We start from the raw sequence: 106,298 nt of genomic DNA, 5'->3' as shown, positions 1-106,298 counted from the left end.
AGCCCTTTTTCCAGAGGAATTTGTTTTCTTAATTTAGCTACTTAACACTGGTCTGTCATTCTCTCAGGTATAGAAAGGATTATCTCAAGGAATGAGCTCATATTTGAGCACACATTTCGCAAATCAGGCTTGATCTCTGAAGCAACCAAAAAAAGAGCTTGATTAATTGCATCAGCTCCAGATCCTGGACTGCTGATGGCGACGTTTGGTGAGAACTGTCCAAAAATCTCTGAGATTATGCCATTGGTTTGCATAAACAATGAAAAGGTTGATCTCCAGGAATGTTCCTGGAGATGCAGTTGGAAGCATAGTTTACAAGTTTAAAGTCAAAGAAACGGCATCTTCGCCACTTGGGTATGGCCAAAAGGAAAAAGGGAAGCTGTCAGTGGCTGCCACCGGATTCCTGAGGAGACAGCTCGTCAAAAACTCTCTACTGACTGCAAACGACCTGCAGGAAGGCTTGGTGTCAGCGTCCTTGCGGGCTCAGCTTACACAGTAAGGCTCTGAGGGAGGAAGAATTTAGAAAAAGGACATTGTGCTTATAGTGAAGCATGGCAGTGGTTCAGTGAGGTCAAATCTGGTAGATGACTGCACTGACTGTGGCCTTGATGAAACACCGTTGACCAATACCCCCAACCATCCCTGACTTTGGAAACTTCAAGCAGCTAGGATTCTGTGCCTCTTCACTCTTCCTCAAAAACTCTGGGAACTTGATTTCCAAATAAAATGCTAAACTTACTTTGTCTCAGGTCTCAGAAGGAGACTTTGGACCACTGAGCAACAGTTCAGTCCCTTTTCTCCTTCAACCAGGTAAGACGCTTCTGACGTTGTCTCTCGTCCGCTTGACACAAGGAATGCAGTCGTTTTAGCACATGACCTGGAAGCGTCTCTGCTTGGTTGCCTTTACAGTTACAGTCGACCCTTGTGAATCTCCACTAAACTCCTCCACAAACTTTCCTTGAAAATCCCGTCACGGCTCAGCTGGTAGAGCGGGTGCACCATGTGCAGAGCCTCAAGTCCTTATCGAAGCTGTCCTGGGTCTGATTCTCAGTCTCGAACTTTTGCTGCATGTTTTCCCATTCTCTCTTCACTCTCGTTCCTGTTCCATTACTGATCAATAAGGGTTGCTAGTGCCAGTAAAAGGATAAATAAAGGCTGTAGTTATCTTTGTTACTTCGTGTCCTTTTTGCTACGTTTGCCTTCCACTTAACTAGCCATTAATATTGCTTGAACACAGCACTGTGTTAATATCCAGCGTTTTATTTATTCTCTAGCAATTACCTTTTGTGGTTTCCCTTCCACGTGGAGGATGATGGTGACACTATGCGGGACAGCTGTCAGGTCAGAAGTCCTTTTTATGGTTTTGTCGGCCTTAACTTAACATGTCCAATTTTGGATGTTTCATTAGCTTTAAGGCATACTAGTCAAAATTACCATTAAAGGTATATAGCCATATTATATGCCTATAAAAAAAGACCAAAAAGCATTTGATTGTGATAAAATGAGGTTATATACACCAAGTGTCCATCCTAAGTCCTTTTTGAGCCTAAAAATAACCCCAGCACTGGGCGCGATGATCGGAAATAAACAGATGTGGCCCCATCTACCTACCAGCAGTACCCCAGAACTATCAGAAAGCTTAATAAAAAATAAAATAAAAATTAATAAATCACTACTAACAATAGTGCCGAACCGAGCCTGACCCTCTGAAATGTGTTGCTGTAAACCGGCAGCTCACTGTGATCAAAGACCAACCATCACTAATTCAATAAACCGATCAAACAGCAACTCTAAGAGCCTCATATCGGAACATTATGGAGAAATTTATTTCCCGTTCATAAACTCAAACAGGGACAGAGCACCAAGTTAAGAACCAATCACTCAATCTATATATATAATGTTGTTTGTGCTTAAGACTGTAGAGGCTAAGAAGAGCATTGCTGCTATTATTATTATCACAGTATAAAACATTTACTCACGTCAGTCAACTCTGCAGTCATATCCTGGCAGCTTATCTTTAGCTTCCACTTCAGCTAACACCAACCTTCAGCGCAGTTCCAGTCGTTTCTGTGTCCTATTCATATATTTCTTGTGTTTTTTTCACTGGATCTTGGACCATTGTTTCCATTACTTTGCTGGGAGCTGCTAATAGCCGTTATCCGCTTCCTGGTTTATCCCCCCCACCTGAGCATGCGCAGAGTCATGCTGCTGTTGCTACTGTAAATAAACATTAACAGCCTTATTTAGTAACAAATTGAGTAAAAACGAAGAGTAAAACGACAAAGATAATAACTAACACGCCAGCAGGACGTGATAATCGTCTTGTAAGCTTTGTATGCAACCAGAATGAGTTACTGACATGTGCATTTAAAAAAAGAATAAGTCAAATAACGTGGCTATGCACCTGTAAAGGATGCTTGAAATTGAAATATGTTTAGGTAGTTACTGACACTAAATTTCTTCAGTTTCTCCACACTGACCCCTGGCGGTCGTTTGAAGAATCTCATGAGAATGGGTGCTGAGCCACTTAACCCTTCCCTCCCACGCTCTGCTGGGGGTGTATGGAGCGGGCCTGCTCCCTGAGCGCTCCACGCACTGGAGCCACAGGTGTGTGATGAGGTCTGCTGCCTGCTGCCTGTGAAAGAAGGCTCACTTCCCATTTATCCCCTGCTATTTGTGGCCATTGCCACGCCCTCTTGACTGGACAGGAAAAAAAAGTTCACCAACCATCTCCGTGGTTCAGACTCACCGCTGCACTTTGTCCTCAAGGACCTGAAAGAAAGAGCTCCTCAAGGAAAAGGGATTTTTTTTTGTCTGATCCGCTGAAAGATACACACAGCTGGAAGAGCAAGAGTATTTCTCAGCTGACCTTTCCAGTTTATTTATTACTTTTTTTTTCTAAAGAAGAAAGTCCTTCCTTTCTGAGGATGCTCTGCGCCCCTTTCCCGTTGAAACTGTGACCTGCTGAGCTTTGACGCTTTTTGTTTTGTCATCCAAAGACCCCCAAAAAGTTTTTTTTCTTATTTCATTTTGACCGCAGACGGCTCATCACCATTGGGGCCATCGGCTCAGTCTGCAGGAGGATGGCTGGGTGTTGTGTGTCGGCGGAGGACCGGGAGACCAGGAGGATCAACGACGCGATTGAGGAGCAGCTGCGGAGAGACAAGAAGGACTCCCGCAGGGAGCTGAAGCTGCTGCTGTTAGGTGAGCATCAGCCACATCTGAGCCTGCTGGGGCCGAACCAAGAGGCTCTGACAGCGCAGCGCAGGAAACGCAGCAGGAATGTGTGTTTCCAGCCTTTCATCTGCCACCGTTTGGCTGGAGGGGAACCAATATTTGTTTTAATTTTAAAGTTCAGTTGAATACGATTTTAAAACGTTACCATTGTTGATTTTGTTCTCTCCATTTTCTCCCCTTTTTGAAAGTGTGGGTGTGACATATGTACGACCTGTGAATTCTAAAATATTCACCATTACCTCGCTGCTTCCTGATCACACCTCGGCAAAGTTTTTTTTTCTTCTTTTTTAAGTGTAGGGCCAAAGTCGGGAAAGCCGATCCATGAAAAAAATTTAATTAAATAAGACCTTAACTTATTTTTGGTTCAACTGTATTTTCTACTTTCTTGACTCGTATCGCTTAAAAAAAAAAAAAAAAAAAAAAAAAAAAAAAAAACGCTGCTGTGCGCGAAAACTGTGCCATCAACTTTACGCACCATGGCTGATTTATGAATTGCGGGTTTTCGGGAACATTATTGGAAAAATGCTGAAAAATAATCACTATATATTATAATTAAATGACTTAAATAATAAAACCCATTGTCCTTGAGAGATCTGCCTGTTGGATGAATTTAGGGTTTGAGGAAGGAAGTGGGGAGATGGGGATGAGCTGTTATCTTTTCCTGCCGTAAACTTGAGAAAGAACATAGCAACTGAGAAAGAAGTTAAGACTTAGGGATAGTGGAATAGCCAGTGTTTTCATGGATTCCATATTATGCTTGTAACTTATTATTTTTTTAATTGTTGGGTACCAGTATAATTGAGGGGGATGTCTTAATGTGTTCCACTCAAATAACTGAATTCAATAATAATAATAATAATAATAATAATAATAATAATAATAATAATAATAATAATAATAATAATAATAATAATAATAAAAAAACTGCTGAAACTAAATGCACACATTTAATTTGGGTAGATTGTAATAAATATTTCTGAAAATACCTTTTAATAACTTTAACAACTAAAATATAAAAATGTAAGCCTATTTAAAAATGGGTCTACCAGTAGTCTACTCAGCTTAGGCAAATTGTAACTAATAGAACATTATGCTTGTTCTCCCATGTTAAAAAAAATTAGAACAAACAGCTAAAGTCACTGAAATAGTGATAAACTTTATAAATCTATTCTAGCTAGTAGGAATGATGCCTTTTGCTTGACGACAACCAAGATGTCGTCAAGCTGTCCATTAGCTACTGTTGCCTAAAGGTCAAGGAGCTCCGCTTGCTAGCATGTTTGGCTTTAGCATTAGCGCTTTTGCTAGCTGCTGCTGAATATAAACTTTAATTCTGGCTCCAAGAAAGAAACCTTTTCAACCATAAGTCATACAACATTTGGAAATGTTGTATTAAATAATATATTTATTGATGAAACATCTAAAACAAAGATAGCCCTTACCGTCCTCTGTTATTCTCGGCATTTGCATGCTGTGTGGAACAAACTGACATCTTCAGTTAAATTAAAATGAAAAATTTTTTTATGGATGACCTGTCGAATGCTGCAAGAATTTTGCCAGCATTAAACATCTACAAACTAATACTGTTGATCAAAATTGAAACACATTTATTGGCTAATATTTAATAACCTTCAAAATACAGTTTTACAGTGTGGTCTGTATTCAGTGTTAAACAGCAACAAAGAAGAAGAACTGGTTTGTGCTAAATTAATAAAACTTTCTGAAAACATCAATGGACTTTATAAGTCTGTTCTAGGTGATATGACTGTTTGTTCACGACAATCGTGTTGGTTATCGGCAACGACTGACTTGAGGCTCAGCCTGGTAGTAAGTTTGGCTGGCGTAACTGAACTATTCCCTAATGGCCATCGCACCAAACAAATGAGAATAGCTGATAGTAAACCAATTTATCAGCTCAATTCTAATCAAATGTCAATTTGTTACCAAAATAATGCAGTTAATATCACACTATTACTGAATACTATGTTTACAAACTAACTAGCTGAATTCCAATTTCAAAATGCATTACACCTGATATTTAATACCTTTCAAAATTCCATTTTACAGTGTAGCCTGCTCTCCCATGTGAAGAAGAATAAGAAAATAAGCGGTTTGGGATTAATGCATCATTGAAATAGTCATGAATATTTCAAATCTACACCAATAAGGTGGCATGTTGAACCTTACCCTGGCAAACACAGCTGAGATGATGATCAGCGACTGTCTGAGAGTCAAGGAGCTCACTTTGCTAGCATGTTCGACCGTAGCATTAGCCGGCGCTAAAAGAAAGCTAAAGCTGCTTCAGCACAGAAACCTCCTCGACCACAAATATGTATGAAAGTTTGTAACTTTTACCAAGTTTGTACTATTTACATTCACATTACGACTCACATCATTTAAATGAAATGATAATTAGATGGCTAAATTTGAATACCATCCTAATGTAATTTTTTATAGAGCAACAGGTGATCAGACTAACACATTTCTATTTTTGTGACTAACTTGACTTTTCCACATCTTATCGTGTTTTCTGATCCAGTGCACGTTTTGAAGCAGCAGTGTGATAGCGTCACTGAGAGAACAGGCCTGTTGCATCAGTTTGGTTGCATTTTACTGCAGCTGTGTGGGAGCGGCTCAGGGCCACCATAGCCCTACAGACACCTCGTTCCGTGCTGAGTTGGAGCCATAACTAGCTGCTGCGGGTGCGCCTCATGCAAAACTCATGCAAATCCCACCACGAAACAGAACATGAACCACAAGTTAGCACCCACTGTTCATTTGGAAAGGGTCACTTTTAAAGTGGAGTAGCGCCATTGGCAGCTGAAAAAAAAAAAAGATTTTAAATCCTATTTTATCTGATATTGAGCTGGCACATAAGAGATCAGGCAGCCTAAAACCCTCTTTGTTGCTACTGATACATCCTGCTCATTAATAGTGAAAAGGCTGATGAAATAGTCATAGAAGACATGTGAGAACCAGGAATAGGAACAGCCTTCAAGAAAAAAAAACATACACAAAGGACACTTTTCCAAATTAGATGTTAAAAGTGATCAAACCTCCAATTATGATGGTGGTAAAAAAAAACAGTATTTGTCCCCACAGGGGACAATAAAGCAATTCATTCCAATTCAGTTTAACTCTAAACTTATTGATTTGGACACAGATACAACGTTTTCTATGCTTTTCAGCATCTCAGTTGTAATTTGATTTGTTAAACTGGTCAGAATGACTCAAGGCTCTCAGTGGGCTTCATTAAGATGGTCACAGTCATTCTCATTCAGGCCCACAGAGAGCACGAGTGGAGCGAAGCAGAACAAAAACAACACAATCATCTTTAAAGTAGTTCATTTCAGTGGCTTTGCTTCTGAAAAAGCCAAAAGTTTAGAAGTTTACCTCAGAGCTGAATGTTTTTCAACTACATATTTGGGACTATTCAAAGAAAATAAAAGAAATGATCTTAGAGAAATTATATTCAAAACAAGAATAATGTTTTCTTTCATGAAATAGTATGGTTTTCAATGAACATTTGAAAATAATATTAAACATTAACAAACTAAATATTGTATTTACATATACTCTATTCAATCCAGAAACCCCTGTTGTAATTTAAAACCTCTTTTACAAGATGACGGCAGCTCAAGACAGTACTGAAATAAAAGCCCAGTGTAATCAAATTAATCAGTCAATTCTATAATTTTCTGTAAATAAAACTTAAACAACCAATCATTGATGATCACAAATATTAGGGTTTCCTTCTTCATTATTATTATTATTTTTTTATACTCTCTGTTAAAACTGATACATTTAGCATCTCTAATATGAATATCCTTCATAAATGATTTAAAAGGACTTCAAGTTGATAAATTAAAATGTTCCCTTTAAGATAACGGACCAAAAGTACAATTCAGTAACAAAATTAAGATAAAAAAGAAAAAGAAATGATGAAACACATCATCAGTGTTTTTAAATGACCACAGTAGGGGAATGAAACTCATGCCCGTGTTTCCGCTGTATGAGCAGGTAATGGGTTGAGCTCCCAGGCTGTTGCTGTTTAATATCCAGCAGCACAACAGACATTCTGTCAGATAAATTTATGTAAATCATACATCAGGGGACGTTTTTGTTCTTGCACAGCTCGGACTGCAGAAAAATCAGTTTGTTGTACTGACTTCTTCTTTTGCATCCAGCATTTGCCTGGAAATCCCACCTGACGAGCGAGTTTCATTTGCACAAAACACGGCAGGCATGTGGTAGCCACCCAGTAGTAGTTCTTATCTCCGAGCGTTAACATCACATTCATTCACACTGACGGCGCTTTCCTGTCTAGGAAGTGTGTGCAGGTGTGAGGTCTGTGGCGCATCTGTGGATGCGGATGGGTCCTCTTTTTTTTTTTTTTATCTTTTATCACCAACAAGGAAGCTGTGTTACACCGCATGCCTCTTTACACAGGCAAATACACACATGTACACATGAAAAAACACAAGCAAGCACACCTACACAAGTAACTACAATTCAGATTAAATATTTTATTGATCCTGTATTTTAGCCTTAGTACACAATATGACTCAGGGGAGGGGATTTCCTACCTGTTATTCATACCGGTGTTTTCTACAGAACCAGGAATGTCAAAAACAATAAAAGTCAGGGAGATTGATGACCAAAGCACAAATGCTGACCAGCGGGGTTGTTGCATGAATGCCGTTTCTCTAACTCTCTAAGCATAGGAACATCAGAAGCGAGTCTCCTTCTTGCTAACAGGAGAGAGAATGTCACAGGTTAACTTGCTCTCTATCCAAGGTGGGCTCAGATTGATTGACGCTAACAAGCAGCAATGCCACAAACACAATTATACGCCCTCTCTTCTAATGGCGCCCTGGGAAACTGCCAGGCAATGGGTTTAGTTGTCATTTAGCGCATTTAGTACATTTAGCCCGTTCCCTTTTCTTTGGCTTGAAACAACATAACACGCTGTGTTGTGTTGACTTCGGTCACAGTGTTTCGTTTGGGATAAAACCTGGATCTGATATTCATCTGATCTTTTATTCCAAAAGTCCCCGCAGCCTTCAGCAGCTTTATGGTTTGAGAAATGTTGAGAGCAAACGTTTCTTTAACATATGCGCAGACTAAGTAAAAAGGGAAGGTGATTGTTTCAAAATCATTTGATCATTTATTATGTCGAAGCACCTGAAAATTATTAATGTAGTTTTTTTCCCCCCATTGTGAGAAATAAAAGTGCAGAACTGAGTAGTTTTTAGAGGAGCTGAAGGAGCATCACACTAAAGATATTCTGTGGATTTACCACAACATTGTGCAGAATGTGTGCAATGAAATCTCTGATGTCAAGCAGCTTGTGCAACGTTTCTAATCACAGGTGCAGAGATTTCAAAGAGTTGCTGCTCTGTTCAGTTTCTTAGAATCACTGGAAATGTCTTAGAAATGTAATGCAACTTCCTCCAGAGACTAACACAAAGTATCTTACAAATTTCCTATGTGAACAGGAATCTGCATTTTCTTGTCTTCTCTGGATAGAAATGCATCCCCACACCACAACCAATCAAAATGCAGAAAATAATGTCAATCAGTGGTGGTATAAAATGCTGTGCAGTACCAGAAAAAGCCTGGATAATAGCCTCCTATTCTGAAAATCCAATGCACGCAGCCAGCTTCCCATTGACTGCACATACATTAAAGCAAAAGAAAACCTGTTCAATGTGCAATTGACATGTTTTGTTTTAGTTTTTGCTTGTGGGCCCCACTTTCTGTGCCCCACTTTGCTGAGGAGGGTGGAGCTGAACAGAGGAAGCCTCGAGTCCCAGCAAGCAATGAGGACAAAATGGAGGGACCTTTTGCTCTTTTTTTTTTTTTTTTTTTATATCTGTGCGGGCTCCCATCAGTCTGGTCCACCTTCTCCTGGACAACAAACCCGACACATTGTTCTGCTAGAGGTTATTTCCTGTATCTGTTCAACCCTGAGCTTTCGGAGCACATTTCTGTGTCCGGGCCTTGAAGGATTTCCGTTACCACTCGGCAGCTCTGCCCGATCCAGGGTTTGTTGCTGACTCAGCACCTGACTGTCCCGGCGAGGAACATATTCTGCCAGAGAAATTAATGTTTCTATGCCTGTCAAAGGATAAAGAGTTGTCTTTTCAAAGCTATTTCAAACAACAAAACAATAATCAGTGTTTGATGTCAAGTTTAAAATGGCCTTGTGCCTGTCTGCTCCCTAAGGCATGGGTTAAATGTAGAAGACACGTTTTATCGGAATGTACAATTGCAATGAAAAATATTTATTTCTTTCTAAAATAATTCAGTCTGAGAGAGAATCCCTGCGATTTAAATATTTGGGTGATGGCAAGGAGCCCTTCCAACCTCAGACTTAAACCAGATAAATACCATAGGAAAAATGCAAAATGCTGCTCAGCAATTATAAGAAGGCTTGATTGCTGTGATGCAATAAAGAGTTTTCCACCAGTTAATAAGAAAAGTGTTAAAAATGTACGACATTCCATTTTCTTTTTATTAAAATGCAAACACTAGCTTAAAAAAAGTTTTTCAAGTTGTATACTCCTTTAATGTTATTTTATTATCTTAAATTATTAAAAGAAAATAAATTGAAATCCAAATCTGCCCAGGGTAGGAATAATTAGAGTCTTAACCTAGGATCCATTCTGTTGGCCTTTTTTATTTATTTGTTTCTAAATCTTATTGTTTGAATGATTTACAATTTGAAGCATGTTATTACATTAACAATTTACACAGCTGCTCCTTCTTTTACAAAAATATTGTCACATTCCTCAGTTATTGGATCTCGTATCATGTTGAAATATTCACCAACATGATACGAAACCATCTGTCACCAGCTAAAACAGAAAGAGTGAACAAAGCTCGTCGAACTAAGGCTTTCCTCCCGAATGATGACAACAAAGCAGCAGAAGCAGCAGAATTTGCCTCCTCTTCCACCTCATCTCCAAGAAACTTGACTTGTAAACAAGGTACATTCAAATTCAGAAGATTTGGCTAAAGTTTGCTTGCTGAAATGTAAAGACTGGACTTTTTCTTAATGCCATGCAAAGCAAGACACGACACTTGGAAACAGCTGCCAGCTCTAAGACTGAGCACAGGCAGAAACGCAGATCCGCAGATTAATCTTTCATCTTTAAATCTACCGGCATTTGGATTTGATCGACCACAGGGCTCTATGTGATCTGAATGATAATTATCTTTTTAAAATGGAAGCAGTTACAGACTTTGTAAATCCTCAGAGAACACGTTATTTTTGAGGGACTCACGGTGTGGTGATCTAAAGTTACAGGTGGCACCAGCGGATGTGCGTTAACTTATGGAAAGCCATGTTGGCCGCCATTAAAAAAACAGGCGAATAACATAAACCCAGTTATTAAACTGGGTTACAAAAGCCAAGTGTGCGTACAAACATTCACTGCTCTCAGTGAAGTGTAGATCATTTGACTGTACTTGCTCCGGTAAAAACGCTCACTTTTCATATGTATTGGATTTTATAAGGATCCTGTCTAACTAAAATAACCAGTTTGGCTTGTTATGAAAATGCACTGGCGCTCTCTCACTACCTCAAAAAACGAAAAACAAACAAAAAAAAACATCTAATGACAGAAGACAGCTGAGGTTGTTTGGTATCAATCAATCACATGAGAGCAACCTTACTCGGGATTCAAACCACCTGCAGCTTGAAGGACACGAGTCAATTCCTTGTTGCTCCCGCATAGTAGCAGCCAGATGCACTTTTGACAGTCAAATCTGCATTCAAATTGTTGAGTTTGCCTGCAGATTCCTGCTTGGACAAGTTAGCAGTCAGTCAAGCGTTGTCATAGAGCTTGTTTACCTGTTTTTTTTTTTATATATTTTTTTAATTATTTACTTTATCCTGGTACTAGGTAAAAAGCTGTTCAGAAACACTGACAGGCGTTTTATTACGGCTGCGGGGGAAACTGGAAAGTCACTCTATGTTTGTGGGTCGGCTGCTGTACTTCAAGTATTTACATGTTGTTCCCTCCGCATTTCACAGGGAAATGTTCTACTTTCTACCAAATTTATCCGGTGACCTTTTGTTTCACTTTAGATAAAGATTTCACAAATGTATAGTCATGTGAAAAACATTAGGACCCCCCTATGACAGACTGTGTTTTTCTAATATATGTGGACAAATTGATATGTAATGTAAATGTAAAAAAAAAAAAGAAAATCAAGTAATATAACCAAACAAACAAATAAAAAAAAAATCAAAGAAAATACTTTTTTAAACGTTTTTAAAGATCTAATTAAAGTGCTATTTCTGGTAAGGATAAAATTAAGATACCTCCCACTTTCATTCCCACTCTGAATTGCTAAAATCCCAAGTGAGGTGCACATCATTATAACATTGTTTCTCAGCACTTAGAAGAAAGTTTTCCCTCTTTACACATCAAACATTAGTTTGATTTGCTCCTGACACTGGAAGTGAAAATTATGGTAATGTATTCAACACACGGGGAGAGACCTCGCTCCCTCTCCATTCATTTCCTATGGACCGTATGCGATGAGGCGACAACAGCCCGCCCTCCTCCAGCCAAGCGACCAGCAAAATTCATGCATGTGAAATTTTTATTTTGTACACATAGACGTGCACACGCGGACTTGCAATGCGACACAAGAATATTGAAAAATTTACAACTTTTGTCTCTGTCTCATGCACTGTAAAAAGGGAACTAAAAGCAGGTAAAATCCTCTTTGATTCAAGCTGGTAAATCATTCGATCTGCCAATGGAATAAGATTTTTATACTTAAAATAAGAACAAATCATCTCTATCATCTTATTTCAAGTGCAGGATATCTAATTATCCTATTTTAGGGGTGGAAATTCTCATTCCATTGGCAAATAGTCTTATTTAGCTGCTCAAATCAAGGAAAAATATACTAATTTTAAGAAAATGTTACTTACTTTTTGTACCTTTTTTGCAGTGTGGCACTACAGCCATTTATCTGGATCAGTCATGGGGTCTGCCATAAAATAATGATATTCTTTATCCCAGTTGTTTTTTTTTCTTTTTAGAGTAGACATAAAAGCAAGATTTCAGTCACTTCCAGCAAAATCTTCTGACTCTTCATCCATGTCGGTCATGGATGGCTTTATAAAACATGTCACTACCATGAGTTATACATGACAGTGACCCAAAACTTATAAGTAAATTCACCAAGCATTGACTGAAAACTGAGAGAGTCCGAGTCAGTGGAAGCTCAGATTTTTATCTCATTCAGATGAGGTGACTCAGGGACCTGGACATGGCTGTAGGTGCAAGAAATGCCTCAAACATCTAGAAGCTGAAAGTGAAGAGTGGAGCCAGTTTTACTCAGACTAATGTTAGTAACTGATCAATGGATGCAAAAAGGTCTCCCTAAAGTAACTTCAGCAAGAGGGGATAAGGCCAGCTATTAGGGGGTAAAATGTAGGGGTGTAAATCCCCTACAGTATCACAATGAAATGTTATATTGATTTATTTTTATGAGATAAGATATTTGCTGATATCAAAAAGTCTGTTAAAATTTTAGATCGATGTGATATCATCTGCTCATCTACTATTATTTGCATTGATATCAACTCACAAAAAAAATTATTATATTATGTGACCATTTTTTTCTAAGTTGTTACATGTAGAAGGCATTTAAATTAAAAACAGCATTCTTCAAAATTTAAAATAATAACAATAATGACGATAATAGATCACCTGTTCAATATAGTCTGATGCCTGAATTTCAAAATAAAGGCATCATTTTAAAATGACGATATGAATCGATATTTTCATTTTATATCGATGTAATTGGTTCGTTAATCATGTAATCGATATATCGATGCGGATCGATGTAGTTATACACACGTAGTAGTGCCCTAACTGTTAGTAAGAGGATTTTTGTAGATATCTTTTGTTTGACATTGTTAATTGTTGCTTCTTAGTTGCAGTACAATCACTTTCTGCTCTAAAAATTAGCATTGAAAAAAAAAAGATTAAAAAGCAGTGTTGACATATTGTCTGGTGATACATTTTTCATCTTTGAGATTGAAAGTGCTCCTTACAGTCCCCTCCACAAATTCAATCAGGTATCTAGTTGGGCCACTCAAAAACATTTACATTACTTCCTGTCAGAAGAAACATGTGAAGCCGTTTCTGAGGCCAAAATGGTTGGAAAACCTGCACACAGGCGCCAGAAGCTGGTCAACTTCATCTAACACTGATGCAAAGCAGTTCTTAGAAACAGTGGCTGTACAACTAATTAGTTCAGAAAATCACAAAAGGCTAAATCTACTGGAGCATTTTTCAGTTTTATACAGTAAATGTTTGAGTTTGTAAAGAAAAATACAAACGCTTCTATTTTTACCTGCCCTAACATTCTCACTTTCTGTAAATCGAAAACGAATTAGATCATTCCTGCTCTGATTCGGATTAGACGCTGCCGTGTTCCCAGTAATTTTCTCTGCATGCAAATAAAATCTATTATAAGAGTTATGAGCTTCACTCACTTTTTAAACAAACTCCTATTATTCTGATCACCTCTTAAAATCTTTAAAAAAAATTAGGATTTGACTGAAAATGCACTTCATTCCACTCATGTGAAACAATTAAACACAACTAAAGAATGTTTGCTATATTCCAAGAATTTTATGGATTTAAAAAGGTAAAGTGGGACTATTACCGTTCACAATTAAACTCTGAAGTCTTTGCAGATGAAAGAGGACTTGTGGCACTCTCTTCTATGCTTGACATATGCCCAGAAAAACTGGTTATCAAATACATTAAACAAGCAATATCATCAACACTGGACGCATATTGATTTGCATACAGGGAGAACAGGTCGACTGAGGACGTCGTCTCCATTGTGCTTCACAGACTGTTGGGAGATCTAGACCATGGGAACATCTATGCGAGGCTCCTCTTGGTCGACTTCAGCTTGGCCTTTAAAGAGCCTAGTCACATACTGTGGCTACTAAAAAAAACACAAAACAACATATATTCATCTTCAAATAAAACAATATACACCAAGCATCCGTCCTGATACTGTTTACTTAGTCCTTTTTTTTTCTGAAAAGAACTTTGCACCGGGCGCAATCAGAAGACATTAACATTGTTGCGCCATCAGCAGGCGGTAACCGCGCAACAATCAGGAAGCAAGATGGTGACAGTTGACGTAGCTACTTCAGGCCGAAAAATGTTTGGAGTGTTTAGGCCTTAAGGACCAGTAAGCCGTCCTGCGGCGCTTACTCATGTCTTATCCCTCTTGGCATCAAATATTTCCCGTGCATTTTTACACTTGATTTTTGGACTTTTTCTTTTCGCACCTCCGCTGGGCGTTGCTGAGTCGCTCAACTCCACTGCTATACGCAATGAGACCTTTTACCTGTACAAGGTCCTTATACCTCCGGTCATATGGTTTTGGTGGTAAATATGCACACAAGCGCTTTATTTACTAACAAATAGAGGAAAAACAAAGTTTAAAACACAACAATAAAATATATTAAGCCAACAGGGTGTGATAATTTAATTGGAAAACATCTGAGTGAGCTAGCATAGAAATTTGTACAGTCATAGTACGGGACTAGGCCCCTTCAATACAATCTGGTGCTACGTCGAGCCAAACTCCTTAATCTGGGATTAAATAATCTCTGTTGGATTGTGGAGTTTTAAACAAACCCCACAGAGTGTGAGAGTTGACAGGCACGCCTCTCTTTGACTCCTCACTAACACCGGGGCTCCCCCAGGATGTGTGCTCAGCCCACTAGCACAGGTCACCTGTTCTACCATGAATCTTAATCTAAAGTACAGTAATATGCTGTAATATAATCAGAAACCCTGGAAATGTACAATTATTTAAACAAGAATTTCTTTAGATGGTGGAATCTTCCTTATGTGCTTGAGCTATAAATGTTAGATCTTTATTCAATCATCTCCAAGGTTAGGATGGATTAAGATGATCGTCTAAAACGAGTCTTGCATATGACTTCACAGTAACACCACACACTGCAAAAAGGAAACTAAAAGTAAGTAAAAATTTGTTGAAGAAGGTGTATTTGTCCTTGATTTGAGCAGGTAAATAAGGTTATCCCCCCCCCCCCTAAAATAAGATAATTAGATCTTCTGCACTTGAAATAAGATGATGGAGATAAGTTATTCCTATTTTAAATGTAAAAATTTTATTCAATCAGTAGATCATTTAAACGTGCCTCAAATTAAGGCCACATACACTAATTTCAATCAAATTTGACTCACCTTTGGTTCCTTTTTTGCTGTGAATTATATACTTTCAACTGACTAATTGTCCCTCTCATTAAATATGTTTTTGACCGAGCCGCCTGATGCCAGAACTAGACCTCCTCAAGCTGAAGGCAAAGCATTGAGCATATTAGCAGCTTTCTGAGGCTTACACCTCACATCTCACAGCAGCTTCCAAATGTAAATATTATAAGGATGTGGCACACATGAATACAAATTGCTGAGTGTAAGCTTCTCTGTCTCTGAACAGGCACCGGTGAGAGTGGGAAGAGCACCTTTATCAAACAGATGAGGATCATCCATGGAGGGGGATACACAGACGACGACAAGAGGAGTTACGCCAAGCTGGTCTTCCAGAACATCTACACATCGATGCAGACCATGATCCGAGCCATGGGGCCGCTCGGCATATCCTTCTCTGATCCGCAGAACCAGGTGGGCTCAGAAGCCAGTAACACTAGATAGAAAAAATATACATAAATCAACTCTAAACTAATTATTTGTTCCCTTTGTCCACAGAACAGTGCAAATTCAGTCCTGGAGGTAGAGGTGGACAAGGTGGAGGAGTTGGATCAGAACCTTGTGGTGGCCATCAGGAACCTGTGGAACGACGGTGGAATCCAGGAGTGCTACGACAGACGCAGGGAGTACCAGCTGTCCGACTCCACCAAATAGTGAGAGTTCAGCCATCCAGATGGTTTACAGCTCATTAAAGCAAACCCCAGAGCCCAGATTAGGACGCAATGGCCCCTGCCTTACATTTTCAGATTTTATGAATTCATTTAAGACAAGCTGCTTGAAACTATTAATGTTTTCTTTGTCATTCACTGGGCCAGTTGTTGAATGCCTGGTGTTCTCGTCTGACCCGAACATAACAGGATATCAGGATTACATACTGTTTAGGTCAAAAAGGTTAGGACAATTACTATATCCAAATTCTTTGGATACTTAAAAAAAGTATGATTTTATCTGCTTTTTGGTATATAGACTTATAGAACAATGGAAAAAAAACAGGCATCTGTTTGCCCCTTTTAAAAAAAATAAAATCTAAATAGTTAATTCTGCCAGGGCAATATACTGAAATAAAACTCCTGAAACTCAGTTTTAAAACCAAAAGAGATCTAGTGTTGGACGGCTGCCTTTATTCACGCCACATAACCGTGTCAGGTTTGGTCCCATGCTTTTAAAATAGACGGAAGAGCTGCAAATAGGACTTGCAAGGCCAATTTCTGGCCATGCAGATGAGCACCCACTCATAGTAGAAAAAGGATTATGCCTAATAAATAAAACCTGTCTCTTACTCGCCTAGTGAAATTGAAAGAGAAAAGCATGTTTTCTTTTTTTAGCTTTTTTTTTTCCCCCTCTTCTATTCTTGGAAATGCAAATCCTCTTATTAGCTAAAGTGTGCTCTATTTTTACTCCTGTAACGCAACAAAGCTCTTACCTGTTGGATTCTTCCGAAGTTTCCATAAACGGCTTCATAATCAAACATTTCACATTGCTTATTGCCTCATGCTTGCTTTGCACCAGTACTACTTGTCAGGCTTTTTCAGAAAGCTGACTCTCTTTAACTTAACTATTATCTCCTCTCATAATGTCACCGCTGTGAATCATTTCAGTTATCTGAGCGACTTGGATCGGATTTCCCAGCCTTCTTACCTACCAGACCTCCAGGACATCCTTCGAGTCAGAGTGCCAACAACGGGTATCATCGAGTATCCCTTTGACATGGAGAACGTCATTTTCAGGTAAAATAGAAGTTTGAGCTCTTTAAAACATCCCACTGCAGCGTTGGGTGTTGCTCACTGTGGCTGGTTTGTTGGCAGGATGGTGGATGTTGGAGGACAGAGGTCAGAGAGGAGGAAGTGGATCCACTGCTTTGAGAACGTCACCTCCATCATCTTCCTGGTGGCGCTCAGTGAGTACGACCAGGTCTTGGCAGAGTGCGACAATGAGGTGAGAGTCCCACCAGAACACTTTTATTCAGGCTTGTATCTCATAACTGTTATGTTCATTTTCATCACCAAATTTGAGAAATGTTTTACAATAAGAAACAGAAGCATTACGTTTGGACGGGTGAACCTGGGCATCAGTGCATAACATAATGTCCTCCCACGAAGGATGAGTGATGAAGTCCCCTGCTTGAGTTTGGCTTCATAAAGGGAAGATTTGTTTGGTGCCTTGTCCAGTGAGGGGAAGAAATGCTTTCGGGGACCATCAGCTTGGACATTTAACAAACGAGTTTCCTATGCGAAAGAATTAAAAGCGCTTTGTCATGAGTCCAGTTTGCCTTTGTTCTGGACAATAGGAAATGGCGCCTGTGACAAAAAACATCACATTAAACATCAAATTCTGACAGCATTGCGGTAGATGTGATTTTTGCTCTGCTTCCGCCCAGCATGGTAACTTTGATGTAAAGAAGTGTAAACCAGCTCTCTCATTTCTCCCAACATTTTTACCGAAAATAGCCCATTTGGTACTAAGCACAAGTCTCAATTTTCTCAGCATTATCCACCTTCTTCAAGATGTCACTGTTATAATAAACTACTCCGTCTCTGAAAGCACGTGGTTGTAAAAGTAACGTAAAGCTAATGCTACACGTTTGGTTGAAAGGGAAAATATCACACTCAGATGTCAGCTGTGTCAAATTATCTATTCTTTGTTGGACTCAGACACAGGGGGGGGGGGGGGGGGGGGGGGGGGGGGGACAAAATGTAGCTTTAGCTGATTATCATCTGGTCAATGAGCTAAGCTTGGATAATGTGGTTTTTGATCCAACACAAGTCATGGACTTTCTTTTATTACTGACATGACAAAAAAAAGGGAAACTCACAATGAAAGAAAGCCTTTTCTTAACTTCACATTTTCTTAACCTTATGCTTATACAGAATAACTTTGATTGCCTTGTTGGTCTGGCTGTTGACTCCCTGTGTGAGCAAATCCTTACAATAAACTCAGTTGTATCCTTGATCCTCAGTCTCATTGGGTCTAACCCTAACCCTACCATCATAGATTACATTTTTCCAAATTCTGGGGCAAAAAGTGTTTCTAATAGAGCCTATTTTTGATGGCTAAAAATAAATGAATCATCTTCACCCATTTACTTCAACTGAGCTTGTGTCTAAGATCTTTGTTGCAGAAGTCTTCACTCTGTCCTTTTTCTGTTTCCAATATGCAGCCACACAACCATTCAACACAATACCATTGCTAAAAAATTAAAACTGATTTAAGTTTCGTTTATTGCAGTTTTATTCCTTTCTTAATTGCAAGTTGGCTGTTTTAAAATCTAGCTCCACTGTCGTCTCATCCTTAGAATCGCATGGAGGAGAGCAAAGCCCTGTTCAAAACCATCATCACCTACCCCTGGTTCGAGAAGTCCTCTGTCATTCTTTTCCTCAACAAGACAGACATCCTCAAGGAGAAGATCATGTACTCTCACATAGTCACCTACTTCCCTGAATTCACAGGTTAGATTTTATATTTTCCCATCAGATCTTGAATCTTAACTAGTTGAGTCTGAGTTTAAATGGTTAGTAAATGGCATTAAAAGGGTTAACTTAGTTTTTCCTCAAACAATACCTCGTCACTCCTTTGCAGGACCTCAGCAGGACGCGTCAGCAGCTCAGGACTTCATCCTCAGGATGTACCAAGAACAAAATCCCAACAAAGACAAGAAGCTGTACTCCCACTTCACCTGCGCCACGGACACCGAAAACATCCGCCTGATCTTTGTGGCCGTGAAAGACACCATCCTCACGGCCAACCTTAAGGACTTCAACCTGGTGTAGCTACCACTGAAGCAAATGCCATAGTGCTGTTGGCCCATGCCTGATGTAAAAGCTTTCCTGGATAAAATATTATGCACAAGATCCTATTTAGCTGAACAGATGGAACCAGCAAGGCATAAACAATGAGTTGTGTAGGTTTTTCTGCCTAAATCGTAACTTTGTATAGATTAAGTTCATCTTGTCTTTTCAGTTCTGCTGTAAAGGCTACTTCAAAGTCGTAGTAAGAATGTGAAACTTAGGAGGTAACTTATTGACTTACTCAAAGTGTGAATGTCTTTCTTTAAAAAAATTATATATATTGAAATCTTAGAAGAGGTTTTGACTAATATATTCTCATGTAGCAGAAAGAGCTTCTTTAGGCACTGATGCAAGAGGCTAATTTACTATCAAGCTTTCTCTTGTTTAGATGTACATAAACTGAGATGTACTTATAGAAGCTAAAGCTGGTTGTTATTTAAGCTGAAGTGAAAATAATATTTGTGGATATTGTTGTAAAAAACTGAGAAGTACAAAAATGTTGTTCTTGGTACTACAGATTAATAAAGATTGCACTGAAATTTGAAGAATATATTTTATTTTTTCTTTGGAAACATAAAAAAAACAAAAAAACAAAAAAAACATCTGTAAACAATCTGCCAACCCTCTGGAAAGAGAGAGAGAAATAAAAAAAAAAAAAAGTAAGAATGGCATCAGAAATGTTTATTCTTAATATTCATCGACACAAACAGGAAACCTGTACCTCGGACAAAACAGCAGCCAATAATAATTAGAATTCCTTTAATTTTAAATAAACCTCTCTCTGCATATATTTCTCTTTCATAAAGTTTGCATCGCATGTGTGTGGTACAAAAACATACATGTAACATTATTATCTGCATCCCACAGACTGATGAGCATGGTTACAATGATTATATAAAATGAACATACAGCTGATTAGAGTACAGTATAAAAATAGCATGCATCCGTAAATCTCCAACTAAACAGTCTTAGTATTGAAAAAAATGTAAAAACAGGAAAACTTGGCGAGGTAAAAGAAAGGGCGAACCATGATAATGTTACAGTAACACGTTGATTCCCTTTTATATAATCTGTTAAATATTAAACAGCTTTAAACCTTAAATGTGCAATTGGAAATTTGGCCTCAGTGTTATTCAGGATACTTTCAAGCTGTTGCAGTGATATTTCTACCTTTTTATACAAAGACAAACATAGCTGATAATGAAGTGGAATAAAATCAGTGACTTTATGCGTCTGACAGTGAAAGACAGAACTAAAGACAAGCATTAGGTTTCAAAATACCCCGGTTTCATCAGCTGAATGTTACAAAATGTGTAGGTAAACTCTAGGATTAATGTTCTTTAAATCAACAATAAAACCATTTGTGCAAAAACAATGAGTGCAATTAGAGTAATGACAAGTTTGGTTCAATGCATTCTGAGATTCTGTAAAGAAATCATGTAATTCAGAAACACACCAGTTACACGTTTTTATGTAAGAATATTTGTTTTATCTCACTCTCACCTAATCTTTCACTCCTAACTTCATGCAGTCAGTCAATAAAAAAAAAAAAACATTATTTGTGCGCTGCTTACACATTAAGGGACACAAAGCAGGCATGCATTAGAGAGCAAAGGCACTGACACACTGACCGTGTGTGTTTTTAGCACATCTTAGTTGTCTTTATTAGAATTTAGGTAAACGATCTCTGGCCTCCTGCAATTTGGTAAGAACCCACTGAAAAAGAACACAGCAGTTAGAATAAATTAGTCCATAAATTAATCCATTCATTCAATATAACTTCATCCTAAACATAACTGGCCGGTTCTCAGCTTACCTCGGCAACATCTGGTGTTTTGAAGTTTATGATCTTCCCAAACTCTTTGGCGTGGAAGACTGATTTCACCCTTTCCTGCAGGTTTATAGTTCAAATTAGTTTAATTTGAGCCTGCAGTGAAATTTCAACAAAATTAAAAAAAATAACGTTTGTGCTAGCGTTTGTACCTTGGCCTCAATCCGAAGTCGACGTCCACCTACAATTTTTGGGTCCTTTGTGAATTCTTCAAAAAGATACTGCCACTCGCAGGTCAGCTGGCCAAAGGTGCCTTTAGTCACAAAAAATATTCCTCTGCAAGAGGGACCCAACAAAACTAGTTTAGAATCAGCGTCGTATCAATAAGGAGTTTAAAACGCGCAGTCATCTGGGCATTGCTGTAGAAATGTTTACTGTGCTAATCTCTAATACTTCACAAATGCTAAATGCACTAATTGCTAATAGTTTACAAATGCCAACTGCTCCAATAGATACTACTTTACAAATATTAACTTTACTAATCACTGCATACAAACACCAACTGTGCTGATACTAATACAGTACAAATGCAGGGTTAATACCTAATTCGTTTCAGATGTTTTCCTGCACAAACCGCTAATATTGTGCAAATAATAACTGCTATAATCGTTAATACTGTATTGCTGCTAACTTTTCTATTCATTAATACTTTACAGACGCATACAGCTTTAATCACCAAAACTGTACAAACGCTAACTGCCCTAATCGCTAAAACTATACAATGCAAACTGTGCTAAACGCTAATAATGTATAAATGCTAATTGTGCTAACCACAAACGCTACAGTTGCTCATTGCTAATGTTATAAAAATGCTAACTGCTTTAAAACCTAATGGTGTTTAAATGTAAACTGCACTCATCACTAATAGCGTATAAATATGATATGCTATAATTGGTAAACAGTAAAAATGCTAACTGTGCTAATTGTTAATACAATATGCTAAATGCTAATACAGTTCAAACGCAGTTCACACACACCTTAGCTACTTCGGGAGACTGCTGCACTATCATGCACTGCATATCGTATTATTGTGTGTTATATAAATAGGCTGGAGTCTTTTCCACTGGTGAATATTTTCCACTGTGTAATATTTACTCTATTTACTTTGTATCTCCTATTCCTGGCATTTCTTTAGAGAATTTTGATCAGACTAGTATGTTACTTTTTTCTTCCACTTTTCATTGTTAATAATTGTGTGTAAATGTCTTTGTATTTGCCACTGTCACTCCCGAATTTCCCTATTGCGGGACAGTAAAGGAGATTTTTTTCTTGTCTAATCCAATACTGAAAAAACTACCCACACTAATCATTAACATTGTACAAATGCTATGTTAATTGAGATAACTGTACAAGTTGCTAATTATGGGTTTTAAAATATTAGCTCAAAACAATAAAAAATAACAAAAAATATTAAATGTGGTCAATTATAGTACTTGAAAAGAAAACCAAATTGGTGTTGGCAGGTCAGAACTTGAGGGTGAATCTATAATTTGAATAAAGATACTCATAAAAGGAAAAACATTTAGATATTATAATTAGGGCTGTTAATTGAATAATAAAAATTAAATAACCTGTTATTTTTTTTTTATCTCAATTAAATAAAAACAACCCCAATAAAAGCAACATTAGATGGGCTGTGGTTGATGTGACCAACAAGTTTTCAACATCTACTTAAATCCAGTCACCTAGTGAAAAAGTGATTGGTCACTGTAAAACGAGCGCAGTGCAAGGCAGACGTTCATATGGAAGGAGTCTTGCCGCTGCTGTCATGTTTCGAGCACCGTCTGCCACAAGCGTAACTTTGAATGCCTCTGAATAGCGGTGCTTGGCAGACTTATTTAGCGCTTCATACTTACTCATGGTTAATGCAAAGGAGTGCAGACACCCTAATTATAATATTTAACACCAATTAAAGAGGGAGATTTTGGAAAAGAAGGCCCAAACAGGCAAAGTCAAAAACAAGTTTCTGTTTCTCCAGCCTCCAATCATCCAATCTAACTAGCAATGCGAAAAAAAGAGTTGATAGCCTTATAAGCTGATAGGCACTGGCATAGAGGATTTAGCAACTTCTTGATTACCACCCACACGCTGTAGTCAACTCTGCTGCTCAACCCACAAATGCATTACGCTTACAAGTGTGGTTCCATTGAAAGGGAAATAACCAGGCTGTCCACAACGGCATAAGGTTGTTGTTTTTTTTTGCAGTAATAGTAACACTGTCACAACAATGAAATAATCAAACATAAATTTCCTTTTTGATTGTGCTTAAATACATGTTTTACAGTTGCACATTAGAGTTATTAACTTTAAAACTTAAACTGAATCCGAGAACAAAAACCTATAAACGTACAGCAATCCATACGTCATGAAACTGCACAGAGGCTATAGTAGGTTTGACAAAAGTATTGATACTCTGAAAAGTATTGATACTCAAATGCTGGATCTGGATACAATATTAATTTGGCATGGTATCAATAGTAAATATTTTTGCATATTAGGCAAACGAAGAAGAGAAAGCCAAAGATCTTGACAAACAGTGCTTTAAGCTGGTGGGAACAACGTCAATGAGCACAACGAACTTGGTCATAAAAATGTCAAGGACCGTCAGCCTGGCCTTCATGATGAATTCTGACAGGATAGTTAAAGTTCCCGTTCATAATTTAATACATTAAACGAATTACTGATGTTAGAGCGACCGTTGGTCTGCATAAATGTTGTGAGATTAGCTGTGGCTACCATGCTACCAGGAATGTGTTATATCTGTGTTATTTATTTAGCATTTATCTGCACAAACGAGCATCTGTGATTCTATTGAGGAAGCATGTTCTATGTTGAGATTGAAAAAGGTCAGTTTTTTTATGCTGATAAATTTTTTTTATGCCTTTAATTATTTGCCATTTTTCCCCCTGTGGTATCGAAAATGCTATTCAGTATCAAATATATTCCTGGGTATCGAAATTATGTTTAAAATTCTAGTATCATGACAACTCCAGGCTGTAGGGACATCTAGTGGTGAAACTAGGAAATACAATCAAATGAATATCAAATTATGTCCTTTGAGCAAAATAAAAAAAATAATTTATTTGATAAGGTGTCAGAGCTACCTACCTTTTGGTGATCATGAAGAAATCTGATTCGTTCACCTGGGCATGAGCAAAGTATCTGTACTTGGCAAAACGTCCGTTCTCAATATTCTGTAAGAAAAAAAATATATTAAAAAGACAAAATATGTTAAAAAAGCCTCAAAGATAAAAGAATAAAATTTTATTTGTAGGCCTGCAAAGTGATTTAAACATCAAATCTGATGAACTAACTGTAGGAATGAGTTGACATAGTCCGCAGCAAAGTGAGTGAATGGAAATATGAAGAAAACTTAGTGAAACAAATAAAAAAGGAATGATGGGGTGGAGGGAATAGATGGGATGAAACAGACAATGGAGGCTAGAATTTAAAAACAATCTTTTATTAGCAACAAAATCTGACTTAAAACTGCAGTTCATGAAGGATTTCCCAAACAAAAGTTAAGGAAGAAAATGGGGAAAACAAAGACAAGAATGGGATACTGGATAATTAAATTAAAGATACAGACACAAGATAAAAACAGAACAAACATGTAAAAAAATAAAATACAATACAAAAATACAATTTTCTGCTCCTAAAAAGCCTCTTTAAATGTTTTAACAACAGATAATAATCTGCAAATCTCCAACACAGACTACAGACAACACAGCACTAGTCTACATCACTTCAGTGGTCGATTTTAGCTGTTTTACTCATCATCCTCATCCTCTGAATTAGTTTTACTCCATTCAATGTAACCCAATCGCCTCTGTGGACATGACAAGAGAGAGGAAGGAGGATCAGAACAGAAAGGACTGGAGACAGAAACTCTTGAAAAGGTTCAATCCAATCTAGAAGTAGGTTCCCAATAAAACAAAACCATATAAAAAAAAGAAAAAAAAACTATTAAAGTTGTAAATGACTCACAAATAACACTCTAAACCTTAAATGCCTGTAAACAGCTGAATCATTTCATGGAACCATAATCACAACCTTAAAGTTCTCCAACACTCACACCAAGATCAAAGCCACTTTAATCACTTTGTAAATAGTAAACCGGTTTCTTTATGTTCACATTCCTAAAATGTTTATTGTATTAAAGGACAAAGCATCTGAAGCCTCTTTCATCAGACAAAAGTAACCATAAACAATTGACTGCAGGTGGCATTCACTTCATTTTCACTAAAATCCTCATCTCAAGCTGAATATGACATAAGGACGTCCTAAAAATCCAGCACTAAAAGCTCAGATGTGTCCTCTGACGTGTGAAGCTGCAGCATCTGGTTTGAGTCAGATGGAGTGAGACGTTACGAAGGAAAGGATGGATCACTGAAAGGATGGGTGACGGTGAAAATGATTTAAACTATGAGTGGCAGCATTCACAGCAACCAGGAGGTATTTAAACAATCAGATTTAGGAACTCATGAATATATATCACTTGGTAATTGTATCTCTTTGGTGAAACTGAACACATCTTTCAAGTCAACGGCTAGATTTTAGTAGCGTTGATGAACATTAAGCAGCGTCATTGTTTCATTTTGTTTTAGATAACTGTTTTTCTCCTGAGGTCTGTTAACCTATAAATTTGTGGTAAATTTCCTAAATGTATGGATATCCTGAGCTAATCCCAGCTATCAGGTCACAGCGTGTGTGAACTGTTTATATCCAAATAGGAGACTGCCCTCAACTTCAGCTTCCTGCTGTGGCCTGAATCTCCAGCCTTTACGAAAAGGCGCCATAAAACATCACGATGAAACGTGCTAACTAGTGTAGCTAGCATATCTGCTGTTGGTGCAGCCGGTCCAGCAGTTTTCACTGCAGAGCCTAAAAGCAAGCAATTGAGAAGATGCTAAAAAGATGGGAGCTTGTCGTTGTCATTTCTTGTAATAATGCAAGAAAGATGGAATCAAGCGATAAATTTCTTATGCTTGACGATAAATGATACAAGGAATGCAATCTTGGTCTGCTTTGTGCACAAAGGACTCAGCAGCACTAAAACAGAGGATAATCATAGGTATGGCATTGATTTTAATAACTTCATTATACTTTTGAAATGTGTCTGTAGAAAGGCAGGTATGAGATTGAGGCTCTTTATCGACTAACAATGTTTGTTTCATCCCTACTTGAAGAAACAAAATAAAGATGTCACCTCTTTACAATGTGCAGCGAATTGTTACCTGGAGCATCTGACTCCCGATACCCTCTCTCTCCTTATATGGTCGGATGACGCCGTCCTCGTGTATGAAGCGAGGAGGACGCAGAGAGATGACATCTTGTGAGGTCTCTGCTGCCCTGTAAGCGGGACAGGGGGGAGATAGAAATGTGTTACTTGATTACTTACTGTAGTACTTTCAACAATTATTTACACCGCTGGTAAGGATGAGTCCAAAAGCCTTAAAACCAATCGTAATGGTTTGACACTCATTGATGAGTCTAGTCACTATGCATAATGACTAGACAGTGTCGGGTCCTGCTAAGGCCTTGTTCGTCACTCTTAAAGTCACTCAAACCTTTTTAATTATTGCTCTGGCTGTAGCTATGAACATGTAGCCTCGTGAGACCATCCTGATCTCGCGAGCTTTCAAGGTTTCACTCGCAGATCAGTCTGGCTACTCTCCGTTGAAGAAAATTTGGAGCCGTTCACCAAACGAACGTCCAATCAGCGTTGGCTTTGAGGTGAGTTGAGGTGTGACGCAACGAGAAGATCGACAGTTCAGTCTAAAGAACATGGCGGCTTCAGCCGATGAAACTAGCGTTAGCGTGGCTATCGAGCAAGTTTTATCGGAATTACAGAGTATTTCTTTGCTGAGCTAACGAGCCTTTACCTGCAGCAGCAAGAGTAGCTTGGCTTGTGGTTGTGTTTTCGTCGTCGCTCGTAAGCGACGACGAATCTGATTGGTTTATTTGGCCCGTCTATCACCAACACAGGCCAATCAGCTAACCAGTATTTTCGCCCCTTCCCAAAATTACTTCAACGGAAGGTTTCCAGATGGATATGCGGAGCAAATCTATCTGGCAGAGCCAGGTTAATGAACATGTTCAGGGGAAAACTTTTTTCTTTTCCTTCTAGACATTTTCTAACCTACAAAGATTTGAACTCATCTGCTTTGCTTAAATTGTGCGTTCTCTTGTCTTTTCTATTTTAAAGAGCTAAAAAGAAATGGACCTCATGGCGTTTAACACCAGAAGCAAACAGGAAGTAATTTATTACCAATTAAAATGCCCAAAATCTCTGCAAGAATATGAATAGAATAAAAATGAGAAATATTAAAATCAACTGAATTACTCAAATGCAGGATTTTTTTTTTTTTATTACCAGTGCTGTATTAGATTGGAGGTGCAGTGTGTGTAAAAGCAGGTTCAACAAGACAATTAATCTAATTAATTCACCCTATCAGTGTGAAATGGAAAGGATGGGAATAAAAAGCAGAAAAGGGAGTCTTCATACCTTTTAATTCCCTGAAAAGTACTGCTGGCCATGTCGATAATGCCTCCCGTCGGCCGAGCTATGGCACCCACCAGACCTTTGCCGAAACCTTTAAAGAAACCCGCCGCTCCCTCCTTCTGGGCCCCTGCACAATAACGGACAGTGTTTGCAGAAATATTCAACATTTTCAGCCGGTTATCCATTAAGAAACAGTTTATGTCTTTTTCTGTTTGTAAGAAGTAGGTTTCAACACACCTTTAATAGGTTTGGTTACAATCCCTGTGATCCCACTGACAAATCCCTAAAGAAAAAAAGAAAAGAAATTATCAATTGAACATTTCTATTTTTGGCCAAATTGCAACATTTATAAAAAGGTAAGAAACAATATTATTCATAAATTCAAAATTCAAGAAAACATAAAGTGTACCCACAGAAACCAGTCCTTTTCCACCCCTGGCCAGCCCGTCTTTCAGGCCTGTAGGTTGTCTGTTCATGGTTTCTCGTCTCTTCTGCTGGTATTCCTCATCCATGGTTATGGCAGCGACGCCCTTCGCCATGGCCCCCGTTATCCTGGAGGCTGCGCCTGCAATACCGCCTGTACGAAAGAAAAAAAAAAATACAGTAAAGTTTTATTTATTTTAAAAGCGGACCTCTTGTTTCAAACTCCACAGTTTGTCATAAACCGGTCAAGTTAAAACTATTATTTCTAACCGGGATGAAAACACTGGTTTGCAACTTTAGAAACATTTGACATGTTGATGAAGTTAAATTCAGTCCATTTAGATCAAATTATTGGTTTATTTGATCACTTCAACAGTACAACCAAGCATGTGTGATATTTTAATAATCCCACATTAAAACGACTTCAGTTTGGACACAACTTGACAAATTATCAGCGGGTTGAACCTTAGGAACAGCCTGGATCATTCAGAGTGAACATTGCCTCTTACACTTAGTTCAAACAGAGTTTAATCCTTACCAACGGCTCCTCCAAACAGAGCCTTCACGCCGATGGTCATTCCTTCCACAAACTCTTCAGGACCCTGGATGGCTCCCTGAAAAACCAGCAATGCAGGAGATTTAACTGGAATATTTTCCTCCTTTTTCTGTGTTGGCAACAGTCGCTGCATAGATTTCACTTCCAGAGCCATTAAAGTGGAGACAAAGTACAAATCTCTGCACAGCCTCACCCAAATAAAGCCGCTGCCTCATGCAGTCATACATCTGTATAATAATAATAATAATAATAATAATAATAATAATAATAATAATAATAATAATACTGCACATTTTTATGACATTTCTGACGCACAAGAAAATAAACGGAAGACGAATATAGGGCCAGGGCTGCAAGAAGTGTGCTGAGTTACCTTAAATATTCATTGTTTATTGATATTTTACAATATAGTACATATAGGAATGTTTTTAGACCGACATGAAGCATTGGTTATGCTAAAATTCAAATACCTCTACTCCAAAAACTAATGTTAAAGATAGAAATCTGTTTGAAATCAAGCTTGCATTCAAAGGGTCAACTGTATCATTAAGGCGACAATATCGTAATTATGACTTTTCAAAACACATAATGTACAGATTTAGAAAAAATTAATAAATACTTTTTAGTCCGTTAAGCGGTTATTCAGCATTTATTTCATGCACCATTTATGTTCCTACCTGGTAAGGCTCATAGAAGAAAGCTTCCACGCCCTCTGACAATCCTCTTATCAGCCCAAACGGGTTCCCAAGCACATCCAGGCCCAGCACAAGCACATACATCTGCTTAATAGCCTGAAATATACAGAAATATAAACATGAGGCGCCCAGTTTACATGCTTTTTGAACTTTTGCTGTGTGAAAGGAAAATCTATGATGAAAAAAATCCAACCTAAGTATCTACATTTGTGATTTCTGACCCATTTTCATTGTATAATAATGTTAAACAGGTGGATTTTAAATGCAAAGAAAAAAAATACAAAATAAATCTTGGTCTATTTAGGGTTAGATCCTATTTATATCACATAGAAAAGAAAGTGAGGTGGGGGAAGAAAAAAGACAGAAATGTTTGAAACCATTTCTAGAGCAATGCATCAAATTTGCCTAAAAACGAAGTGAAATCTCGTCCATTACCTGCTTAGAGTAATGTCTGACGACCTCCGACTGTAGCTGCTGAGTGGTGTAAAACTGGAAGTTTAACTCGAAGAATGCCAGCCTGAAAGAAACCAGAAATTAATTCTTCAAATGAGAGAAGAAGAAATAATTAAGAGACAGCAGCGGGTTGTGAGTTTAAATATGTGAGCCTTCATACTTGAAGACCAGATCCTGTACGTCGGTGAGAGTTGCCCCGATACTCTTGAGCAGGAGGTTGAGGGACTGAACAGGGATGAGTTCGGTTTCCCTCTTCTCCTTTAAGCCGTCTTCTCCTCCTGTGCTCAGAGAGAAACTCAAATGCAACTGCAAAGAAAAAACAGAAACGATGTGCTGTTCATTTTAATTAGGCTCATTTTATATTATATAGAATCAGTTTCCCACAGGTAACAATGTCTTAGTTGTACTGTCCCTGTTAAAATAAAATTATATGTTCAACAAAGACAGCAGAGTGATCTAGGGTCAGCAGCCTAAACGGATAGCAGCAATGCTAATGCTTACTGTATCACTTCCTGTTAGATTTGCCACACCGGGATGAATTGTCTTATACCGCTGAGTTCACTTAATGCTGCTGTGTTTCTCCTTTTTCGTCACGCATCTCATGTTTAAGCACAATGAGCACTTTCAAAACACTGGCTTTCTGTTGTTGCACCTTGTTGGTGTGAAAAAAAATTATATTTAAGGTTTGACCACATTAGCATGGGTTTTACCTCTTTTCCCATAATTATGTGCCATTTTGCTATATTCTCTTTTATTCACAGGTATTCACTTTTATCTTGTAACTAAGTATTACAGTTCTCTTGCGTTTACTCTGCCCATAACTCAGCTATGATGGGTAAAACTTGCTCAGACAGCCTAACAACTAAGAATGTTTCCAAATGACCCACCTTGATGGGGGAAATGTGGAAGTACTCAAAGAGGCTGATGGGAGACGTATCGTTGGAGGAGACATGGTTCAGCTCGGTCTTTATATACTCTATGTCCTTAGTAAACTGCTCCACCTGCAGGACAAAAACACAAACACACCCGATCATGAAGTGAACGTGCAATTAAAAAGTATTTACTCTCTTACAGATTTATTTGTTTTTTGCTTTTACCCCCCCACACTGAAATGTTAGATTTAGCATATTTATCTGGAATATCGGCCAAAGATACATTTTGTAAATACAGACTGCATTTTTTATAAATTATTTTATTTATTAGGGGAGAAAACAATCCAAACCAAACGCGTTTTGTGTGAAGCAGACAATGTCCCCTAAACGTAAATGACAACTTGCAATCAGTCGTTTACGTTGCTGTGGAGCCACTCTTCTTTGTAAAATTGTTGTATTTCAGCTGCATTGGACGGATTTTGAGGATGAATTTCCAGTTTAAGGTCATCACATAAAATCTCAACTGTATTTAAGTCTGGACTTTGACTAGGCCACTCCAAAAACTTTTCTTTAATCCACTTATAGTTGACTTGCTGTCCTCTACGTCCGGTCTGCTGTAGTTTTTCTAGAAAGCTGTGAATGTTTTAGGTCAGACATAAGTGGAAACACATCTAACAAAAAGTTACACAGCCCACAGAATGTTTAACTCAAAGTTTTGGGGATCATCAAATGTTTTTTTTTTTTTTTTTTGCCAAATCTAAGGGGGGGTCTTTATGTTAATTCTGAATGAACATGAATCATGAGGCAAGTGAGGCTTTCACTGTTTTAGATGTTTTTGGTTCTTTTGGTTTCATGTTTTCTCTATTTGTTGATTATGGTCCTCCTTTCCAAGTTCCATAAAAAGGTTAAAAAAACAGACTTCAGTTTATGTAGTTGAAGAAGTTTTACTCTTCATCTGAAGAGCTTTCTTAATTGAAAGCTAATGATGGAGAAGTTAGCTTGTATTAGCCTGGCTCACTGAGAGAAGAAGGTGTGACTAGGGATCAATGACTGCTTCTTTATTTACTCAGGTTATCTTAGTCTAAAAAAAAAAATCTGTTTCTTGCTGTGAATCATTTTAATTTTTATTATTTTTTTGCCTAGCACTTAATGTGCTAAAAGAACGCATCAAAATGTACGACACATTTTAATCAGAGGACAGGATTTGGTAATTATCAGGGAGAGTGTAACTTACCTCCTGCTCTGGAGTCATGACACCGGCGTTCTCGGATGTAACGAAGTCCAGGACGGCATACAGAAAGCCCAGATCAAGCTTTAGAGCCATCTCCTGGATCAAAACTTTGAAGTACCTGAAGTCAAACAACAACTTATATGGCATTCAAGAAGAACGAGAAAAAAATTACCACTGTGTAAAAAAATTAGACGGTAGAGAAGATCAATCTGAGGGACAGAAGACTGGCTGCTGACTGGAGCTCTAAAAGCAACCAGGTAATTAAACTCATAAACATTCATGTTTTTTTAATCATGTATTAAATACACCAGATGTATAGCAGCACATCACAGGCCAACGTGTTTCTAAGTGTCACCACAGCGTAGCTAATCTGGTAAACACACTGACTGATGTCACATAAGGAAAATTTAACCTCGGAGAAAGTACGACTTTAGAGCACACAATCTGCTTCTGGCAATGGATGCAAGAAATCTATTCTTCTTTAGGGAGACTTCAAGACTTATGAGACAATTTAATTCAACAGGAAATAAACAACATTTCTGTAAATTCAAATAAAGACCAAACGTACTTGATGCGAGAGATGTCAGAGTGTCCAGCAGTTCTGGTAATAATGCTGAGATCAATGAGTGGTTTAGGTTCTGGAAGACAAATGAAAGAAATGATGTTGAAAGACCAAACTATGTACGGTGAGTAGATTATGTCAAATGAACTCAGATGGTGCAACAACAGACCTGTGTCCTTGGCGATTGACTTTGGGAGTTTAACAGGGTAAAAAACGAAAGGGAAGATGGCGCCTTGCAGCTGACTCTGGATCTGTAATAAGAACAAGTTATAACTAATGCATGAATGAATAGAAACTAACACTAAATAGGAATGACGGTAGGAACAAGCCTTTGGAAGACTAGAAGAAGATGAAGCTGTTGCTTTATTTGCAATGATCCATATAGAGTTTATAATTAAACTTGGGGTTTTCATTAACGAGTTTCTGGGATGTAATGATCAACAAGCATTTTTTCCCCTATAGATCCATAAGATCTCAGCCAGTTTTAGTTTGATCGGCTCTGACTTAAAAATCTAATTTACTTTGTTTATTCAATGCATCAAATTAGAAAAACAAAAACAAAAAAACAAAACGTAAGCCAGCATACTGTCTCATGTTTTTTTGATCAGATAATAGACCAGGTGCCTTAGCAGATACTACTTCTAATCAAAGCACCTACAGCCATTTTTCTGAAGCTTTATGCATAAACGTTACATCAGCGGGTCTGGGTATTTCAAACTGCTTTAAAAGAAGGTTGGGATTGTCAGATCAGACCTAAAAGAAAACTAGGAATTGGTTATCAGCCTTTGAAAGTGGGGTCTTTCAAAGGCTTGACTTTTTAATTGCAAACTAGAACGTATTGGCAGGAAATATGAGAGGTGGGAAGAGCTGGATGTTTAGAACGGCAGCACAGGCATTTTGGAAAGTAATTCAGCAGCAACTAACTGCCTGCTTTGAAAAAAAAAAAAAAACACTTTTGATACCGGCAGATGCTTCATTTCACCTGTATGCGGTGGATTTGGACACGGTAGGATCTCTGTCGCTGTGAAATGCTGTACTCCATCTTCACCCCGGGCAAATAGTGGCGCCTCAGAGGAGCTGCTACTGGCTGCAGCATTTGCATATCTGTACAATTAGGCGTAAAACAGACCTAAAGGATAAATAAACAAAAACATCATTAAGTTTAATAATTACACATTCAAAGTCATTTATATCCTCGTCCATCCACTTTTTCACTACATGTGGAAAATAACAGGCTTGCGGTCAACTGGATGTCTAACGGATATCATTCTGATACCATTTTGACCATATGATTTATTCTTTTACTAAAAACGATTAGATCATGTTTGCACTCTAACCTGAAAGCTGTTATCCAAGTCAGTGATTTGGTCGTCTACCGGCGAGGAATCAAGGTATTCTTTGAAGCTGCTCTCCAACATCTCAGCTTCTTCTGTGCTCAGAGGCTTCCACCGACCTTTCTTCTTGGGCTTTATCTCCCACACCACGTCCGAGCTAAACAGAGACGTTCACTCTATCAACATTTCTGCTGTAGATCTGAGTCAAACAAAGAGGAATCGAGACATCACCTGGTGATTCCAATGAATGAAATCTCTTGGCCGTTGGTGTTGTTGACCAAAGAGATGCCCATATTCTGCAGCGACAGGACGATTTCCTGTTCAGCGCGTTGGACCATTTCATTATCCATAAGCAGCTTGAAGACCCGCTTATCCTCAGTGAACAGCACAACACGCTGGAGACCTTTCCATTAGAAATAAAGCAGATTATTAACTGGAAATCTAAATTAAGTGTAAAACGTCAGGATCCAGTAGAAGTGGGGATTTTAGGACCCGGTACCCTTACCTTCATAAAAGGGAATAACGTAAAGTTTTGAGTCTTTGTCTTTTTGCTCACCAAGCAGCTCCTGATGAAACAGCAGAAATAATGCAGTTAATCACCAAAATCATGAAATCTATTTAACTTATAACTAATGTACAACAATGGCAAAACAGATTATTATTCTACTTAAACTGGTTGAAGAAGAAAATCTGGATCTCCATTAGTTTGGTGAACCACATCTTTTCCTGAAATCATTTCATTTATTTCATTTCATTTCTAAATCTGTCAATAAAGCAGCACAGCGGTTGCTTTAAATTAGAACTTCAGTGAAAAGTTAATCATTTCTGTTTTAAACGGGAAACTCAATACCCACAGAATGAAACCTTTTTTTTATTTATGTAAATTTTGATGTAATTGCTTACAGCAGATGAAAACACAAAATAGACCCCCCCCCCCCCCAAAATTGAAATCCATTTAGAAATAAAAGCCCCAGAGTGTGGGGGAAGAAAGGCACAGAATCAGAGTTGCTAGAGATCCACTATGACGTTTCCACGGTGGGTGAGGAGCCCCGTCATCTGCTGCCGATGGTCCACTGAGCTCCATAAAGTCCAAAGTCACCAAGAAACTTTACAGCACTTCATGCTTTCCTCGATTGTAAAGCTTTATGGAGATGCCGATTTCAGTTTCCAGTAGAAACGACCCTGATATCGCTGCTTGACTGGCCAGCAATTAGCCTGACCTAAATATAATCTCTTATTTCTTACACCCCAGACATAATCTATTGGGTGTCACCAGGAGGAAGACGAGACAAACCAGACCCAATAACGCAGAAAAACTGAAGGCCGATATTAGAGCGACCCGGGCTTCCTTCACACCTCAGCGGAGCCACAGGCTGATCGCCTCCATCACCTGCTGCAGATGCAGTAATTCAAGCAAAAGGAAACTTCAACCCAGTACTGAGTGCAGTACATGGAAATGCTTTTCATTTGGCAAACATTTCTCATTTTATTGGTCTATGTAATATTCAATTTCTTCTGAGAAACTGAATCCTGGGTTTCTAATAGGTGTAAGCCATATTTATCTAAATTACCTGAGATAAATGCAAACTAAACATATAATACTAGATAGCACTTACAGAATAAAATTAAATATAACCCATTATTTCTTAGGTACAAAAGTTGCATTCAAACTCAAGCACAGTACCTTCTCAATCTTTAATTTTCCTTCGTGCCCGCCACATTTCCAGCAAAGCTCTCTCGACCCGGTGGGCTCGGTCCAGGTGTAGTACACGGCTTTTCCAGCCTCCAGCTCTTCCCACTCCACCATCTTCTGAGAGCTGAATGCACAGAACGCATCCAGAGACAGACAGCGCCACAACAGCGTTAGAATGGACAATAAAATGAGCTCTCGTTTAAAGTGAGAAGGCAGGATAAAAGCAAATCAGAGCGCAATACTACAGAGCACATGCAACCATCAACGAAGAGAAAAAATGTGAAAAAACAACGACACAAAACACAGAATACACAGTCTATACACCAAAAAGCTCAAACAGTCTTTCCTGGACAGTTTTACGTACGGTCATTGCAAAAAGAAAGTACACTCTCTAAACGTTCTATGGGGCTTTGGTCTAGTCTTCACCATGCTCTAAAACGATTTAATTACATCTTCAGTTAATATTTTATTAAAAGATCAAAATGTAAAAGTTTGTAAAAACAAATTGAAAGCACCGAATCCCTACATAAGTACAAAGTTTGGAAACCCCCAGAACTTCAAGAAAGTGAACTTCTATGACTGTATGTAATATTAGTTTGAATAAGTATGAATCTTTAGCAAAATGTACCCAAAGCAAGAAAGAAATGGGAAGTCCACTATCTAGAAATGGAAATAAAAGTACAGAAATGCTGATAAAGGGGAGAGAAGCACTCAGAGTAAAGGAGAGAGTAATTCCCAAGGCAGAGTCCCATCAAGCCGATGGAATATCAGGGAAGCCATTGCTACAAGGTAACAGAATAAATGAAAACAACATTAACGGCCTTTAGGTGTGTCGCCTGCTCCCTTTCCAAAATGTTTCAGATTAGCAACAAATCCATCAGACCAAAGGCAATAGTTTGAAAATCATTGAAAAGGCAATATATCAGGATTTTAAAACTATCGAGATTATTCTAAAATATGAGACTATGTTGTTTACATCGAGACCGCCTATGTTGCATTATAATTATGCTTTAAGTCTTCCAGTAGGTAATTTTCTCATATTTATCTACAGCTGTTTGTTAAAAATGTACCAGTGAGACATTTGGGGAAAAGCCTTGATTCAGAGATGCTTTTTAATAATTGCTTTATGAAAAGAAAGACATATTGAGATAAATTTTGTATATTGGCATTAAAATATTGAGATATTTGGTCCATATTGCCCAGCTCCATCGGCTATGAAGAACTGAAATATTAAAAGTGTAATCACAAATTTGCAAAGATGTGAAATCACTTTGGATGTGGGAGCAGGCCACACTGTCATCTCATTACTACCTGCACTCTACAGCCACACATTTAGAACCAAGGTCAATGAACCTCTAACACTGCAATGATTCATAACTTTTTGCTTCGCTAGGAGTTAGGTTTTGCTCTCATCACTTCATCAAAAAAAAATAATAATACTTGGATCTGCTTAGATTGAATCATTTCTTTGACTAGAGACCCATTCAAATTTCCACCCTAATTAACTTCTATATGTGAATTTGTCTTAACCGGGAAACATATGAGAGAAAGGCTGATTAGGGGAGCTGTGGTGCATGTTAATAAAGCTGCTTTTGTGTTTGACCCTCATTATCTCATGGACCAGTCAAGACAATGTTGTAAAAAAGTAAAAAAAAAAAAAATCTTTTGTCTCTTCATGGCTTACCACAATATTTCTGCTTGAAAATAATTTTCATCTTATTACAATTTCTGGGGTTTCCATTAATTATAGCCATAAAAGTGACATAAAAGTGTTTAAATTAAATTGCATGTTTGATTATATTCTGATTTACTGAGATAAACTTGTAATTGACTAATATTTGTACACTAGAAACCTAATGAACAATTAAAATTACATTTAACTTTTTTACAAATATATTTTTGCTCTAATTCTAATTACTTAATAAAATAATAATTAGATGTTTTTATTAGATCAGCTTACACATTACAGTTGAATTCACAGAGCCATTCTCACTTTCTTCCTTTGATAGGACTTCTAAGTAGATGAAATTTAAATAACTAAGGCTCTGAAAGACATAACTACAGCTATTCATATATTAAAGCAACATTTTTAGACATGATATTATGGTAATTGTGTTTGGGGGTCTGTTGATCTACTGAAGAAAGCAGCCCTGCTGGTAAAAACATTCCCATAATTGGAAATACATTAAAAACAGGCACAGTGTCAACAGAAATTATCCTCCACTGCGCGCAGATAGCTAACTGTGCCCGTCTTTATATGAACTAAACATACTTAAAGCCCAGATAACGCAACTTTTGACCCACATATTAGCCTAATTAGAGATATATTCTAACATTTTCCATGTCAATACACAGCACTTAGCATGTTTCTTTTTCCAACCAGACCATAGAGCTAGATCTAAAAAAAAAATAACCTTCATGGGTCTCTCTTACTATGTTTTTATAGTGTGCCTTCTTACTCTGCTCCAATTCTTCATGAATCTTTAACCTGAGTTTAGAGTGTGTCAAAACAAAAGTTTTCACATTTTATATTTTTCTACCTGTCCTCCTCCACTGAGAAGGAAAGGTCGAGCAACTCGTGAGCCACCCACATGCTGTCCTGCCAGGTGCTGCATGAGCCATACAAGAAAAGAACAATGCACAATACAATCAATGCCAATGAACATTATTTACAATCAATTAAACAACATAAAAAAAAAAATCTAACTTTTCCCATTTAGTTAGCGCATCAAAACTAAGAGCTCCCACCGTGTTAACCAACAGCATGTACTTTGATACGTTGACGACCGTTTAACAACAATCACATAGGGACAGACGCTGTGAAGCATAAGTAATAATCATTTTGGATTTTCATAAAACTTCTCACGAAGAAACAAAACCGCCGTCCATTAAAAACTGGCATCAGCAGATCAGACCTGAAATGAAACTGTACTGGTCACAAAAAACCCAATAGGTGCATTTCTACTGTTTATTGGTGCTGCAAAAAAAAAAAAAAAAAAAAAAAAAAAAAGGTTCTACTATAAACGCAGAACATGTATAACGAAAAAGTAAAATGCTACACATGAAGAAATTATCATTGAGCTGTGGGACTTTGACCTGAAAGGAAAGAAATTATAACAAAGAATTTTAGTCATTAATCAGTAAAAAATATCTGATGTTCTCACCAGGCCCTCCACTTGTCAGAATGTGCTTATCCCTGCAAGAATACCCAGAATAATAAGTACTGCACCTATATTATAAATGTTTTGTGTGTGAGATTTAAAAGATACAAATACAGAACATTATTCGATCACGCAGATGGTTCAAAACCCGACTGCTCGCATCCTGACCAAAACTGGGAAATATGAATACATCGCTCCAGTGCTGACATCCCTTCACTGGTTGCCTTGTCAGTTTCGAGCTGATTTTAAGATGTTGCTGCTCACCTACCAGGCACTAAAGGGTCTGGCGCGCTCTTATTTATCCAACCTTTTGCACATGTTCCACCCCCTGCTCTTCATCTCAGGGCTCAGGTCTTTTCAAAGTTAAACTTTAAAAAGGAGAACTGTAGGGAGCGTGCTCTTTCCTTTCGAATCTCCCTCTAGACATTGGGCAGCCATGTTCTGTGGAGGTTTTTAAAGCCAAGCTAAACACCCACTTGCTCACCTTATCTTATGTGTTCTAATTCAATGCCTAAACTATATTGTTTTAATGTTAGTGTTTTCATCTGTTTTTGAATAGTTTTATTTTATTTCTTGTGTTACTATTTTTTTATCACTTACTGTTCAGCACTTTGAAAGCGCTGTATAATCTAAGTTATTATTATTAATATGCAGTAATTCCCTTTAATTCCCAATGCCATCAAAACTAAGCTAATACTTATTTTGCATACATGCATTGCACCCCATATTTTTTTCCCCCGAGATATCAGAGTGGCAGATGAAAACTTAAATATTTCCAGGCTTCACTTTAGTCTTCTTACAGGCAATTTTGTTAGAAAATAAAGATAAATCCATAAACATGGCATGCTGATGAATTATTATAGTCACTGTCATGGCAGCCCCTAATTTTATCACTGGCTAATTGTATGCAGTCATCTAATCACAAAAAACATTTATTATCTACATAAAACCGCATATTTTAAAATCATTTTTCCCAGTTTAAATTCTCCTTTTGTTTTCTTACCTCTGTCTGAACTGAAGAGTTTGATCGTTGGTGTGGTTGATGAGGAGGAAAGGGGCTGCCCCGTCGTGGTACTCAGACAATTGGATGATGGTCGAGTGCTCCGACAGGTTCACATCAACAACGATCCCGCCCACCTGAAATAAAAAGGAAAGTGAGAAAAGAAATAAAGCAGATGCTTCCCTTTGGTGCTCGAGTAACAGCGTTTACTTACGGCGTTGTCCAGACGAAGCAACAGGCAGTTCTGTGGTCGGGTGAAATCAATGGTCTGAGGAGGAGCTAGACATCCTTCTAATTTGATCTTTAGACGCTTGGTGTCATTTTCAGGCCAGAAAGGAAGAGCTGACTAAATACGAGCAAAAAATAACAAAACAAAGTATTTTACTAAGAATGAATTGAGGTAGAAGTACAAAACTCACTTTTAAATAAAAAAAAGAACATTTCTATAATGTGACAAAAACCACAAAGCGGCTATAAAGAATTTTAATGGTCGCATAAATAATGCTGCTTAAAAAAACCCAAAACAAAACATAGGCACAAGTGAAAAAGGAATTATAATGTAAGTATCTAGTTTTCTCTTACCTGTTCTGGGTCTGCTTGAGTCCAGTTCTCTTGGCCGTCCTCACATATGAAGACCTGCCGCTTGGTTCTGTTGACCAGCATGTAAAACGGCACAAAGGTCACGATGCGCGTGAGACTGAAGCTGCTCGCGTAAATCGTCACACCAACCTGGGAGCAGACGGACAGCAAACAAATATACAGCATATGATAACGGTGATGTGAATTTCTTTAACAACAAAACATAACATAGAGATGCATTTCAGTACATTAGAATATCATCTTGGAGTATATTAGTTCAAAGAATGAACTTGTAGACTCATTCGACACAGGGATAGATCTCAAGCCTTTATTTCTGCTAATTACAGATTTTATTCATTTTGTTAAGCACTTTGGACACCTGCTGGTTGTTGTAAAGTGCTATATAAATACATTTTGATTGATTGATTATTATGATTAATTTGGCTTCCAGCTGATGAAAACCCAACATACAGGACCTCAGGAAATTACAAAATTACAAAAGACCGTTAAAGTATAAATAAACGGATGTTAGATGTTACAGTATTGAACTGAATCGCATTGCCATGATGGGGAAGAATGCTGACTTGACAGGTGGCCAGCAGATTATAGATATAATGAAATGAAAATGTTGTGTCATTGCCATTATTGCAAATTAAGTAATCAATGTTGCTAAGGTTTGCTAAATATGTTCAAATATGCAACAAACTTTATTACAGGCTACTGTAACAACATCCAGCCAGCAACTTCAGTGTTTGAAGGTGAACAGATCCAACACAGCCTTACCAGATAGTCTTTGTATCGGCCTTTACATTTCACTTCGCCATGGCTACCAACCGTGTCCAGAGAGAAACCATCTGACAGATCGCTGTCTGAGATCATGAGGCGGACCTGAGAGAGAGTGCAGAAAATATCTCTTTTAGCAAAGTAGGAATGCAGTATTTCTTTTGACAACTGTGGCTATATTATTTAGCCGAATTCTTTTTTTTTCCTTTTTGTTATTCAGAAAGGGCCGACGTGTTAAACCTGGATTGGCACGCAGAGGCTCATAGGTCATTGGTACACAAAACCAGCGAAATTACTTAAATGTATTTTTTTGGTAACACTTTATTTGAAGGGGTGTACATAAGACTGACATTACACTGTCATAAACATGACATAACACCTGTTATGAACATAAATGACTCTTTATGAATGTTTAGGACTGTTGTCATTAATTGTCATTCGATAAAATATGACACTATTAAAGCAAAGTTGACATTGTTTAAAATGTCTTTGTTATGACAACTTGACATTAACAGAGACAAGGTTAAATTTAGGGCTTGATTTGGGATTAGGTTAAATTTAGGGCTTGATTTGGGATTAGGTCAAATTTAGGGCTTGACATGGGATTAGGTTAAATTAAGGGCTTGATTTGGGATTAGGTTAAATTTAGGTCTTTATTTGGGATTAGGTTAAATTTAGGGCTTGATTTGGGATTAGGTTAAATTAAGGGCTTGATTTGGCATTAGGTTGAATTAAGGGCTTGATTTGGGATTAGGTTAAATTAAGGGCTTGATTTGGGACTAGGTTCAATTTAGGGCTTGAAATGGGATTAGGTTAAATTAAGGGCTTGATTTGGGATTAGGTTAAATTAAGGTCTTAATTTGGGGTTAGGTTAAATTTAGGGCTTGATTTGGGATTAGGTTAAATTAAGGGCTTGAGTTGGGATTAGGTTAAATTTAGGGCTTGAAATGGGATTAGGTTAAATTAAGGGCTTGATTTGGGATTAGGTTAAATTAAGGGCTTGACTTGGGGTTTTGTCAAATTAAGGGCTTGTCATAACAAAGACATTTTAAACAATGCCAACTTTGCTTTAATAGTGTCATAATTTACCGAATGACAATTAATGACAACAGTCCTAAACATTCATAAGGACTCATTTATGTTTATAACAGGTGTCATGTCATTTTTATGACAGTGTAATGTCAGTCTTATGTAGACCCTTCAAATGAAGTGTTACCGATTGTTTTTTCTTTTTTAGAAAACATATTCTAAATAACGTAAAGCCTTTTTTTCGTCTTACCGTGTTTTTGCGCAGAAAATAGCGAGGCTTGAAGGAGAAGAGCAGGGGCATGCTGTAGTCTAGCGGGTGTTTACGGTGGACATCGTCGGCTTTGTACTGCAGCAGCCTCCCCGTCTTATTCACCATCCAGTACGGAGAGTGGATGGAAACGACGGCCTGACCTGGATCGTACTGCACGTGCACGGCTATATCCAACTCGGGCTTCTTCCACTCGTTCCCATCGCCGACATCTTCCTCGTCGACCCGCAGCGACTGGAACACGATGAAGGTGATTTCCTCCTGCTCGCTCTGGAGTCTGCAAGACGAGAAGCTTTCTCCGCTTAGAGGAGAAGCAAGACGGACAAGATATTTTGTGCAACTGTAAAATGCGCGAGTTGGACCTGTATTCAGAAGACCAGTCCTGAGCCAAATAATCTAGAAGACGGAGATCAAGACTTGACTGGTTGATGACCGCAGTGTGAAGCTGAGCAGAGTGGCCTGGATCCAGGGTGACTTCAGGGCCACAAACCCCCATCCCCTGTGGGTAAAAACTTATTTATTGCAGTGCTAAATATCTTAGATTCGTTTCAATTTATTTATCTTTAACAATGAAAAATTTGCAGAATTCGTATTGCAACACAAACAATTGGGACTAGTCAACAAAACTGCTGAGCAAATGATGGCGCTGTAACAGGATAGCAGGTGTTTTCTGGATGCATCTATTAGTGGTAGGGGTATACTGAGAGATGTTTGTGTACCTCATACCATTCTGAGTCAATATTGCTTGCACTTGCAGTCTTAATCTAATACCAGAGTTTTCACAGCACAGACCTGGACCCTACATAAGTCCAATAAAGTTATTAAATCCAGTGTCATGTACTGTGAAAAGGCATTTTTCACAAAAAGAAACAAGTATACCTCCGGGATTAATTAGCAATGCACTCTGTGGTAGCTTTGATAGGCCAGCCAATCCTGAGAAGGTTCTCCATTGTTCTATGCTTTGTCCATTTGTGGACAACTTTACGGTTCACTGGTCAGCCAGAAAAATGGCTTCTTCACGACTGGTAAACATCCAAGAGTTTGATTCTCATTGGTTCTTGAATTTCTTTAGATTGGGACAAATTTTGCTTTTTGAACTAGTCTAGTTCATGTTGTCAAATAGGGTCTATTTAACTGATTTTATGATTCCACATGTCTGACACCAATAAGGTCTGGGTGTAGCTAGTAAAATTAAGCTCAGTTAGTACCTTTAATTTGTAGACAATTGTGTAAGGCAGCTGATTACGCAGCAGGACAGAAGGCCAGAGGTGAAGCACAAAGGGCACGTCAAAGTTCTCCCCGATATCTCCCGTCTCCTTGCACGTCACTGTATCCTTCACTGGCACGATGTTGATCATCATCATGCCAAACTCATCTCCACCACATCGGCAGGTCTGCTGCAAGCGAGTATCTTGGTTTAAGATGTCCTCGTAACTGAAGCCCTCCGATACCGCAAACTGCTGTCCCTTGTACTCAGCGGTGTTCCCAGTTATTGGCTGCAGGCTCAGTTCAGACCTGAGGAGGGCAGCAGAGATTAAACATAAAGAAAGGGAATTTTGTTCTGGACAAGCATAGGATGATAACCTGACTCTAGCCAGACGTATGTCGCTCCGCCTAGCTTCACTCACATCCATCTGGGACATCTCCATAGGAATTGCCTTTTTTGAAGGCTGGGCCTTATCAAAAATCCTTGCATATGATTGGATAAGCCACTTGTCTGTCATCTTTATCGCATGCTATTTCAACCACTCACACCGAAGCCAACCTGTGACGCTGATGAGAGCGACGCAGGAAAAAAACTTTTTAAATGTGTTTGTGGCTCTATTGACACGCGTTTTATTGACAGAGAGCTGACAGGAAGAGGGGGGAAGACAGGCGGCAAAGCGCCGCGGGTCGGAGTCGATTCCGGGCCGACCGCGTCGAGGACTAAAGGCCTCCTAACATGGTTTGTGCTAACCGCTCCGGGACGCGTCAACCACGGACAAACAAAACTTGCCAAATCCGGTCGGGAGAAGGGCGAAAACATTGTTTCCACCAACAAAAGCCTTCAGAGGCGTTCTCTGATGTTCTTTTAATGAAACAATATTAGGTAGATTGGACAACACGGAAGAAATAGCAGCATCAATGTTAACGCTTGCTTCCTCAACGAGCCGCCATTGCTATCAAAACAGTCTCATGTCACGGTCGCTTCTCCACTACGTCACATGTATGATGAACTGCTGCATCCTGATTGGCTGGACAATAAAATTGGTTGGAGAAATCACTCTCTATGGGAGAGGTCCCAGATGGATGTGAGTGGAGCTAGGCGGAGCGATATCAATCTGGCTAGAGTTAGGTTAATGAGATGGTGCAATTAAGGGAAAATCAAATGTGTGTGTGTGTGTGTGGGGGGGGGGGGGGGGGGGGTTTGTCGCTCACCTGTATGAATCCAGGGGCACACAGAACTCCTCAGTCGGAGAAGCTTCTCCCAGACATGTCGATCCCTCAAAAATGTTAAATGGAATTGTGAAATGATTGATAATCTGCAAAGAAGAGTAAAAAAAAAAAATCAGATGCATAGTAAAATACAGTGTCTAATGCATTCTTTTTGTAGTTTTCCAAGATTGTATAAATAATTTCATGAAAAAACAACAATGAGTGAGCGGTTGCACAACAACTTGCAATGTACCTGAAAAGGAGAGCGGATCTTGATGTATTTGCTGCCCTCCACAGGGGAAATCTGACAGACGAGGAAGCGAGTGACGCCCGAGTCGTTGTGCATGACGCTGTACATCCCCCTGCCCACTTTGATCAGGGGGATTACGCTGGTGGAGGTGTGGCCCATCGGAGCTGAAAACAGTTAAACAAGCAGCTTTTAGGTGCTTAGCTTCAGGATACAAACGACATCTTTTCACTGAAATTGTTCAGTTTTGTTAAAAGCTGCAGCTGATGCACTCTGACCAATCACACAGAGTTTAAACTAGTTCACAAAAATGGCCAAAAATGTTTGCTTTTAGATGGTGGAGAAACAGGAGAAAAGGAAATTGATAGCACAAACAGCACAGGATCAGCTCTTTTAGAGTAGCATTTAACTTACTAGGCACTATGTAGTAGTCTTTTTCACTCAGGGAAGTCATAGCTGAGAACTGATCAGAGTGCGCTGTGACTGAGTAGTCCATCTCGAGGGTCCCGCCATCCTCCAGCTCCACAGTGTGTCCGGTGCTCTGCTTGCCCACGGGGGAAAACATCTCACTATGTCGCACAGAGACCGGAAGACCCAGCCTGTTTTTCACAACGAATGGAGCTTCATCCTTTTGAAAACACTCGGCGGTCTGTTTGGCAGCTTCTGCAAATGCCTAAAAAAAAAAAAAAAAAGGGCTCAGATAATAAATCTCCACACAATCTCAGGCAGGGGTCAACGAGGGACGCATTTTTGTGCTTCTCTTACTGTGCCAAGGTTACTCAGCATGGTGAGTCCACACTTGGAGAGGGTGATGTTGAGCTGGTCTTTGCTGCTGATGTGAATCACCGTCTTATAGTCTGGAATACTGTAATCCACCTCATCGTAAAGAGGCATGCTCTTCACTGGCTTCTTCTTCATCTGATTGCAAAACATTGCGTGTTAAGACACGGTATGTGGAATTACACGTGGAATAACTTCGACTGAATTCTTCACACTACCTTCAGATTCAGAGTCCAAGGCTTGAAGCCCTCGCCCGTCTCGTCCTCTAAGGGCTCCAACAGCGGCTCCCACACTCCCAATATCTCATTGTAATAGTGAACCTAAAAGTCAGGCACAACAAAAAAACGTTAGAAAAAGTTCAAGATGCCACAGTGCCGTGGGTCTTTATCAGTGAGAAATAACACATGAGAAACGCCGGTTTTATTTTTGCCTCCAGGGTGAGCTCGCTGTGGAGGTAAATGAGCGTGGACCAGTTTTTCACTTCTCCCTGAAAGGAGGACTTGGCGAGAAGCATGGGGATGGTAAGGTGTCCCACTCCGGCCTCCAGAGTCACGCAGATTGAATTTATGGTCAACTGCAGAGACAAAGATAGTGATAGTCCTTTATGGTTACACTTTATTTGAAGGGGTGTACATAATGTTTATGACATTACACTGTCATAAACATGACATAACACCTGTTATGAACATAAATGACTCTTTATGAATGTTTAGGACTGTTGTCATTAATTGTCATTCGGTAAATTATGCCACTATTAAAGCAAAGTTGACATTGTTTAAAATGTCTTTGTTATGACAACTTGACATTAACAGAGACAAGGTTTATATAAGGGCTTGGTTTGGGATTGGGTTAAATTAAGGGCTTGATTTGGGATTAGGTTAAATTAGGGGTTGATTTAGGATTTGGTTAAATTTAGGGCTTGATTTGGGATTAGGTTAAATTTAGGTCTTGATATACGATTAGGTTAAATTTAGGTCTTAATTTGGGATTAGGTTAAATTAAGGGCTTGACTTGGGGTTTTGTTAAATTAAGGGCTTGACTTGGGGTTTTGTTAAATTAAGGGCTTGACTTGGGGTTTTGTTAAATTAAGGGCTTGTCATAACAAAGACATGTTAAATAATGTCAACTTTGCTTTAATAGTGTCATAATTTACCGAATGACAATTAATGACAACAGTCCTAAACATTCATAATGAGTCATTTATGGTCATAACAGGTGTTATGTCATGTTTATGACAGTGTAATGTCAGTCTTATGTACACCCCTTCAAATAAAGTGTTACCTGATTTATTTTGCTACTAAAGCAAAAAAGAATCTAGAAATAACCTGACTTTTAAATGATAATCACAGTAGAGACCAATAAACGGTGTAAAGTTTGGCAGAAAATCCAAAATATTTAATAGTGTGACACACAAATACCTTTAAGGACTCTCCCTGTGGAATCAGTGGGGTCAGAGACTTTGTGCTTTCATCCCCGTCCTCTTCCAAGAACCAAAGTTTGAGCTCCTTCCAGGCCTGTTTCTCCCAGATGTTGACAGGAACGGGGCTCTCCTGCTCCTCGGGAGTCTCAGCCACGGGCATCAGCGCTGACTGGATGGTAATCACGGTGTTGATGATGACAGGAGATACCTGGGCAGACAAATACATGGCAAGAATGCTAAAAACGTCTTCAAACAAAAGTCCTGCTCACGGTAGAGAATGCAGGCATCAAAATATCAGGTAACTTGTCATAATAAACACTAACTAGCTTTATAGCATCGTATTAAAGTGAATGTGAGGCAAGACAGACTCCTACTAACAACACAGCTGCTTCAGAGCTATTTTAAAATAAATAGAGCATTGAAGGAAACACAAACTTTTATTATCACTCTGATTTAAGGAATAAATAATAATCTGTTTGACAATGACACTGAATTAAATACACACCTTCAGCGTGAGAGTGTTAATGTCAACTTTCATAGCCTGAGGGCCCCCAGAGGGTTGAGAGCTCTCATAGAAGACCTGACATGGCTGCAGAACGGTGGTCACATTGTTCCTCCTCTTCTCTCTTAAGAAGGGACACGCCATAACCTGAAATGACACATAAAAACCAGAGTTATTGTTTATTTCTAAACTGAACTGAACTGAACTGAAATGAAATGATTCCGGCCCAAAAAAATATAGACCTTTAAGTCTTTGATGGCTGCGGTCATCAGTGACTCTGCTCCACTTATTATGGACAGCTCACACTGTGTGGTCATCACCAGGGCTGGGGCGTCGCCGCGCGTCAGGTCGGCCACAAACACGATCTCTGGGTTACGCACGACGACGCTCATCTCCATCTTTGACACCGGAGCTGCAGCTGTACCTGAGGGCAGCAAGGAAACATCTGTTTACGAAGTTTCTCTAAACATCTTCAAAACCAACTGAGACGCTCCTACAAGTGAGATAAACAGGGTTCCAACGTATTCAGGCAAAAATCTGGTATTTTATTCAGGGTCAATATTCAAGTTCTTAGTCCTTTAACGTTTATTTAAAAAAATAAATACAACACAAATAATCACTATGGCAGATGTTTCTACAGCGAAGAGGCTTTCAAGATAGAACCTGCAACAAGAAGGACAAGGAGGGACGAGCACGGTGAAAGCAAGGGAGAAAGGAATGATAGGATGGGAGAAGGGAAGGAGAAAGGAAGGAAAGATGGAAATGATGGAGGAAAGAAAGTATATAACAGTGGGAGAAAGGAAGAACGCAGGGAAACAATGACAGAATTACGTACCATATTTTTTGGACTACAAGTCACATTATTTCCCATAGTTTGGCTGATCCTGCGACTCACAGTCAGGTGTGACGTATATAAAATATATAACTTGTTTTTAAATGGTAATTCATAGTGACCAACATGAACCAAGGAGTAAATATTAACTTCTATAGCCGTAAGAGGGCTCTCTAGGCTTGTGAAAACTATATGCTGTTCCTGAACCACTACAAATGAATTGAAACATTAACTTATAGACAACCAAGTCTGAACACACGTTTCTATGTTTGGCTGTTTCACGCAGCAGAGCGTTGCGTGGTGAAGCTCAAAGAGGAGCCCAGACCACAACAGAACCTCATCACTGGGCTGTCTGTGAAGCTAATAACAGCTAGCGTTAGCTTATGTTGTCCAAGCGGTTTACACCTTTGCTGATGTACGCTGAAGAGCTTTACTGACCTTTCTAACCGTTGGCAAGAATTGGCTATAAAAAAAAAAAAAAAAAAAAAAAAAAAAAAAAAAAAAAAAAAAAAAAAAAAAAAAAAAAAAAAAAAAAATCGCTGATGGCAGAGCCATTAATGTCTAATCAGGTAAATTGTAACAGTTACAATTAAGTTTTTGGTAGGCAAATTATACTCCAAAATTTTTTTAAATAAATTTCTCTAAGCTGAAAGGAAACAACAATAAGATCAACTCACTTGAGTCTTTAGATGCGACAGAAGAGTTAATGTTCTTCTTTTCTCCAGCATCAGTGTTGGTTTTGGGTTGTGCCGCCTTAGCAAAACCCTGCTGGGTGGCTTTGAGAAAAATATTTGCCACTGTGAGCAGGAACTCCATGCTGGCGCACAGGTACACATTCTGCACCATGGTGTCTATGTTGGTGCCATCAAGCCCCTGACGATAGTTCACCTCCACCATCATGTTGCGCTCGGCACCTGGCAGCAGTTCCATCATCCTGGAGGAGGACATTAGACTTGTAATAAAGACCCTGACTCCTCTGGTTTCCTTTCACATAAGTTAGTTTGTGTAAGGAAGCCAAAAAAAAAAGGGAAATCAAGGACTGCAATGCTCTAAAAATGTTTTCTGGAAATTGCATGTTCTCTAGTTCTCATGAAAGAAAAGCAGCATTGTTGTGACTTTGAAAAACATCCCAGTGTCCAAATAAGTGTCTAAGATTAATTCATTATTCAGAGATAATGTCATAAAATTAATCTATGAACTCTGCATCTCTGTGACTAACATAAAAGGCCAGTTTTTTTCCTTTTTAAAAGAAGTTTACAAATCGTAAATCTTTAATTCTATAGAGTTTAGAGGACCATTACACATCTACAGCAGATTAAGGCAGGAAGTGACTGCTCATCATACTTCAGAAAACTTCCATTTAAAAAAAATAAAAGTCTCAAACCTTGATGTGACCATCTTGGTTCTTGGTCTCTTGTCATCTAGGAGGCACGTAGAGAGTCGCACAGATGCCTTCATGGAGCTGTCAGAGAACATTTGGACAGAAGTGGAGATGGTGCCCAGAGTAAATTCTGCCAACTTCAGCTGTTCATCGTGTGGGTCTAAGACCTGCAACTAAAAAACAAAACAAAAAAAGTAAATTATATATTGTATGGGGTGTATGTACACCAATCCACATCGATATATTGATTTAAAGTGCAAAGACCCGTTTACATTGATACAAAATGAAAATATCAATCAACAGCGATATCTTTAAGATATACTTTTATTTTGAAATTCAGACATGAGACTATAGGGCAGCGGCGATCCATTATTATCATTATTAATATTTTAAAATTACAAAAATGCTGTTTTTGATTTCAATGCCTGATACATGTAACAGCTTAGAATTAAAACGGTCTAAACATATTTTAGGGTTTTTTTGTGAGTTGATATCAGTGTAAATAATAGTAGAAGGCCAGATGATATCGCACCATACCGATGGAAAATCCTGACAGACTTTGTAATATCGGCAAATATCGTACCGTCATCCAAACAAATCAATATAACATTGCATCGTGATAAAGCTGGTGACTTACAACCCAAGTATATTGGCCACATGCCCAACATTAACTAATGAGAGGCATATAGAGAACCTATTACATATGCAGATGCTGACCGGTCTGGATGTCAAAAACCCAGTCTGTAACGGTCAGTAAATGCACGTTACCAAAGCGCTAGCAGAATGTGGGAATAGCAACACTCTTATGTGTGGAAGCTGTTACTAAGGGGGGAAAAAAAGACACAAAGCTGGTATCAGTGAGGTGTATCAGTCCTGTCATGAAAAAGCTGGACTGGAAATTGTCGTTTGGAGGTAAGGTGGGGATGTAAATTCTCTAGGATATATAAAACAGAGATTTCTGCTGTATTAAAACTAGCCAAAGATAAAGATGGTTTAAAACGTCAACTCCATTGGGATCATTCCATCTTTGCCACAAAACAATAAAGGTTTTGCAGCAATTGCTTTCTCACAGATGGTGTGACGTTGTTTGTACTTCGACTATATATATATATAAAAAAAAAGAACCTTCATGGCAAGAAAGTAAAACAAAATAAATTCAATTTGCTGTTCTTAGACCTTCACATATTATAGTTCCTAATACAAAATTGGCTAAAAGTTAAAAACCCAAGATTGGAAATTTACCCCAAAATCCCAGTCTGTGCATCACTAATCAGACGTGCTTGTTTTCATGTGTTTGCATGTGTATGACTGTTGCGACATACCACGTTCTCGTTAGGGCTGTAAAGAACTACAGTCATGGAGTCGAACTTGAAGTCCAGCTTGAGCGTGGTCTTTAGCTTGCTGTGTTTCTGGGTCTCCACCACAGCAGCTATCACCACCGTGTTGCCTGCTGTAATATTATTTCAGAGGGTTAAAAGAAATGACTAAAAATAAATTTCAGATTTCATATCAAGGTATTTTATGATGACGATGTAACTAAGTAATACCCAACTAATCAATAAAATATTTATGATGTTCAGATTTCAAATCAAAGTCCCTAAAAAACAAGCAAGCACTGTTCATATAAATAAAAATGCTCTCATTCGGTGGACAAAGCTCAGTCATATGTATAAGTGTGTAAAGTAAGCAAATAATTTTAATTTTTTAATAAACATTCACACACAAATGAATCACGGAGTGTAATGAAAGCTTACTACTGGCGGGTCCAGTGGTTCCTGAGCCCTGAGACTCTTTGTTGGACACAGAGTCAGAGGACGGGTCAGCGGTGGGCAGAACCGCTGCAGGCTGCACAGCCTCAGACTTCTCTGACAGGTTCTCACCCAGAGTCCTCAAGACCACGATCATGTCATCCTGGCAGAGGATCAGCTGTGAGGAGCAGACATGAAACATTTTAAAAAAACATTTTAATAATTAATACTTTCAATGCAAGCTTCAGAAAAAAAAATAAAAATAAAAGATTCCAAAATAAAGTTTTCATCTTGTTTGTATCAACGTCAATGTCAAATTTATTTATATAGCACTTTAAAAACAGGTATAAAACTGCACCAAAGTGCTTTACAAAAAGACAACAACAATCAACAAAACAGAACGGGAAACACTGCTTCAAATAAAAGCCAAAGAATAAAAATAAGTTTTAAGAAGCGATTTAAAATGATCCAGGCAGTGGGCAGATTTAATTTGAAGAGGTTAATTGTTCCACAGAGTTGGAGCTACAACAGAGAAAGCCCGATCTCCTTTCCTCTTAAGTCGAGTCCGAGGAACTGTCAGCAGTAGTTGATTATTTCAACGCAGACTTCTCGACACTGACTGGAATTTTAAAAGGTCTCTAAGATAAGGCGGAGCTAATCCATTTAAGTTTGTAGGCCTATGGATTAGTGATTTATGATCAGCTGTTATTTGATACATTTGCTTCCCGTCTTACATGAACACTTACACTCATAGGCTTTAGATGAGCAGTGATCTCTATATCAGGGATGCTGTGGTACCAATTGGCTGAAAGATTGCGCTGGATTTCCAGGTCCAGGCTGACCGGCTTCAGCAGCTGAGTCTCTCCTTCAAATTTCCCATTTACGTAAGTGGTTCTGAAAGCAAAATAATCATCAAAGAGTTATCAAATTGCAAAAAAGAAACACATTTATAAACCCCATCGGTGTGCAGCTGTAACTGTGGCTCAGACCTGTACATCTTGAGGTCGGTAAGTCTCACTGTCATTTTATCCACAACCGGCGGGACTGTCGAGTTATTTTTAAATGGCTGCTTGATGAAATGGTTCTTGACTGACAGGAAACCCAAATCAGCAACGATGACATTTGAAGAGGTGGACGACTGCGGTAGGAAAATCACAGGCGCATTGAAGTGGACGTCAAGAGAGATTCGAGTGCTTCTCTCCGCCAGCTCCTTCACGCCAGATGCTGCTTTTTCTGCAGCCTGAACCGTCACCTCAGCGAGGGCCTCTTTAGCCTCCTGGAAGTTATTAATAAACACCTGAAAGGGAAACAAATTAGCAGAAATTAAGTGGAAAATAAATCTGAATGCAGCAATAATATTGTAGACGGATCCGAGAGCTATTCACAATGTGTGATCCTTACCAGGATGGAAGAGACAAACTTGTTGAGGAAAATGACCTGAATGCACCCAACTTCCAGTGAGACGGATGTGTCGACTTTAGACATGTCGAGATAGGCGTCTCCCTCTGTTGCCCCTGTGTAGTTTAACATCCGGAAGGCAAAAACCTGCTTATCTGCAATAGAGACAGCCTGAAAAAAAAGGGAAACATAATAGAGAATTTAAATAAAGAAAACTTTGTGGAAGCATTAATAAGGCTTGTGCCTTATTTGCCACAGTCGACAGGTTAACAAACCCTCCGGTGACACGTGAACTCCTGCAAGAACTTTACAAAGTTCTTTACTGAGAAAATCCAAAGGATTAGGGGTGGCGGTCTGTACATCCGTATCAAGTTCAGTATCAAAATTGACTCCAAGTAGAACTTATCTTGACAAAATGTCCCAATTCAGCCAAAAAAATATAATAATATTAGAAGTAATCATTACACAACTAAGTTCCTCCTCCTGCTGTCTTGATGTTCTACCCACAGCTTTCTTTAAGAAAGTTTTGCCTGGGCGTGCTTCGGTGGTGCAGTGGTTAGCACGCACGATCCTTAAATACTCGATAAGGACTAAGGCGAGGACGAGGACTTACTGCATAGCTTCCAGCAAGATTCCTGTTTAGTTACTATAAATAAATAAATTATTTACCATATCTAATAGTAAATCAAAAATTTTAGAATGTAAAAATTAAGTTGACACTGCTGTTATTTACTGTATTTTGAAATTATGCTTTAAAAATAATTTACCTTATGACATTATGTGCATTTATGTTTTGGCAGGCGGTGGGGGTGTGGTTATTTGTACGGCTACCTGGGTCCCACAACATGGAGAATTTTGTAGATTTTCAGTGATGCAGAGAAAAACTTTGGACTGTCTAAGAAATCACTGATATATTTTACTATGAACATTTATTTAAGGGTTAAACGTTCAGTCATCTAAACTGTAGGAGAAAAAGGAAAGTTGTTGAAAATTTTTATTGTTCCTTATGAGAAAATGGAAATGAAATCAATACAAGCTGGTCAGAGGCAATTTCTTGATATTGTGAAAAAAAAAAATGAAACAAATGTCAAACACTTGCTTCTCTTTAAGAGCAATAAAGAAATAATCAGATTGCAGCCTGTACCTTCTTGTATAAGGCATCTTTGTTGCAGTCCAGGATCACAATGCTCTTCAGGTTGGCTAGGATCTCCATGTTCTTCTTTCTCATCTTGACGTCAGTAACCAGACCTGAGGATTCAAGGCATTCACACACTGAGAATAATTTCTTTATAAAACTAAAGCCTTAGCATATTTGGAAAGGACTTTGGTGTTTAACATCTCCAATTTTTCTCCAACTCCTTTCTAAGGATTGTAAATGCCTTCTGCACACACAGTGCTGCACAAGAGCCAAGTTAGCTGTGTCCACAGAAAACTTTGAGCAAGACCAGAAGGAAAATCTACACCTAAAGAGGACAACTCTAGTCATCATAGATTGATCTTCAGTAGAGCAGTGTGACATAATTCCTCACTTACCTTCAATACTTATTTCTGAGATTCTGGCTTTCTGTCCTCGAATGAACACTTTCAAGCAGCGTAGGTCGGCTCTCACGTTAAGATTCACCACATCTGCAAACTTAGAGCTTTTGGAAGCTGTTGAACAAACGTAAATGGATATTAGGCAAAGAGGGAAACTAACCATAACAGATTAATTATGTGCTGTATCCAAACATCTCCTTTTTTAACACATTACAATGTGCAAAGATAGGTACGTTTTTTCTTGGTTACAGTCGTTTCCCCCTTCTTTTTTCCCTCTTTCTCTGCCTCAGTTTCCTCTGGGATGGTGGGCAGCTCCTCCGGCCCTCCTTCCTTCTTAGTGGACTGGGGAAGGAGGTTACTGAGGAAGTTTATGGAGTGTAGGAGTGCCTCCGTATGCAGATGAACATCCAAGGATGAAAACATCACCTGACAAGGAAACAGTTTGACTTAACAGTTTTGATTAAATCCCAAAGTTTGTAAGAAGGTTTGTGCTCAGAAATGAGAGATACATCAATCATTTGACCAGTTTTCACTTGATGAGCAGTAGATCAAATAGTGATGAAAACGTTTCCTTTGTTTAAGTGAAACAAAGTAGACCAAGAATTGACTCAACGTTACAATCCTAACCAAAAAAAGTCAGAACTTGCAGGTAGGATGTCAAAGAAAATTGGAAACTGGCCAAATCGGTGCATCTCTAGTTTAAATAGGTATTTTTTGTTTGTTTCAGCACTTAAGCTGTTTTTTCCAAAAAAAAGAAAAACAATGAAAAAAATGCGGCATGCCTGCCTAGGCAATATAAACAACGTAAACATATTTACTGCATCATATTTTAAAAACAAAGGTAAATTTGTTTATCATATATGTGTTCTCACCTTAATGGATTGCTCTGTATTGTTATGCTGCGATTTAAACTCTGGACCATTTTTATCAGCCTAAAAAGGTAGACACAGTTAACAGTGAGAATATTATTGTCACCATTTTGTACATACAGTTGGAAATAGATGTTCTATACATTGTAAAAATTTAAACAACCTTGTTTCCCCAATCACTAAAATCAGACTTTTCCTGTTTTAAGTAATTTAGGATTACCAAAAATATTTGTAGTTGGTAAATGCCAGACTGCAAGAAATAATTTCTTAAGATTTTTTATATATATTTTTTAGATGTTTACATACAGATTCTCAATATTTGGTAAAATTGTTTTTTAAACTTTATGACTTTAGTGTTAGGTGTCCTTCCAAAACTTTGCACAATACTTTGTTGAATTTTGTCCAGTTCTTTCCTGAAAGAATTAGTGAAACTCCATCAGGCATGTAGGCCATCTCGCTAACATAACAAGTCAGCTCTGTCCACCAATTTTCTATCTGACTAAGATCTCAAAAACATTAAATTTGCTCTATATAGAAGTCAGATTTGCTCCCAAACTTTCTCTTCCTTGCTGATGTCTTAAGTCAGTGGTCCCAATCCTGGTCCTCAGGGACCCCTGCCCTGTCCTGCATGTTTTAGATGTGCGTTTGTTCCAGCTCACCTGTTTCAAATGCAGAAGCCTCTTAATCATCCAGTCATTTAAGGCATGCATGTGGCAGCAAGGAGACACATAAAACATGCAGGACATGGGTCCCTCAGGACCAGGGTTGGGAACCACATTTTTAAAGCTACAGTTGGTAATCCTGTTCAGAAACACTTTTTATTATACTGTGTAAAAGAGCTTTAGAAATGAAAGTGGTATGGTACACATAAGCCTCTTTTCTCATCCTATTTTGAATAGCGCTACAGTTTCATCAGCAGCAAAATATCCACACGCCGTGATGCAGCCACTCTCGTACTTCAGATTTAGGATGGTATCCTCAGGTTTGCAACGTTCCACTTTTTCCCCTCAAATATAATGATGGTGACTATGGACAGATCTTTTAACCTTATTTTCATTAGACCACAGGACAAGTCTCCAAAAATGAATGGCTTATTGTTTATAAATGCAGACAGTTTATAAACTGTGTGCATTTCTAATCTGGCTTTTGATACAAGTTTGGGATAATGATCTCTTCATCTCTGAGTGGCAATAAGCCCACATCAAATATTAATAAAGTGTTAGATTGTCATTATTCTGGCATTGATCAAACATAAGTTATTTTGCTACTCCTAACTGACTTAAAAAGGAAAAGTTTTGTCCAATTTGTCAGACTGTAAGAAAATTATTTAACATTAAAGTAGATTCTTAACAGATCTGCTTTAATGTGAGTGGAAGAAAGTACTTTGGTATACTCCAAGGTGAGGAGGTCAACTTCTGTGTTGTCTAAGGTGGTGATCAGTTGAACTTGCTTGTCTTCAGAATCTACACAGGAATGAAACAAAAAAACATAAAAAACACAATAATAACAAATATCTGGTAGTTGATTTGGATAGAAAGTTCAGGGTATTATTTACTGACCCATGTACTCGGGACACTTCAGGCAGATTTCACGCAGGAAGATATTTGATGTCATATCGAAGGTGCGCAGTTTCAGCTTAGTGCCCAGACCCTCGATATCCAGGTGTAGGACTACGACCTCCTGAGCTCCAGACAGACGACACAGCTGAACAGACAACTGAAACACAAAGGAACAAAGGGAAAACAAAATTAAATATTCGGCAGAAGGAAGCAAGGCTAGAGAAGAAATCAACGTAGGAAAAGGAAATGAGCAGATTTGCTTTAGTGCCATTTAGCAGTTTCTACTCTATCATGATAAAACTTTACTGGAACAAAAACTTCAAATGACCTAGTTTTAAATAACTGAAATAAGACAACATTTTCCAACTGTTTTTACAAGATCTTTTTTTTAACCTCATTGATCTCAAATTCCATGGAAAGCTCAGTCATGTTCTTCTGAGCATCTTCCTTGATCAGATTTGCTCTTCTGCTTGAATCTGCATAGCGCAGTGGCATGGGATTGTCCGGGAAGAAAGCCTTATCCCCGATTGGAGAGCTGGGAGCATCGTAGAACAAATCTTCCTGTGACCCTGTAAGATTTCCAAAACAAAACACAAACTGTAGAATCAAATTAAAGCATTTCATTTGCCTTTTTTTTTTTTTTTTTCACAATGTGCATCAGGCTCACTTTCATAAAACGAAAGCAGTGCAAGCTTCAATTAACGACAGAAAAAAATCTGTGGTGAACGTGCTAAAGTAATTCGTTGCTTCAAGGTATGTTAAAGTGTTTTTTATCGGCGTCTCACCCAGTGAGCCGATGCTGAGGGTCTCGCAGGACTCAAAAATGAGAGAGGATCGCTGGTCGACTAAACTCAGGTGTTTCCTTCCCTTGAGCTGAGGAGTGATCGACTGCTTTGACTGACAAAACATAACCACAAAAGTTCAAATCAATCACACCTCACTGACAGGCTAATTAATGAAAAGTGACAGTAAACCATGGCTGGATTTTTGCCAAAGACGGTTTTATTATCCCCCCCTCCAGGTAACGGATTTTCACTTACCTTTGTGTTGGCAGAAGAAGAGCTGCGTGTTGCTGGTTTGCTCTCAGGCAGCGGGATACTCTCCACCAGCTCCAGAACACTTCGCAGTTTGACATCGGAAATTCGAAGAGACAGCAGCGGGAGCTCACCAGACAATTTATACCTAAAACACAAGCGTTGCAACAAAATTACATTCCCTGGAACCAGACTGACAGACACCATCACATCACATGCATACAAATACAAGCACTCAATTTTCTTTTAGATACAATCTCACAATATTGTACCTCTGCGCAGTTTGCTGCTGCTTGGTTTGAATGTAAGCTTGCAAACATTACAACCACACCCCTCATACCTTTACTGCTAATCGAGCAAATAAAACAATAAACTCACTTTGCCATACGCGAGTCTTTCACAACCATGGCTCTGCTGCAAACCACTTTCAGATCCACGGGCTCCAGGATGTGGAGCGGAGATTGCTTCTGTTTGCGAGCTCTTTTCCAATCACCATCTGCAGATAATCACACAGTTTTTACATTTCTATTGATTCAACACACACACACACACACTAGCAGATATAGCCAACGTATAATCACTGTAATCATTGTTTGTGATTAAAAATCTTCCTTCAATAGCAAATATTTGTAGGCCTTTAGAAAGAAAATTTTACTCAAGTGTTATTATTCGTCAGTTGTGTTTTGGTGTGTCCATTGGCTGGTAAAAGATTTACAGAGTGCAAACCTTGTGTAAAAATATTTAAGGAACTATACCTGACACAAATCTGAACTGTGAGGAGAACCGTTTTGTTTGAACTGTAAGCCAACTGTTTATCCTCAATGTGAAACCCTCGATGTGCGAAAGACTAAAACACGTCTGTAGGAAACATTACGTAAAAATAAATTCAGGGATAGTACCTTTAAAGTTTCACAATTAAATCTTACAATAAAACTATATAACATGATCTTAAGGCTTTTATTTAGAAACAATGGTAATTCTTTACTATCAGGAAGTCCACAAAATTCAGTTTGAAGCCTTCGGCTGATCCAAAATTCTGCAGCAAAAGTTCTAATGAAAATGAACAAGAGGGATCATATTTCTCCAGTTTTAGCTTCCCTTCATTGGCTTCCTGTTAAATCAAGAATAGAATTTAAAATTCTTCTTCTAACGTATAAAGCCCTAAATAATCAATCTCCATCATATATCAGAGCTCTGATTAACCCATATGCTTCTAAGAAAGCACTTCACTCTCAGACTGCATGTCTACTGGTGGTCCCTAGAGTCTTTAAAAGTAGAATGGGAGGCAGATCCTTTAGCTATCAAACACCCCGTTTACTTTTAAGACTAGGCTTAAAACTTTCCTTTGTGACAAAGCCTAGAGTTTGAGTGGTTTAGGTTACCCTGAGCTATCTCTGTAGTTATGCTGCTATAGAACATCAAGATGCATTTCTCTCACTCTGCTGAGTTCTCCTACTGTTCTCCTATTTGCTGTCGTTTCAACTTTCACCTTTAGACATTTGGGGTTGGTTGAGTGCTACAGGCAGCTGGGTTTGGGCTTTAGGTGTAGAAACTGGTAGGGGAGGCACAGTGCTCCTCTGGCACTGTCTCTGACACCTTATTAAAAAGGACTTTAAATCATAGGAACTTTAAGAGGAAGAAAGTTAACAGTTTTGAAAACCCCTAGTTATACATTGATGCCGGTGACTGGACAAATGATGGACTTATGTGTCTTTGTTGTGAGTACCTGGTTTGCTGTAAAGGAACTGCAGGCTGCTGAGCTGAACGTCAAAGCTGTCGTACGCTCTGGACATGATGTCTTCGATGTTGCTGGAACCCACCGACAGCTGGGGCAAGTTCTTCTTGCTCTTACTGGACATCTGAAAGTCAAAGAAGACGACGTTTGAACACACTCCCACAGTTAAATTTACTCTCCTTCAGCATTTTGCAGTCGACACGTTCTGACCTTGAAATGACCAAGATCCAAAAGCAGAATGTTCTGGGTCCCGTTGTAGAAGCCGCTTTGTGGAATAATGACGTAGGAGGCCATCAGGTTCACCTTCAGGTCGAGAACTTTCTGTGTTTCGATCACGTACAATAAACCTAAATAATGAAATGTCATTAATTCGTTATTCACTGCTCAAAGCTTAAAGAATTTTAAAAAACAACCCAAAAATATTTTCGATTGCATGGTGTAAACCAAACTACTCTTTTATGACTGAGAAAAAATAATGGATAACTAGAAGGAAGGGAAGATGGAAAGATGCAAGGAAGAATGGCTTTTATTAAAACTTACAATGTCTGATACTTGAAAAAGATTTAAATTACTGAACACGCTACATTTTTATTACATATTTTACCCTTATATCTCAAAAAGCATGTTGCTTGGTGTGTTTTGGGCACCTCATTTTGTTACAAAACCACAGGAATAAGAATCCTTACCTTATTCTTAAAAAGTCTTTCCAAGACTGAATCAATTATTTGCCATAGATATATGTTTATTATAAATTCACTGGTGATGTTTCTGTATGGGTAAGGGTTTAAATAAGAATCAGCAGAAAACAGGGGCCACAAAATTATGTATAGATTTGAGGAAGCATGGGAGGAAAGCAGGATTGAATGAGGAAAGGAAATAATAAAACTCAAGGAATCAAAAAGAAAAAAAGGATTGGATTAAAAAAGATAGAAGGAAAAGTAACTTCCAGCAGCCAGAAGCCAACGTTTTATTGTTTATCATCTTCAAACGGTGTGAAGATAATAAACAGGAGTTATATAACCTAACTACTGAGCTCTTTCAGTGCTGAGGCATGCTGGATGTCTGTAGACGCCATAATCACAAAACAAGCTAGTTAAGAGAAGGAATGTAAACATGCGGCTATCAGAGAGTTAAGATCAGGCTTCAGATCCTGGGGAGAATTAGCCCGACTCCTGACATGTTTGTGAATATATGTGCGACTCACCAGTGGCTGTGCGATCCCTGAACTCCTCCAGTTTCATCAGGGTGGCGTTGGTGAGCTCATCCAGCTGCAGGTCATCCGGAGGCCTGAAGAACTCTGACATGTTGTTCACCGTTATCTACACAGACGAACAGAGCAAAAGCATTTAATAAATAGACTTTTTACACTTTACTGTTTTGTGTATGAAAAACATATATACATGTTGAACTGTTTCACATTTTTTCACATTTAAGGCCCCAACTTCAAAGTATTTAATAGGAATTTTCTGTGACAGACCAACAGAAAGTAGTACAGGCAATGCGAAATGAAGTCAACCTGTATGCTAGTGTCACATGATCTGTCGGGTTAAACACCTTTTCTGAAAGGCCCCAGAGGTTGCAGAACCACTAACCAAGAAGCATCACATGAAGACTAAACTCTCTGAACAAGTCAGGGATAAAGTTGCTGAGAAGTACAATGAATCAGAGAGGCAGCACAGGGACCAAAGGTAACTCTGAAAGCGCTGCAGAGCTCCACAGGAGACTGGAGGATCTGTCCATAGGACCACAATAAGCCGTACGCTCCATAGAGCTGGACTTTATGGAGAAGTGGCCAGAAAAAAAGTCATTAATGTTAACAAGAAGGCACATTTTGAGTTTGCTAAAAAGAACGCGGGCAACTCCCAAAATTTATGGAGGATGGTGCTCTGGACAGATGAGACTAAAATGTTACCAAGAGGGGAGTGGTGGCCTAGTGGCCAGAGCAGCGCGCTTATGCTCAGAGAAGGTTTCAAGTACCCGGTTTGATCCCCACAGCCTGCACTCTGGGTCCCTGAGCAAGACCCTTAACCCCAGATTTCTCCCTGGGCACCGCACATGGCAGCCCACTGCTCCCCAAGGGGATGTGTTAAGATGCAGAAGTGAAATTATTATTATTATTATTATTATTATTATTATTATTATTATTATTATTATTATCATTATTATTATCATCATTAAAGGTTATGTCTGGTGCAAAGTTACCCAACACCTCATCACTCCCAGAACAGCATTTACTTCCGCAGCGACAAAAACGGGATCAGTGAATGGAAAGAAGAATAAAGCTGCATTCAGGGCAATCCTTGGAAGACTAATTGTTAGAGGTAGGAAAAGAAACTGACCCTCAAAAATACAGCCAGAGCTATAACGGAGAGGTTTAGCTCAAAGCATATTTACTTAGCAGAATGGCCGAAACCTAAATCCAATCCAGAATCTGTGATAAGACTTAGAAATTGCTTTTCAAAGATGGTATCAATCCAGTATAAGTGAGCAAAGCTGGTAGAAAAACACTACAAAACACTTGCGATGGTAATTGCAGCAGAAGGTGGAGCTACAGTGTTTATTCAGAAGGCTGAAAACAAATCCATGCCACAATTCACAGATCTCACTTTATAAAAAAATTTAAATAAAGAGTGTCATAGTTTCTCCACTTGGCAATTGTGCATTACTCTGTGCTGGTCTGTCACATAAAACAAACACATTGAACATTTGTGATTGCTACATGGCATGTCTAAAACCTCGGGGGATGTTAATCATTTTCCACAGCCACCCATCACCTACAGCATCATAGATGATTTCCAGTGGTTGTGACTCAACGTGGAGCCGCTGGTTGGCGCTCTGATCCAGCGGGTTGGTCTCAAACAGGATGCAAAGCAGCGGAGTTCCTGTTCCTGTGGCCGCCTTTCTTGACGAAAGGAGGGTCGGTGCCGGCTTCTTAGTGGCCAGACCGGTGACCTCAAACAAAGTAAGCTGGGCTGTGACACTAACAGAAATATCCAAAAAGTAATCTGATCACGCTTTCAGATAAATAAAAATAGGAAGTATAATTTGCAGTAGAAAACAGGGACAAAAACAGCCCAGAAATAAGCCTGGACATACCTAATGGCTTGTGCTCCAGGTCGCTGTTTTAGCGTTGACTTGAGATCCTCCACAGTCAGTTTGATGATCTCATTTTTGTCCTTCTTGTCCTTGATGGACACAGACAATCTTTCCATATGGAAATTGACCTTCATGTCTACAAACTGAAAGCAAATAACATGTCAGTTAGTAATTTTAATAAGCATACATTCGTTGCCATCAGTCTGCAGCTGGTGTTCATGCTCCAGCCGCTGGATTAATGTTTAACCAAACTGGTTGTGCCGTCAGCGCTGAAAAATGCTGTTTTGTTTGCCATTGCAATAGATTTAAATCAGCAAAATAGTCTTTTAGTTCATGTTTTCAAGTCCCTGTGCAGTAAAGATCAAACGAACTGATACGTCAGTCTTAGCCTGCGCAACGTTCAGACGCTATGAAATATTGAAAACCATAAATCCTAATCTCAGAATTTACCGAAAATTTAACTTTGATGCAGGCTGAATATTTACAGTAAATGGTGAAAAGATAACATTTAAATGTAATCTAATATGATTGGTTGGACGTTTCATTGCAATTACAAATAGATTTGCTTGAAATTAAACAATGTTTTGTTATTTTTGTCTCGCAACCTTTTACATGTTTCAATGTAAATTGAGATACACGTTGTCGTGCAGGCGGTGAGAAACAGGAGGACTCAAATAAATATACTAACATCACTGCAGCAGTGTTTCCCCTAGAAATTCTGGGGGGCGCGGGGCTTTCTTCCACTTAGCTTTCCATTAATGTCACAGAATAAAGATTTATACGAGCAGCCATCTTCTGTTTCTCTTTTTATGTTTCTGTCTCTATCGTGTAAATTTATATATACATAGTTATATTTTGTAGGTTACTTTCCTCTCTTCCTTCCTACTTCTTGATTTGATGAAAATCTCTTTAAAATCTAGATCTGTGACAGTTTAGAATATTTTTTAACATAACTTTATTCAATTCTAATTTTATTACATTTGGAATCTGCTTCTGATCCATTCATGGGGTCTATCTTGCAACAAAAATGCGATTTCCAAGAATAAAGCAGCCTTCTGTCTTCAGGGATGGACTCAGGAAGGTGGATTTTTGTTTCTAAAAGAGACTTTTGGTGATTTGCGACAATCAAAGCAAATGGTATTTGAAAATAACCATAGAGCCGTTTACTTGTTGAAAACATTTTTAATAAAATTAACCGTGAACATGCACAGACGTATAATAATTTACTGCATGTCGTAATTTTGTTGTGGGGGCGGGGATTTTTTTTTTGGTGGGGCGCCCCTCTTGTTGAATGGTAGGGAAAACACTATAAGATGAGAGTATACTGTTTATATCCAGATGGTCTATGTTGCTTTAGAATTATACTTTTATGAATTCCAGTAGGTTATTTTTCAGCTGTTTGTCATATTAATCTGCAGCTATTTGTAAAAAAAAAAACAAAAACAACAACAACAAAAAGAAAAAGAAAAAAAATAGGCCAGTGAGATATGTGGGATAAAGCTTTGATTCAGAGACGCCTTTACTTTATGACTTTATTAAAATAATTCCTTTATGAGAAGAAAAAAATATTGAGATAAATATCGCATATAGTCATTCGTCCTGAAAATATCGACATATTATTTTGCCCAGCCCTAGGGGACAGAGTGGTGGAGCTGGAGCCCCATTACAAATTTAAGGATGGGCTAGATGTATTAAAAGCCTTCATTAAACAAGCAGGACTGTTTCTGAAAGAATTAACTCACATCTTTTGGCAGGTTGGGATTTGTTGCAACTTCACTGTATCCGATGGCAGTGTAAAGTTTGGCTTTCTCTTCCACAGTCAACAATTCATCAAATGCTGACGCAAAGAAAACGAAAAAGACAGAAATTAAAAATGTCACTGGCATTAACAACACATATCCTGCTGATGACATTATACTGGTGTCCCTCTTTTGCTGGGTTTAAAACTTCAACTTCTGCTCCCCAACACAGTCCACTGAAAATCCAATTTAGCGTCTTACTTCCTGTCTTGGCCTCTTTGGTCTGCGTCTCAGCCTCTCCTCCCCAGTTCCACATCCAGCTTATCCAACCCTGAGACTCCTCCTCCTCCATCTTCATCCCCGGACGATAAATACGTAGCCCTGCCTTGCTTGCCTGGGGGGAAAAAAATACATTTAAACTCTCTTACACAACCAAATTTATAGTCCATGTCATTGCTGTTCAGCAGGAGCAAAGCTATGAGACGGAAGACGATGCAAACAACAGAGCTTGAGCCTAGATTACTAAATTAATCTAACTTTAGTACTTTTTCTTGCAGTCTGTTTTGCATTGTTTCACCAATATAATATAAACAGATCAGAACACTGATGCCAAACTCGGCTTTAAACAAAAGATGTTCACTTCCTATCCACCAACAGGTTTCATGATACAGAGGGAATCAGTCACCTCAGCTGGTCATAATGTTGTGCCTGATCAGTGTATGTTAGAAAGCGTAAACACGCAACACATCAACGAGAGAGGGTTGCATTAAGTGTCCTTCGCACATTAACACACGACTGGAAGATATTTATCTTTCTGGAGGCCTAGGAAGTTTAATAAATAATGATCACTGATGCATGGACACATCATACCTGGCACTAGATGAAATATACCAAAGCTCAGGCTCTTACCTCCACTTCAGCTTGTTGCCTGGCCAGTGTGATGTTAAAAATATCTAAAGACTTTTCTGTATTCTGTGAATAAAGAAAAAGCATCATAATTAAAACTCTTATTTCTCATCTACTTGTTGCAAGAAATCATTTGTCAATTAAATCAGGATAAGGTTCTGCAACAGCAAACATGAGCATTATTGGCTTAAAATCAATGACAGAGGGAGCCTCAGCGACATGTTTGAACAATCAGTGTCTTCTCCAAACATAAAGGTTGAGCTGTTCTTTAAGAAACCCCCTAATTGTGAGTCTAAAGTCACCTCTAGCTTCTTGAGCAGCTCCTCGCTGGGTTTTTTGCTGGTGATCTTCGTCTTGTACAGCTCTTTGTAACACTTGACTGTTTTCCGGTGCCGCTGGATGTGTTTCCATGACCACATGTGGAGATGTGGCTTCACATCCACCTCCAAGATGCTTGTTATCACGTACTTCCACCTGGAATCCAGGAACGAATCAGCACAAGATCAGATTTTGTATCAGTAAAATTAGATGCACGGCAGACAGTGGGTGTGAAAGGCACTGGGGTGTATATCTGACCATATCTCAGCGTTCCTGTGAACGTGGACATCAGGCCTGTACTTTCTGTACGGCAGATTTCGTGTCATCATATCCACTGAGCCCAGCAGCTCCAAAATGCTAATGTACTAGAAAGACAGGAAGTCAGCGATTACAAGGCAGCAGGGTGTACTGTAGCGCTCTTATCTAATGTTTACCTTAAACGTCTTTATCTTTCAGCCAGATTCTACGGACCCAACAAGAGACACACTTACCTGAGGTTTGTTAAGTTCAATAGCCACCTCACTGAGGTCGACCATCAAGTCCACTTTAGGAGAAGAGAAATCCACATCGGACCTGGGATTCATCCGCAGTTTAGCTTTTGCTGATATGGGGCGAAAAACTGGCAACCGGCAAAAGGAAACACATTTTTTTTTTTAAGCATTTTATAAAAGTATAATGATTTCAAACAATAACCTTATTCTCTGGGCAAGAATAGCCATTTACAAAGGTCTATATTTAGTGGTTGAAAGGGAAAGAGTTTTTGGCACTTTGTCACCACAAATTTAACTTATCTTAATGGGGTTTATGTGACAGAGCAACACAAAGCAGTGCAAATTTGTTAAGCCAGAGACAATCTTTTCCAGTTAAAATCTGCAAAGCGTGTCTTATGCACAGCCAACATTGTACGATCAAGCAGGATGGAAAACATATGAATAATCATGTTTTAAGTTTCGCCACAGATTCTCAGATTTCCAACCAACTGCAGCTCTAACTGCATTTTTAGGGTAATCTTGCTGAAAGGTGAACTTCCACCCAGTCTCAACCCGGTCTGTGACTTCTTATAGTTTGTTTCCTCAACAATAGCACATTTTTTGCCTTTTTTTCCACAAAGGCCAGATTTGTGGAGTACTTGACTTAAAGCTGTCCTGTCAACATATTCTTGCACCTGAGCTGTGGATTCTTTGCTGCTCCTCCAAAGTCACCATGGACCTCATAGGTGCTTCTATGAGGTCGTATTCACAGCAAACTCTTCAGCTGTTTATTTGTGAAATATGCTGAAAAGTACTTCTGGTTTTCCTTGCTATTTTGTGTTGATCTTTGACATTAAATCCCAACAAAAGACTTCCAAGTTTGTAGTATATGTGGCGTTTTGAAGAAATGATCTCCAAAAGGTAATTTATCTCGGTCTCATCAGAGGAATTGTGCAGATATTACAATAAAAGGAGACACTGAGTCACTCACTGAAGTCGTGGCTGACAGGAAGAGAGGGCTGGATTTCCATGCTGCTCTGAAGACACCGCTGTAAAAATGGAAAAGAAAACAACAAATCTGTTAACATGTGACTTTGTATTTCTTTTTACATCACACGTTTCCATCAGCCATATTTAAATGTTTACAAAAAGGTTTTCATGAGATTTCCAAAAGAGCCTTTTCATTGTTTGTGTGTTTTCTTCCCTCTTAAACTCAACTTAATGTTGCCCAGTCCAACCCTAAAAGAAGGCGGCGGTACATTCGGGTGGGTGCAGCTAATTAACAACCTACGGCAAAACAATCGGGAGACTCACCAGGGCTTCATCTGGGCTGTGATTGGAGAAGAGAACCGAGTTGACATTCCAGTAGGCAAACAAGTTGTTCAGCTGAACCAACTGATGATAAGCAAATTACAAAACAACTTAGTCATGACGAGTAATGGAGCAGTTCGCTGTGATGATGCAAAGAGCCGACTTTCTCTATGTGTGGACCAGAGCCTTATCATAAGAGTTGACAAACAGTACAACACCACACAAGAGGCATTTCCTAGTAAACTAAATTAAATAGGTGATGAAAAAAGCTTTAAGGTAAATTTCTTACCTTAAAGAAAAGTTTGGAGTGTTCATCCAGCAAACTGGGTTTCCAGTTATTATCAGCTGTCTGTTGAAGTATTATATTATATTAATTTATATTATTTTTATATTATATATTCTATCACATACTGTATAACTAATTACCTGAAGGCTGAGGTTTTTAAGTGATACTCCGAATGACAAGGGACAGTTTGGATTAGTGATCTGTGAGAGACAAAATAATGAGCTTAGAGACAAACAGAGAAAGGTTGATAACATCTCTGCAGCTTACAAGACAAACGTTCAGTCAGTGCCACTGACACACAGCAGAAATACTCACGTCATCCTCATAGCGAACATGGATGTTAGAGATCTTGACCTGTAGGTTTTTGATGACTTGAGTGACGAGCTTTTCCACAAAGGTGTCCTGCTTCTCCAAGTTTGGGTTCTCTGTCAAAGAAAAGCAATAATAAATGTCTGATCTAAACATGTTTTTTTTTTTCTTCTGTGGCCTGTTTTTTTTTTTAAACAAGATTTTACCTCCAACCAATCTGGGGAGACTAAAGCGAGGACGTCAGACACCCTGCTTAAAAGCTGCCTGGTTACCAGTGTGATGATGAACTGAGGTTTTAAAAATTTATTGCTTCAAACTACTAAGAATTTTCAAATTCTTCAAACTCAAATTAGAAAAGTCCTCAGTTTGCGTTTGTACAAATCTGTAAAAGTCCACTATGAATTTATCGCACACATTAACACCAGGGTTGAGCTTTAAATACAAACCCTGCAGGAACCCACAGGAAGGAAGCTATGAAGGAAGAAGAAAAAGAGGACAGAAAGAAATGAATGAAGGAATAAAAAGGAAAGAATAACAGAGGTGAGGAAAGACAGAAGGAAGGAAGAAGAGAAGAGAACAAAGAAGGAAGAAAGGAAACCAGGAAATAAGGAAAGGGAAGAAGGATGGAAAGAAGCAGCAACATATGATAAAAAAAAACAAGTAAGAAGGGAAGATACAATAAATGAAAAGAAGAAATCACACCAGAAGTAGAGGAGAAAAGGAAGCAGGAAGGGAAGAGAAGAAAAGGGAATGAAAGGCATGAATGGTTGAAGATAGGAGGAAATGAGCAAAGATGGAAGGAATAACAGAAGGAAGCAATAAAGGAGGGAGGGGAAGGAAAGAAAGAAAGGAAAAAAGTTGAAAGGAAGCAAGCAAGAAAGAAAGTATGCATGAAAACAATTAAACACTGTATAACGCAGTAGTTCTCAAATATTGGGGTACGAAGGTATAACAGGGGGGCCCAAATATAGCCTTTTAATTTTTTAACCCCAGACTGTTTGGTCTGAACCTGTGGTCAGTAGCATGAAAAGCGAGGGATTCTCAGTAATCCTCAGAGCAACGTGTAGGATTCTCTCCTTTCACTCCACTAACGAGTTTTATGACTTGTTAAATTAGCGGAAGTGACCTTTCCACCACTAAAAGCCACTAGAAATCTAACCAAATCCATCAGAATACTTCTCACTTACATGTCGATACATTGCCCAACATGGTGAGTTGATTTTGAACATTGCAAACAGGTTAGAAACGTGTTGCTTTTACAAAACATTCTGTGGTCTCATGGTTATTCTGTACATTAGCACCTAGTTAGCGCTATGCTAGCTGTGTTCAATTCAATTCAATTTTATTTATATAGCGCCAATTCATGAAACATGTCATCTCAAGGAACTTTTCAAAGTCAAATTCAATCATGTTATACAGATTGGTCAAAAATGTCATATATAAGGGAACCCAGTTGATTGCATCAAAGTCCCGACAAGCAGCATTCACTCCTGGGGAAGCGTAGAGCCACAGGGAGAGTCGTCTGCATTGTCCATGGCTTTGCAGCAATCCCTCATACTGCGTAAGCATGAAGCAACAGTGGTGTTAACACTATGGTTTGAAACTAATGTGTTATATACTACCCTTAGCAAAAGGCAGTACTTGAAGTTCATTTTATTAAATATACTTAAGAATAAGTATAAGCTTAAGTCTTAGTATTAATGTACTTAGTCTTAGACTTCTGTCTATACTTTTCAGTACAAGTCATGTATACTCCATTACACTTTTAAGTATATAAAATATAGTTTATAAAAATAAAACTTCAAGTACACTGCCTTGTTTGAGTATGAAATAAGTATACTCGTAGTACACTTGAATAAACTACTTTTTACTAAGGGCTGTATTAAAAAAATAAACAATTTTTGGTTAAAATGCCTGATTTAAATTCAGTATAACTGGTTATGTGTTTATAGGTGTGAATTTGTAGTATGAATTTGTGTTTATTGAGGGTTATGAAATACTAAAGATTTATGACATGTGTGAAAATCAATCACTGGGCAATAAACATTTTCCACAACCAGAAGTAGTTTATATTATTCATAGCACAACAGCTTCACTGCATAGGTAAAGTAGCTATGAAAATTGGTTGATGAATAATATTAATAAATTCCAGAAAGAGAATAAAACTTAATGTAAAAGTAATTTGTCTTTACGATAAATGGCTCCATATTATTGTTTCATCTTGTCTATTTTCCATGTATTTTATTGATAAAGTTCGTGGCTACCTAAAAGTAACATGTGCCGTCTTTTCAGAGAGAGAAGTTGCTGTGTTTAGTTTCATCATTTCTTTTGATTGCTTGGATGTTTCAGACTGAATAGCTTTTAGACTGCTGTCAATATCATATAGTTTATAAAATGTTATGAAAAGTTATGGTTGTTTGAAATCATTGTTATAGAATTTAACTGTTATAAAATGTAATTTTTTTTTCATTCTTCAAAGGGGAGGCGCAGAAAATATTTGAGAACCACTGGTCTAAGGGCAGATTCTGGAACTACAAATACTTTTCAAAACATGGAAAATAACTCAATCAAATCTCAGAATTTTCCCAACTGCACATCAGAAACCTGGCGAGAAACCAGTGAAAGTTAACTTTCAACGTTGCACACGTCCCACCAGCCACTGTGCACTGCCATGAAGCTGCCTGAGAGAAAAGTGTTACAAGTTTTCCCTCACTAATATTAAAGACAAATGTGTCTGTTCTGTTCAGAAGTATTTCCAGTCACAAAAACCACAAATAACCATTGCCTGGAAACGCACTCCGACTCCAATCAAGTACGCCTGACTAATCAACCAGCTGCATTAGCAGATCATTTATATCACTCAATGAGGAGCAAATAGGCAAAAAACATCCATCTTTGTCACACACTATTACTATATTTGGTGGGTCTTTAAATTCTTTATAATTGTTACACATCTCTTTCTCTTTAAGAATCAGAGCTGGAGTCTGACCTTGCTCTGCAGCCTTGAGCTTTGTCTCCTCTATTCGCTTGAGCTCCCTCTGACGAGCCTCCTGTAGCTGCTTCTCCTCCTTCTCTGCGTCGTACTTTATGCCTGGAATCAAATTGACACATTATATATATATATATATATCAAATGGAAACAAACGGTATCTTATATGTCACTACAACAGTGTTAAAAAGGATAAATTGGTGAGAGGCCTGTTTCACCACAAGTAGGCACTGTGCTTGTAGTGTGACTATGTATCAGACTGAAATGGAGAAAAATCTATATATATTTTAAATACTATTCAATAGTTCAAAGCCTGATACTAAAACATACATATTTTGAATGTTGGCCATATTAACAAACTATGAGCAGTCCAGATAAAGTATTGTTGATTTTATCTCTATTTTCAGATGGTTTGAATATTATCAGTCTCTCATTACAGCAATGAATCTTTCCTGATTTGCTAGAAGCCTCCCTTTTAAAGCTGCTTCTAAAAAGAGAAAAATCAATCTAGACAAACGATGAGCCGAGTATCTCAAACCGCATTGCTTAGTAAATTGAGAAGGTTGAGCATAAGCATTTAAACAGTCGCTTAACAAAACATGTTTGGGCCCCGAAGGACTCCTTAAAAGGTTTGATGAATGAAGAATAACTTGAAATTGTGTTAAACTCAATGCTGTAATGCTGCTAGGGCAAAGTGCTGCTTGTGACATGACTCATTAGGAGATCCTACAGGACAGGTTAGATGGAGAGTTTTACATTTCTGGCACAGTAGTACAATGTCCCCTGTGCTTTGTGTTGCACTTCATGAACCTTTATCAGAGCACTTCCATATCTCCTGTGGAGTCCCCCCAGGGCTTGATACAAAACTTTCATCAGGAAGCAGATTATGTACAATTATATTCATCTCTAACCCCCAAAGTTCCAGGATCTGTTTTTTGCTTTTTGCTTAGCAGCCTTGTTGACATAACCTCGCTTACGGTTAAACAAAGACATAACTGAGATGATTGATGCTGGAAATGAAATGAACAAGAAGTTCAAATTAAATCTCTTTCCTAAAAGGATAAAAAAAAAGGTCAGAAACCTCAGAATCACTTTTAAAGTGTCCTTACTTTTAATTGCCACATCAGTAATGCGTGGCACTGTAGCATATTGTCACATGTACAGCATCACTGAGGTTTGCTGCATATTTTGTAAAAGGCAAGTTTATTTCTACAGCACCAGTCATTAAGTAACTTAAAGTGGTTAACAAGAAAATAAAGGAAAAAAAAAAAGTTTGTGTCATTTAGTGTGGACCCTTGCAATTCTGTCCTTGATGCTCAGCAGAATAAACTCAAACCTCCATAGAGGTCAGAATACTGCTGCCTGAACGTCAACATGCACAGCGAGAGAGAACATTAGACCAACACTTAAACCTTTCTGCTGGCTTCCTGTTGCTTGATCTGATTTGAATATTTTATTACTAGGGTTTTTTTTTTTAAAACATCTTCATGCATCCTGGCCACACCCGACACGATTAAAACTAACTTATTTTCATATAATTAGACTTTATTTTTAAATGAACATTAAAAAAAAAAATTAAAATTTTTCTGCTTTTGTCTTCAATGATTTTGTCTGTAAATCAACTATTTACTGTTGCCGTTAGCTGACTGCACTTCTATTTACCATTTGTTTTTATGTGTCTTTTTTTCTCTCTGAGTAAAGCATTTTGAAAAAAAAAATTATATTGAAAATATGTTACAAGAATAATAATAATTGTGGATCAAAATGAGAAAAGTTATGGTCCGTCTGACTGGGTGTTAGATGGTGATCTTACTTGCTGTGGGGACAATAAGCAGATAGACACCATCTAACGTGGCTTCCACTGACTGGTTGTAGATGTCCGTCCATGGAATCTTTAACTCCAGACGTCCTATTGACAAATAAAATAAACCAATGAGAAAATATTCATCTAAACAATTAAAAAGAAAGATTTTAAACAGTACTTCACAAGGCTAGCAAATGTACCTATGTGACCAGCTCTCACTTTAAAAGGGAGATCAAGCTGACTCTGCAATACAGAAACAGAAACATGCATTATACACAAGGATATGGTCCGTGTCGGAGCGTAACACAGGGCAGGTTTTATTAACTTAGCTGCAACTCACCAAGGCATTTTCCTTTATGTCAAGATTTTTCAGAACAGCATCACCTACAATGAGAGCGATATTTTACATGCAAACACAACAAATGGCTGTTTTGATATAAGACTCACGTAAAGGGATTAATACACAGTTGAGACTTTAATCAGTTTACTGCTCTAGTCCAACACACTGAACTCTGAAACCCAATTCATTGTAAAACACATACTGCTGAAAACATATTTACATCCAGTATATAAACATACACAAACTTTTATTTTTCAAACCAGACATCAGACATTAAACTAGTCTGAACTTCTCGTCTTCTATTACTAGTCAGTCTATTTGTTAAATGCCAGATTAACAGGCTATTTTTTTTTTTACTTTCTTCAAATTTAGAAGATTGTGCACATTTCTTTAGTAAGTGGTAAAATATCTGCTTAAAACTGTATGACGTCAAACGTTTTGGATTCCCTTCAATAAGCTTTTCCCAGTAGGTTGCTGGAGTTTTGACCACTTCCTTCTGACAAAACTAATGTAACTAAATTAGGTTATTATGCCGTCTTTTCCTCAAACACCTTTTCAGCTCAGCCAACAAATTTTCTATGGAACTAACATCAGGGCTTTGTGATTGGCCTCTGTAAAGTAGGGCTGAACGATTTTGGAAAATAATCTAATTGCGATTTTTTTTCTTAATATTGCAATTTAATGCGATTTTTTTGTCCAGTTTAATTTATCATGTGTTTTAAAATATATACAAACAACAAATCAATTTGTTTCCTCGCCGTGTGGATTAGTTGTTAAAAGACCCACAGCATCTAAACTCGGTGCAGTAATGATTGCGTTCTGCCTACGATATATTTCAATCAAAATTGCAATTTTGACTTTTCTCCACATTAACCACAAGCAACAAAAATGGCCTCTAAATAAAGATGTTTGTAAACAAGGACTATTTTAAATATGTCTATCTATCTATTGATCAGAATATTATTCAAGAGAACAGCTTTTAATTTAATTGGACATCAATCCTTGTTGAACATAAAGTCCAACCAACAAGCAAGTCTATGTATTAAACTGATTGACCTGTACTTATTGCTATGTATGATTATATAAACTCTAAAACAAGTAATACAATTAGATGATCTCACTGCTGCAACTGTCTTCCCTACCATGTTAAACATTTTAGCGACACCTAATGGACGTGTCTAACTCCCTAATTGTTACATAGCCAAAAATTGCAGACCTCTGCGATTTGGAAATTGCATTTTTTTAAAATCACGATTATATTGAAAATGCGATTAATTGTTCAGCCCTACTGTAAAGCATTGGATTTGCTGATCTTAAGCCACTTAGTAACTAACGTGGTAGTACGCTTTGGGTCATTGTCACTTTGCAACCACGGTTTAACTTCCTGGCTGATGTCTGGAGATGCTGCTGGAAATATTTCCTCGTAATGTCTTTCCTCTCGATGCCACCTGTTTTGGGACTTGCACCAGTTCCTCGTGCTGCAAGACACCCGCAACCCTGTGTGTCAGGGTTGGGATGGATGCTTTGGTTGTCACAGCCAAACATTTCAATTTTACTTTCATCAGACACAAAAGACACCTCTCCATGTCTGTGTCACTGCATTTGAAACCTATACTCCAACGTTTTACGTTGATTTTAGAGTATCGGCGACAGCTTCTTCCTTGTTGAGTAGGATTTCAGAACATATTGATGCAAGACGGGTTTCATTGTGGATAATGAAACACTCTTATCAGCTTCTTCACGACATTGTTTGCATTTGTTCTGGGCTTGTTCTACACATTTATGAGCCGTCCCTACTTCCCTCAGCGTCGTCTCACAGGCACACAACAGCTGCTGCTCTTAACACGTTTCCACCTGAATCATGCATGCAAAGGTGATCCCGCCCTGGATTAAAAAGCGGTTAATAAATATGAAGTAATTATAGTTTTAAAAAGTTTTCTTTTGTGTCTCTGAAACTGTTCCACTAAAATAATTCCCTGAAATTGATTCACACACAGTTTCAATAACTTATTCACCTCATTTACTTTGTGTGCCTCTGATGTCTTCTTGGTAACTTACATTTGCTTTTTTTTTCACTTTAATTTAAATAGCTTCTGTCCAAACTCTATTCATTTTATAGTAATAGCTACCTGTACATCATGCTCACAATTCTGCCTACAGTAATATCCACCTGTACATGTATTCATAGTACATGTGAACTCTGTTATAATAATCATCTGTATATTATGCTATTGTACATATCTGTAAAACTCCACCTGTAATATCCACCGATATATTATATTCGGCGCATATCCAGCTGTAAATTTAGTTCACAATACTAGATATCTATATATTATACTCATAGGACTAATCAATCAGTAAAATTCTGTCTATAATGGTATATATCTCTATATTTATTCAGTACATATCCATGTCCTGTACATATGGAACCATTGTTTATCCTGCACTTGCTGCTATTGCACTTCTGGTTAGACCTAAACTGCATTTCGTTGCCTTGTACCTGTACCTGTGTAATGACAATAAAGTTGAATCTAATCTAATCTAAATTCTACAAATGACGACACAGAGAAAGCGTCTCGAACTAAGTCCTCAAATGTCTTCACAAAACCAAAGAATAAGTGACGTGTGAGATTTGACATGGCACGAGAGCTCCACAGTGATGCAGGACCTGAAATAACATGGAGTCATTGATGAGGGTGAAGAGAGTTAAACGGCAGGGTAAGTCGTTACTGTATCTGACGTTTGTTCCGCTGACAGCGCTTGCCTCGCGGGCCGTGAGCAGAGTCCTGCGTGGCTGAAGTCGTGCTTAGGGGTGCCGCCATGACGTCGGTCTGGTAGCTCGTCTAATGTGGCTGTTATCTTGTTAGCTGGTTAATGACAGGAGCTTGTTCACATGGCGCAACATTCCCTGATCGGATTGAAACGTGTTTGGATTAAAAAGGAAAAAGAGCATTCCGAATGCAGTACGTATGGTTCTCAAAATCAGATAATCAGACCATGACGTGTGTTTACTTGCTTCAAGCTTTATTCTATGTAGAAACTCTCGGACATTAGAAGAGTTGTTGAATTTCCATCAAACAACTGCAGAAGTTTTGCGCTTCTTCATGCGGAAAATAACAACATGCAGGTGTGTTGGTTCTGACTGTTCTGAGAGCACAGAATGGACCAGTACCAGGTTCAGAGATGGTTGAGACTTTGCTTTCCATAATTATGCCACAGGCTCAGCAACTCATGCTGTTGCTGTTAAAAGAATGGGAAAAAAATTATGATCATTCCAAAATGATGAAGTGCTGCGGCCCCGGCCTCCACGTGCGTGCGCAGTAAGTTCATGAGTTAGTCGGAGAAAGTGTTTAGATGGACGCTGGTCGGATTATGGGTCATAAAGCAGCCCTCTCAATCAGCATACAATTTCATTTTGGTGGTAATGATTTGTTGATTTTAAGTTTTAATTTGTTGGCTGAGTGACGGTACAGAATGAGAGAGAGGAGCAGGGCTCTAAACTAACTTTTCAAGAATCAAAAGTCTTTATTGCTGTTATGTAACTAGAATGACATTTTGGTCAGACACTCTGACTCTGATAAGAGGCAGACCAGAATAAAAACACTAACAGATAAACAAGGCGTAAACATCCCTAAAGGACAACCTAAAAAATGTAAAACCCTCAGAAGAAATAAAAGGTATTAAATATCTAACACTCTGTCTGACTTTTCAAAGAAAAATTTGAAAACTTATAGAATAAACATCATTGGAAAAAAAAAGTACAAGAAAGAAAGCAGCATATAGTATTTATATAAAATGCAACTTGTGCTGAAATGGTATGAAATGGGCTGGAGGTTTATTTGATTGTCAGAAGTGGCGTTTTTGGACTGGTTGCATTGTTATGCCCAGTTATTTCCCTAGATGCACTAGTTCAAGGGCGAGGTTCAACCTAACTGCATTTTACACCCCAGTTTTACAGCTTCACTATTGTTATTTTAAAATCACCGTTAATATAGACAACACTGACTATTAAATGATTGACTTACAATCTAGTAAACAAACTTCTTTATTAGAAGCAAAATGATTGATTACCTAATATTATTGTAACAGAACACCTAAGTAGCAACTATTTCTTTTTGTGCACGTATTAGCTCTTTCAGTCCAAATGTTCTATTTTAGAAAAAAGAAACGTCACGGTCCAATTCATCGATTAATCTTTATAATTGACCAATTAATCAATTATTAAAAGAATCGTTAGCTGCAGCCCTAGCTCTAACCAATCAGAAGCTTACAAAGTATGGCCATCATTATCTGGGCTTTATCAAATGCATTAAAGCCCTGGTGTCGAACACAAACCCTGCAACTTGAGGATGCGTCCCTCGCCCTACACGCCTGAATCAGACGGCCAAACTGCCTCACTAGAGCTCTGCTAATGGGCTAATATTTAACTCTCATGTGTTGAAGCAGAGACGCGTCTAAAAGCTGCAGGACACCAGTCCGGATTATTAGAGCTTAAGGCCACTGGGTTAAAGGCTTAGTAGTGATTTTGGTGGATGTAAACATCTGATTTTGAAGAAATTAAAAAAAAATATTAAAAAAAAAGGTCATTCTCATATCTAGCAAATATAAATAATTCTTTAACTGCATTTTATCAGACCTAAACAGGAGAAGTTTAGTCTGATTTAGAGCCAATGAAAATAAAAGCTTGTTTCACAGCTTATATGTATATCTGGTTTCATCACTACATGAAATACTACATAAGATGAACACAGAGGGGGAATGAAGATGCAGGCTTTGTCTACTTGGACAGTAAAAAAATATTTAGAACACCAAAAACTATTTCTGCATCTGATCATGTCAGCAGCAGCCAACAATGTATGATTTCAAACACACCTACTGTAATCCTATGTGTTACAGGTTCTTGGTAACTGAGTCAAAGTTCTCGGAACGAACCTGAGACGAATCTTAATCTCACTACAAAGAAGGGCGGGACCATGAACTCATCCATTCCCAGTAACTTCAAAAGATCAAAATAAGGTTGTTGTTTTAATTTTTTTTTAATAAATGCACTAACATGAGAGAATGTCTGGAGGAAAAAAAACATAAAGGTACATCTTCTTTCATCTAAAACACGCAGCGACCCGTAACACACTAAACGTCAAGCTGACAAACAGAAAGTGACACTGACAGCTGGGAGAGGCTCCCTGCAGACAGGACTGGAGGCTAACGTCGCTAGCACCTAGCCTGCTAGCTTAGCTGGGTGTCTGCTGGAAGACGAACACAAGTTGGGTTACCTCCCCATATGCCGAGCTTCAGCTGCGAGCTGTCGAGGTTCACAACGTAGTCCCCTAGGAACCGGTTGAGGACGTCAACGACCACGCTCTCAAACACCATGTTGACGCTGTTCTCATCTGTGTTTCACCATGTTTACATCCAGTTGGCTTCTTCTCTTGGAGCTGTCTCAACGTCAATTAGTAAGACGTGCGGAGGGGCGGGGGAGAGCAGGGACGTGGTTACGTCACGCTATTGCAGCCGAGCGTGACCAAGGTATGGCAGGTCGTTGTGAAATATTTTCAAACGCCCTTAATTTTGCTCATTATGGATCCTTTACCTGCCAGAATTAAAATAAAAGATAAATGAAGCAACATCCGTCTTCAAAAATTGAAGGTGGCTTACAATGATGCACTTAGACTTTTGTTAAATAAACCCAGATGGCCCAGTGCCAGTGAACTGTTTGTATCTGCCCGAGTCAGCACTTTGATGGCTGTCTTGAGAAAACTTATGTATAGATTTATTTGTCGCTTGAATGAGTCTAATAATAAAATCATACTACTGTTGGCAAATGTTAAATATAGTGCAATAAAGTACTCTTCTGTACTCTGGAGACATTGGTATGATTGCCTCTTGTAAGGCTAGAAGTCATGTGTTTGTATAGTTTATTTTTTGTACTTTTTATTCTTATATTGTCTTTGTATTCTAATTTGTATGTAATCTGGACTCTGAGTCTGTAATAAAAATCTATCTATCTATCTAACCAAAAATGTCATGTTATGATTTCTATGTCTGTGTAATTCTATTTGTACAGGTTGTTAATTTGTTCAGCTATTGTTTCTGAAAATTATTTAATTAGTCAGTTCGTTGGTTAAGCAGTCCTTAGCAAAAAGTAGTATAATTAAAGTAAATTTTATTAAGTATACTGAAGTATAAGTATAAGCTTAAGTTTTCGTGTTAAAGTACTTAGTGTTAGACTTCTGTTTATACTTTGCCGTATAAGTCGAATATGCTTTTACAGTTAAGAATATGAAATATAGTTTATAACAAGTAAAACTTCAAGTACACAGACTGATTTTAAGTATGAAATAAGTATACTCATAGTACAATAAAATAAACAATGTTTTTTTAAGGGAGGGCTAGACAATGTGACAAGTCAATGTGCAACACAAGTAGTACATGGGTCCATATTCTTTCCCATTGGCTGAATCTGTATCTCTTTCAGAAAACCCTTTCAGTTGGAGCTTATACATAGGCTACCTGTGGCACATATGATCCATGGTAATGGGACAAGCCAAAGGTACAAGAACAACGAGGCAACATTATGATCATATGTTGTTGATTGTTGTCGCAACAAGATTGGTGAATGACAAAGGACGTTTTGTGAATTTAACACAGAAAGCACAGGGGGGGAGCCATCATAGGTGTTGTGACACAGAGACCTGCTAGATAATAGAGATAGGATAATTGCTTGACACACATTTCATGCACATTGACATGTTAGAGACGCTTTGTGGTACACACTGTTCTGTGTATTGCAGAACTACGATCTGCAAAAGGCTAGCTATTAAAGTGTAAAACAGCTTGCCCTACTCGCACAAAGCCTGAACTTTATCACTTCCTACAGCGAGTAAATGATAACAGAGAATTTTATGAATTGTGAAAAAACACAATAATTGGAAATTACTATCTTTATTGACAAAAACAAAAGTTACACAAATACATTTTCTGTGACCACGCCAATCGGGTAATTGTTTTTTTTTTTCATGAACTTCGGAATAAATAGCTTTTTATCTAAACTTCCTCTTTTCATTCTGAGATTAAAAAAAAGGTTCCTCTTAATTCCATCCTTAACCTTCTTATGAAGGTGTTCATTTCTGTATTTAGATCATGATGCGAGTAATGTCTCACATTCATTGATTGTGTTCTGTTTTAAAACCGATCAGCAAATATCCACCACAATTTTAGACATTTGATCAGAACTTGAACAGAATCTAACATGGATCTGGATCTTTCTCAGCAGGATTTTGGTTTCAACAGATTTGGCGTTGTACATTTTTGACAGAACATTTAAGTTTGCATTTTGTTTTAAAAATGTGGAAGAAAAGGAACAGCAACATGTTTCATATTGATGCTGCAATGAAAAGTCAGGCTTTAGTGACACAAATTAAAGCCTTCTTATCTACAACTTTCTACATAAGCCATCTGGATTTTTTTTTTAACTGTGCAGTGATTCAGTGCTTTGTGCCTCTTTCTCCAATACATCTTCAATTCAGTGTAGGTATTCAGTGTTAATGATGTGTTTTCTACAATTCAGAGCGCAAAACAAGAAAACGTGCCAAAACCTGTCGGCAAAAGTAATAAGTAGGTTAAACTTAAAAACACTAAGTGAACCTCTGATGAACCATGGTGACAGTTTTGCTTCATCAAAAGCTCTGCAAAACATTGAATTACTAAGTTATGTACATTTATTAAAGAAAGGAGGAAATGGAATAGCACAACATCACAATAGCAAAACAAATATGCAGTTGAGGAGCATGTTTGTTGTTTTCGTACCTAAAACACAGAAAACATCCTGCTTGCCGCATCAGCATGGGCGGTTCTAGACAGGGGCCAACAGGGGCCAGTGCCCCTTTAGAAATGGCAAGGGCCCCTGAAGACATAAAACAGAATCTATTTCTTATGATGATATGTGCTGGAACAGAAATCGTAACTGGTCGGTCCCTTGGACCCATTTCATTTTTTACGTTTACATTTTTTCTTTTAAGAATAATTTTAAAATGAATGTGCTTCACTTTTAGCTTCAGCCGTATTAAGATAGGATCACAGTTTTCAGGGGTCTGCAACCCTGCGGTTCCAGAGACACAAGTAGCTCTTTGGCTCTCTTAATATATTAAACTATTCAATTTCGTCCAGTTTTTCCTGGTTTATTTCTGTTTTTTTAGTGCCCCCTTAAAAAAAAAAAAATAGGCCCCAACCTGGACCCCAGGTAAATACGGTCTAGAACCGGTTCTATTTTTTAAGTCTGCTACGTCGTTATAAAGTCTAGGCATCCTTCATTTTAGAGTTGTGTCCCCGAAGACATCTCAGTTGTATACCTTTGACTTATGCTGCCCTTTGAGCAAAAATGACTAAACATGATCAAAGTACTAACAAAATGCAACGACCGTGGCATTACAGACAAATCTTTTAAAGACATCCTGTCTTTACTAAACACATAACATCCAGATCTGCTCCTACACTCGTTCGTCAGAGGATAACAGCTGGGATAGTGGTTTACAGAGAATCCTGATCACCGTTCCCCTCCTCAGTGCCCCCGCCGTGGCTTTATCCAGCACCTTCAACCGGAGCCGCAGCTCCAGCAGATCCTCGCGGCTCAGTTCTGTGAAGTAGAAATCTTCATTGAACACGGGGAAACGGCAGTTCCTGATGGTGGCGCTCTCCTGCTGCTGCAGCTTCCCCGGGGTCAAGCACAGATTCACGGCACAGTTCAGGGTTTGCCGTTCCGTTTGGTCCAGCAAGCCCTCCACGGACACCACGCGCACTCTGATAGTGGAAAAGACCGAGGGAGCGTCGTTGGAGAACGTGGTGTGCTCAGCGGAGAGGCGGACTCGGCCTCTGCCCTGCAGAGGAAGGACGTGTTCGTGCTGAAGTCTCTCCTGGCAGTGGAGGAAGTCCAGTGGATGGAGGAGAGGTGGGGACAGGGTGGGTTGGCTGTTTCTCAGAGGTTGACCAGCTGCAGGAGGAAGCTGGTAAACTAAGACCTAAATTATTCGTTGACCTCATGCTTTTGTCCATGCTATCAATCAACGAAGGGCAGGAGACCGTTTCTTTAAGACAGTGGCTTCTGGATTTTACATTTCTGGATGGTTTGGCGCTGGAAGGGGTTTCGGCTTCTGTGCTTCTGGACGCAAACAATGGGAGAAACCCTGAAAAGGTTTTCTTTAGCGGGGTTGCCTCCTTCGCCTGTCGGGGCGTCGTGGCGGGGGTGCGCCTTTCGAACGTGTACACGGGCCGTTTTGAGTGGAACAAAGACTCCTTCCTTCGAGTGTTGGGGCTCTCGTACATCCCAGCCAGACCGTAGCACTCTGCAGAGAACGGCAAAGGTTTTCTCGGCGCCCTCTCAGGCCCTGATGGCTCTTCACTCTTTTCCTTCATCAGCTTCGTTTTTGCTTGGGCGGTATTTGAACAAGTGCTGTTCTTTGGTGTCATTGGTGTCGCCGTGCGGCTGTCCAGGTGCAGGGCTGTCATCTCGACTTCTGGCGTCAGATGTCTCTTGCAAAGCCGCGGAGGCAGGCAGAACTCAGGGATGTTATCTGGAGTGATGATGTTCGTGTGCAGATTCTGAGAGAGGCTGGTCTTTGAGTAGAAAAGGGCATCCTCGCCCCTCTTTCCAATGTGACGACCCAGCTCCAGAGGAGCGCTCTCCATACTCTCCCTGATCTTCCCGAGGAACCACATAGTTGATTGTAGATTCTGCACTCAAATCGCAAAAACTCTCTTTAAAATAAACGTGAACCTTTTTATTTTGGCAAAATCCAGAACTCTTTGTTCATTAGGTTTTTCCGAAAATACACGACGAAACTTTATTCTCCCACCTGCGATGTTGAGATGTGCTCTTCGCTGAGCAGGGGTCTGCAGGCGTGTGACGAATGTGAGTGGTTTTAAAGGGTAGTGTGGGTTAGTGCGTCACTGGTCCACCAGCCCCCGCATGCATCGGAAAATTTTGTACAGGCATGCATCCCCCAATATGCCTGAAAGGGTCTGACTGTGTGTGAATCTGGGTGGGTGTCACATCAGATCAGGTGCACTGAGGTGCATGTTGCTGTGATGTCGGCTTATCTGAATTAGATTTCCTTTCAGATCAATGCTTCAATGCGCTTTGGGGAATGAAAATGAGTCACAAAGTATTATAAGAAACACTCCAAAAGTGCAATATAGTTATTTAATTAATGTTGCGCATGAATTTGACGTTATAATAGTATTAAACCCATTTTTAGTGCTTTACACCACAAAGTGCTTCAGGGGACTAAAAACTGGAGATGTTTCAACATATAAAAGATAAAAATAAATAAACCTATATATCCACAAATTTTAACATACACTAAAAACAATGAAAGCCGCTAAGGCAGGGTAAGGCCAGTTTATTTATAAAGCACTTTTCTGTCATACGCTGAGTGTTATTGAGGAAATTATATCATACATGTAGCATTTATCTAGAAGGAAACTAAATGCAAATCTTGTCCGTAGACGGTGCTATGGGACCGCCTCCATCAATGTTCCAGGAAAAAAAAAGTGTAAGCTAAAAGTTTAGGCAGTAAACATAAATTAAAAAAGGAATGATCACATCTCCTCTTTCATAGCATGTGTCTAACCTTTGATTTTTCAGCATTACCGTCCCATTATGGGTTTATTTGGTGTTACATTTTGGAGTAGGCCTCCTAATTTTAACTTTTAAATACTGCGGGGTGCTAGACAAATGAGAATGTATGTTCATCATTGTCATTTATTTACAACACAATAATATCACAAAGCTTTTGCTGGAGGGAAATGGTTTAAAGGGAGGGGAAAAAGATTAAAGGAACTTGGATCAGACAGACCAGACTTAAAAATTCAACAGCAGGTAAGCTTGATGCATTATCCAGCTCAGTTAATCTTCAATTCAGTTAAATTCAATTCAGTTTTTTAATAGAGCCCAATTTCACAACAAATGTCATTGCAACACAATCAGATCCAATTTGTATACAGAAATAAACAGCACTCTCGCAAACACCTACAGGTGCTTGGATTCAGGTGCTTACAGACTAACCTCTATAAAGAAAAACCCCATCCCTAGCTTTAGCTGTCAGTTTATACATTCCGTGTTAAATAATACTGTGTATTTTTCAGTGATAGTATCAAGGCATTGGGTGTTTGTACGTGAATACTTTATTGGTTTGTTTTGCTGCTCTATTTATATCTCCTTGTGCAGGTGTAAAAGCAGACTGAGGATGTTATCTTGCTCTCTCCTTTTCCTCTCCTCTAGTTTTTCATCTTTTCCCCCTGTTTTTTCTGCTATCTTTCTGTTTTTGTGTCCATTGAACATGAAATAGTCCCAGGATAAAATCTAATAAAGCTTTTTGCATATATAAATCAATCGGAGCACTATGCCAAAAGCAGTAAGGCTCCACTTGTAAAAGTAAAATCTGCCAGACAGGACATGTGAAAAAAAGAAGAAGAAATATACAGCATAGTAATACTGTATATAACAATTCAAAGTTCATTTCATAGATTCCTCTTTCATCTTACTTATAAACAACACAGTTAAGATTAGGTAAATGCACCTGTAAAAAAAGAAAAAAAGGATCTCCACAGCATGATACAGCCACCTGACGCTCACTACAGGAATGTTTTCTTATGTGTGATGTGCAAGATTTGTTCTATGCGTCAGTTTTGGTCTATCTGACCAGATCAGCTTCTTCTCCCGCTGTGTTCCCTTTATGTCTTGCAGCTTTGAACAGATCATCTTTGACGAGGCAAGGCTGGTGCAGTGTATGGCTAATAGCTGCCCTGATGACAGGTTTTCCCACCTCAGCTGCTGATCTCTGCAGCTCCTCAGGAGTTAGCCTCATCATGGTTGGTTTTCTAAAGTTCCCCTGTTCTGGCTTGTCAAGGTGGATGGCCATGTGTTGGCAAGAAGTTAATAGCCACTTCATCGCTGATCTGTCTGATGCATTTTGTTCCCTAACAAAACGTTATTACAGAACGTCTGTAATAACACTGAGATTAAAGCACACATGAAGACTGTATTTTTTCACTCTAATTAGGTGACTAAAGCTAAGAAATCTGACCCCATATTGAATGCTTAAGGAGAGTTTCATTCAGTTGGGGATAAACTATCCCCTTCAGGCAGAGAAGTAATCGTCGTGTGCTGCTGTTATGATGACATACAGATATCATGTGTTTTTCAGAGACCTGACCTCTGGATCAAAGTCAATTCAAAGACCTGGGCGCCTCGGGCCAACTGGCAATAGCCACTGCCTGAAAGAGCCGGTAACCTTTAAACAGCTGGTGATCAGACACACTGCTGACCTGAAGCCAGTACACAGCTTTGAGCTGATATATCTTCCCATGTAGGTCAAACATGAAAGTGGGAAACAAGGTTCATTATTCACAAAGCAAGTGCTTACTCAAACACGCTGAAACATATAAATCTATTAGGCCTAAAGCTATAGAAACTCTTTAATTCAGATATACATTTTAAACATACATTTATGTTTGGCCTAAAGTAGCTTTACAAACGTACAGTGGCAACTTTCAATTCGTGTTTAGTGACAAAATCCACCTCACAGCCTCAAAGGAATGAGAGGATTCATCTAAGATTAAATTCAGTCCAGACATTTTCTATGCCTGCCCTTTGTTAATAGTTTTTGGTGTTTATGCCATCATTGATTGAACTTATCAAAAATAACAATGAAATAAACACATTAAATTAGACCATATACATTTTGGGTTTTCATACCATCCTGAAAACCTAAAGATAACATATACATCTATATGAGAGGTTTAAATTCATGTCAAAGCAATATTTATGTCCACTAACAAGCATAGTCTTAAACTACAAGTGGAGCCTCCTTCTGCAATGACTTGCTTCCTCCACAAGAGGGCAGAGACGGAGTGGCTGAATTTCCGTTTTGTTTTGGTACCGTATACAAAAAGCCATATCTGTGGGAATATAAATATATCTAAAACAAAAGTAAAAAGTGGCATTAGGAGTGCTAGGTCAGTCTGAATGCTGTATGTGTTTCTGTATGCAGTAAAATAAGTTGCATCAGCACAAATCTGGAAACAAACATGAGAGTTGTGCGTCACTAACAATGAAACTAATGGAAACAATACCATAGAATTATTTTAATTAGGCTTAAGATACATCTCGTGTGTGTGTGTGTGTGTGTGTGTGTGTGTGTGTGTGTGTGTGTGTGTGTGTGTGTGTGTGTGTGTGTGTGTGTGTGTGTAAGACATATGAGGATTATGAAGATGAGGAACACATTCGGTCCGAGACCTTGGAGCATCATTGGGTCAGGAGGCTTTTTGTGTCGTTGGAGATCAACTTTATTACGCTAATAAAAACTTGGAGTGCTCTCTCTAATGGAGAGATAAATGATTAGGAGTCAGAGGAAGACCTTGCCTTTAACTGCTATCAAAGCTGCAATTAACGCTAACGAGAGAACAGTACACTACAGCCAGGAGTTAAGCTCTACATTATTAGAACAATAACCTTATGCTTTTTCTAAATTGTTTTAATCTTAAATTTGCTAAATAAGAATATGGGATATTTTTGAAACTAATTTACTGTACGTTATTGTATCATGGCTAATGTTAATTTAGGAAGTGTAGCTGAGATTGCAACTACCTATATCCATTCATTTTCATATTCTCTGTGTTTTCTTTAAACGGCCCCAAAACATGGGTTTTAGGGATAAAGTGACAATTGACAGTATGAATAAATATGTGCAGTCATCCTGGATCTCTGTGTGATGAGCAGCCCATGAACCCGTCGCTCATTAACTGCCTTATATATGACAAGGGTTCAGAAATAGAATGGAGGATTCAGGGTTAATTATGAAAGCTTATGACCATCACTGAATAAGTGATTACACCCTTGTTTTTTTTCGCACAGATTTTTCATTGTTGTTGGACAATAGAGGATATTTCCGTTCTATTCCATTCAGATTGAGGTAGTTTCAGATTTAGCCTTTTAACTAAGATGTAATTTTATTTTAGCGGCATTTTAGTCTTCTGTAGACATTTAAGTTTTAGCCGACTAAATTTACCGTATATCTAATCTTCTAAATTAGGAAGCTATGTAAAAAAAAAAACCCACTTATTTAGAGCCTCTTTAAGGGAAATAATTTATTAATGAACGGGTGAAATATTTATTTAATAGAAGGGGGTAGGTTATATTTTCTAATACAATGATCCCCCAGTTAACTTTTAGTTTTTGAAACAACTTTATTTGGAAATGATTTTCAATATATTTTCAAAAACCAAATATTCTTCTGAATAAGATGATCATCAGACAACCAGATTTTCAAATAGCACTATTTCTCTGTAATTATCACATTGCTGCTGAATATTTCTAATGACATTTAAAAAAAAGGGTCCTTAATACCGTTAACAATTTAAACTGGCCAAATAACTGATAAACTGTCTACACCTGTCAGAATCAGGATGTGTAAACGTTCCAGTGCAAAATGTCATAAATGTGACAAATAAAAGTCAAGAGTGAAGCAGCCAGTGCTTTTAAAATGATTGACGTTTGTCAGTCTTTGTGAAACCGAGCTTTAATCTGACCCAATCTGTATAATCTGATTGAATTTGACTTTGGAAAGTGCCTTGAGATGACATGTTTCATGAATTGGCGCTATATAAATAAAACTGAATTGAATTGAATGTGTGTAATAGTCATCATAAAAGCAAAACTCTCACCTACAACTGCAGTAAGACGTCATCCTTTAAGCCCTGTTCATTTTGCAGGAACCCCCCTCCCCTTTGGCTTTTGGCTCTGGAGAATCTCTTTTGACCTTTTTTAGCATTTAGAGAAGAGATAGAAACAGTCTGTTGAAATGCTGTCACCTTCTCAGCTTTCTGTTCTCCAGGATCATCTGAGGTCTTGAGGCCAGAGAACACAATGTTACCAACTACAATGTCAAAGGAGTGAAGAGCAATGCTCTTTTCTTAAATACTTTCACATCTGCAAATAAATAAAAAAAAATTTGATAAGAATTCTTATCAAAAACAGCTTCAAACTCTTAAGCCCTTTTAAAAAAAAAACTAAAAAATACTTTGAACAGATACATAGAAATCAGTCGACTCAGCTGCTGCCAAATGTTAAAAGCTACACAGAGGAATTAGCTTCTTGTTATTAGATGAAAATGTTTTTGATGATGTAAAAAGCCACTTTCTACAGTGTTCAAATACATTATGAATGATGCATGTCTTCCCTTATAGAGGCTGTAATTTCATCCTTTTTACTGACGCCACAGTTTTTTTTATATACACACAATTTCAGGTATTCTCTCAGTTGCTCCAGTTTCATGCCTGGTATTCAGTTAAACTCAACATGTTTTTGCTTTACACTGCTAAAAACAGATTTTATTGCATTCACCTTGTTTTATAAACTGTGACTTACAAGTGAAAAAACAAAACAAAAATTGAACTCCCAAGAGAAGGTTTTCAAATTGGTCTGTTTACTCTCTGGAAACAGCAAACGCTGGCACTGGACGGCTTAGGACAGGTTTGTGGCTTTCAGACAGAGATACTTTGCAGTGTGTTTTTATGAACATGTTTGATGCAACTCTATGAGGAATCCAGGATATTACTGTAATAATCTCAGCACCACTGAAAAAGAAAAACTAATATGTGTCACAGACATTTCTGTCAGTGTTCTGGGAACACTGACAGAAATGTCTCATTCAACTTCAGTATTTTAAGTCCACAAACATACAGCATGAACCCGAGTGACATCCCATCCTTAAACCATGGGGTTAAATATGATGCTGCCCCAACCTTTGTAGCTATGAAAGCTTAAAAAAATCTGAATCAGCTTTATTTCCCCATGATGGTGCACAATCAAGGAATTTAACTTGGGTTACAGTGCTCACAGACATTTGGTGTGCATACGTAAACAGTATTGTTTTTTGGTGAAGGAGAAAAAAATGGAGAGGCTGTGAGTTGTGAAGTAGCAATATACTTATTTTGTTTCACAGCAGTGTAGCTGACTATGTAAGGTGTCCGTTGTGTTCATCAGATTGACAGCCTGGGGGAGAAAACTGTCTCTGTGGGTGCTGGTTTTTAGAAACAGCATTCTGTAGTGTCGACCTAAGGGCAAATATCTAAACAGTTTGTGTGCAGGAAGTCTGGGCTTTTCAGAGATGCTGGCAACCTTTTTGCTGTCCCTGGATCTGTACAAGTCCTGGATGGAAGAAAGTTCAGCCCCCATGATCTTCTCTGCAGACCTAATTGTTCATTGTAGTCTAGACCTGTCCTGTTTTGCGGATCAAACAAACCACACAGTGATGGAAGAACACGGGATGGACTGAATGATGCCATTGTTGAGTTGCTGCAGGAGGTACAGTCTCTGCTGGGCCTTTTTCCAAACAGTGTCTATGTGTGATACGGAAGAGGATTAGGGCCACTCAAAAAAAATAAAAAATCTACTCAATTCTGACTTTTTCTCAGAATTCTGACTTTTTTCTCAGGATTCTGAGATTAAAGTCAAAATTCTGACTTTTTTCTTAGAATTCTAACTTTTTTCTCAGAATTCTGAGAAAAAAGTCAGAATTCTGAGAAAAAAGTCAGAATTCTGAATTTAATCTCAGAATCCTGAGAAAAAAGTCAGAATTGAGTAACTTTTTTTTTTGAGTGGCCCTAATCCTCTTCCGTAGTGTGAGGACCATCTCAGGTCTCAAGAATGGATAGTTCCTAGCAGCTAGCGATCCACAGAAGACCAGGTGGTTCTGACCGCACCAGTGGACCATCTACTCAACTATCTGTCAATGGTCTGGATCAATGACCTGGATCAGATCAATGACAGTGGTTTCATCTGCAAATATCAGGAGTTTCACAGATGGGTCTGCTGAGGTGCAATCATTTGCGTAGAGAGAGGAGTGGGGAGAGAGCACACCCCTGGGGTACGCCAGTGCCGATGGTTCTTCTTCGCCTGTTGCTGCCGGTAGTGTGAGCCGGATGAGCTTCTGGTCGATGATGTCGGGGTTGATGGCGTTGAAGGTCGAGCTAAAGTTCACAAACAGGATCATGTGGCTGAGGCGGTGCAGGATGTAGTCCTAAGTCGACTGTATCATCTGCTGACCTGTTTGCCTGGTAAGCAAACTGCAGGGGGTCCTGTGAGCGCCGTCAGACGCTTAAAACACCGGATACATCAGGGTGACAGGCCTGTAGTCGATTAGCACCGTGGTGGGACCGAGATGATGATGATGAAGGGATTGAAGCAAGAAAGAACGTCACACAGCTCCTAGATGTGAGTGAAGATTGAAGCCAGGTGGTCAGTGCTGGCTTTCAGGCCGAAAGGGGAAATTTCACTGAGCTCCAGCGAGCGACCTACACTTTCAGAAATGTTTGTAGAAGCGGTCTTTGGGGTTGGCTTTGATACACCTGTGGCCGTGGAAGTGATAGGAACACCTGAACACAGTGAATAGGATAAATGGACAAATACTGTTGACAATAAAGGACACCATAAAGGGACTACAGCATGGTATTTAACTTGATGTTATGCTTATTATATCAAATATTTCACCTTGATTGCTCCTAAAACCTTCTGGGCATAGGAGGTTAAACAGAAATCAAGCCTCTCTGAGAAATTGATGGAAAAATATAAATATGATTTAGGATTATATAATCTAGCAGGTATGGTATATATATATATATATATATATATATATATATATATATATATATATATATATATATATATATATATATATATATATATATATATATATATATATATATAATCTAGCAGTTATGGTATATATATATATATATATATATATATATATATATATATATATATATATATATATATATATATATATATATATATATATATATATATTTATCAGTTTTAATACAGACAAATACCTGGAATGTTCACTTATTGCTGCTCTTAGCTGTCTTGTAAGCAAAATAAAGGAGATCAAAATGAAGGCAGTTATCAACTCAAAACATTGATATTATAAAAACAAAAAGTTTGTCTTGACATGGTGTGCATGATGAACCCTAAAAAACTCCAATGTTGCAGCCAGAGTGCTGATAGTATATTTTACTGTGATATAGCAGGCTTGAATAAGATTACATTTATGCTCTCACAGAGCACTTAACCTCCGCTGGAACTCCTGCAGTGTTTTTGGCTGCTGAACTCCTCCTCGCAGAGCTGTGCAGCAAAAGTGAGGAAGTCAGGGAGGGGAAACAGTGGGAAGGAAGCCAGCGTGGCTGAACCACTGACCTGATTTGATTGATATCAAAAAGTGTAATAATGGCTAATTAGGTGTAATAATTTGGGCCAATAAAGATGGGTGGCAGATTGAGGATGATATGTGCTACATCGGGGAGACCTTACACTGAAGTGCATTGTCTCTGCTCCATCCTCAGCCACAGGGACAGATACATTTTGACCCCACACCAGTGAATCATTGTGAAATTATAAAGGAGGAACAGGGGCGGATATTCTCTGGAGAATGGATCTTGGTGGAGGAAGGATATTGGAAACTTGTGGAGAGGTCAGAGTTAGATTCTCTTTTTAAAAAAAAGCAGAGGGATGACAGAAGAAGGTTGTGGAAATGTGCAGGTGTTTGGAATGGCTGAGCTGAAGAGCTATCTCCAACTTGGTCACTTAATAAAATGTTCCTCAGGTACAGGTGAAGTTCAATAAATTAGAACTGAAAAGTTCATTTATTTCAGAAAGTCAATTCACTAAGTGAAACACATTTAGATTAATTACACACAGACTGAGGTTTTTTAAACGTTTAGTCCTGTTCATTATGATGATTTTCACGTTACAGCTATTGGAAACATTTTAGATTAGATTATATTACGTCAGACCAATGAAAAAAAAATATTTTAATACAGAAATATGGGCTTAATTAAATTGTTAAGACCTGCTTAAAGGTTATTTTTAAAAGGTATTTTTAATCTGCCGAATAGACCTCACTGGAACACATATTCTAATTTATTGAGATGTACCTTTTATTCTTCTCATTGGTTGAGGTTGACGTCAAGTTCCAAATGAACACAACTTTTACAGCATGATAAGAACAGAACAAGCCGTATTCTGGCTGTCTGCTTCCAACGTTTGAGTTTATTAAATTCCTTGTAACTTTACAGAGCAATGAAAAAGTGTTTGTCCCCCTTAATAATGTCTTCAGTTCTACACCCGTCCATATACCCGCTCATCTGTGCTGGGTCACAGGATGACTGATGCCCAGACATGGGGCGAAATGCGGGGTACACCCTGGACAGGTCGTCAATCCATCACAGGGCAAACAGCCACACACACACACACACACACACACACACACACACACACACACACACACACACACACACACACACACACACACACACACGCACACCAAGGGGTAATTTAGAGTAACCGTTTAACTTGTTGTTTTGAAGCTGGTGAACCCAGAGAGAACCCACGCATGCACAGGGAGAACATGCAAACTTCATGCAGAAAGGAGATCAGGGTTCAAATCCAGAACCTTCTTGCTGCAAATGCAGAACAGTGCTACCAGCTGAAGTGCATTTTCTCTGCTCCATCCTCGACCACAGGGACAGATACACTTTGACCCCACATCAAAATGTATCTGCCACCCATTTTTCCAATCATTAAACTAATTTAAAACCAAAGATAACCGGAGTAAATGCAAAAAGCTGTTTTTAAATGAAGATTGTATTTATTAAGGATAAAAAGCCACTGACCTGGCCCCTGTGTGGAAAATGAATATTTTCCTCCTTGTTAAACCACAAATCTACCTTATTTTTGGTTGTTAGTATCTATCAGTCTGGAAAGTGTTACAAAGCCATTTGTAAGGCTTTGAGACTGTGGTGAACCACAGTGAGAAAACATCTTGGGATTCCCAAGACTTTCTGTAAAATGTTCTGTGGCCTTCTGGGGAAAACAATTTATTTTATGAACATCTGCATTTCAGATACAGCATTTCAGAAAAAAATAACCTTGTACTTACAGTCAAAGATGTTGGTGGTAGTCTTATAGCCTAGGACTGCTGCTTCAAGACTTGGTGTAATGAACGGACTGGAAAGCTTCTGCAGGAGTAAGTTAGAGATGTTAGGATGCATGCTTGGTTCAGACACTGGTCAGGGCTGAGACAGGCAGGCAGAGTCAATGGGCTAGGCGAGTCTCGTAGTTATAACAATAGTCTAATTTCATGTTCAAAAATTGTCGTAAGTGTCCAAAATCTGTGGTGCAAGGTTATGGTCAAAAAGCATGACCACAGACAAGAAAAAAAAAAGCTCAACATCTTCTAGCTCAAAGCTTTCATGAATCTGGCCCTGTCTTGCTGTCTGAGGAGACCTTATAAAAAGCTTGAAACAGGTTCAGAAGATGAGCTGAGAGCAGTGTGGCGGAGAGGCAGTCATGCATCTATGGTGAATGATCCTTAATGACTGCATGGAAAGAGTGAATGACAGGATGGAGACAGCAGGCAGGACAGACACCGTGCCATAATTGATGGTACCATGAATTCTGCTCTCTAGCAGAAAATCCTGAAGGATAATGTCCAGTCATCAGTTCAAGACTTTTAGCTGACGCTCACAACAGGACATCAGCAAGTCCACTTTTGGGTGTCTATAAAGCCCTGAGCTGAAGGTTTTGGAATGGCCTAGTTAAAGTCTGAAATTAAATTTGACTGAACTAAAGTGGCCTTCCCTTAAAATAGCAACTCTGGTTGAGAATCATCCTATATGTGGCTCAATTAAAAACAATTCTGCAAAGAGGAGTGGGCCAAAATTTCTCCACGGTGATGTAAAATAATCATTGTTAGTTATCACAAATTGTCTCAAATCCTTGTTGGAAGTTGTTGCCTCCAACGGTGGAAAAGGCAATTATTGGTTAGAGGGGAAATCACTTGTTCCACAAAGGATCAGGCTGGTTTACAGCAATTGTAAACCAGCCTTAATCACTGAAACCATCACTATAAATGCAATTTTTTTGTATGCACTCTGCCTAACTTAGTCCAATATTAACATGTTTATGATGGGGAGCATTGTGTTAATTCTAAGAAAAAACAAAACAGGTCATGAAGTGTAAACTTAAATCAGAGACGTATTTTGTTAGACATTTCATTATCAGAGTAGTTAATTTACTGTCTTCTTTAACCCTTTTTTAAAATTGGGTTTATAAATGTATATATTCTTAATCCTTTTTTTATTAAGGACATCATGAAGTGAAAAAACCTACACTTGTTGAGATGGATCGCTCCAGCCCGGCTGCAAGGCAAGTTTATTTCTAAATCACAAGACAACGATGTGCATACATATGACCAGCTGGTTACCATCTCCCATTTTTTTTTCTTACTTTGAAGAGAAAGAGATTTGAACTCGCCTACCAGACTGTCATTTAGTTTTTGTTTTAGATTATTTCATTCTGTTAAGAAATCGGCATGTGTACTTTGCATTTGCTTGGTTTGAACGTATGCGGTCTATTCTCTAAAAACAAGAGGTCTGATATTGCAGGTTCAATATTTCCTCACTTAAGCATCTCTAGAGGACCTGCTCAAAAATAAATACAAAGTTTGTGTTTTATGCAGAGCTGAATGTCGTGCACTTATGTACACCACTGTACCAATTTTGCTAAATTAAAATCTTTTGTCCTCCAAAAACCTGTGAAAGTTCAAAAAAATGTTATGGCTGTGTCTTTAGATTTTTTTCTCAAGGGTCTTTCAAGCCTTGACTAAACTATGAGAGTTGTATGTTTAAAGAAATCAGAACATTTTCCCCTCATCTGATGTTCCAAATATGTTCAAATTACTGCCTGGAACAAAGAATAATATTGAAGTTTGTGCGCTCCTGCCGGCGTACGTCGGTGTGAGCGGCAGATCCGATCAGAGGAATTAAGCTGCTCATCATGATGGCCAGCTCTTGCTGATCATTAGGAAAAACGCATGTTGAGTTTGCCACCCTGGCCCCTACGAAGGGCGGGTAATTACCACTAATGCACCATCATCTATGCATGACCGTCGCATTATGTTTCAGAGGGCGGACAGTGAAACCTCTGACATGGATGTTTTATTCATTCATAATCCTCATATTATTCATTTTAAGCCCCAATTTTACATGATGAAGTATTTTTCCACGTGTTGGGTCGTATTCATTTCAGGTGATTAGTGGCGCCGATGCTTCCTTGATTGTAGGAAATGTCTTTATTTTCACGTGTGAAATTAAAACCTTCTTTTCATTTTTACCAGAAAAGACGTGGGGACCAAAGGTTCCGGCAGTCTAGGAAGTTCAATAACTTTCTTACTACCATAAAACATTCTGTCTTTTTTTTCCCTTCTTGTTAAATCTAAATTTGAATCCATGAATTACAATATGTTTCTGTTAGAGCAGTCATAATCTGAAAATATATTAAAGGCATCACACGTTAAATGCTACATGCATGCCTATTGGGAGAGTCATCAACATATTGAATGATCTATCAACATTGTTAAAAATCCAAAACAAAGAAGTGAAGAATAAGCCTTTATCAAATCAATAGACTACGGATCAATCTGTTATTGACTTTGGTGATTACTGTGATATAATTTTTGTTGTTTTATACAACTGTTTTAACATAACTATTAAGATCCCCACGTGAGCTAAGTGGTAATAAAAGTTATTGTTGTTGCTTGGGTCTGCGGCAGACACACACAGCCGCAGACCCAAGCAGAAATCCCTGAAAATAAAGCTAAATAAAGCAAGTCGTAATTTTATTTTGGGCCTCGTACAAACAATAAGAAAGGCTTTTTGAAGATATCTTTTGTCCTCCATGCTGAAGGAAACAACCCAAGAAGTCCCCTGCCACCAGGACCGGCTGGCTGTTCTAATCCAGATGATCGTGTTCTTCAGAACCATCTGGTTTGTCTGTTTCGTTTGTTACCAGCTTTTCAGATTTATACTCTGAAATTTGAATTATATATTTTAAAGATTATTAAAGCATTTTACAGGATATTTTCCTAGAAACACAACAGTGTGAATTCTGAGTGCATCACTGGGTTTCATTTCCATCTGCAGTCCTTAAGTTCTGGGCGGACCTTGACTGATGCTCTGTGCACAGACATCGCAGCAGTTATGCAGACAGTATAAGTATGTAGTTTAACATGCAGCAGTTGTTAGGCTAATTGCAAATATCTCCAACAGTTAAACAGTCATATTTTGCACAAAGCGGTAGTAGGACTGGGTTTACTTGGTTAGAATAAGCACCATTGTCCAAACAATGCTACACAAATTTTGAAAATTTAGAAGTTATTCCACTGGTTTTAAATAATTTATTTAATTTTATTTTTATTTCTATGGATAATCTCACTGAGACACATGGTCTCTTTCTGAAGACATAACTTTGTAGTCCAAAATTGATATATTGTAAAACAGAATAAAACTTGATTATTCTTACGGTTTATTCTTAAGACCACTTACGGTTACGACAATAAAAAAAATAATCATAATGCCTCCACTGTTAATCCAAACTATTTAGTTTCTACTAATACATTTAGAATTTTTGTTACATATTTCCCCCAAAAAAATCCAATAATATTGATAACGCTGATTAAATAGAAAAAAATATACCAGACAATTTTTTTCTAATTGTTACATTCCTATTAAACCCTTGATGGTCTTTTCCTTTTGCATTGCTTAATGTTTGGAGAACCACACAACAAGGAAACAGTCCTGTTTTTTCTCTCTCTCGAGTTTACACCACAATGACTTTCAAATAGTTCATAACAGTGAAAAACGAGAGCCTCGTGCCTCCCATGATGACTGCCTTTGCTTCTGAGAAAAGTACGTATGCACATCAAGGAAAATTATTTACAAAAAAACATGACCACCTACATCTTCTTCTATCTAAACTCATACAGCCGAACATGTGATGTAGAAATCTGCAAGAATGCAACAAAAACAGCAGCTTAGAGGCTGCTCGACGATGGGGTTTTGTGCCTGTAAATTCTTGAGACATATATTTTTGCATGCAAAAAGCAGCTCCGGTTACCCTGCGTGCAAACACATGTGCCCATCAGGAGACCTTGTGTGATATTGTGATTCCAGAGGCATATAACATTGCTGTTGTGAAGACTGAAGATCATGGAGGGTAGTAATGGCTGCATTATTACTCCTCTTATCGTGTCTTAATTAGTGGCATTTAATTATGTGCTAATGCAGTGAGGGCTATTAAAGACACTGAGACCTGCTGATCAGGGAATTAAAGAAATTCAAACACACACACACACACACACACACACACATACAAACTTCTGCAGACACAGCTTTTCACACAACCACACTGAAATCTCAGTTCCCCTTAACTAGAAATTACAGGCGTCACACAGAGAACAAGTGTGTGTGTTTGTGTGTGTGTGTGTATCAGACCTAACGTGACGAGGAGTCGGAGGATGAAAAAGCTCATCCCGAGTTTGAGAGCAATGCAACATATGTCAAAGAAAAAGGAAGAGTAATTCTTTTTAAGTGTATTTCGATCGACACCCAAACATTTTCTTGTTCTTCACTCCCACGCGTCTCCTCCACTGGTGCATCTCAATTATTTGTTCAGAGGCTGGTGTGACAATAGTGTCGGCTGTGGGCGCCTTTGGGATGCTAAACAGGGGGACAAGAGGTTAAATATAAGTCACTTTCAGTCAGAGGAACCTGAGGCTTTGTGCTGCTGGAGTGGAGAGGCTTCAAAGCTTCATTAAAACAGAGCAAACAAAAGAGCAAACTTGATCCGATTCCCCCACCACCACCACCACGTCTGCTTTTGAAGACGGTGGAGCTGCGGCGCAGTGTTGCTGCCTCCTCGTTTCAGCCCTATCAGGATGGTACAGCTCTCTGCTGGACGAAGCAGACACATCAGCCCAAATGCCCAGTCCACACCAGGGACCAAGGCTGAGCGGGGCAGCAGGGTTTCAGTCAGGTTAAGTTTTATTTTATTTTTATTTATTTTATTTTATTTTGCATACTTCTATCTGGCAGAGTGAAGCATTTTTTTTTTACAGCTAGTCACTTTGGTTTGCCTGAATTTGAAATTTGCATCCAAAAATAGTACAATATCACATTTGCAAAAACTGGTTAGTGTTTTAATGGATTTTATTTTTTAACTTAAACAGTTAATTTGACAATTTATTTAGTAATTAATGTAAAATATTGTATATCAGGTGCTTCCTTTTTTTTTTTACTGTTTTGATGTTCAATTTTACAAATCAGATTGATTTGTCAAACCTTCATCTGGCATTAAAACTGCTGCTTACACAAAATAAAGGGGCTAAAATGAATGATACATTTCACATTTAAGACAGCCCTTAGAGCTCTCTGTGACATGTTTTACTTAATATATAAGAAGCTGATGAAACCTCACATGCCATGGCTTTTGAACAGCTACCTAATTCTAATTTGTGGTGTAAAATCTGAGCAGTCATATGCAAATGAAAACTCCTTCATTTGAATATCGCAGGAATTCACTAATGTCAGAATAATGTATTTCAGAGGAATTCATCCTGTTTTTCCTTTATCATTAAAATGTGGAAATTCCTGCAGTGCAACAAAAATTAAAAGAAATGTTTAGGAGGGGAGAAATTACACAAGTCAGGATTCAGTTGTGAATTCTTTATAAATATCTTCAGGTAAATAGCAATATAATACAGACAACACGTTTAATAAACTGCCAAATAACAGACAAAAAAAGTGCAACAGGCCTAATTAAATATATATATTCTTTTAAAAGCACAAAAAGGCCTACTTTTTACTTTAGCCAAAAGACTTGCAACGATTTACAGTAAAATAAGTAGAATGACAGCAAAAAAATAGAAACATTTGTTATTTTTGCTTTTAGGAAAGTCTTTTAAATGACAGCTTTCTTTGGGTTCTCCTTGTCTGATTAAAATGCGCCACATCAGTGGTAAATGTCCTTACAAAGTGTGCAAAATTAATTAGGATTTTTAAACACAAAGGTCTAAGTGAAAACTTAATTACAGAGCAAATTACAATTAGCCTATATATATCTATCTTACAACAGCTGAAGATAAGTTGGTGTCTCTGATGGGCCTGTTCTGATTTATTTATCACGGTTTCATCTGCTGAGTGACAGAACAAGAAAAAAAAAGAGCTGAAATGAGCCCACAGTTTACCCGGTTAGGACAGCAGGAGAGCCGGGTGGAGCGGGGCTCCTTTCCCCTCCAGCAGATCGCCCTTGTCCATCACCGACCCTGGAGAGCACAGCTGCGTCGGGCCGGTCTGCAGCCCCGTTAGACCGGGCATCGGACCCAGAGATGGGGTCGGCTTTATTGGCACCGGGACCGCGGGCAGGGTCGGCCCGCCGGCGCTGTGGTACAGGCCCTTTGCGGATACGCTGAAGGGCGCGTACTCGGAGGACGGCGTGGGCACGGGCACGCCGCCCATGGACTCCGACAGCACGCCGACGTGCGGCCACATGGAGTTGACCACGCTGCTGAGCTGAGGGGGCACCGGGTAACCCAGGTGGTGCATGACCGAGGTGAGAGGGAGTCCGCCGGCCACCACGCCCTTGTACTCTCTGCCTATGATGTTCTCGATGGCGAACGGGTGTTTGAAGCCGCCGGGCTGCGCGCAGGTGATCCCCCCGTAGCTCTGGAAGGGGGGCAGCCGACCCACGCCTGCCGGGGCCACCGGGTGTTCGGGGTGAGCTGGCGCGGCGCTCAGCTTGCCGCCTGGGTGGTGGTGATGGTGATGGTGGAAGTAGTGCATCATTGGGGAACTCTTGCAGCTCATGTGCTCGGCTCGCAGCACCTTGAAGCGCTTCCTTCTCCGCAGGAAGCTGCCGTTCTCGAACATGTCCCCGCAGTCCGGGTGCAGAGCCCAGAAGCTGCCCTTGCCGGGCTGGTCGGGCCGCCGGGGGATCTTGATGAAGCAGTCGTTGAAGGAGAGGTTGTGTCGGAGGGAGTTCTGCCACCTCTGGGTGTTCTCTCGGTAGTACGGAAAGCGATCCATGATGAACTTGTAAATGTCACTCAGGGGCAGCATCTTCTCGGGGGAGTTTTGAATGGCCATCGCTGTCAGGGAGATGTAGGAGTAAGGAGGCTTCTGGTCGCTGTAGGAGTTTTTCCCGGGACGGGGCATAGCTGTTCCTGATCTCCTAAAGTTTCTGCTTTGAGTAAATCACTTTTTAGTTATATTCTACGCGTTTGCTTCCTTGACAGTCAGTCTCCATCCAGCTGATTGGTTCCAACAACCTGAGCCATCAAATTAGATGAATTTGCGTTAAATCAAGGCCTGCGGCTGGACAGGTAAGATCCTCAGGGCTGCAGGCATTCAAACATAACTTTCTCCTACTGTCTCTTTGCTGAAATGACGCTCTTTAAAGTTGTGCGCAAAACTCAGCCTTCGTGCGTAAAAGTTGAGAGGTCCTGTGAGTTCCCCTCGCTTGGCACGGTCGGCTCTTTCCTCCTCTTCATGTGCGAAGCTCCCACTTGCCGCGCTCTGTTTTTGTAAGCCCCCCCCCGCAGGTCGTCGGCTCTGTTATCTGTTATCCAGACACTTAGGGGACACGTCAGGAGTGAGCACGGGGGTTGTGTGTGGGTGCGTTAGTCTGTGTGTGGAAGTGGGGTGGTGGGAGACAGAGATGGGGGTAAAGTCATGAGAGGAGGGGCAATCTGTGGGCGCGTTTGGCTCTAATCTGCTGTTTGCCAATCAAAGAGCCCCGCGTAAAACACTCAGATAGATCTATGGTGACAGATGATCAGCTGAGTTTAAAGCGTTGCCTCCCTTCTTTTCTGCCTCACATTGACTTTTGACCTCTCTGAAGCCCTTAATAAAAGTGACAGAAGATGTGATTTGAAAATTAAACGTGTTTATTAGAGGCTTTTAACAAACTGCCAGTTTGGAAAAAAATACAAAATATTCATAATCCAAAAAAAAAAAAAAAAAAAAACATTCTGTGTACATTATAAAAACTTTGCATAAACTGTAAATAATCCCTTGCCCCTATGTCAGTTTTACAAATATAATGGACAGTTGTACTGGAACTGAATTTTCAATTGCAATGCAAATTGTAGTTGACAATAAAATTGATTGATTGATTGATTGAAATAGACTTTATTTAATTTTTTTTTCAAGTTCTGATCCTTAAATTTAAAAATAGAAATCGATAGTATGAGAGTGAAGACCCAGCTATTACTAACAAGCCACGACCCAAGTAAAGAACGCTTTTCAGTCAGTTTCTCAGTCTAATTTAAACACTAGTCTAAATGCAAAATGTGCAACCAGAGACAAACATTTTCTTCCAATTTTTTCACACAAACTGAACAGAAGAATAAAAATAGGTGCAATTTAGGTGCATTCAGCTTTCAACAATTAGATGTTATACTTAGAAACTGTTATAATTGTAAAAAATTGTAAGTTTTATCAGAATGTAAAGCCCATACATACTCCTCAGGAATAAAGAAAGTTGTTCTCTCCCTCTGTTTTGCATCCCTGGTTTGAGAGTTCTTGCAGCTCGTTCCTTAGACGTAGTCTGGTAAAAATAAAAATAAAAATAAAAATAAATAAATAAATAAATAAATAAATAAATAAATAAATAAAAATAATAAATAAATAATAATAATAAAAATGGAGAAATATGAAGTTGGTGAGGGGCCATGGGAGAGATCTTTGAAGACTTCGGGGAGTTCTAAATTTTAGTTCTTGTGAAGTGTGAAATGTCCACCAAGGACTTTGTTTTTGTTCTTGCAGCCTCAGGTAAAAGAACACATTTCTCTGTCCATGGTGAGTATGTATTGGCCGCATTTCAACCTTGTGTGTAACATCAGCATCATAAACCTGGATTTGTAGGAATGAAAAGGGGAACTGATCATGTTTTTCCCCCTGATAAGAGCTTCAGAGCCCGGCGTTGTGTTAGGTGAAGCAGCTCTGAGGTCAGACTCAGTTCTCCTGTGTTTCTGTTTCGTTTTCAACAAGAGCTGAGAAGCCACTCTCACAGAGAGAGGTGGTGCTGAATGGTAATAGTTAGAGCTACAATAAAAGGACCTTCTCTCATCACAGTGCAGAACAGGAACAAGAGGCTTACCTCTGTTTGGTCACATGGTATCCACATCAGTGGACTCTCTCCAACTCCACTGATAACGCAACAGTTTCCATGTTGATTCTGTGTGGGTCATCCTCCCTCTGTGGCTCAGGAATATGTAGTTGTCATACAGTTGTTCATGTCTTTCCCCGTCTCCAATTAGCATATGAGGCAAATAAACTTGTGTGTGTTGTTTGGTGTAAAAGGATATGGTGTCGACTCACATTACAGGACACTATTGCCAGCGACAGAAACAAGTGTGAATGGACGAGAATCCATTGATTTTATTCTGGACATTTTTTGGATCGGGGCCCACGAGCTGAGAAACACTAGCCTTAACTGAGAAAGTAAAGAAAAATACAATCTGTGTTAGATTTAGAAATTACTGTATTTTGAACACAGATGATGTAGAAGGGATATTAGTTGAGCTGTGAAATTTATTTTGTGTCGGACCTGACCTTTGAACTCTCTTCTGATCAAGTGAAAGACAAACTAAGCAGGTGTATTGAGCCCTAAAACTAACAGCCAAACATTGTGTATATCAATGATGATACAGAAAGAGAAAGAAAATCAGATTTTAAAAGCATTCGTTAAACAGTCATAGTGTTAAAAAATGAGAAGTATTTTTTGTACAATAATATTTATTTGAGTTTAATTTAGAAAATTGACGTCTTGTTACACAGACCTAAATACTAAGCCTAACTGAACTTGCTCAAAAACAATAATTTTACCTGTAACAAATTAACTGTTCCCCTGCAGCAAGAAGGTCCTGGGTTCGAATCCTGCCGTGGGCTCTTTGTGGTTGGAGTTTGCCTGTTCTCCCTGTGAATCCGTGGGTTCTCTCCAGATACTCCAGCTTCCTTCCAGGGTTCAAAAACATGGCTGTTAGGTCAATTGGTTACTCTCAATTGACCTTAAATAAGAATGTGTATATGAATGTTTATTGGAGGTTTGTGTGTCTCTGTTGGATGGATGGATGGATGGATGGATGGATGGATGGATGGATGGATGGATGGATGGATGGATTAAAAAAGTAATGAAAAAATTAGTCTGTCCTTTGAAACAAAGTTTAAAGATAGTCTTCATAATAAAAGCATCAATATTTCATAGTTCTTGTCATGTGATGTGGTGATGGAGGATCCAAACCCACTCAAAGGATGGCAGTCTCATGTCAAGAGTATTATCTGGATGTATGGATGAGAAACAGGAAGGATACGTCAAAGTCAGCAAGAAACTTGTAAAGAAGCAACAGAAAACGAGCTGGGCAGCAGAAGAGACGAAAGGATCTGGGAATGAAATGACTGAGCAGAGGAGTATTTAAACCGAGGAGGATGATTACTGGGCACAGAATCAGGTAAGTTTAATCCACAGAACAGGACCAGAGAAGGCAGAGGAGAGAGCTATGTAATCTATACAAGTTGACATGGGTAAAACCCTAGATCAGATTTGGGCAAAACAGAATGGAAACTAAACAGCGGTAAGGCCAAAGGAAAACAGAGACAGTTAAACTGAAATGTCCTGCCCATATTCATCCCTTGTCTTTTTCCACTGACATATGGAGGGCCATGAGGGAGCTGTAGTCATTTGGGTGAGAGGCAGGGTACACCCTGGACAGGTCTCCGGTCCATCACAGGGCAACACAGAGACACCCAGGATCAAACAACCATGCACGCAGTCATACTGTAAGAGAAAGCTGGAGAACATGCAAACTCCATGCAGAAAGACCCCCAGGCTGAGATTTGAACCAAGGACCCTTTTTTTCTGCAAGGCAACAGCGCTACCAACTGCACTGCTCCGCAGCCCCATGCCAAGTTTACATTACTGCAAATGTAGGTTGTGCATTATCAACTTAACTGGTTGGCCTTTCACAATTATGATAAAAGATAACATTTCAAAATAAAAGACTCAATATAATTATAACAAAGGAAGGTTCCAGACTACTGGTGAGTTTTACTGCCCAAAAACCCATGCAACTGAGGTTTAACTCGGCCACAAAACCTTTCTTATAGCACTGGGACAAAGTAACAAAAGACCGTCAGGTATTTTATTCAGGACTTTTTCTAGTATCTACATTCTGTAGTTCTGGCTGGAATATTTACCAAGTATTGTTAAATTTTCTTGATTGTATATTTGGGTACTTTCCCAAATAAAAACTGTGATATTTCAAAGTTTAGACCATTGTAAATTTAGATTATAATTTGATGTAAAGGGAAATATTTGCCTTTCAAAATAAAGCTAAAGGCACTCTTCAAAATGAAAGTCTTGATGATTCATAGTTTAGATTCTTGAAGATGTGGGTTCTGCATTATCAAATGAACTAAACCAGTGGTGGAAACTTGCCTGCCAAAATACACACATTCTCATTAAAATAACAGCCACGGTTATTCTTGTAAAATATATTGTTGCAAATGGGGGGTTTTTTTCTGTTGAAAAAAAAATTGTTAAGTTGTGAAAAAATAGATCTTTTAGAACCTTTTCAAAATAAAAGTCTTGGTTATTGTAGAACCTTTTCAAAATAAAAGTCTTGGTTATCCTGACATTAATTATGACAAATTAAGGTTCAGTGTTCTAGCTTTAGGGCCCAAAGCAATGCATTTTGTGTATACCTCGGCAACAAAATATTCATTAAGAGGCTGAACAGCTATGCACCAGGTGGTAGGCACCATCAGAAAAATCTCCAGGAATTTACAAGCCCTTCGTCTCTGACTGAAAGGACCAAAGAACAGGATCTGACCAGAAACCGGGTTGTTTTCCCTTCAGAAAACAAATAGGGGGAAAAAAAGACGGCATATTTAAATACAGGCGCTTTCTTAAATTTGCGCGATTGCACTTTCCGACTTTCCCAGCAATAAATCATGTGTTCCTTTGCGCACAACAATCAGCGCGCTTCTCGTCTGCTCCGCCCGCACACACGGACTGCTTCTGCGCGGCAAGCACACCACCAAAACAACACACCGCGCTCAGAGAGGCGCTGTTGTTGATTAATTGCTGAGAGGGGAGTCCGGCGGCTGTCTGTCTGTTCAAACACTCTCTGGTGAACCCTACAAGGATGTAAACAAACTTCATCCCCCTGCTCCGGATCCTGCACGGCGGAGGAAACAACAAAAAGATGCTTTCTCTGTTTCTTTTCTTCCCCGCCTCTCTGACCAGGTGTCATGGCTGGGTCCTTGACGGCTCCTGTCTTCCCCCGGTGCCCCTGCGGGCCTTCGAATACATTACAATAATTAAGCCTTCCGTGATTTAGCCTCCTTGGAGAAAAGTCCAACAATGTAATTAAGGGCGAGCTCGCTGTATTGGGTATGAATATTCAAAACTGTGTCAATTAATTAGCCGGTGCATCTCTCCTGTAATGTCTGGGTCCTTAAAGCCCACTCAAAAGGTCAGCTGTGTCAACTGAGAGCATATTTTAAAGGCATCAGGTAATTGCAAGGAAAATTGCCTTTTAAGCGCCACATCACCAGCAGCTAGAGAATATTTTTTATATGAACTGCTAAATAAAGAGAAGGGTTGTTTTTTCCAGGCGCCTAAAAAAAAAAAAATGAGACGTGCAACTCCAAAGGCCCTCGGAGGCCAACGTGGGTAAAAGCATCCCTTAAAACGCCCGGGAAAGATCAATATTAAATCTGTTTTCGCAAAGGGGGCCGTTAAATAGACACTGCGGCTAATCTGCATAACAAAATTAATTAGGCAGTCCGCCGCATTCTCCGGCGCCGCACCAAACTCCTGGACAAATAACTAGTTGTGTAAAGCGCACCTTCTGGGCATATGGAACATATGTTGGAATTATCCTTAATTGACTAATTACATAAATTACTCATTAAGTTTACAGCACATCAATTATAAAAGATGTATCAATTAATTTTGCATAAATTACAAGCGGCACACCGCACGGTGAGGGCGTGGGGGGGTCGCCAGGAGGGGGGTCTTCTCCAAAGGT

The 106,298-nt window shown here is 38.8% G+C and overlaps 4 protein-coding genes across 6 annotated transcripts; 1 reads left to right on the top strand and 3 right to left on the bottom strand.

Moving 5' to 3' along the window:
• Window positions 1-2,697: 2,697 nt before the first annotated feature.
• On the top strand, window positions 2,698-19,586 carry gna14a (guanine nucleotide binding protein (G protein), alpha 14a). Its single transcript, XM_012850284.3, has 7 exons — window positions 2,698-3,204; window positions 15,760-15,944; window positions 16,029-16,183; window positions 17,129-17,257; window positions 17,336-17,465; window positions 18,823-18,976; window positions 19,107-19,586. Exons 1-7 carry the CDS (start codon window positions 3,084-3,086, stop codon window positions 19,295-19,297), a joined length of 1,065 nt encoding a protein of 354 aa, XP_012705738.1. The 5' UTR covers window positions 2,698-3,083; the 3' UTR covers window positions 19,298-19,586.
• Window positions 19,587-19,956: 370 nt separating this feature from the next.
• vps13a (vacuolar protein sorting 13 homolog A) lies at window positions 19,957-78,779 on the bottom strand. 3 transcript variants are annotated; one of them, XM_036143772.1, is made up of 76 exons: window positions 78,588-78,778; window positions 73,315-73,358; window positions 73,175-73,217; window positions 72,984-73,079; window positions 71,171-71,272; window positions 68,188-68,297; window positions 68,013-68,072; window positions 67,876-67,935; window positions 67,590-67,670; window positions 67,267-67,324; window positions 66,297-66,424; window positions 66,064-66,170; window positions 65,790-65,961; window positions 65,491-65,553; window positions 64,843-64,975; window positions 64,585-64,679; window positions 62,843-62,985; window positions 62,525-62,726; window positions 60,951-61,065; window positions 59,957-60,093; window positions 59,738-59,870; window positions 58,390-58,507; window positions 58,018-58,159; window positions 57,763-57,874; window positions 57,371-57,546; window positions 56,978-57,134; window positions 56,802-56,881; window positions 55,422-55,481; window positions 54,783-54,975; window positions 54,547-54,663; window positions 54,158-54,261; window positions 53,017-53,184; window positions 52,605-52,912; window positions 52,362-52,509; window positions 51,622-51,793; window positions 51,190-51,317; window positions 49,871-50,040; window positions 49,164-49,420; window positions 47,897-48,078; window positions 47,658-47,801; window positions 47,151-47,360; window positions 46,163-46,306; window positions 45,951-46,052; window positions 45,718-45,870; window positions 45,367-45,625; window positions 44,959-45,119; window positions 44,709-44,812; window positions 43,499-43,805; window positions 42,653-42,789; window positions 42,273-42,567; window positions 40,994-41,098; window positions 40,214-40,360; window positions 39,846-39,977; window positions 39,635-39,768; window positions 38,011-38,079; window positions 35,462-35,594; window positions 34,283-34,343; window positions 34,009-34,180; window positions 33,781-33,934; window positions 33,426-33,572; window positions 32,613-32,694; window positions 32,450-32,519; window positions 31,885-31,999; window positions 30,666-30,779; window positions 29,939-30,084; window positions 29,761-29,842; window positions 29,308-29,421; window positions 28,613-28,688; window positions 28,065-28,228; window positions 27,889-27,934; window positions 27,655-27,778; window positions 26,384-26,498; window positions 24,255-24,340; window positions 21,299-21,422; window positions 21,132-21,206; window positions 19,957-21,031 (listed from the first exon to the last, which is right to left on the bottom strand). In XM_036143772.1, the coding sequence occupies exons 1-76, from the start codon at window positions 78,685-78,687 to the stop codon at window positions 20,981-20,983; spliced, it is 9,828 nt and encodes a 3,275-aa protein (XP_035999665.1). In that variant the 5' UTR covers window positions 78,688-78,778; the 3' UTR covers window positions 19,957-20,980. The 3 variants fall into 3 exon arrangements, with proteins under 3 accessions (XP_035999665.1, XP_035999667.1, XP_035999668.1); XM_036143774.1 differs by lacking the exon at window positions 38,011-38,079 and having other exon boundaries at window positions 78,588-78,777; XM_036143775.1 differs by lacking the exons at window positions 19,957-21,031; window positions 21,132-21,206; window positions 21,299-21,422; window positions 24,255-24,340 and adding an exon at window positions 24,589-24,975 and having other exon boundaries at window positions 78,588-78,779.
• A 2,886-nt stretch (window positions 78,780-81,665) lies between these two features.
• On the bottom strand, window positions 81,666-83,154 carry LOC105915989 (C2 calcium-dependent domain-containing protein 4C). The gene is given in 2 exon segments (XM_012850281.2): window positions 81,666-82,274; window positions 82,276-83,154. Coding segments are annotated over 2 exon segments (1,224 nt in total). The 5' UTR covers window positions 83,026-83,154; the 3' UTR covers window positions 81,666-81,800.
• A 15,926-nt stretch (window positions 83,155-99,080) lies between these two features.
• Window positions 99,081-100,891, bottom strand: foxb2 (forkhead box B2). The gene has a single exon (XM_012850280.3). It carries the CDS (start codon window positions 100,417-100,419, stop codon window positions 99,457-99,459), a length of 963 nt encoding a protein of 320 aa, XP_012705734.1. The 5' UTR covers window positions 100,420-100,891; the 3' UTR covers window positions 99,081-99,456.
• Between the last annotated feature and the right edge of the window lie 5,407 nt (window positions 100,892-106,298).

The sequence above is a fragment of the Fundulus heteroclitus genome, chromosome 12 (genome assembly GCF_011125445.2).
Source record: "Fundulus heteroclitus isolate FHET01 chromosome 12, MU-UCD_Fhet_4.1, whole genome shotgun sequence".
In the NCBI taxonomy this organism is placed as follows: Eukaryota; Metazoa; Chordata; class Actinopteri; order Cyprinodontiformes; family Fundulidae; genus Fundulus; species Fundulus heteroclitus.
This window is presented reverse-complemented; position numbering and strand designations above follow the sequence as displayed.

Excerpts from the sequence above, each read along its gene's own strand:
- vps13a (XM_036143772.1), bottom strand. The coding sequence starts at position 78,687 with ATGGTGTTTGAGAGCGTGGTCGTTGACGTCCTCAACCGGTTCCTAGGG. Across the intron at positions 46,307-47,150 it reads CACAGGGAGAGTCCTTAAAG|TTGACCATAAATTCAATCTG; the intron begins GTATTTGTGTGT and ends TTGTCTCTGCAG. Across the intron at positions 27,779-27,888 it reads TGTAACCAAACCTATTAAAG|GGGCCCAGAAGGAGGGAGCG; the intron begins GTGTGTTGAAAC and ends GTTATTGTGCAG.
- gna14a (XM_012850284.3), top strand. The coding sequence starts at position 3,084 with ATGGCTGGGTGTTGTGTGTCGGCGGAGGACCGGGAGACCAGGAGGATC. Across the intron at positions 15,945-16,028 it reads TCTCTGATCCGCAGAACCAG|AACAGTGCAAATTCAGTCCT; the intron begins GTGGGCTCAGAA and ends CTTTGTCCACAG. Across the intron at positions 17,466-18,822 it reads TGGCAGAGTGCGACAATGAG|AATCGCATGGAGGAGAGCAA; the intron begins GTGAGAGTCCCA and ends TCTCATCCTTAG.
- foxb2 (XM_012850280.3), bottom strand. The coding sequence starts at position 100,419 with ATGCCCCGTCCCGGGAAAAACTCCTACAGCGACCAGAAGCCTCCTTAC.